Genomic DNA, 143,541 nt, shown 5'->3' on the forward strand with positions numbered 1-143,541 from the left:
ATTTAACATCATTTTCCAAATAACACCACATTAAGGATTTTCTATGTCGCATAAACACACACTTGAAGCTGCAGAGTATCCTGCTTTCATCTGCAATCTTATGCAAAAAAATTACTTTTCATAATGCATTAATTCCATATGAACATTGCAGTACTTGGCACTTCGATACTAGTTGATAAAAGGAATCCAGTGTTTATAATTTTCATTCCTCCCCATGCATTTGTTTTCCCAAAGTGAAAAGCTAAGGATTACAGCCTTATACCAGAACATCAATCTGATTCTTGGATACAGAATGAGCTAAAGAGCTCCCCCTTGTGTGAGCAAAGCAGCCAGCCAACGGCACCCCAAACTTCAAGAAGAAATTTGAACTAGCCAACCGTGGGAGTACATTAGAAGCAAGAAGTCTTTTTTGGGTCAAATTTTCATTTTCATCATTATCAAGCCTGCAGTACTAGAGATTCAGATTTCCTTTTTACTGTGAGGGGCACAAAGGGGTGAACCATGTCCACTTCCGGTAGGGACAATGATAATTCACACAACATAGCCTTTTCTGCTTGAAGATTGTAGTCAGAAGAAAAACACACAATCACAGCTTTAATTTAAAAAAAAACACCACCACCAAATTAATCCCAGGTATTCGGGGCTTTATTTTTCACAGGCGAGTAACCAAAAGCAGAGTTGAAACCAGATTCCATGTGTTCATTAGATACTGTCTTTTTATACATAACAGTGCTCCACCCAGGTTTAATACTGGCAGCTAGCAATAGATTTACTTTGGGTGGGTAACTTTTCTGTACTCTTGGCCTCGAGTGTGTGTGTGTGTGTGTGTGTGTGTATATATGTATAAGCTTCTTCGCATCAGAGCTTTTTTTGCAAATGCTATAAACCGGTTGCCACTGTTTGGGCTGTGCCACAGAAGGTTAGGGCTCCCCCATCATTGACTGATAATACAGCACAGTCTCCAGCAGAACCAGGTCAACCTATCTCTTTTTTCAATAAGCACACAGTAAATGATTAATTTAAAAACAGCCACCACAAACTGGAGTGTACACAACTGGGGGAGTGAGAACGGTGGGATGAGGGGGACATGAAGAAGGCAGAAAGCAAGTTTCAAAGCATATAAATGGGAGCAAATACATTCCTTCCAGAATTCCCAACTCAAGGGTGAGAGTGCTACAGCCCCGGTGTGGAGCTCAGTGGTTATGGGACAAAACATTTGAGTCTGACCACATCGCATATTGGGACCTGATCAAAACCTGCATTTTTCTAGTGGTCCAGGTTCCATTTCCGTAGAAAGCATACAGCACACACGTCACTCTGAACTGAGCGTGTACGTGCCACTTTGAGATAGGATAAGCAATGGCTCTACAGAAAATCCCGCATTTCACGCAATACTTGAAGACTTTTACATAGCTGATATTTAGCAATATGGAAACATTCCTATAGGATGCTTTCCTTTCTATGGGGATTAAAGACTGTCCACCTTCTGAGTTCACTCATGCAAGGTATTTTTAAATTCCTCAATGGAAAAAGTACACAGCCCAGGATTCAAAGTGTGTGTCTAAAGTACATCTGTGTGCACACAGATTATGTTGATAATGTTGGCTTCCCCTTCCAGCAGCAGTCCAGCCTCCACGGGATGCTACTTCACATGGTCCCTGCACCTTTCGGACCAGCATTTCGGGAAGGGGGGGTGCTAAGGGTGTGTCAGGGAGTTACTGCTGGAAGAGAGAGGCTGAAAAGCCCCAGTGAACACAAGATGCATTGTCTTCCAGCCACAGTAAAATATTAACACTGATTTTGCCAAAGATCTGCATGTGCGCTCTATCTATGCATATAATTAACTGTGCATGTGAGCACTAGTTTCAGCTGACAAACATGGCTTTTGGCAGCACTGTATTATAACCAGGGCCACATCTCTACCAGTGTGAGTGGGAATTTTATTACTGACTCCAGCAGTCATATTTCTATGTGTTGCAGGCTCTGCAAAACAGGACAGGCTCTTTGGAAGAATGGGCATTATTAACACTAAACTGAACAGTGTGAAATGTTCATTCGGAAGAGCCCTAACATTTTCTGACTTTGGTCTTGCATAAATAGAAAAACACACACATACACATTGGTCTCTCGTGAGTAACTGACTCTAAAGGGATTAAGACAGAAAACTAAGTGACCTTGAGCATCAACCAAAACAAAACCAAAAAACCAACCCATTTGGAAATTATGCAGCATGCTAAGAATACACAGATGTAAAAGTACACATATTTCAAAATATGATCAAGAAACCCAACATTTGTCAATGGGGAAAGTTCCAGACATGTATATTTTCCCCAGGCCGGTAACATTTAGCACAGTCGCAGCAAATAGGATATAGCAGCTTTTGATGCAAGAGTTTGCACATTCATGATTGAAAAGAAAAACAGAGCTTTCCATGGATTAGCAGCTGCATAGTGAGCGCATTCAAAAAGCTGATCCTTTGTGGCACATAAGAAGTCATGGATTATGGTGGTCTTTTTTCTATTTACAGTCACTTTGCTTGTACGCTGAAGTTCTTTACAATGCTTCATATCTTGCAGTGCATATCCCATGACATTATCACTGCAAGCAGCTCTTCCCAGCTGAAGCGCGAGGGAAAGGATGTGGGTTCTCACTTAACCGGTCACCTTAGCCATGTCTTTTGGAGTAAGTAGCCCCACAACTTGATTGGCACACACAAATCAAGACCAACTAAACACAGAAAGCAGAATCTATGCAAAACTGGCCTAAACCCAACAGCTTAAGATTTGGGGGTTCAATACTTCATTATTATAATTATTTCATTTCTTGGGAATGATGCAGTGAGACCAATTTTCCAATGGGTGGGGGAATTAAAAAAAAAAAAAAAAACAGGGAATAAAAACTGCTGAAGCATTCTGTAAAACTGGCCCCTGGAAGAAGTGGAGTTAGTTTGTATAAAAGTGGGGGTTTTTAATGTTACACCACAATAATACAAAGAACATTGTATCACCCATGGGTAAACTGCTTAGGCCAGACAGAGATTTGCAAAGCTTTAAGCATGAATTTTGGTTTATAATTTGGATCATTTTGCTGCTGTTGGGAGCTTAGGCCTTTAAAGAGAAAAGAACGGTGTAACTGAAGTGATGATAAACATACAGGAAACTGGAGATGTTAGAAAATAAACAATATATAAATATATGTATGTGTGTGTATGTGCCAATGGCTCTGGGCCTGTCTTCTTGCCAAGGGCCGGCATAGCCCTGATTGTGTAACAGAATGTCATGAACACAATGAACGTTTAGCAGGGTTACAAAATTATAAAAATGACCTGAACAAAAATCATGAACGTATTTTCTAATACTTAGCACCCTGCTGACTGAAATACGGAACTGTTGATTTCCTGAAAAAAATCTAACAGCACAGAAAAGCTTAGGTGTCAGATTGAGAACAAAGGCAGAGCATCTTTCAGTCAAAAAGGTTCTGTTGAAAACGAACAAGGATGTAAAAAGCCCACAACTGAAAAACGAACAAAAAACAACAACTGGTTGCCAGTTAACTTGGAGTTATCGTCCTCAATTAAAGAAAGGCCTTCAGAAGGCATCCACACACTACTTGAACAAAGACTATCACAGGAACCCTTCAGGAACAAGCAACTATTTTGCCTTTAAACATATTACTACGGTTTTGAGTGTCAAGTGCAGAAGATCTGAGCCAATGGATGGCAAGTGACGGCAGCGAATGATTTGCGATACATGGGTGAGCTCCATGTTAACAAGGTCCAAGGACTCTGGTTGCTGAAGATGTTGTCCCCCTGTCTCCTCCGCCTATTCTCTTGTCGACCTTCAAGCAGGGAGTTCAGAACCAGGCCCAGTTTTGCTTCTTTGCTCTCAGAGGCACACTTCTGGAACAAATCTAGAAACTGATTCTCTCTCTTTCTCCTCCTCTCTTGTCTGTCTCTCTATCTCTTGCCAATTCCATTGGTTACTTTTGTTTTCGAATGGCGATTCCTCCTCCTAGATGAATGGCTCTCGCTGTTGCTCGAGTGCTTGGGCGGACTGTCTTCCGTTCCTAACAAGCAAGTCACACACACACACACACATATACAGGTGAGATGTGGTTATTTTAAAGAACATCTTTTCTTACCGGCACATGTAAATCTCTGGATTTATTAATGCATACTGAGTCATTTTAGTTGAAACCGGTATGCCATCTAGTGGCTTAACTCCCAAATTATGTCCCCCAAATTATATCACCTGTTAAGAACACCGTTTACCTACAATGTAATACAGCTGTCTCAACTCTTTCTTCAGTCTTGTTATTAAGCTAGCTAGCACATGGAAACACTAGGTGCTGGAGCAGGACTCAGGGGCAGAATAACTCTATAGACCAGTGTTTCACAAACTTTGGTATCCCGATTTTTTTGGACTTCAATTCCCATTTCCCCTGCCCACTGGTCTTGCTAGCTAGGGATGGTGGGAGTTGTAGTCCAAAAACAGGTGGAGACCCAAGTTTGGGAAGCAACGATCTATAGGTTTGCAAGGCAGAAGCTGTGGGTGAGATCCTGGTCTCCATACTCTGCTTCCCAAACCCTATGAAAATCTAGTGGGTATGCATGTGAACTCTGAGGATCCTCAAGAGTGAGGGGTAGGAGATGAGAGCAGTGCACAACTGTAAGCAGATGGGACACTGCTGTTGGTGGGATGGGGAAGAGATAAAGAGAAAGGTTGAGAAGAAAGCAAGCAGAGCAAACTATTTACTCAGCCAACCCCCAGGAACTGCAGTGAGCTTTTCTGCAGGGGCATCAAGCAGTAGAAATCTAGCTGCGTGATTCCACATTTATCCACAGCTGCAAAGGGAAGCACACTAACAGGACACATTCGTCATGCAGTTGACCGTGCCTACCTGGACCCCTGAATGGAGAAGTCTGGTTGCCATGAGGCCACAGTTTCTTTGGCCACTTCTCTTGGGGGAGAAGCGGCTGCATGGATGTCAGATCAGGACAGGGATGACAATCAGCTGGGACCTCTTTCTCAACACATGACAGCATTCAACCCGTGTGCTTTTTTTTTTTTTTTTCACCCTGCAGTGTGTAGCATAAGGAGGCGGCCAGTTCTGAAGGTGAGACTTTCGCCTTGGGCTGCCAAAGCAGCCGATCAAACCCCAGGTTCCAAATTTAGAAGCTTTAACATTTAGAAGCTTTGGGAGGAATTCAACCGCAGAGCTAAAATTGCTCCAGCGGCAAGAGCAATTTCCCCACTCCTCCCTGCACACTGTTCTGGAGATTCTTCTAACAGCCCCAAAGCCAATTTTTTTTGGGGGGGGTGAAGGAGAGGAAGGGGAGCCCCGCTGCACCAGCAGAATTCCTTGAGCGAGCTTCTGCAAGTGAGGGTCTGTTAGTTTAATCCAACCATTTATTAAGATTAAAGAATGGCAACGGAAAACAAGGAAGAAGTAGATGGTGGCATTATCGGACAGAAAAGTGTAAAAGATAAAACAACACAATTTAACACAGATGATGCTGGAAAAATTAGGGAACAAGGAAAAGGAACACTGGAGCCAAAAGTGGAAAAGGAAAGAAACTCAACAAAAAAACTTATCCCCAACATCCAGGCAACATGTTTAATATACCTTGGATGGGGCGTCAGAACAGTATTTGGGGCACAAATACATTTTTTTAAATGGCGGGGGGAGAGGGAGAGAAAAGGAAAAGGAAAAGCATTCTGTGGCCACTAAGCATGTTCAGCCCTCACTGGGCTGCTTTTTGGAGAGCTTCTCCTCTTTAGAGTTCCCTCACACCTCAAAAATATTTCTTGAACTTTTGCAAACTTTGTGGTTCCCCCAAATCTGCCCCTTTTGTGTCAGTGGTGCTACTTCAGCTGCGAGTCAGAGAACTGAGATGCCCTTTAGCATGTACGATTCAGTTTTAGACCATTTTAATTCGATCCCCTTAACAACTAAACACAAGAAAGAAACATGCTGGTAGGTTTCAAAAACCTAAATAAAATATACCAATTATCATCATTTATTAATTTATATAACCACTTGCCAAAATGGAATATGCCACTAAAGCTGAAAAATATAAAGAAAAAAAAATGTTTTCAGCACTGTAATATTTTGTAAGAAAAGTTTATTTTGTTTAGAATTTTTATAGATTTCAAGAAAGTTTTTAAAAGATGGGGGAAAGGAATTGCTAGGAAATTGTATTAAGAGATCATATTACAGAAAAATGTGTTTTTATATAACGTAGAAGAAACACGATTATATAAAAAAAAATACATAGAGCTTTAAAAAGCATGTTGAAAATCAGAAGGAAAAATCTGTGTTAATAAAAGTTCTCTCTTTATATGTATATAGAAACAAGTGTTTCATTTACACTAAAATTTCAATTCATGACAAAGAACAACCGCTATATAAAGCGCGGGCTATTAAAATGCTTAACAGTAATTTTGTTTCATCCCCCACTCCATACTGACATAAGGATGGAGGGGCCTAGATCCAAGGAACCAGACAAATGGATCTGCATACCAAAGAGGGCTTGAACTTGGGTTTCTCAAATGGCAGCCCTACCCTGTAGCATCCCAACTCACAAAATGGGATGAGGACGTATTTGTTCAAAGAAGAAAGACAAACTTCCATTGGGCATGAACGTTGGAGAGCATCTGAAGAAGCTCCTTCGATCCCAGCCAATTTAACAATACAGCTGGGATGGGGGTCGTGTGAGCCCTCAGAGGACTACAGCTTTCATTGTCCCTCACCGTGGACCACAATGGCTGGAGCCGTCCAACAAGTGGAGCGCCACAGGTACTCCATCCCTCTGATTCAGAAGAGAGAGCAAGCCTCAATGCATAAGCAGGCATTAAGAGATCAATGCAGACTCAAGGCAAGTGTGATGTTCCCTTTGTTCATCTATTCTCTTTCAAGCCACCGTTTCCAGAGTGAATTATTTCTAATGTTAAACACAAGGCCATCGTTCACGATCCTTTGCCTGCGTGTCTTTGAGTTGGCTTATAAGTGCCGGCGTTAGTATAAGGGTGGACGCCCTCAGAGCATCTCTGGCGCGTGACCCCTCCCTCGCTGCCACAGTCATCAGTGGCGCCATGGTGATGAGGCCTGTCCTTGCTGTGGTGAAGCCTCCCGTCACAGCTCCTTGGCCCTTGTAGGCTGGAAAGGCCACCTACTTACCCTAGAACCAGGGAGAAGGCTACAAAAAGCACTGAGTGCCCCAGAATCTTCAGTGCCCTAGAACTAAGTGCCCTGGAATCTTGAGGCTAACGCTAGACCTACAAAGCCCAGTTGCTGCTTCACGCCACATGGGGTGCCCATTTTTCTAGGCATTGTCTTTATTGTGTACTGGCATGCTGCTGAAAGGTGGTCTATTAAACTAAATCTATCTATCCTATCTATCTATCTATCTATCTATCTATCTATCTATCTGAGGGCCATTAAAAAACCAACTTGGGAATTCAGCCAAGAAAGCTGCTGAAAAGGAAACGATTAGGGTGGGTGAGGAGGGGGACATTTGTATGTCTGTGTGTGAGAGAGAGTGGACACCCACACCCATATATCTCCAAGGACTATTTGGCTGGGACAGAATGTACCATACAAACCACCAGTACCTCTAGTAAACTTAGAGTTAAGCCAGGAAGCATCTGGGATGTATGAGCTGTCTTCACTTTCTGACAGCGTCTGTGGAGACAAAGAGGATCATCGTGGGGTTTCCACCTTTGCAATCATCTACGCTTATTGCCTCCAAACTCTATTGAACGTGCTTTCTGAAAACTGCAGAGATGACTGGTCAAACACTATGCACAGTGCATTTTTCTCATGCCTTCTTCCTAACGTACACACCGGGCTATACAGGTCTAACAGCTAAGAGGGGAGAGAAAAAGGCTTAATCATGTCCCCTGCGCTTTGTTATGTAACCCAAACCTCCTCCTGATGCTTGGCATTCCCATCTGCCCTTCCGCCCAGCTGCAATGACAATTTAAAAAATTGCTTTTCCAGCTTTAAGACTGGAATGATAGGGATGACTACACAGTAGGGAGTTCGTTGGGTTTGACTTCTGCTTAAGCAATGCAAGTCTTCCTGCAAAGAGTGGGCTTCTTAAATTTATGCATGAACAAACACTATGTTTTTCCCCATTTACATGGTGCTCAATACCATGTCAGCAGGCATATGATAGAAGGGATCATTTCCATCCTTTTTGGTAACAGAGCACCCACCCCACATCCATGTGGCATAGGATTTATTGAGGTGCACGAAATCATGAGGCAAGAGCACCCGTTTAGTGAGGAGGGAAGGTGTTGCAAGATCAAGTTACTATTCTTTGGGAGAGTAATAAGACTGGCTAAGTCTACAATTCAGAGCTCAAGAACTCTGCTGCATCACGCCAAAAGGACCACTGAGTTCAGCATCCTGAGTCCACTGGACCAAAAGCCTTCTAAAGACTGAAGGACTCTTTCAGTCTGCAGAAGGCAAAATCTGGACCCAACCCGTTAGAAATAACCAAAATCAATGCTCTTATAATAAAATGCTTTTTTGGGGGTAATTTCTTCTCTATATCCAAGAACAGACCTTAGAATCTTGACACCTTACCCTCCCCAAGCTTCGGCAAAATAGACTTTTAACATGGCTTCCACACAAGCGTCTTTCAAAATGTGCCTTGTGCCCAGTTAAGCATTACCTTTTCTCGCTGTCCGTAGTGGTCCGCATACCAAACCATTCCATATAAACAAAGGAAAGTAGTAACGGCCTACAACATTGGGAAAAGGAATGAAAAGGAGGGAGAAGAGTCAAAACCTACCAGCTTCTACATTAATTCCTTTATTATTTCAGGGCATCACACCCCATCTTTCAACAAGTTGCCTCAGGATGACTTACAATGCATCGCTGGAGGTGAACAATGTTGATGAACACTGAGCCTCTCTTCCTAGTGTATACATAAGTACCTATTTATACTACAAACATTTTTATTTTACACTACCGCTATGAACAAGCAGGGCTATCACCCAATTAAAAAAAACAAAACAAAACGCAACTATGTATATGGATTTTAGGGTTGAATTCTTGCTTAAGAGGCTATAGCAAATATTAGGAATCTCTGGCCTGCGAGGTAAAGGAGGAACTTCTCCAGGCCTCCCTGGCTGGCCTTTGGGACTCTCCTCCAGCGACACACCTCTCCCCAGTCCTGTTTTGTACACCACCCTTCAGGGTTTTGGCCTGGCTGGAATATGTACTCTAATCTGTGAATGCTTTTTTTCTTGTCTGGATGGAGGATAGAGAGGATAGAGCTTACTGGGTAATGGTAAAATTTACATTGAATGATCTGTCCATTTTTCCTCTGGCCCCACACACCATTGACGTTGGGGGGAAAAATCCATCCTTGGCTATAGAATTTGGCAGAAGCTTCACTACGCCAGCAGAGCACCAGCCGGGGATAGATTTCTTGGTGGAAGAATCCGCCACTTCAATTATTATTTTTAAGCAATTCGTCTAGGTTAAACATTGCAGCGCTGGTCACAAAGTTGTGTTAATGGGTAGATTCCGGCTTACATTTAGCCAATGACCAAAGAGACATGGCAACTAACATGGTTGCCGTATCAAAGAGGAAGACTTAAGGAGCAAAATAAAGAGCCACTTACCACACAAAGGAGCCAAAACACAACATATAATATCTGTGTTTTGGAGAAGAGGTCTTGACCAAATTTGATGCACACAATAGCTTCCAGGAAACCAATAACTCTGAGGGAATGACAAAAGAAGTACAGGCTGTTTTTAATTTAAGAGCATGCTTTGATATCTTCAGTGGGGGGCGGGGGTGTTTGCATGATTTTGTGAGCTAGTTTATAAATTGCTCTTGTGTTATGGGGGGCTAAATAAGCTTTGAGGGCCATCCATAAAACAGCTCACTTTTGAAAGCCTTTAAAATCCTCTACCTTGGGTCAGGCTCCGTCCCCCTTTAACAAAAACTCCTTCCTTTTTTTTGTTACAACTTTGCTCCCCTTAATAAACAACCCCTTAGAGCAATTTTATATCTTTGTCAGAGCTGCTTTGTAATGCAAATGTAAAAAATATACATGGGCTAGAATGGTAATTTGCATTACATGTGCCTCCATTTCTGTATTATCAGCAGGCGGGTGGCAACATAAATAGTATGTTGTGGATGTGTGAACATGCCATGAGAGAAGAGACTAGCTTCTGTCAAGTCAATAAAAGTGGTATCTGGTGGCATCACAGTTCAGTGGTAGAGCACATGCTATGCATGCAGGGAGTCCTAGGTTTAATTCCTAGTATGCCCCATTATACGGGACGTGGGTGGCACTGTGGTCTAAACCACAGAGCCTAGGGCTTGCTGATCAGAAGGTCAGTGGTTCGAATCCCCACGACGGGGTGAGCTCCCATTGCTTGGTCCCTGCTCCTGCCAACCTAGCAGTTCGAAAGCATGTCGAAGTGCAAGTAGATAAATAGGTACCGCTCCAGGGGGAAGGTAAACGGCGTTTCCATGCGCTGCTCTGGTTCGCCAGAAGCGGCTTAGTCATGCTGGCCACATGACCCGGAAGCTGTCTGCGGACAAATGCCGGGTCCCTCGGCCTATAGAGCGAGATGAGCGCCACAACCCCAGAGTCGTCTGTGACTGGACCTAATGGTCAAGGGTCCCTTTACCTTTACCTTTCATCCCCCATTATAATAGGGATGGAGAACCTGTGGCTCCAGTTAGCGCTGCCACTGGTCTGGGGGATGGAAGAACTCCAGGTATAGGGCAGTATATAAATTCAATAAATAAACAAATAAACACTTCAACAACTTTTGGAGGACCACAGATTCCCTACCCCGTTTTAATTTTTTAAAAGAATGAACAAGTTTCTAATTCTCATGTTTATGATGATTTCAAAAGGGTATCTGAATAAAGTCTCTAGCGATGGAGGTCTTGTACAGATCCTTGCTTCTATCTGTGATGATCTAGTACAAGTGGCAGAATAAAATTATGCAAAACAGGAGAAATTTGCATGATTATATGGGTTTCAAAATCCAGGTTTTCTTAATGAAGAATTTAAATTATGGAATTTCATTTCTTTCTTTCTCTCTCTCTCTGTCTTTCTTTTTTAAGCATACTGCGTGCACACATGCATACTGGCCATTATTTCTCTTAGAGCTTTCTTTTTCTTCCTTAAGTGTATTTTACAAGGATTTAACTGTATGAGCAAGTTCATTTAACTTACGGTTTAAGATTACACTTAAGGAAGGGAGCCTAATCCTTCTGGCAAGACACTAAGCAGCTTTCGCCAGATAGATGAAAATTCAGTTTACCACATTAAAAAAACAAAACCCCAGTGAGATACCAGTAAGTTGTCTGTTACATTAACTGTCTCTGATTATATTTATTTGTGTCTTGAGCCAAGAGACGATCTGAACTGATGCAGGATTAAAATCCAACTCCCTGCCCCTGTTTCGTAGAGCACCAGGCAGTCAAAGAGCTATGGCCAAGAGTAAAAATGGGAACTCTGGACCCATTTGCTTCTACTAAGCATTGCACAAGTATTTACGGGTGCATCTTACTTGTGCATCTTTATGTTTTCGGAAATTCAACAGCCATTATTTAGAAATAAGACAGACCTCTTAATTCAGACCTTTCTTACATTCTCTTTCCTCTTGTCTGGTCTTTTTTAAAAAAACTTTTGACATTGCTTTCATTCCCTCCCCTCCCTTTGTTGTCTTCCTCATACCAATGCCAAAATTTAGACCTTTGGGGTAGGGATCTGTTCCATTCCCACCGACCTTCTGTTAACATATTAAGGGGCACATACAGTGAAGGTGTTAAAGTAATAAAGAAACGGGTGGAAGACTTGCCCCCAAATCCAGGTGCCAAGTTATTTCTTCCACTTCTTCTCTAAAAGTTATGGCTGTAATCCTTATAGACTACCTGAAGGTCCCACTGAATTCAACAGAACTCTGAGAATACAACTACAGCAATATACTATCAGGTTCCATTCAAAGCATTCTAAAATGACAACAAAGCAAACCTTAGTCTAGATATACTACAGTCTATCTTTCAACTTAGAAATGAGTGAGCTGGCCCAAACTAAGCACGGAATACTGCCAAGTAAAAGCAAGTTATGTAGCACAGGTGGTTCTCAGCCCTTAGCTCAGAATTTGTCTAAGGCACCTGCAGCAGAATGGATGTTTCCCGCATTTGACTTAGTCGCACCTTGCTTCAGTCCCCTGCGCGTTAGCTGTATGCAGTCTGGATTACTGTAACACACTCTACAGTCATACCTCGGGTTTTAGACGCTTCAGGTTGCGTTTTTTCAGGTTATGGACCCACCGAAACCCCGAAGTACAGGAATGGGTTACTTCCGGGTTTTGGGGGTCGCGCATGCGCAGAAGCACTGAATCGCAACCCACGCGCGTGCAGATGCGCCGCTGTGGGTTGTGAACGCTGCGGTTGCAAACGTGCATCCTGCACAGATCACGTTCGCAACACAAGCGTCCACTGTATGTGGGGTTTCTGCTTTACCCGGTCTGGAAGTTTCAAACGGTGCAACATGCAGCAGCAAAAACAATTCGAGGGGCTGGACGCTTCAATTTCACCTATGTTGCACTAGTAACTTTGGCTGCCTATGTATTTCCAGGTCCAATGTAAGGGGCTGGTAATAGCTCTTAATACCCCAGAGTCTGGGGCCAATAAAGACTTTTCTGTTCCGGTCAGCGTTTGGATGATTTTTTATTTTGGTGCTGTGTTTTAATAACTGTTTTATCTGCTGCTCTGATTTTGGCTGTGTTTCTTTCATGTGATTTTAGTAATATGGTTTTCGTTATTATGTTGGACTGCGTTGGAAAGGTAATGACCCTAAAAAGGTGGTTTAAATAGCTATTTAAGTAAAATAAATAAATAAACAGAAGAGAATTTGATGTCTCCACTCTGAGAGCCCACTAAACTTTGTAGAAGGCAACCCCTGCCTCCCCTTTTCTGTTTAATTTTAATGCCAGTGGTGTTGTTCAACAAATAGTACTTAGGAAAGCAGGCTTCATCATCTTCTTTGCCAAAAGTGGAGCAAAATTACGAATAAGACTTGGAGGATGGATCTGGCATGAAGTAAGTGATGACATGGGAATGTTCCTAGGCATGGCCAAGTCAACTGATTAAATTAGCCCGTTTGAATTTGCCAAGGGCACAAAGCAGCAGTTTAGAAGTCCCTCAGGGCCTATTAGCTCAGCGTGACCTTCTTAACAAGGGCAGACTATGCTGATCTGAACGCTGCTATTTTTGTAACCTCATGAGCTGAAAACCTTCCTTTGAAAGGCTTGGATGTTCTACACCAATTTGTTTCCTTTTCTCTTATGTTGTGTGCAGGAGAGAAAACAATCGGTTCCAGAGGATCACAGAAAGCTGGAAATAGCCTGGGGGTTGTCTAGTTCATACCAAACCAGATTTCTTCACACGCCAATATGCTCCGCCTCATCCCCCCCCCCCCCGAATTCATGTTACAGAGTGCCACAAACAGAACCAACCGAGTCTGTGTGCACACTGTCTATTTAAGGCACATTTAAAGCACAGGACTTCCTCCATAGAATTCTGGGAACTGTAGTTTCTTAAGGGTGCTGGGAATGCTCAGCTCTGTTAGGGCTTTGGGAATTTTAATATCTATAGAGCTTTGAGAGAGACTGCCTCCCCCCCCCCCCCGAGTTACGTTATGTTTTTATATTAAATAAGGTAAAGGTAAAGGGACCCCTGACCATTAGGTCCAGTCGTGACCGACTCTGGGGTTGCGGCACTTATCTCGCTTTATTGGCCGTGGGAGCCGGCGTACAGTTTCCGGGTCATGTGGCCAGCATGACTAAGCAGCTTCTGGCGAACCAGAGCAGCGCACGGAAACGCCGTTTACCTTCCCGCTGGAGCGGTACCTATTTGTCTACTTGCACTTTGACGTGCTTTTGAACTGCTAGGTGGGCAGGAGCAGGGACCGAGCAATGGGAGCTCACCCCGTCGCGGGGATTCGAACCGCTGACCTTCTGATCGGCAAGTCCTAGGCTCTGTGGTTTAACCCACAGCGCCACAAGCTTCCCATTATTGAAATATTACTAAAATGCTAGCATGAATGGCCAGGGTTCCTGGTCCCCGGGCCAGCCTCTACATGTTTAGCAGCCTTCCTCTCTGCATTCGTGTCCCCCAAAATGTGGCTGATGTGCTGGCAGAGCTGCCAAGGGATGCAGCTGTGGGGCAGCAACTTGGATGAAGTCAAGCAGGCTTGGTCGGTGCCAGGATAGGAATCTACCTTGCATCCCTATATCTGCCACCCTGAGTTACACAGAGAGCAAATAAGAACAACAAATAAATACCCCCCACGGAGCGTGTAATTAAAAGCTTTCGGGATGCAAAGTTGTTCTTTTCACTGAGTCAACACTACAACAGTCTCAATGTTTTCAACTGCAACAAAAACTTACCCAAACACCCAGCACTGAGTTCCTACCCTTTTGCACTGTGTGTCTGTGAGATAAGCATAGTATTGCCTGGAAGTAAAAACAGAGGAGAAAATTTCAATGAAACAGATAGTTGCACATGTAGGTTATAGTTAGCAAAAACAACAGGGCGGAGGCTGATATTCAATTTTTGGAGAAAGCAGCTCAATTACTTGGAACATGGTAAAGGCTCAGCCATATTCGAGAACTACCTCAAAATTCTCTACTGCTATCTTGGAGATCAAGTAAATGTGACAATTGTAAACCAATGACTGAAACTTGGTCAGCTATAAAGAGGGATATACAACTGAGGATGAGAAAGGGGGCAGAAAAGTCAGCTAGCATGTCAGTGGAATGTCTGTTTGCTTGAATGAAGCCACACAAAGGAGCACAAAGCAGCCACAGCCCTAAGCTTAGATTGACATGTCTGCATTTTCTGCCAACTGTCTCTATTTTAATATTGTAAGTTGTTTCTCCTACTTTTTTCCTTTTGAAATTGAGCTCCTGTGAGATTTGACTGAGGAAAGAAGGAATCAGAGTTTAGAAATTAAGAAGCGATTCAGGACAGAAATCTTTTGAACAATGGGAACTAAGACTTGTAATCCTTTGCACCCTTACCCAGAGTAAGCCCCACTGAATAAAAATGTGTTTTACTTCCAACAAAAAACTGCACTGCATGGAAATCTGTTGAATGGGAAACAGAATTGTGTTAAAAGCTTTTCAGGCTGGTAGCCAGGGGGGCGAGGAATTATTGAACATCTGGAATATACATTTGCCTAACACACTTTACAGGTGATTTTACATTCCCTGACATGCTTGTTGTTATTTAATTGTATTAGTGTCTAAGTGAGCAATTGGGTGGAATGCCCTATGGTTCTTTTTGGACATACCAAGCCAGGTTTCCCCAACCTGATGCTCTCTAGGGATTTTGGACTACAAGTGCCACCACTTCTGACCACTGCCCATTCTGACAGACTGATGGAACTCGTAGTCCAATCCCCGAGAGAGCACCAGGTTGAGGAAGGTTGCCCTAAAGCTTAGCAGCAGTGAGCCTGGGGCTTGTGTGCTCTCCGCTTCTCCTTTGGCAAAGCTGTGAGAAGGAGATCAAAAGCGCTGCTTCTTGTTTCCAGACTCTGGTTAGTTTGAACTATGGCCTTTTTCAAACAAGTCAAGATCAAGTTTGTGATTCAAGGACCTGCCACCCGCTTGGGGATAAGAAAGACAGATGGATACAGTATATTAGGTTAATGGGCTAAAAAAGGCCACAACTTTCTTGATTACAGCATGTGAGAGGTATTGGCTTAGGCATTGGATAAAACAACAGAGCGTGACTCCACCCCCTCGGGGAGGGGTGAGTCTAACAAGGGTTAACCACCAATGGGAGGAGCCTCTTGATGCAAATACAACTGAAAGCTCCCCCTGATGTCACCAGGGGCCGTGCCATGGCCCTAGCCACCAGCAAGGGCATCGGACAGGATCCACGACCGCCAGATTCCTTTACCGGAATACCCATAAAGTGGAGGGGTAGGCGATGGCCACACCCTACCCTCCAATACACAAACATATTCCAATGTCTAACCGCCAATACCTAAAAGTTGTGATGATTTGCTACGAGGTAGGCGAAAAACCAAGTGGCCAATGCCAATTTGCCAGTTGGGATAAAAATTCCTACCAGGCCCCTTGGCCAACCAAGGCGACCAACCATAGGTCCATAGCAAGGTCAAGAACCAAGCAGTGAACTAAAAGGAGGGTGGGTGGGTGATCCGACAAAAACCAGCAGCGGAATGAAAGGGAAGTGCTGCTGTGGCCACGTGTGAGCAGCAAAACCCCGCCCCAAGCCTCCACCTGGTTGGCTGGCTACCTGGGGGCGTGGGGCGGCAGCCAGGCCAGCTGGGCAGGGGGCTGCAATGCCCCCTGCCAACGTGGGAAACGGCTCCTGCTCACAACTCCTCCCCTCTGTAAGGAGGAGAGGCTTTTTCAAACAAGTCAAGATCAAACAGTGGCTTGTTTTAAGCTAAGCAGAGTTCCCTGGTTTGGACATAATGGAACACCCTGGTTAGTTTAAAAGCAGAGGCAGATGTTTCCAATCTCTCTCTCATTCGGGAGGGAAGACATGGACACGAGGCTTGTTGCTGCTCATGTGTGTAACACCAAATCATGGTTTAGCTTTACGTCCAAACCAGTTTTTTTTAATCTCCAAAAGTAAGTGGGCTGGAGCAAAGGCAAGGAACCTGTGACCACCCAGATGTTGTTGGATTCCAACTCCGACCAACCACAGCTGGCTTGGTGAGCAACATCTGTAGGGCCTCACTGGCTCCCCATCTCTGAGCTAGGCTTTTCGAGGTCCCCAGCTGCTGCCCAGCAATTTTACAGTGAGGAAGATTAAACGAACAAAATGTACCTCACAGTGGGCGCTGTGATAATTCCAATGAAGAGGATCCTACCCCAGCTTAAGGGGTGACTTGCATGGAAAACAAAGATATGTTTCAAGAAAAATGTGTTCAGCTCGGTCAACTAAAAGAAGAAGAAACAGAAAGAAGAAAATAAGCTGGAAACATTTGATATCCTAGACAAATAAGACAGATGCAATTTCTTAGCAACTGCTTACGTTCTGCTCCAGGACAATAAACATATGGCACTCCTGGTGGCCTGTGGAGAATTGTTGTCCCCATAAGGAACAGTAAATTATGAACTCCACAAAAAGAATTAAATTCTTTGGGAAAGTAATCAATACATTTAAATGCCTGTGTTGGGGAGCTATATAAACGTACTGCTTCATTTTTCTCTCTGTGTGTACAACTATAGAGTCAATTTACTTTTCTTTGCAAAAGTAACCTTTTATTGCATCCGGCCTACCTTTATATAGCATGAGAAAGCAGATTTTGTGGTACCAATAAAAAGTATCACACTTGTCAATGATTAAACTGATTTGTCTTATTTTTACCACCATGAGGACTACATCTGGATTTTCTGCGTCAGGTACCAGGCAGTTTTGTCATATCACATAATTTTATTACAACTTTTTTTATGCTACACTCCCTCAAGGAAGCTAAGGGCAGCACAAACAGTTCTTCCCACCCATGTTATCTCCATAACAGTTCTGTGGAATGGATTGGGCTGGGAGACAGTGACAGATCCAGAGTCACCCAGTGAGCTCCATGGCTGAGTAGGGGTTTGTAACCTGGTTCTCTCCAGTCTTGGTCTTACACTCTTAACACAGGTATGGGGAACTTGTGACCCTCCAAATATTGTTAGATTCCAAGTTCCATAAGCTTAAGCCAGCATGCCAACAGCTAAAATTCGGAAAGTTAAAAAAAAATATTTCTGGCTTCGTTCAGTGCCTTTTTATAAACATGGGGTGTTTTTTGTTTTTTTTTAGCTTTTACTGTTTAGGTTTCACGCTGGTTTTACTTTATGTGCTACTTTTTTTGTAAGCCGTTTTGAGTTACTTTTCATAAGTAAGCAATTAATAAGTGCAATTAATGATAATAATGAATAGGGGTGAAATAAAAATTCTAATACCTATTTTCATATGGATTTCTTTTTTTAAAAAAAAACCAATGCATTGCTGCAGAAAGGAGAAGGGATGGATTTGTGAATGAACACATGTGAAACTAACGCAAAAAGGAAACAGCCTGATCCAGTCAACCCTAGCTGAGATTTCCTGGGCTTTCTTTTCAATAGGTTTGCTGTTGTTGTTTTTACCTGCCAGATAATCATGAAAAGGTATACTCCAGCCACTCTTTGAAATGAAGACTTGGGATCAAACCAGCGAACGTAGGTCCAGCTTGCTGGAGTGAACTGTAACACAGCTCTCTTGATTTTACCTGTGGTGGTGTGAATGTCCCTGAAAGCAGATAAGGACAACAGTTAAAAAAAAAAAAAGAAGGAAATCAACATTGCATTGCTATGTAACAAATGATGTAAAATAACACAGCTCTATCATACTGGGGTTTGTAACAAGAAAGGTGCATTTAAGAAGCAGACCTATTGTAATTAAGCAAACAAACGTTTGCGATCAGAAGAAACCTGCCCCAAAGCAAACTTTTCCACATGCGTGATTTGCTCCTCAAATGCAACAAAGCTGAAAATTGGGGGTTATAGCCAATGTTAGTCATAGAATAGACCCATTTAAATTAATGGACATTGATAACTTAAGAGTCTGCTTGGAGAATAACTTAGCTGGAAACATCCCTTAATTTCCAGTGCTATCAAAACACCAAGCTTTCAAAAAAGCAAAAAACCCACTTTTTTGAGGAAAAGTGTTTGAAAGATCTGAGAGTCAAGGCCTCCCTATTTAATGTTAATAATTTAATTATCATGCTTCTAATTAAGGGCAAATTAGCATAAAACTACAAATTTTACTAACCAGAACCAGCCAAACAATTTTATTTTATTTTGGTATTTACAGTGCTCCTGAAGGTTGGGAGACCATCTGGGGCAGCAGCCCATGAGATGAAAGAAAGCGTAAGGCTCTCAGAAGCATCAGATTAAGAAGCTTAGAAACACCCCTCACAGCTTCCTGAGTTGCCCCATGTCCCATGATGTTCAGAGTAGATCTCTCTCTCACAGCTAGCGCTGAACACAAATCAAATTAACAAGAAAAAAAAGAATCATAATGTTGTACTCATTTCAAAATAATAACTGGGAAGTAACATAGAAAGTGACTTCCAATGTTCTGGTAAAATCAAAACATCATCAAATGAATTTAGATTCTTGTGTAATCAACTGTTAGCTGGATAAATGAATCCATGAGTGTGTATCAGGGATGAGGAACCTGTGGCCCTCTGTCTACTGTAGGACTCCAGTTTCCATCAGACTCAGCCAGCAAAGTCCAACAATATCTGGGTCACAGGTAGTGAGGTGAATCTGAAAAAACAGTCCTACTTTTCTTTCACTTTATGCTTTTATTTAACATTTTGGTCATTATTGGCCATGGTGTGTGGCAAACAGTAAGAGGATAGGGAACAGGAAACTTAACAGTGCATGAATAGAGGTACTTTCCTTTCATTCATAGGGTTCTTTGAATGCTGGCTTCTAGCAACAAACCCAGTGGATTTAATTACCATATTGGCCCGAATATAAGCCACATTTTTTTTTCCAAATTCTGACTCTGCAAAGTTAAAGTGCGGCTTATATTCAGAGCAGAGCGCCAGCACTGGTGGTGCCAGGAGGCAGGCCGAACCTGCAAATAAGCCTTGAATTTCAAAGGTGCGGCTTATAGTCAGGCCAATAAGGTACTGTCAGCAATGATATTGTTTTTTTATTTCCTTTAACTTCAGCAAAAACAGCAGCACTAAGTATGTAAGGCATGCAGAAAGGTCAGTTTAGATTAAAGGTCCAAATCACGTGGTTAAGTGCAAAGCTACAACATTCCTAATCCCCACTCCGGAGTACAGGATCAAAGTTTAGAATGGAGGTTCTTTTCTCAGAGAGGTCTACAGAAAGAAAATCGTTTTAGGAATATGCTCTTGGCAAAGCTTTCATAAGGAAAACAAGTGGGTGAAATGGGAGGCCTTTAAAATACAGTTTTCATCTACTGCATTATAAAAAGGAGTATCAGGAAATGGTGTACCATTCAGAAGTTTGGCCCTCACACTCCAATTCTGAAATATTAACTATATATTATTAAAAACCATGGGTGAGGTTTACTTGGATTTTATCAATATAGTAAGACAGTAGAAGTAAGGTGTAGGTTGCATATTTATATGGGTGTCGCTTTGGAGAGTTGAACCATATATTTTGGTTACACGAGTAACAATGCAATCCTACAAATGCTTACTCGGAAGTAACGTCCACTGTGTTCAGTAAGGCTTATTTCCAGGTAAATGTACACAGGATTGCACCATGAGAGGTAAAATCAGAGGCTGATGGAAATCAAATGTGAGCGCAAGGGACCATGAAAAATTACAGACTCTCCCCTTGCTTATTAATGGAAATAACATTGTAACACATTCATAATGTCATGATCCGCCAATGTTGCCAAGGAAATGGATTTAAAAATAAATCGCAGCACCGATACCAATTTAGGAATCACCCAAGACAGTGAACATAGAACATGAAAGCAGCCTTGCCGGATGAGATCAAAGGCCCATCTAGTCCAGCTTCCTGTTCTCACAGTGGTCAACCAGAGGCCTATGCGATGCAACAGCACTCTCCACACTCATGTTTCCCAGCAAGTGCTATGCAGACGCATGCTGCCTCTAATACACTGGGGCTGGATCCAGACACATCAAAGAAGCATTCCAGTTAAACGCATTGTAAACTTTGTATGAGGAATCGGGTTGGCAAAAATGGAACTCCACAGCGCCACCTGGTGTCACAGTGTTAGAATGCATGTACAACGCATATGCCAATGTAGCTGAGTACTGGGTCTGTAGCACCACATGCCTTGTGATTTCCCGGGTACAAAATTTAATCTAACATGAGATTTTAGATTTGGGATAGCCCTGTATTACAAATTGTCGCAATCAAGGAAATATTTAGCATTTCCAATTTAGGCATTCAGAATAATTGGCATGAATATATTTTAGCAGCCTGCAATGGGACAACCTCCACAATTCACAATCTACCAAACATTACATTTTATTTCAGAGTTTTCATACTGCAGTATCGTTAATATAATGGTTATTTGCTTGTACTTGAGACCTACTTGAAGCTTGCCCAGTGATAGGTCCTCATCTCCAACCAACGACAAACTACCATGCCCAACCAGATGCCACCCCCGTTACATAGCAGGATGTCCAAAATGACTTGATCCCACCAGCATTCAGCAAAATTAGGCAGCAGGTGCATGAAGAACAGCTACAGAATACAGCAAAAAGATTCTGGGTAAGAAATTCATTCAGACAAAGGTATCTCATTAACATAAGAATGTGACTTTTACAGACATTACAGGTGCTGAAAATACAGGAAATATTTTTCATATGACAGGTGAATTTGACCAAAGTCTATCAACCTATAGCTTCAGAGGGCTCTAGATCAGTTTGCACTTCTTGGTGAGAAAGCATTATTACACTTTCCCTCTGTGTGTTTCCAAAAGCTTACTGAGAAGACATGCATAGGGTTGCACTGTAAAATCAGTGCTGCTAATATTGCCTTTTCACTAGAAGATTTAATATTACAGGAGACAGAAATTATAGGAGGAAGTACTACACTACTGGTTTTAAATTAGGGAACATAACTGAGACAAGCTGCACATACTATATAGTAATACAGAAGTCTATATTCATCCAGTATATTTCCAAGTAATTGAGTAAATAACTTATTTAGATAGGCTGACTTAAACATGAAATAAATCTGATTTGGCGATTCCAGACACTTGTGTGCAAGAGGAAAACTTCACATCTAGCATGTGTGTCAAATTTAAGGAGCAGACAATAAACTTGTGCTATGTTTGCAATGTGGACAAACTGCTAGGAAAGCCACATCCGTCATTCCCCACCCCAAGGATATAAAAAACTCTTCACTGAGAAGACACAACCTACCTCGGTTAGCTCCCAGGTGATGCTAATAGTCCAGCACAGTCCATAGCTACGGATTAACAAAGCCTTCATTGCCCAGCCCCAGAAATGTCCAAAAGCAAATATGTCAAAATGGCTGAGGATTCGCTCCCAAGTAATAACATGGCAGTTCACAGCATATTCCTGTTGTTGATTTGGAGAAAGGGGAAGGTAGATGTGTGTGTGTGTGTGTGTGTGTGAGAGAGAGAGAGAGAGAGAGAGAGAGAGAGAGAGAAGTTACAAGTCTATTCTGGAAACATTTTCGGAAAAAATAAAACTGCAGACTACAATATCAGAGAATGTTATTTACTCGTCTTATGGTCCGCTATAGCTTAGCCTTGTATTATCATTAGTTTATATACCATTTAATGACAAAGTATGTTTCTATGCAGGCTGCAGTATAAAAACAAATTGCACAAGCATTAAAACATAAATATCCATTAATTAAAATACACAACCCAACAAAAGGTAAGTGCATGCTTTTATAATGCTGGATTGTAATAATGGACATGCCGATCCTTCAAGAATGGCTAACAATGTGCACATGTTTACTCAGAATTAATCCCCACTGAGTTCAACTGGACTTACTCCCAGATAAGTCTAAATAGTATTGCAGCCTAATTCTTTTTATTATTCTACTGGTCCTCATCACAGTACATGACTGAATGAAACACAATAAAAAATCTGTTTTCTACATCATTAGGGATAATTACTGCCAGATATGGAATATTCTATGTTTTAACCAAAAAAGGGGGCAAATTCTGCAACCTAAATAAATTATACAAATAAGCATGCATTTACCTGCTCTGCTTTATTCACACAAGCAGCAATACAGAAAATCTATAAATACCCCACTGCTGAAACACTGCCTTTGGTCTGAACAAGTTTTGTTTGCCCTCGGTGACTTGGAGTGATAGTCAACTACATTTTATGCAAAGTAAACCCTTTGAAAATAATGAACATGACTAAATTGGGTCAGAGTAGGACTTCGCTCAATACCACCCATAGTCACACAGCCAAATCGAACGGACTGCACATTGATGTCACTGTTCTCAGGAAGAAGGGCTGTTTTTCAAACAAAAAACTGCACTCCAGCTGCAGCCAAGAAGGCCGTGAAGAGACTCATAAATGAATATTCACACCACTGCGCAAAAACATGGCAGACAGGTTATGCCATTTCTTTGCGACTCTCTCACAATTTGGAAAGCGGGGAGAAATCCTCCTCCCCAAGAGAGATGCATTTTGCAAGGAGAAAGAAATGTCTGTAAGATGCACCCTCTCATATGCCTCATCCCTGCTAAAAAGGCCACAAAACTTTAAACTTCCTGTTAGAGAAGATGCTTCAACCTCCCAACCATATCCAGTATCTTTTAGTGGTGCAGCAATAAAACTGCTAGCCCATTTGCAAAGCTAAGCAGAGTCCAGTATGGTTTCAAACTGGATGGGGGACATGCTGAAATTCTTGCATTGCAGAGGATTGGACTAGATGACATTCGGGGTCCCTTCCAACTATGATACTATTGCATGATATTTGAACTTTCTTACAGAGAGGACTGGAGAATTCCTATCCCTTTTCAAAGGGATAATGCATGCTATTCTAACACAGCAATATGGTAGCACTATATCCACTCTGGAACAAATATATTTTCTTGCAACACCATCAATACACACCATGATGTCTGCTTCCCTTGTCGCATATCGAAGATTAGGATCGAGCCAGTACATCACGGATTTCACCTGCTCAAAGTTAAGGAAGAGCAGGAATGCCAGAAACAGAAAATAGAGAACACTCAAACCTGTAGGAAAACCAAAGTCAGATGTCCAAAATGTTTGTTTGAAGAGCAATAGCTAAAATCACACAAACAAACCATGTTATATCAATGCCAATGGAACAATTTAGATCAATAGAATCAAAGCAAAAGAATAATAATGAAGTATTCATAATTAAGCAGCTTCCGGAAGATTCTTCTCATACAAGAGTGGCTGGGGAAGCCCAGCCAGATGGGCGGGGTATAAATAAATAAATAATAATAATAATAATAATAATAATTATTATTATTATTATTACAATTCCATATCGCTGGAAATCTCCCCCGCCCTCGTGAGGTACATGAAATGTTGCATTCACATGTAACAGAAAAAGGAGCAAAACAAATGAGTATTGGACAACCCAGATTCTTCATAGAACTTATCCACCATAGTTTATTCACAACCCTCCAGAATGTCGCAGTTCTTGATAAGTTGTTACTTCATTCTAACCCCACCGTCATGATTAAACAGGTCACACTCAAAGAGGAATTTAAGCATCCCGTGGCAGCCAAGAGGTTTATTAATCCATCAGTCATAAAGCAGATGCAACCTTGGGTAGGTTTTTGAAGGGCATCCAAACTATTCATGTTGGAAATTCAGCTGTAATCATAATAGCTACAGCTGCTCCACATGCCAACAGATTATAGTTGTACAGGGTGACATTTTTGAGAATACTGCTCAGTGCCTTAGGAGGCCGAGTCCCATTTTCCAAAGCAATTCTGGAACACTTGAGAACTGTCTCCAAATCTTTCCATACATTAAATATTAACATGGTTGTGAAATGTTCATTAAGATGCTGCAAGAAGGGAGACTTGCTGTACCTTCCAACCCCTGCCCCCATTCTTGAGAGCACTAGAAACTGCCATGATGATGATGATGATTTATTTATTATTTATACCCCGCCCATGAGCAGAGAAGTGATTGGGTACCAATGAATATTTGCATCTTGCTCTCCCGCCATTGTTCCATTCTCAATTTCCCTTTTCAAAACTCCAGTGTATTTGCATGCAGATAGAATTAAGTCGAAATTGAATTTACATGACCAAGTGTCCTTTGCAATACCAATTAAATTTGCAGTCACAGGAATTCTGATCAACATCAGAGGGCTTGATCTTTGTGCCATCTCAGGAGATTTGGTGAGTAAGCACTAGAGATGGGAGCCTTCTTCTGTAGTGATTCTTTGACTCGGGAATGTTTTCCTAATTATTTATTTGTTGAGCTCACTCTTTCACCAGAAACTGAAATCACTTCTGTTGCAACAGGCATTTAATGCATACCACTTAGTTCTACTGCTGCTGGTTTTAATGTGTAACATGTTTTGTTCTTGCTGCTCTTAGGCTTTTTCTTCAGTGTTAAGGACTGGTTAACATTGCAAGTTCTTTTCCTTCCTTTTTCACTGATTAAGTTATATGGTTTTGCGGTTATGCTGTATGTCACCCTGTGTACTTTTAGCAGAATGGCAGGAAAAATACAGTATTATTTTCAGGTAATGAATTACTATTTTTTGATGCTCTGGAATAGCGTGAAAGCACATCTTTAAAAACAACTTACCAAAAACCATACGCCATATTGCAGGGTGTGGGCGAGTGAAAGGCCCTGTAGAGAAAAAAGTTTTTCAATAACAGCAAACTGATGGATCAGAAAGAATTGCAACAGGTCATCTAAACATAATCTGAAGGAAATGCAACCATGCCAACCAAGACTCAATCCTGAGCAAGCTTTACAACAAATCAAGTTTTCTATTTAAAGCCATTAAAGGAACTACTGAGACTAATATCTGGATAAAGACACAGATCCTCAAGAACTTCTTGTTGGCGACACTGTGGAAATTACCATGGTATCCAAAAAACAAGGCTCTCTATGTTGTGAAAACAGTAATAGAAAGTAAGCGCCCAACTTTATACCCAAAAGCAGAAGAGGATCGGCAGGAAGATCAGTGCTTGCCAGCAGGAATTCCCAGGTAGTGGGAACATTAGTGCTGGCATATCAGGGAACTGGGATACATTAGCAACTGGGAAAGGCAGAAGTGAATGTGCGGGCCTGAAAATTGAGTTTACAAGTGAAATGTTTGTGAGTGTGATGGTTCTGTCGAGGAGGAAGGGAGATATTGTGAGGACTGTGTGTGTACAAGCACACACAAATACACACACTGCATGTCTTTGTGTACTCTATGCGCAGAGATGCATTATATACACCACTACAGAGGCCCTTGTCAAGAAAGCCAGGATTTCCAGAGTTGGGAATGTGGCCAGGGGTTGCCATCCTTTCATTTACTTTCCATGTTCAGATTCTGCGTCCTTCCCATTCAAGTCACACCCCCAGCTGTGGCCCACATTTACTTTGACCCATGGAATGAAGTACTGAGCTAGCCCCTGCCTGCCTGCATTTTCAGTGGGAGATCCATTTCTTTGTCCGACGTGAGTGTATCTAGGAAACTGTTTTTACATATACTATGGAGGCTGCTTAAGGAACACTGGGGCATTTAGCTCCATTATTTTAGGATCCAAGCCAATAATTCAATGAAGTTCGCAGAGCAGAACGAAAGCTTCTGGTCTTCCCGGTGCAGGGAGCTGCTGGGGAGGGGAGAATTGCCCCAAACTGGGCAGACCTGTGCATAGTCTGGATAATTCGGACCTCTCTCAGCAGACCCTGTCCCTCATCCCTCATTGTTCAAGGAGGCTTCCCTTGATTGCAGCTGATTGCAGGGGAGAAAAGGGGACAGGAAACTTTCCTTCTGTGAACTTCCTTGAGTTAACTTATCTTGGGATCCAAAGCAATTATTTCCAACATCTTGAAACTTGTGGTGAAGGACTTAACTGGAATCTAACCAGGAATTCATCCCACAGGGAAAGCAACCAAAAGCTATGGGTTACTCAATAAGGAGTCCCCCATCTACAACTTCTTGCTCAAAGCTTGTCCAAGGAGAACCCCTTTTTGTATCTCCAGATGTTTAACAAGCCTTGGAACTAGTTCTCCTTTTGCAACCATACTCATCAGTATGGAGCACTGCCACCTTTTTTGGGTTTTGCTGCCCATGACAGCCATTTTGTGCTGGCACCCATGACACTTGTAACAAGGCTGGAGTACCTGTGCCTCCTTTTTTACCAAAAAACCCCCACTGCTCGGAACAAATCTAAGTGCAACGACTTTAATCAACCTATCAAATTTTAGGGACTTATGGAAACCAGCCAACCAACTAAGATTACTGGAATCTGCTAAGAAATGGAGAGCAGGAACAAGCATGTGTGTAGCACAAGATTGTGATAAAGACAGTTCAAAGCAGGTTACTAATCTAGAATCCCCATGAAAGCCTGGAGGCCCAATCACAGAATATATGCACTATTTTAAAGCTGCAAACCTAAACACAATTACTTAGGAGTTAAGTCCCTGTTAACACAATGAGACTTATTTATGAGTAAATATGCTTGGGATTGTGCTGTAAAACTAACAATACTTTAGTCCTGAGCCCACAAATTTTATCTCCGCCACTTCTGAGATTTACTTTCAAGTCACTTTGTAAAAAGCTAGTTTTCCTATTCTGCGGTTTGTTCCAAATAGGGTACACAGGAGCTTGAATGAAAATAGTGTGAATTCATGTAGCAAAGGAACTAGGTGACTGGCAAAACTGGAGGAAGGGCACGCCGGGCAGGCCACTTAAAACTTCCAGCAAGCCAGTCATTAGATACCACAAAGGATATCAAGTGCCATGCACACAGGTTGAATTCGGGTGGAAAATCGTTCCTCTCGGCTACACCACTGAAATCAATACCTTTTAGAGACGCTACTGAGATCAAATACAAATCCAGATTATATGGCTCAAAGCAGCTTAATGTGAGGTGTCCGAAGGCACACATCTGCTCAACTTTGCAGTCTTTGCATTAGAGTTATTTATGTCTGCATTTATCAGGTGCCTGGCTTTGTAACTTATAGCTCAGTGCCCTCTGTGTAAAAATGTAGCCCAGTGCAATCCCAATTATTCCTAGAGGGTATCAGACATCGTTTGATAAATCAGCAGTTCAGATGATGGAGTGGATGCTTCTCTGAAACCCCCCAGCAACAGCGCCACACTGGGAAGGTATTCTGGCTGCTGCTAAATGCTTCTCTTGTAACCTGGTTACCAAGGCAGTACTGACAATCAGGGCAAGGGAACTGGGCCAGTCTTAGAGGAGCAGGAACAAGTCCTCTTAGGAGCAGCTCCACCTCCCTGTGCAAGCATTCCCTGATATTCTGTCTCTTGCCAAAAATGCCCAGGACTGAATTCAGCTATAGCTTCAGTCAGAGAGCGCAATCAACTTTATTCACACCAAACAGTTACTATACACAGTTGCTTTTACTGGAAGAAAGCCAGTCACCATCTGCTGCAGATAATGACCACGGCTACTATCTATTCCCATACCAGACACAATGAGATCACTCTAATGTTTCCAGTAAGAGGGGCAGGCGCAAGGTATTGAAAAACTGAACACTGGGTTTCAGTTAAGCAAGATTTATGGGATGCGACTTCCCTTTCCTGTCTCAGCAGTTTACCTAGGTACAAACCACCCTCTTTTAATCGAGTGTTGATAAACAGGGATAACAGTTGCAGTATGGACCTTCTGATGTGAACCCAGGTCTCAAATTTAAAAATACAATGCTTGTGGGATGAACTGCATAGCAAGTTAGCCTAGTCCAGAGGTGGCTAACCTCTATTTGGCCCAAAGGTCACATTTACACTTGAAGAACCTTCTGGGGCTGCATACCAACACAGAGGTGGCCAAAAGGGGGTGCGCCCAACCCCACACTTTTGCACAGGTGTTCTCTGCCCCAGTTCAGCTAATCCAGGTTATCATTCCCTCTCTGCACTCCAAACGATTGATCTAACAACCAGGGAGGGGTGTTTTACAACCCCATTCCCCATTAGGGTCCTTTGTTGCCCACCCCAGTGCTGTGTCTACTTTATTATTCCCCTCCCCTTTTTGTTTCTGCCACTAAAATACCGTATTTTTGCCCTATAGGACACACTTTCCCCCCCCCCCAAAAATGAAGGGGAAATCTGTGTGCGTCCTATGGGGCGAATGCAGGCTTTCGCTGAAGCTTTGAGAGCGAGAGGGGTCGGTGCGCACCGACCCCTCTCGCTCTCCAGGCTTCAGGAAGCTATCAGCAAGTCTGGGGAGCCCGCGGGAGTTCCCGCAGGGCTCCCTAGGCTGCGGATAGCAGCCTGCTTCCTGGAGCGCGCTGGAAGCAGAGCGCCTGGCGCTTCGGGAAGACATCCACAACCTGCTTCCCGGAGCGCGGGGCGCACTGGAAGCAGAGCACCCGGCGCTTCGGGAAGACATCGGGCAGCCCCACAAGCTCGGGGGACAGCGGGGAGGCGCAGCGCCGCCATCCTGCTGTTCCCCGACCTGGTTTGGATTCCCCGACCTGGTTTTGGGGGGGAAATAAAGGGGGGGAATTTCCTTTATTTCCCCCCCAAAAAAACTAGGTGCGTCCTATGGGCCGGTGCGTCCTATGGGCCGAAAAATACGGTAAGTGGCATCTTGAGGGATACATTTGCATGGGGGCGAGGGCTGATCAATCACTGTCCAGTAGAAAAGGAAAACTGATGAGAACATCTCAGGCTGCAGTCCTCATGGAATATAGTGAGATTCACTTCTGAGTAAGCATGCATTGAAAAATCAAGCTGTTAGTGCCTCAAGGCTAATAGGAAGCTGCCTTGAGCCTCTTTAGTTTCAACTCAGAAGTTGCCACAACTCAACAGTAGTGTACATGCTTGGCATATAAAATGGTCCCAGTTTTAATTCCTGGCATTTCCAGCTAAAGTGCCAATAGGTGCAGAATGGAACTCTGTTGGAAATATTGGGAGAAATGCTGCTATTAATTTAGATGGACCATTGACCTGATTCAACATAAGGAGTTACCCCCATATTATACAATAAATGAAACAACACAATTGTTTTGCTCTGATTCTAAACATATTTATTTTGAGCAGGGCATATGGATTTGCAAGGAGGCTTACATCCAGGTAGGCATGTGTGCAATCACACATTTTATTTGCATTTAATCACCCCATATCAGAGCACCTCCTCGATTATCATGCACTTATGTGTAGCTTTTCCCCCTCTTTCTTTTTAAAATTCATTTTCTTTGCTGAAGAGGTCAAAGAAAGGGCTCACATTATTTCAAACGACTAATCATAAGAACAAAAGATTTAGAAATTTTAAACTCATTTTCTTTAGATGGAACAAAGTTGCTTCAATTGTAAAATGCCCTAATTGCAAATCTTTTTAAGATAGCAGTAAAAATGCATGTTATTTCTGTTAAATATTGTTCCAAACTGGCTTTTGCTGGGAAGTAGGGAAAAAGTTGTCAAGCACCTTCCCCACCCAGAATGCTGTTTCCTACCACCTCTCCTTCAGGAAAGCAGCACCCACAGCACAGGAAGGGAGAAAGCAAGAACATCCCTTTTTGGGAAGGGTATCAAGAGGCAATTTGCATATTTATAAATTAAAGCATATAAACATAACTAAAACACATCAACACAAGACAACAAAAAAGGCTCTATCTCAGCTTTCCCTAAACTGGGGTCATCCAAATGGGACTCCATCAGCCACAGACAGTAAATAAATTAGGGCAGTTACCGTCCAAACCATATTGTAGAATTGTAAGAGACCACAAGGGTCACCTAGTCCAACCCCTCCTGCACTGCAGGAATCTTTTGCCCAACGTGGGGTTCGAACCCACAACCCTGAAATTATGAGGCTCATGCTATATAGCAGGCACCAGGTTGGGAAAGGCTCTTCTATGGGAGCTGCCTTTTTTACCCTGAAACTGCATATGCTGTGTCCATCAAGAAAACTCTAGCACGCAATACTTTATTTATTTACTAACTGCAATTGCACGGTTGCCCAACAACGTATGTTCTACTAGTATCTCACGGAAATTAGACTCATCTTTCATTCCTTTTTAAGAGTATACTCTGGAGTATATGTTACTGCCTTGTTTTGCAGCTTGGCACTGCACAAGATGCTCTTCCAGGGACCATCCCTTATCGAGGTGAAAGTCTAAGAGAGACTGGGACCATTCTCAGAGCTAACAATAGACTATTAAACCAGAGTACCCATAACAGTTCTTTGAACTGTTGCCTTCGGGCAGAAGATATAGGACAATGAAAACACGAACCACACGCCTTCTGAATAGTTTCTATCCAAGAGCTCTGATTGCACTAAATAATGATCTCAGGGCCAGTTGCAAGAAATAGCAAGCAGGGAGTAGGAAGGAATGAGACAGGTTTTTAGGTTATGTTATGTCTTTAATAGGTTATGTTACATTCTGGAGTATGATATGTTTTTATAGATTATGTCTGAATAGGATGAGAGTGTTGGAGATACGTGCAAATGTGTATGTGAACCCGGTCTTTGGGTGGGTGTTTGATTTTCGTTGTTGTGTATACTGTGTATATACGGACAATGACAATAAATTTATCTTATCTTATCTTATCTTATCTTATCTTAAAACAGTTTGCTCCCAAAGCCCCCAAGCACCTTTGTGTTTACCTTGCTCTCCTATCTGCAAAAGGAGTTGTAGAAAAAAACCGGCACAGAAATACTTGTGGAGTTACTTACCATTCGGAAAGGCTAAAACACTGATGATTAGAAAGAAGAAGATCACACAAAGGATGCCTTTCCAAATATTGTCTTCCGGGGTTGAATCATCCCTAAAAAGAAAAAGTTGGTAATTAAAACAACAACATAGGAGATTCAGGCTGCCATTTTATGCACATTTATCTGCGAGTAAATTCCACTGAACATAGCAGGCTTGATTTAATCTTTGTATGCTCCTTTCCCAACAACTAAACTGAGCTCAAAGTAGTTCACAGCAATAAAGCATAAAATAAAACACTTTCTAACAGAGTCAAGCCCGCAACTTCTGCACATTTGACTTGTGCTCATTCAGCTTTATGAGCTTGGGGGGGGGGATCTTACAAAATTAAAGAGGGTGGGCGTCTAGGGAAAAGACTTTGGCAATCCCACCCGCCATTGTACACAATGCATTTTGACCATATACCATTTTGGCTCTAGGTGCAGTTCCTCACCCCCACCCCACATATGTTGCAGGCTTAAGTTGTGGGGGCACTGTTTCACAGCTATTCCTTTCCTACCTGAAGGATCAGTTCCCAAGAGTAGCATTGGAGAAATGCCCTTTAGAACCCTTGCATTTGTATTATGGGGTTCCTTTGGGGCCTATTTTGTCCCCAATGCTATTTAACAGCTATATGAAGCTGCTGGGAGCATTGGGAGATTTAGATCAAAGTGTCACCAGTAAACTGATAACACATTTCTCCATAACATCTGAATCAGGACTGGCTGGGAAGCTTTTGGATCAGTGTCTGGGTACACAGGAGGGCTGGATGAGGATCAGCAAACTGAATTTAAACCTTGGCGAGACAGAGGCCCTGTTGGAAAGAGGTTCCTATGTCTAGCAGAAGGGTTAGTTACCTGTTCTAGACAGGGTTGCACTTCCTTTGAAAGAACAGATACACAGCCTGGGGGTGCTCCCAGACACGTCTTTGTCTAGGCTAAGCCTGCTTTTCACCAGCTTTGGTTGATAAGACAGCTATGGCTATTCCTGGACTAAAACAGTTTGGACACTGCGGTCTTGGCACTGGTAACCTCAAGACAGGATTATGGGACTGCAGTGCACTCTATGTGGCGCCTGTCTTGGGCTGAACCCACATTGACACTGTGTAAAACCTCTGCTGAGGGAGCTGCACTAGCTGCTAATATGCTACTAGGTTCAATTCAAGGTTTTGCTTTTAGCATTTAAAGTCCTAAACAGCTTGGGACCAGGTTACCTAAGGGACTGCCTCGCCCCAGGAGTATTCCTGCCTGGTCACTGTGTTCCTCATACAGGGTACTTCTGAGACTTAAGACATGCCACAGAGGTGCACTCAGTTTGTACTAGAAACTGGGCTCTTAGTATCACAGCTCCAGCCCTCGGGAGTCAATTACCAGCTGAAATTAGACCCAAGTGTCATAATGTTCAGGTGCCTACCAAAAGTTATTTCAGATAAGAAGGCTTTCCCTGAGGTATGACCCAGTCATTTGTGAAATATTAACAGTACATCTGTAGAAATAGCTTTATTGGTTTTTAAATTTTTTGTGTGTATTATTTTCATCTTGTTGCACTCCGCTTCAATGTTTGTAGGCTATGGGGCAGTTCATAAATTTGTAAAATAAACAACCCCCATAATGTTTTGGACTATTTGCATCATATGTGCCAAAAAGACTGTCTACCACTGAGTTAGGCAAGGGCAATCCCGCACTTGAATTTACATTCTTAAATTCTTACCCTAGCTCTTCTCTATAGAAAAGTATTGTGGCTCCAAGCAACCCCAGCTTTGCATTAAATCAGTATACAAGATATAAAATTTCTTTTTATAAATAACAAAAATGGGGACTATCTTTATGAGCTCTCACACACTTATTCAGAAAGAACTGCGCTCCAAATGCCATCTTCTATGACAGTGAATTCCAGTGCTTTCTATTTAAATAAAAATAAAAAACTTTTCTCATCTGTGTTTCACACCTTGAAAGAAGGAAAAATAGAAGACGATTGCTTTCAACCTGTAGATTTAATCTATTTTGATTTTTTTCCCTTCTGTTGTTATATTTTCCCCACTAGGTTTGGCTTTGCTTTATAGTTGTTCTATGATTTTGCAAACCACCTCAAGCTGTGATAAAGGAAGAATATTGAGGGTTTCAAAGAAAGCAAAACTATTACTGTTATTAACATTAGCACTTATTTTCACCATGAAAATTCTCACAGAAATGAAGGCCAAATGCTTTTAATAGTAACCAAGGGATACAGGTTCTCAGCTACATTAAGAGATAGAACAATGACACATATTTAAGCTCTTTGAAGCAACGTGCATAAGACAGAGGCAAGATTTTAAAGTATTTTTTAAAAGAGGTCATGACCATGGCTGCATTCATCTCAAGAACACTTCTCGGAATTTCTGCTAACACACTCACTCTGTCACGTCCTTGTTTAGCCCCCAATGTAAGTAATCTGAGGCGGAAAAGGTGATACAGGGCCAAACTAGCGTTGCACGCAGGTGTTGGTTAACATTTCCCTAATGCTTTGTTTTAAAAGAAAGCAGCCTCAGGACACTCCAACCGGGAAGCAAGAAAGCCAACAGTTAGAGATGATGGGTGTAGCAGTTCAGCAACATATGCTCTATGGCCACAGAAGCAGAGGAGACGGTGAAACAGGAACTTCAGGCTTACCAAAAAACCTGGACATGAGGCAATTTAGGAAGATGGGGAAATGCATGGAGGAACCCAGTTCAAACTGTTTCAATGCCAAATCATCAGCTTAGATTATCATCTTGATCTACAGAAAAACAACTCTCCCCTGCTCCCCTTCCATAACTGATGATGAATCAAAACAGAGGATAATCTTGATATGTGGTCATGGCATCACATCAAGACAGGTGTGGCTGGAAGGGTAGTCTTGTGCTATTACAATGCATAATGTAAATTAGCTTAAAATATCAGCCTAGGCACTCTCAGCCTCCAAAATTAGAGACAAATTAGATGTCAAAATGACCATGCATCTGGTAAGTTAGCAATTTGTCGTCATCGTCTCTGCTCCATATTTGCTTTATGAGGCAAACACAGGAGGGGAAACATCTTTGCTTCCTAGCTCTGCCTTTGGCTAATACCCTTGTGCTTCTGGTTGTTCCTTAATCGTGCAACCTCTCTGCCAGGGATTCCGTGGTGCATGGCACAGGCTTGGAACAATAAACATCAGGGCAGGGAAATGGTTGGAACAATAAACATCAGGCAAACTTGTTGCAATGGAGCAGAATTGGCCTCTGTAGCACCAAAGCACATGACCAGAACTAGTGGGTGGAAATTGGAGAGAAACAAGATTTCGACAAAACGTCAAAAAACACCCTCAAAGTACAAGCAGTTCAACAGCAGAACAGACTTGCTCAAGAGGTAATGAGCCCTGCTTCACAGAAGGTGTTTAAACAGATGCTGGACAGCTGCCCATCTGCGAAGGCAAGATGAATCCAGCATTAAGCAGAGGGCTGGACTACATGGCATCCATGGTCCTTTGCAAATCTAAATCTAAGCTTCTAGGGATGGCCGACTGGCAGATCTGGGCACAATTTTTAAGTGTCCTACAGGGTATTACCATTGGTCCACCCAGTCCAGCACTTTAGCCAGTTGCTTCTAGGCATAGGTAGGAAACTCAGACTTCTTGTGCCACCAGATCCCTGCCCAACTTAATCAAGGTATAGCAAAATATTTTCCCAGTTTCATTCATACAGAAAATTCATACCAAAATTGGCCACCCCTATTATTAACACTAACAACTAGTGACAACGAAGCCGTGACAGTCTCTCTGAAGGACATAGGAACCGTATATCCAAACATCAGCAATAAAGTAAAATCCAAGAAATCAGAACACACATTATCACCAGAAAGGTGAAAATCCACTAAGAGAGGATGGTCTAGAAAGTTCATTTGCATAAAAGGATATCACTAGAATTGCCTTCAACAACATTCTGAAGGAGGTTTGAATTTTTCCCCCCAGAGAAAAGCAACAGGCATTTAAAGAAATTTCAAAAGGGAAAGGGCAGCAAGGGAGAGGAAGGAATAAGCGAATAAATGAGGTAGTTGTGTGAGGGAAGAAACCTGAACCCTTACATCTCCAGCTTGATCACTGAGATCATCTGCAGGAGCATCACTGGTCCCCCAAGTTGGCAAGATTCATCTGACAGCAACAATAACCAAGCCGGCTAATTCCTGTGGAATCCTCTGCCAATAGAGCTTCAGCAGGTGCCTTCTGTTTTAACCTTTAAATGCCTGCTGAGAAGTTTTCTATGTCAGCAAGCTTATGCAGGCAATTAAGAAAATATATATTCCTGTAATAGTAAATAGACGGTCTCCAAATTCAAATTTTTGCGTGGTTTTATTGTGTAAAGATACTGTTGTAAACACTTTGCTATTTTTTATGATACAGCATTATATAAATAGTTTTTATAATTAAATAAATGCAGCTGGTCCCAGCCGGGCCAGGGAAGAGGGGCTCACAGTATCATCTCTTTATAAAAGCCACATAAAATAGTTGTGGAGTTGACAGACACTCTAGAGTTGTATATACACCATACATTTAAAACACACATTCTTCCAAAGAATCCTGGGAACTCTAGCTCATTCCTCAAATTCCCATGACCCTACAGTCCCCAGGATTTGGGGGGCGGGGCGGATAATGTGCTTTAAATGTGTGTTTGCAACCCAGGACTAGAGGAGCCAATTAGCTGCTGGTCTTAGCCAGACTCATGGAAAGAGTCTCTGTATATCACCAGTACTTATAATGTACCCTGATGAGGTACTCATCTTCTTAAACTTATGCTTCATTGAAACGAACTACACCAACATAACGCAACCATGCACTGAAAGTTGTGTCTATACATCCTCCTGTGTTGTTGTTTTTTGAAGCAGTTCAGCTCAACTATTTTCAGAAAGGTGCTATATGGGCAATGCACATCGATTAGCGTTCTTAATTAGCATCTCCCATCTCTCCTGCAAACTGATGCCTACTATTTATAGTCACTTCATCACATTTTAGCATAGTATAGCAGCCCTGAAACTAGTACAAAAGGTGTACGCACAGATCACACGCATTCATGGCTTTTTCACTGCATTATGTATAGTATGAAACTGTGATTGGTGACAGCGATCCACTGGCACACAAAGCTACATAAAGAGATGGAAAACTCTTATGTGCTATGGTCTACATGCTGCAGTTTGACACTAATTCTAATATGAAAGGCAACTCCATGTAGGAACTTTGTGAAATTGAAAGGGCCCTAAAACCACCTCAAATTAAATAAATGAAGAGTTATAAATTATCCAGAAAGCCCGACAGCTCAGTAAGTGACCAATACTTTTGTAAGAAGTGTATCAGATGTACTTTGCCCTAGGGAAACAATTCAAAACACCTGCCAGCTAGTGCTGTAAGATACTTAAAAAACAAACCTCTTTCCCATGAGTAGCTTTATGAATTTGAGAGGGAAGTAATTGCTAGAAGCATACTTTGACAAGAACAGGGTGGGGAATGAAAACTTCAGAAGGTTCTCTGTTTACTAAACCTATCCCAGCATATTTGCAAAGTTACATAAAGGGAGCATACATTAAATTACCATGTCCAACAACGTATGAATCTAAATGAACTTCTAGATAGCTGGCCAGTTAGAAGGATTTTTCTTATGCCTAGCTTGGCATTCTGATTCTGCTCCACATATTTCACTCTCAGGCCTTTCTTGCCTAGTCTACTAGAGCCATGGTTCCCAACCTGTGGGCTGCAGACCCCCAGGGACCACAGTTACCCCAATGGGGCCACAAGTAATGCCCCTCTAACCAGCATTGATTTCCTCAGCCTCCCTCCTCTTTGCAGTGGCATCTCCACATGTGCTACATTGTCGCTGAAGAGCTCGCACCCCATGGAAAGTGTTGGAACGTGAATCAGCTGCTTTGGCCTGTAAGCTTCCTTGCTTTCCTTCCTTAGTGCTTAGAAGAGCCCAACAGCAAGGCATAGGAACACATTAGTTTTCTATGTTTGCCTTCCCAGCTTTGTCTGCAGAGACTCATTGTGCCGGGGTTTCTTGGTCTTCTATACATAGGACTTATTGATGGGCCCTTAATTTGATTTTAACATGCTTCATGCAGTGGACCATTAGCAGGATTTCTGCATCCTAATTCATAATTGCATTCAGATGCCTTAGTTTTAGCATTATTGGAGGTGGTTTATAGTGCTTTGTTGGGATAAATTCTGTGGACCGGGGTTGCCCAATTATGTTGTGTGTGTTCTGGTCATTTGGTGTGCAGATCTTTTGGAGCTGGCTGTTGTTCTGAATAGCATTTGTTGCTCACGCTCGCTGGCTTATAAAGATAAATAAATACAAATAAATATAAATAAAAACTGCAAACAAGTTAACTGTATACATAAAAAGCTTTACTTTTAGGGATTAGGGATTTCATTGAAGTCTGCAACTGGTAACGCTGATTCTATACACAGGAATATATTACGCTAGCAGGAATTAAAGTTTTCATTTTTATTCTGTTAAGGATTACATCAACTGAGTTTACTGGGGGGGGGGAACAATTTGTATTTTGTTCAATTTGATTGGCTGGTTGTTGATCATTGGGTATACTGGGGAAACCAATGAATGAATTCTTTTTTATAAACAAATTCATCTTCCATACCTTTTTGAATCCATCAATTGGGTTGATGCATCTGGGGAAATGAACGAATTTACATTTATGAATGAATATGCTACCTATTTAAATACCTTTCAGAATCCATTACTGTTGATCGATGGGGGGAATAAGTAAGCAAATAAACACCGGGAAAATAAGGAAAACGAATTTCTGCTGCTTCCATTGATTTTGACACGTTTGCAAATTCATCAGAAAAAGGGTACTTTTTTGCGATTCTGTGTTTTCTCAGATAAAGGGGGGGGGGCTTGCCTAATTTTTTGAGGGTTTTTCGTGGAACTTACATCTCGGTAAACGTGCATAGGAAGAACCGATGGCGCCCGCAGCCCATCTTTCTTCCCTGGAGGAACATAAGGACTCGTGAGAGATTTCCTCATTCGGGTGGTGAACCGGACCAAGCCCTTCTCCGCCTCAGCAGGGCTGACCGTCGCCATCCCCACCCACCGCAGCCCCTACTTTGCCCCAGGGGGGCTCCTCCTCTTCTTCTTCTTCTCCCCCAAGCGAGCTTCTCCTCTCGGGGCAACACGGCTCCCCACAGCGCTGCCCGCCCGCCAACCCTTTTCTCCCACCTGGTGAAGGCGAAGGCCATGAGGCTGAGGATGGTGAAGCTGAGCAGGGTGATGGTGTGCGGCCGGTAGAAGAACTCCAGCGTGATGTCCTCCACTTGCTGCTCGTTGATCATGCGGAAGTGAAGCCGGTAGTTCACGTCGTCCTTGCTGAGGGTCCGGCTGCCCATGTACGACGCCATCGCCTCGCCGACCGGCGGCCGCCTCCGCCTCCTCCTCCGCCTCCTCCTCGCCTCGCCGGCGGCCACCGCGGGGGCGCCCCGCTCCCGCCGCCTCAGCCCGACCGCGGCCGAAGGAGCCGGCGCGGGGTGGAAAGACGGCAGGGAGCGCGCTGGGCGGCTGGCCAGGCTGCTGCAGCGGCGCCGCGGCGGCCCCAGGAGGGGACGCGGGGGGAGAGGAGGCGCGACGGAGGGACGGGCCTTGCTGGGCCGCCGCAGGCCGCGGGGAGGAGCCGGCTGGGGAGCCTCGCCTCCTTCCCGCGCGTCAGAGGCCTTCGCCCGAGCGGGAAGCGCCACCGCCGCAGCGAGTCCGGGGCAGGCGAGGGCCTGCATGGCTGAGGCGAGCCGGGGACTTTCCTAACAGGGGCAACCCGGCGCCGGCGGGACGCCAGGTAAACGTCTCGCTTAGGTCTCGATACGGAGAAGGCTTTGTCAGAGCCGGGCCTCGGGGAGGGCGAGGGGCTGGACCCTGCGGACTCGGCGCCGGTGCGAGTTCATCTTCCCCTCGAGGAATCCCCTTTGGAACGGCGGCTTCTATTGTTGCGTCCCCGAAGGGCCACTTGATTCGGTTCATCTCGATTCGGTTCTCTGCCCCAATCAGTTTGCATGCTCCGCTCGGAAGTAAAGCCCGGTCTCTGGGTTCAGTGGGGTTTGCAACTAGAAACGTGGGAACCTGCCCTATATAGAGTCAGGTTGCTGGGTCCATTTAGCTCAGTATTGTCTACATCAGCCTTTCTCAACTTTGGGTTCCCAGAGGTGGTTGGACTACAACTTCTATCATCCCCTAGCTAGCAGGACCTAGGAGTCAGGGATGATGGGAATGGTATCAAGGAATTGCAGAGCTGGAAGGGACCTTGAGGGTCATCTTGTCCACACACATATCCACACACCCCCCCCCCCAATGCAGGAATGTTTCTCCTAGCCTCAGAGTCGAACCCACGACCCTGAGACTGAGTCTCATGATCTATCAACTGAGCTATCATATCATACAGCTTTTAGAAGACATCTGAAGGCAGCCCTGTATTGGGAAGTTTTTTTTATGTTTGATGCTTTATTATGGTTTATATATTCTGTAAGCTGCCCAGAATGGCTGGGGAAACCCAGCCAGATGGACGGGGTATAAATAATAAAATTGTTGTTGTTGAAATTTAGTTGGTTGTTGAAATTTAGTCTTGAGAGATAATGGAAGAGTGCGCCATCAGGGTAAAGTCAAACAGTTCCAGAGGTACAGCGCCAGACCAATATGGGAGAGACATATTTTATTGCAGCTTGGGCAGATGAAGGCATCCGGTTTCAAATACACCATGGAGTTTCTTCTCTCTGCACTCCTCCCAGCAGTCATTTCTCCTTTGGTCACTGCTGTGGACATGCAGTCCACCTATCTGTCTCTAGGCATCTGCATGAGATAATAGCCCCAACAATATCTGGGGACTCAAGGTTGAGAGCAGCTGGTCTATACTCTCCCAGCTCCACCTGAAGAATGCAACGGATTGAAATTAGGGCCTTTTGCATGCCAGGTTCTACCATTGAGCTAAGGCCCTTCTCCTGATAAACTGCTTGAGGCTATGTAGCAGTGTGCTGGGAGAATGAAGGTGGGATCCTGTGCACACTGCCTTGAGAGCAAGGGCCGTTGAGCACAACAGGATATGTGTAGCTCAATTCTGTCCATATTTACATAGAAGTTAAAGCTGCAATTCTGACGCAAGCAGTTATCTACGTAGATTAGTTGTGCCCCTCTTTGGAACCCCAAGAGTCACTTACAGCAGTTTACAAAAAGACACTCAAATTAATATCACAACCAAATCTAGGGATTTTTTGAGACAGCATTTTCCATGTTCTTCCCTGATACCATACCAGGGAGCAGCTCTTGGCACAATCCTCGTGCAACTTTTCCAGTCCTCTCCAGCCAGTTTAACCACCCTCACAATACTTGTGAATCCGAGATTGTGGAGTGGGGCTGTGCAGATGGGACTTATGATGGAAGCAGTCTTCTCTTTTTGGCAGTCCCCAGGCAGAAAGTCATCTTAGCCAGCCAGCCTAAATGTACCAGAGTTCATAATTTATTTGTGGCACATAAACAAGCCAGAGAGAGAGTGTGTCTGTGTCCTTGCTTGACTACTGAAGTCAATTCTTACTCCCCACGGGGAGATATACAAACCTGAAATAATGTAAAATTGTGGTATTTTAAGCTAACATTTTCTTCTGTTTTATGTTCTGTGGTATAGCAGTGTTCCAGGGGTTCTGTGCGGGGAGGTTTGGGCAAATTCTAAAGGTACACATGTCCTCAGTGGGCACTTTTTCTTGAATGGATCCATGTCCTCCTGCCAGTATCCGCTTGCTTGCCGCTGCCTCCCATCCGCTCTGGAGCTGATCTGTACCCAGAGGAATGGAGGGTGAGTGAGTGGAGGCTGCTGTCGCTATTCCTTTTCCTTCCTATTGTTGCTGAGAAAGGACAGGGAAATGGGTAGTGACAGCAAGAAGATGGGAGTCGGACAGCCAGGAAGCTCTAGAATTGGCAGTGGGACCCCTGCTGCTGTGTAGGACTCAGAGATTGTTGGAGTATTCCAAAAACATCTTCAAGAAAGTATTGCTGCTCTACACTTATGCAGCATGACGGTAATATTATATTGCTTTATATCAGCTTTCTCTAGCTTGATATGCTGCAGATGTTTTAGACTACATCTCCCATCAGTCACAGGCGGTATGACTAATGCTTAGGGATGATGGAACTCGTAGTCCAACATCTGGAGGGCAGCAGTTTGGGGATGGATGCTTTAGACCTTTGCTATATGGTAGACATAGTAAAATAATACTTTTGGTACTGAATGCACTTCAGTTCTGCTTAAATCTTAACCGAATTCATTAATTGTTCCTGTGTAAACTTTTATGCATACAAAATTGGTTTGAATGTTTCCTTGACCATTTTCTTTCTCAATTTTGACAGAATATTGACTAAGATGGCTTCATTGACTCGACAGATATCCAGATGTTGCCCCTTGCTAAAGAAAAACAGTATTGTGAATAGTGCAAAACAGCTAAGAAAACAAGCTGTCAAAACATGGACACTTCCTCTTCAACAATCCGGATTGCCATTGTTTTGTCCTTATAGATGCTCATGTCAACTAGTGTTAAAGAACTCTAAGACTGTACTTTTTGATAACCATGTACAATTCTGTAGTTCAAGCACTGAACTGAATCAGAGTCCAGATAATAATTCATCCTTAGTTAACAGACCAGAAACTGAAATAATACCCAGTTCGTACACCGAAGCATTGCATGAAGAAGGTATGTAACGAATAAAATATGTATGAAAGTTGTGACCCTCCTAACACCATATCTAAAATTTAGATTTTTAACCTCATTTCTTGTGCATTGCTTGCTTGCTTGTAAAGAGGCTTGGAATTATTGGATTGTGTTTCCAAATTATTGTTTGTAAGTGAACTCTTTAAGGGCTCAGTTCTTCCTGCACTGCTGGGAGTTAAGCCATGGTTTGGCTTAGCTTTGCATCCAAATCCTGGTTTATGGCTTATGGCCTGTTTGGAGAGAGACAAACCATGGGCCCAGGTTTGAAATGTAATTCTAAGCCAGCTATGGCTTAGGTCATGGCAGCACAACAAGAGAACAATGAAGTCCCTGTGATTTTTGTCCCTTGCACACCAGCATTCTAAATGTTCACCTTTAAATTATAGTCTGCTACCCTTCTAGAATTAGGGATGGGAGGGGGCGGAATTTGATTCAATTCGCATTTAGGTGAACAAAATTAATTTGTACTTTCTGAAACAATACATGAACCAAAACACAGTCCTTCCTCACACCGTCCTTCTCTAAATTTTGAAATGCAGTTCTCCTGTCAAATAATGTGTACAGAAATGCATATTCTAGGGCAAAGTGTGTATAAATGTTTATATAAGAGAAAATAATGTTATATTAGGCAGCATTCCTTTGCAGAAATGTGTATAATTAGGCATAATTGTACATAACAAGATTGGAAAACGAGAAACTGAGAGAAATTGAAAATGGCAGATACACCCATCCCTGTTTGGAATACATAGGATAGGACTCCTCAATAACTATGCATTGTCTGCCTCCAGGACTCCACCTGCTGTTGTTACTCTTCCGTTGCTTTGAACAGTAATATCTCAGTTGCTGTTGAAAGTCAGACAAACAGGAACAATAGGATCAGTGAACATTTGTGAATCATCCACAATAATGAAATAAGGTGACAGTAACTTAACTTAATCCATCCCCAGTTCAGTGTCTATTTTCTGTTCTTATGCTCATTTTTTCTGCATAGCAGAAGCTGATGATCACTCTGGTTCTAAATTTAAATTGTGAAATTTCCCTTCCCTGAATTAGTGGAATTGTATTCCCCCTGGCCTCTGTGAAGGTAAACGCCGCACACAGAGGGAGAGAGAAAATGTTACATCTGTTGTTTTCTCAATGGTTCTTTTTCCTTAATGACCTTCAGGATTAGAAGACACTTTGCCTTCATCCCCTTTTGAGGAAGTTTCGGAAGATGAGGCTCTTCAGATCAGGTCTGAGCCACCACTTCCTTTTGAATCGTTCACGCTTCAAGATTATGTCGATCATTCAGAAACACTGCAGAAGCTGGTGCTTTTAGGTAAGCATAGCTGTACCAGGCAGGTTCTTCAAGATATGCTAAAGACTCTTCAGCCTTCTCTTCCTGATGCTGTGCATACAAAGTCATTATTTGCTTTTGATACAGTAAAAGGGCAAAAAATGGTTTTGCATGCACAGCATGATAGCAGCAGAATGTATAGAGCAGAGGTAGCCGTGCCCTTCAGATGTTGAACCTGCAGCTCCCATCATCACTGACCATAGTGCTTGGGCAGTTGCGGTCGAAGGACCATGTTGGCTATCCCTGTATTCAAAAATATAGACCACAAAGCAAGAAGGGTATAGTGCGGATAGGAAAATGCAAAGCACTGCAAAAGCATCTTTCACGTTTTTCAAGGGCAGGAAGCAGGTCGGTGTGAACTGTGAGGAATCGGTGAAAAATGAGAACTTGCTTAGAACGGCTTCATTTTAGCTACGTGGACCGTAAGATTTGCAGCTTCAGGTTTGCAAAAGTACTATGTTGAATTGCAAGATGCCTATGACAGCATTTTTCTGAATGGCTTCATCTGGAACAGGGTTGAGAAATGCAAGGCTCTCCAGGCGGGGACTCCAAATCCCATCAGCTCCAGCCAGCATGGCCAGTAGTCGAGAATGATGGAAATTATAGTCCAACAACTTATGGAGAGCCACAGAGAATTGTTCTAGAGAGTGAAACCAACCCATTCAATCAGTCCACAATTATATGATTGTTTGTTGCAGATTTTAAAACCCCAGTAAGTAAAAACTTGAGGGCAGCCTTTGAGTCCATTCTGCCATTATCCTCAGTAGTACATAGCTGCTGTATCATAGCTCCTTTTGGCAGCACTAGATAACATTGCTACATACCATAAAAAAGCATTAAAAACGCTTTGCGTGAACTTGTACATTCTTACACTATTAGAAATCCAGAATTTTTCATTAAGCATCCCACTAAATTTATGTTTGAATGTGCTACAGGAGTTGATTTGTCCAAAGTGGAAAAACGTTCAGCTGCAGGCCAGCTACTTCTCAAGTTGGACTTTGAAAAAGATATAAAAAACATCATCCTGTTTCTCAAGGATGTTGGCTTGGAAGATAAGCAGCTTGGGCCATTTATCACAAGAAATCCCTATATTTTCAGAGAAGAAGTGGAAGATCTAAAGACAAGGTAAAATGACTTCTGTATTCATCAATCTGTTGTCTTGTTCTCTCTCATCTATCTATCATCTCTCATCTATCCACATGCCTGAAATATTCATATATTTCATGTGTGTGTATGCCTGAAATATGTTACTTTGCTTTAGGGATTTTGTACAGTCTGCTTAAGCTGTCCTTCTCACTCAAATGTTGTAGTAGGGGAAGGATTGCTGGTGATCCTATTCCACAATTTCAAGTGTTCAGCGTCAGCAGATGCTGATTATGCTATCCAGAAGGTGGTCAGACTCCATTATTGAAAATGATTATTTCCAAATGGAGTCCCAAAATGAGCAAACCTTTTTCATACATAGGTTTTGCTTTCATTGGGACATTTTCTGAAGCTGGGCGTGGGAGATACTTGGTCTGTTTTCAGCAGAAATAGCAAAGTATTTAGAATCATAACTGCAGAATTTTGTTCCAGACATTCTTCTGAACATGGCAGTTGTCAGAACAGCTTAGCTTTATGTAGACACCAGCTAAGCTAAAGGACAGCTTTCTCAAGTAAGGAGGATTAGAATTAATCTTGTGTCGTAAATATGAACCTAGGTGTAGGGGCAGCTACACAAAAAATAGTGTTGTGGGAGTGGAATTAAAATTCAAACATTCTTTGTCATTGGAATTATTCCCAGAGGCTGTTGGGCAGGGTGGAGTGGTAGAAAATAAATGGGGAAAGTAGGAAGTTGGTTAGAAATGCATTCCTCCTGTCTCACCCTTCCTCTTGAAGGCTTGTTATTAATTGACTGTTCTGGTTGAAAGACACCCACACTGTTCAGTCTGATGAACAGAAGATTTCAGCCTATTAAGGCAGTACATCCTAAACATAGGTAAAGGTAAAGGGACCCCTGACCGTTAAGTCCAGTCGCGGACAACTCTGGAGTTGCGGCGCTCATCTCGCTTTACAGGCCGAGGGAGCCGGCGTTTGTCCGCAGACAGCTTCCGGGTCGTGTGGCCAGCATGACTAAGCCACTTCTGGCAAACTAGAGCAGCGCACGGAAACGCTGTTTACCTTCCCGCCGGAGTGGTACCTATTTATCTACTTGCACTTTGATGTGCTTTTGAACTGCTAGGTTGGCAGGAGCTGGAACCGAGCAACAGGAGCTCACCCCATCGCAGGGATTCGAACCGCCAACCTTCTGATCAGCAAGCCCTAGGCTCTGTGGTTTAGACCACAGCGCCACCCACGTCCTTTCATCCTAAACATAATGCAGTTAAAACAGAATGAACAGGAGCATAGACTTATTTGTCTAAAGTGAAAGTGTCATTTTTGCAATTGCCAGTATCCGCTTCAGAGAAAGAATGCAAAGCTGAGCAATAAAAAGCTTTATGTACCAGACAGGTTGAGTAATTGTATTGACCCAGCATAAGCCTCACACAATAACTTACTCAGACAGTCTGGAGCAGTGAAATGATGGCTCTCAAGAATGAGGCATCAATACGATCTCTTCATAAATATGTACACTAATCATGAAGCATTTTTCAAGTGTGCATCTTTATGTAGCCAAAAGAGTACCATACCTGTGCATGACACAAGTGTTTACAGGCTTGGGTGAACCCCAAGATCTGCAGAAGAAGAAAAATTATTCAAGGATGAGGAAAAACGGGGGTGGGAAACTCTGAAAAGGCCCTACTAAGGAATGAGTCTACTCTGCTTAGTGGCCATAAAATGTTAGGTGACTGTTGAAGGGAGAGGAGTCAGGGGAATATAATGGAGTATATCTAAAGAAGACAATGGTGGGTGGAACCTTGAAGAGGAGCACTCCACAATGCTCTGTTTTGTTGTAGTTCCTACATACCTCTCCAGAACATAGAATGCAATTAACAGGAAAAAAAGGATTCAAAATTGGCTGGGTTTAGGCATTTGGGGCATCTCAGCAGGTTTAAAATCTAGTGTGCAGTTGTACTGGTGCTGCTGCAAAATGTGTTCATATCTGTTACCTACCAAATTAATAGTTAAAATTAGGATCAGAGGAATTTGCCTTGTACCAGCTCATACCATTGGTCCATCTACCTCAGTATTATCTTCATGTACTGGCAACAGCCATCGTGCCAGGGTTTCAAAAGGCACCTTTCTTGCTCCTGTGATAACAGACCCTAAATGATGTTTGCCTAAACTCAGATAGCTTTTTAGATGCAAATGCAGTAGTATGCAAATGTTTTGTATCTTCCTGTAGTGGCAGCATAAGCTGATGCAATAGAAGCAGGATGTGGTATTTTATAAACCTGGGCTGAAGCAACAGCTGGTAGACTACACTGAAAATAATTTGTTTAGCATTGCCTAACTCAGTGTATGTCTCTAGACCCTGTGCTCCTAGTTAGATGTGCACAGGCTTCCTAGTGTTGTGACTGAGCCACCAATGAGATATTGTATGCTTTATTCTGCATCTTTTGTAAGCTGCTTTGAGACATTCGGAGAAAAGCAGGGTATAAATTTCTTAAATATGTAGCTCTGTCCTATCTGAAATAAACCCCTTAAATTAATAGGTGTTACTTTATTTGATTTGGTTTGTATCCCACTATTCCATGGGGTAAGGGTACCTAATATACATTTTGCCAATATTTCTGTCTCTGTCCATAAAGGGGCTCACAATCTGAGCATAATGTTAAGATGGTTTGAGGCCGGGGGGGGGAGGCCCTCAGGCCTAGGGGCTGGTTGTGCCCTCCAGAGCTCTCTATATCTGGCCCTCAGGATTCTCCATAGGACACATTCCTCACTGTTTCTTCATGGAGTGATTTTGCCCTGCTTGGAATGTGTCTTTGAACTGTGGAATATTTCTTGCTTGCCTGAATGAAGAGGCAGCAGTTGTAAATGCAAACCACTGATTTTTAGATCGCTGGAAAGTAGCCTACTATATAACCGTAGAATGCTAGAATTGTAAAGACCACAAGGGTCGTCTATTCCAACCCCCTGCAATGCAGGAATCATTTGCCCAACATGGGGCTTGAACCCACGGCCCTGAGATGAAGAGTTTCATGCTCTACCAACTGAGCTATCATGTACCCTACTATACACAAGTAAGAGTTGCATGGATTGCTGCATTCACTTTTTGCCTCTGGCCTTTCCCACCACTGATGCACAGCCTGCAGAAGGTTTCCCATAAGGCAATGTGGCCCTTCATCTGCAAAAGGTTGCCCCCTGCTGGTCGGATGGAACAAGTCATAGGAACATAGGAAGCTGCCTTATAACTGAGTCAGACCATTTATCCATCTTGGTCTCAGTATTGTCAGTACTGACTGGCAGCAGCTCTCCAGGGTTTCAGATAGGCAGTCTCTCCCAGCTCGACCTGGATGTACTAGGGGTTGAAATTGGGACCTTCTGTGTTCAAGGCAGATGTTCTGCCACTCAGCTCAGATTATCTTGCCTCTGTGGCTCCCCTTCTCCCCGGTTACAGGGAGAATTTCACAACGTACAACTAGTTCCATTCAGCTCCCTTCACCTTCTCAGTGGAAACAAAAAGACATGGCTAAGAGGAGTATACTGTGGTAGGGAACCTAGGATTATATCCTTCCGATTAAATAGGCATATCATAGCCTTTAAGGGCCTAGTCTTTAGCAGGCAGCATTGGCAGTAGTGGCAGCTAACCTGATTTGCTTCTCTCCTTCACCTGTATGTCGGTGTAGGATGTAGATGTTTAGGATTGTTCCTGTGATTACTTTTTTCTTCTTCTAAAGATGCCCTTTAGTTCATCAGATCACCTTCATTAAATTGCCAGTTTTGATTGTGAAAGTGGACATTTCTTTCAGTGCAAGCCATTTTGGATAGTAAGATGATGGGCTGGTCTTGACATAATTTTTGTTTAAATACAGCTGGAAATCATTAAATTAATCCAGGCGTAAAATATTTTGCACCAAGAGTGTTTATTTTCTTTGCCGTTAATTGGAAATCACGGTATTTTGCTTTTGTCATACCTGCAGACTTTTCCACCCTTCTTCTTGGCAGCTTTGCTTGTTAATATTATTAAAACATCCGTCATTTTGAAACATACTGCTGAGGAACTGGCAGAGCTGGATAAATGATGGCCTTTCTTATTTCCTTCATTTTAATTTGGATCTTTCTCTCTTCCAGGGTAGCTTATCTAACATCAAAAAAATTCAGCAAGGAAGCAATTGCACAGATGGTCTCAGGGGCTCCATATTTACTCCTCTTTTCTGTGGAAAGACTGGATAATAGGCTGGGTTTCTTCCAAAAAGAACTTGGACTCAATTCACAAAAGGTGCCTTCTGTTTTCACTTGGGTCATGGTGATTGGGGGAGAGGGCCTATTGTTAAAATAACTAAACAAACTCTACAAGCAGGTAGCTAATATCTCTCGCATTACTGGGACCTAAAATACTGCTTCTAAAATACTATTATCTTCTTAGAACCATATATAAAGTATACAACCTTGTGCGGACAGTTCAAATTAGTTCATGCAAATATTTGAGGAACACCCATTACAAGTTCATTGCTAGTTATCCTGAAATACTAATTTTACATGGAATAATGCCTATGCTAACAGATAAATAATTGACTTGGAATTTCAGTCAACAAGGTCACAGAATGGAGGTTCAGCTACACCAGGCATGGCCAAACTTGGCCCTCCAGGTGTTTTGGGACTACAATTCCCATCATCCCTGACCACTGGTCCTGTTAGCTAGGGATGATGGGAGTTGTAGTCCTAAAACATCTGGAGGGCCGAGTTTGGCCATGCCTGAGCTACACAATATGTTGAGAACTTGTCCTATGAAAGCCTTTTTGAAATTGTTTTGTCAAATACACACACTTATCATGGGTGCAGCGTATGTGGCTGGCCTGCGGTAGAACGTATCTCAAAAGTAGCCCCAGGACCTCAGAATGTTGAGAGGGTGCTGGGATCTTCTGTGGCTAGTTAAAGAGGAGAAACCTGATGTTCCCTAAAGCTGCCATACCCCACCCACAACGCAAACAGTCAACAAGACGGTCAACAAGGCGGTCAGCAGCAACCCAAACAAGACTGGGCAGAGCCAAAAACCAAACAATCCCAAACAGAACGCCATAAAGTAGCTTTGGAGTTTCTGCTTACAGAGCTGAGGCTTTTAGGCGAGTGGAGCCAGCCTTAGGGAAGCTGTCTGAACACACTAGCACTCCTTCCACCCCACTCAAGCCTTTCCCTGTGGTGGCTGGATGCTCAGGATACATTTTTCCAGGCAGCATGAAGGGTGAAACTCTGTGTAAAGAGTCACCCAGGCTGGATCTGTTCCTTAATTTGGGCTTCCATTAATTAGTGGCGTCACTGGCTTAGGTGATCTTTCAGTTTATCCTTGGTCAGAGACCATGAAACAAAAGAAAAGAAAAGAAAAGAAAAAAAGACTTCTACCAAGCACAGCAGGGCTTACCTTCTGCTCCCTCTGGCTGTGAAGTGGGCACTTTGCGACCCCTGAAGCAACCCTACAGTATATACATGAAGGAAAGATAGTCTTATATTCATTGATCCTGAGACACAGGCTGAAATACTGTACACATGTCCTACTGAAGAGTGGGGCTTACTTCAGCGGAGAGGTGGATAGCATTGCTCCAATAGTGACCTGCCCAAGATTGCATGTACAGTGGAAGCTACCTGCAACCATAATCCATTCCGGAGGTCTGTCCAGAGGTCGAAACGGGTCGCTGGGAGAGGCACCGTTGTGCGCAGGTGTGGGTGGCAATTGCCCACTTCTGCAAAAGTGTGAACAGCGATCACCCCCTCTGCGCATTGGCAAATGGCGATCGCCGTTCCTGCACATGTGCAAATGGCGGCAACCCTGCAAGATACTTCAAGGTTTGCTGCGGATGTTGGGCGAAATGAACGCAAGCGGAGGTGGACTTAAGTAGAGGTTTGACTGTAATCATATTAGAATAAATAAGTCTCTTCACACATTATTGTGCAGGAAAAATGCCACATGTGCAGGAAAAATGCCACATATTGAGGGCCTTTTGCTCACCCAGTGGAAAATGTACACCTTTTCAAGTAGAATAAATCAGTGCTGTTTAAAAAATGTCCGGTAAAGAAATGCAAATACAGATTTATTTTATCTTAAGCAGATATTATCTAATACACATTACTTTACTTATTATTATTTTTTCCTTCCTTGTATTTAAAATACAGACCAGAGATGTAGTAACTCGTCTTCCAAGGTTACTGACTGGCAGTCTTGAACCTATTAAAGAAAATCTGAAGGTAAGTTAGGATAGTATCTTAAGAGTAGTTAGCCATTTCAGCTCTTAGAAAAGCTTTAAGAGATGTAACAGGAAATATAAGAAGTACAGCAGCCTAAATAGGGTTGCACAGGCAGCAGGACTACTTAACACTTGTCAGGTAGCAAAATGTAGCGTGAATAATAACTTGGTCTTATAATCTACTGCTTAAAAACGTTGTCAAAGTGGATGCTGGAATCCTAGAGAAGGGTTGCCACTGGTTCCTTTGTTCAAGCACTGGAACTCTGATTCAGTTAGTGTGTCTCTTGATGACAGACAGCATTAATCAGTGGAATGAGGAGGCATCAGTCAGTTCAGCGTTACTCCTTCACCTTATGTGACATGAGATCCTAAGGGTCATCAAAGTATCCCCCAAAACTCCTTGTGCCATTTTATTCAGGTTTTTGAAGAGACAAATGACAAAATGGCATTTGAAAGACTTAGGCAGAAGCAGGGATCATTAGAACTTTTTCGTGAGTAAAAATGGCAATTTTAGACTTCCAATATAATTTAGTAGTTATGTGTGTTCCTCTAGTACAAAAGAGGACTTCAGGCTTTATGGAAAAGAATTGTGGTGGCCTCATAAGTATGAGGCTATGGACAATACTTCATGCCTGACAGTTTGCACAAATGTGATGGAGGCTTCATGCTTGCTTGCTTGCTTGCTTGCTTGCTTTATAAGTTGCAAGGGCAGCTTCCAGGTTTCTACAGAAGTGCCTCTCCTTTTTTTACCTGAAATTTTATTGCAAGTTTTCAACCTACAATACAATAAAAAGAAGTGTCTCTCCTGTGTCTCATCACTTGTCAACATATTTCCCTCTTTCCTGATGTGTTTTAAACTACATCAGCTGACTTCATCGCAATCACTCTTTTTCAGGTGTATGAGCTAGAACTTGGTTTTAGTAAGAATGAAATTCGGCATATTGCACACAGAATCCCCAAGAATCTAGGTATAAGCAAAAGGAAGCTAACAGAGATCTTTGACTACGTGCACAATGTCATGGGCATTCCCCACAGCATGATGGTTCATTTTCCCCAGGTGAGACTCTTGGATGCTACCTAGTTAACTGCAGTCATAAGAAGAAGTTTGAAAACTGGGAACTGTATTGAAGGGAAAGTTCTGTAGTCTACCAACTGTGTGATGGAAAGGCCTAGGTTAATATATTGTAGAATGGGATCGATTTGCAGATATGATTGTTAGCCTTAAATGCCACATAGTAAATGTGAGCAGGTTTGAGCTAACAGGTTAGTCCTACTGTTTTCAGTATGTCTTACCTAGCAAGTAAGTGTACATAGGAGGGCAGTCTTGGCAGTTTCCGTCATTAGCATTGATCTTGTTTTCATTTCAGGTTTTTAATTCAAAGCTGCTGCGAATCAAAGAAAGACACATGTTTCTTAAATTCATTGGAAGAGCACAATATGATCCAAAACAGCCCAATTATATCTCCTTAGAAAAACTGGTATTCCTGCCAGATGATGTGTTCTGCACAGAAGTTGCCAAAGCAGAAAAACAAGACTTCTGCATTTTCTTGAAAACACTGTAAAAGAAAAGAAAAAAACTTTGTTAATAAAATAAATCTGAAGGTGTTTTTCTCAATTGCATGTTTTGTGGCAAAAATGACAACTTGTGAAGCTACTTTGTTGAGAAAACCTACATCTAATCCTACATCTTAAAAATATACAAACAGGCATATTTTGTACTGCTGACAAAATACCAAAAGAAGACCCAAAATAAAGACAATAATACTTACCGACTTGCTGGTGAGAAAGAGGGGGAGGGAATTTGTTGGAGCTTTTTTTCTGTAAAGTTTTGGTATATGGTTATGAAAACCAATAAAGAATCCTTTACAAAATACAAACTTATTTAGAAGAGGGCACAACTAATATATAGGTGCACTGAGTTCAGCCCAGCACAGATACAGTACAGTGACGCTCGGGTTGCGAACGTGATCCGTGCGGGAGGCACATTCGCAACCCGCAGCGCCGCGTCTGCGCACACGTGCGGGTCACGATTCACCACTTCTGCACATGCGCAAAGTGCAATTTAGTGTTTCTGCACATGCATGAGCGCTGAAACCCGGAAGTAACCCGTTCCGCGGTGCGCAACCCAAAAACGCACAACCTGAAGTGTCTGTAACCCGAGGTATGACACTATTTGTAAAAGGTAGATATTGCCACAAACCAAAGGTAGATATTGCCACAAAAGGTAGACATTGCCACAAATCAGAAGGATAATGATAAAAGTATGTCTATTCTGCCATATTGTGAAATAACAGGGCAGTGTGCAGTGTTAAAAACACATCATTTTTTAAAAAATACATTGGCTCATTAAAAAATATATAATTCTTGACTTGAAGGCCAATGTTCATTCTACTTGGCCATAGTAATAGTGCTGCTTAGTCTTAGAATCATAGAGTTGTAGAGTTGGAAGGGACCTGAGGGTCATCTAGTGATGCAGGAATATGCAGCTGTCCCATATGGGGAATCAAACCTGCAACTTTGGCAGTATCAGCATCACACTAACCAACTGAGCTATCCAGTCCAATATGAGCTGCTCACAAAATGTGACAGCCAAAAAAACCCACATGAAAACCAGATCAGTGGGGAATGGAAAGGAGTGGTTGCAAAAGGGGGCCAGAGAAATAAAAACTTAATTTAAAAAGTAGAAAGAGCCACCTCATTGTCTGGATAGGCCATGTCCCAGTTCACACTGAGAATATACTTTTAAATGTTCCCAGTAATAGAAGTGAGAGCTGCCCATAGAAATCAAGGAGTAACTGGAACCCTCACTACATTTTGTTAGAGGCTTTTAGATTTTTGGCAGACTAATGCTAATAGGTCAGTATTAGTATTAGTATTAGTATTAGTATTAGTATGGTCCCAAATCTGTAGTTAACATCAGTAACTATGGCCATCTTAATTATAGGTCATGCCATGGCAATTGGCCAGGCTTTCTATTTATCAGCTATTTTACAAATCTTATTTCAGGGCTTTGTGTCTTTTGTGTGCCAGTAGTACTGCTGTATAACCACAAAATTGGTTGCATAGCACATTCTAAGGACCAGTACATAATTTCTGTTCCTTGCCATTCTAGTCAGTTCTGTACTTGGCAATATTCATTTAAAGGAGTGGAGGTCCAACTCAGAAAATAAGTCTTGTTTCCACACTTTTCTTGATGATGCCAAGGGTACACATGAAACACATTGAGCTATTTCCCATGTTTATATTTTTTGAGAACTGTAAGGTGGTGAGAGACATAGCATTTTACAAGTGGGTTGGGAAATGTAAGTTGAACCTAACAAGGTTCAGCAGTTCCAGTTAATAACTATTAATATGGTTGTGAAAGTTAGCTCCAAAAAAGGAAGGGAGTTAATATTCAGGTATGGAATTAATAGTCTTCTGGAATGCAACAGGAGATTTTACCAATCAAAGGCCTTACTTTTATATTAGCAATGAAGAAAGGCAATGGATAAGACCCACAGATGAATGGCTTTTTCAGTGTGCTCATTTCCTTTATTAAATTTTTACCGGCATCAGCTTTTGTTATGGGTCTTCTTACTGGGTGCTTATTCTAGGAACATTTTTGGGTATATAGCACACCACTCCTATTTCAAAAATTCAACCCCTGGTGTTAGGAGTGCATTAATGGCACTGCAATCTCACCCCACCCTCATCATTTACTGGAGTTCCTCCAATTTTATTTAACAGCACAGGGAAATAGTAAGCTATTGGGTTTCTTGATTTTTAAAATGCTACACTTTATTATCATTTTTCTCAGTGTAGCTTGATTCTTTTTTGGGTTTTTTGTTTGGTAAAAACATAGCTGCATAGTACGTGTAACTAACAGCTAAGAAAACAAAGCCCTATCGGAAACTGTTTATGGGGAACTCGGTGGTTCTCTTTGCAGGCAGGGCTCCAACCAGTCGTTTGCGGCGCAATATTTGGAAGGTGAAATGCAGAGTTGGCCAAATACGCAATTTCCAAAGAAGCTGTGCATGCGGGCGAACTATGGCCAGAATCAAATCGACACCTAAGTTTCCTTCCTTCCTCCGCCATCACCTTCAAGCTCCCATTGCTCCTTTGCAGCTACATCTGCACCTGCCCTTGCCAGGTGTGAGGCAGGTGGCCACGGTTTATGGGGCAGGGGGGGCCAGACAGGCGTGGACCGGGGCCGAAAAAAGCCTGCCGCCCCCACAGCTGATGCTCTCCAGTTGCGGTGCTTGTTTCCAGGGCATCCACTGAGCTTCTCACGTTTTCTGAAATCGCAAGCGGGGAAACCACATCAGAACGAACCAGGATGCGCCCGCTCCACGCAACAGAAAATCACATCCGCCACTTTTTTTCTCTATGGTCCGGCCGCCGCGTAGGGACGCACAGGCGCGCGCAACCCACGTGACAGCGCAGGGAGCGCGGTGGGTGGGTAGGCTGGTTGCGAGCACGTGATCTGAAAGGGGGAATGTGGGCTTTTTCGGAACGCCGGTGCGCGTGCGCGTTTCCTCAGAGGTCGTCAAGATGGCGGCGAGGGCACCGGGTGAGTGAGGAGAGGGGAAGAGTCGGTGGTGAAGGGGCTGCAGCGGGGAGGGAGGAGGGCGGGAAGCTTCCCGGTGAAAGAAAATGGTCGAGGGGGCCCGCCAGTGCTTGTGTGGCAATACAAGGGGCGTGTGCGAGAGGTTATGATTGCCTGGTGGGGACGGAGAGGACACGGGGCGCCTTCTATTAACTCTTGGCGTGCCAAGCGGTTGTGGGTTTTGTAATTTATTTTTTTTAATGATATTTATTGAAAAAAGAGTTTTTTAAAAAAAATACACAAAGGAAAAAACAGGACAGAAAAAAAATAAAACTAAAAAAAATAAAACCATCATTCTCCAATTCTCCACTTTCAATACCTTCTTTCCTTGACCACCTCCTCCTCCCTTTTCCTGTATCCTGTTTTATAATAATCACAGCAAATCCTTTCCATAATTCATAGTATTCTGTCATCACATTACCTTGATCTATTTTCATCTTATCTTATAGAAAACCTTAAAGTTTAAAACTTAAATCTTAATTTTTACCAACTTCTCCTAAACCATAACATTCTTACCTAGTTCTTTAAACATTTTTTATAAGAGCCAAATAGTTTCATTTCAACATTTTCCTAACATTCATCAACTTTATAAAACAGTCCTAATGATAAGAATAAAAGAAAAAAGCAATCCAGTCTTAATCCAACGTCCCTTCCTCCTGGTCCCGGGTTTTGTCAGTCCTTTTTATCCTATTAATCTAGCACATTAACCTGGCAATCTTATATCCGAGGCCCTCAAGTCTCTTCCATGTCCCTTTCGTACCTCTTCTTTATATTTCCCTTTTATTCGCGGGAACTCCAGCTTGGTGGTGTTTTTGACCCTTTTCAGCAAGACGATCCCTTTTCCATAGTCCAGGATAGGCTCGATGTAGTATTTAGAAGCATGCTCCAGATTCCCTTCAAAGTTGAGAGCCCCCAAAGCTCCAAACATCAGACGGCCCCTTTCCAGACTTGAAAAGTCCAAATTTCCCTGTAAAGGGGGGGTCTATCCAACCCTCCATTTCCAAACCAAACCAGATTTTATCTTTCCAAGTCTGATTTTTTCCAAGTTCATTTATCAAATCCAAGAGTTTATATTCCTGCTGGGCCGCAGCTCCCTCCGTCTCTGGCGCCCAAGATTCAGCAAGGTCCTCTTCTTTCAGTTGTTCTGTCATGGCACGCTCCTGTTTTGATTCCTGGGTGGGCTCCATATAGTTTCCCACTACCTGTTCAAAGGTTCTGGCCGCATTAGTCATGAAATCCGTCTTCTGACTTAACTGATCCAATAGGGCATTTATTTTACAGAAAGCACCCAACAGTGCTTCTGAAGACATTGTCCTACAAGGTCACAAATCCTTTCCCACAGTTGTAATCAGTGACAGCTGCAAGTTCCCAGGAATTAGTTACAATTTCACAGTTCCCCACTAGGGGGGAAAACTTCTGGTTGTTCTTTTTCTTGAAAACAATAGCAACAAAGTTTCTTTTTAAAGATATTTTGTCCATATTTGTTCTTTTAAAAGACGAAGGGAAACAATGGAGTCACAATGTTTCTCTTCTTTTAACTATCTGTCAAAGACATTTGTTTCTGGTCAATGAGCTTCAAACGTCAATTCTGACACCCCGCTCCAGGGTCAGGACGGTGGAAAATTACTTTGCTTTAGATTCACTTCTGGAGGTTTAATCAGCTCAGAAAAGGTCCCCCTTCTTCCCCTGCTACCGAAGGGGGGTTCAGCGATTTTAAATGATGAAAGTTGATCCTTTAAAAGTGATTTTTAAGGCTCTAGTTTGCGTTGTCTTTGCTTTGTTCTGACTACGAGGAAACGGAAGGGTGACTTCCTGTTTAAACCTTCCCGTTTCAGTACCAAATTAGGGTTAATTTTTAAGTCCAAATTCCTTTTTATTTCGCCAGTTCTTATTTGAAGTCCAAATATTCAATGTTCCAGTACTCACGGTTGGTTGTTTTAAATGCCAAATTGTCCCAGGAAAAAGGCAGCGCTCTCCGGCAACGACTATGCGGCTTCGCTCCGCAGAAAAAGCAATTGACTCACAGCACCGCGCCACTTCCCCCTCTTCACTTCGGAGCCCCTTTGTGGGTTCCTTTGTGGGTTGGGGGGGCGCTAAGGGTGCCCGCCGAGTCCCACGGTCACAGGCATCATCCGCCTGTGATTTCCAGAAGGGTCCCCGCTACGCCGCAGCGGAAAAGACCCGTTTCATGCGGTTATGATTGCCTGGTGGGGACGGAGAGGACACGGGGCACCTTCTGTTAACTCTTGGCGTGCCAAGCGGTTGTGGGTTTTTCCACAGTGTAATCATGGGTCAGCAAACTTTTTCAGCAGGGGGCCGGTCTAATGTCCCTCAGACCTTGTGGGGGCCGGACTATATTTTGAGGGGGGGAAATGAATGAATTCCTATGCCCCACAAATAACCCAGGGATACATTTTAAATAAAAGCACACATTCTGCTTGTGTGAAAACACCAGGCAGGCCCCACAAATAACCCAGAAATGCATTTTAAATAAAAGGACACATTCTACTCATGTAAAAACACGCTGATTCCCAGACCGTCCATGGGCCGGATTTAGAAGGTGATTGGGCCGGATCCGGCCCCCCGGGCCTTAGTTTGCCTACCCATGGTGTAATCCTTTAAGGGCATACTCAGAAGTAAGCCACGTCGCGTTCAACGCAGGCAATAGGGTTGCATGTTAAGAGTTTCCGTAGCGAAGGGTGTTACTCTTGTGGAACCCTTATTCACGTACTGCTTTGAGGTCCGCCTCATCGCCCTCCCCCCTTCTTTCTATCCACATAACCAGCAAAAGGTTAGTAGGCAAATCTTCTCACTGCCCGAAAAGCTTGATTTAGTTGTTTATAGTCACGCTTCATGCTGTGCACCAGTAGCAATTTGTAATTATCCCACGAGGACTCTCATTCTAAGTAATCTAAGGGTATGCGGGAAGCAAAGAATAGATGAATGAAAAGCTCATTTCGGAGTTTCATTTTGGCCACCCTTATCTCTTGAAACAAACAGGTGGCAAACGGCCCTCTAGAACAGCAGCAAGTAGCAAACCTGTCACTCCTTTAGCTTGTGAGTTGCAACACAATGCATCCTTCTGAATGTGTCTCCTCCGCAGCTTGCAGTCAGTGTTAGAAAGCTAGGAGCTAAATAGCACCATAAACCTAGGTTATGGGCGCCGCAATGAAGTGTCTAGGCACACTTTTTAAAATAACTATAATACAAAACTGAAAATGAATGAACTGCAGCTAAAATATTATGTTCATTTTTCACATAGTCTAGTCCTTCCCCTGCCCACCCCCCTAATATTCTTAATAGCATCTCTTCTCCAGTCTTCAGAGCGTAGATGGAAGTGGGGAGGCAGAAAACGGTTCTCCTTTCCTTCCACTCTGCAGTTTTAATCTGAAATCTTAGGTGCAGTACTGCACCCAGAGCTCAGAAACTGCTCGCACTAATGAAATTCCATGTCGCAAAATGCACCTAGAACAATGGGAGATTCTAACACTGCTTGCAGTGCACGTAGTACAATGTTAATTATGAATCTAGCCATATACTGTCAACTATCAAAGGCAGGGTTAGGCAACCTAAGGCCCGTGGGCTGGATGCGGCCCAATCATCTTCTCAATCCGGCCTGTGGACAGTCTGGGAATCAGTATGTTTTTGCATGAGTAGAATGTGTCCTTTATTTAAAATGCATCTCTTGGTTATTTGTGGGGCATAGGAATTCATTCATATATTTTTTTTCAAAATATTGTCTGGCCCACCACATGGTCTGAGGGACGGTGGACCAGCCCACGGTTGAAAAAGGTTGCTGACCCCTGATCAAAGGGGTAGTAATTCTTGAAGGCACTAAACATGTTAAAATGCTTATTGTTTTGAGAAAAGCTATGAAGTGACACTGCTTACAGTTGAGGGCAGGTTTTACTTCATGATTTGTTTATTGTTGCATAGCTGCTAATGCACAATAGATGGTGGGTGCAGGTGGTGGGGCTGATAACTAAGCAAACGTTCATCTCATCTTCTGTTACATAGCTGTTTCATGGATATTTTGAGTAGCATTGTGTTTTTACATCCTGTTGACAAGCGCACAGCATCCAAACTGTTGTTCCTACTTTCTGTTTATTACAAATGTAGCATGTTTATAAAAGCAAACTAAAATACTGTAGATTCTTTGTGTCTGAATAAATGCCTCTACCAGTTATACTCTTGAAATAACAGTGGTCATTAATACTTCCAGCTGCAGCCAGCGGTCGTCTCCTTGATAGTATTCGCAAATGGTATTACAGTGCAGCTGGATTCAACAAAATTGGTAGGTGTTGGAAGCCCTTTACTGTTGAAGTTGTTTGGTTTGGAACCTGACTAAGAAGAGTCTGTTTGTTGTGGGGGGAGAATTATCTTGCATTTTGTCCACTTTCTGCTAGTATCTTTCTTTGGATTCTTCTTCTTGGTGTTGTGACTGAGTGTGTTAATTTTTATTATCCACATCTGGTTTTTTGCAGAAAAGAAATGGGACGGTTTTAAATAAATCTGGGTAAACCAGTGGCCTTTGAGAATACAGAAGTTGGCTGTCCCTGTTTTCGATCACGAACAATAGTAAAATATATATCAAAATCTAATACAGGTGTGGGTGGTTTAGGTTTGTCAGTTGACCAACCAGATGTTGTCGTATGACCATGATAAAAAGTGCCAAATATTCCAGTTTATGTTGGTTTAACTTTAGCTTCTTATTTCCTTATGGTAAAATTTGTTAGCTGTTACAGGAACAAGGCTGCTTGCTTCCAAGCCCTACAATAGCCTGGCCTAAACCTAACTTGGTAGCAAAGTTTGTCCTGCTTGCTACCTACTATAATTGTCAGTATCCCCAAAGAAGAAGAGGAACACAAGTAAACAGTAGCAAAAGTCATTGCTTAGTACTACCCAAGACCTTAGCATCTTTGGTTATCCCCTCCCTGTGAACTGATTGCCTTCTCTGTAAACTGGATTTTGATATAATAATAATAATAGTAATAATAATTTTATTATTTATACCCTGCCCATCTAGCTGGGTTTCCCCAGCCACTCTGGGCAACTTACAACACATGATGATGATGATAAAAAAATTATTATTTATACCCAATACAGGGTTGCCTAAAAATCTATGAAAGTTAATTTCATTGGGTTTCAAGTATCAGCTACCTAATTTGTAACTAGCATGAGTAATAAAAACTATTGATGACTGGCAAAGCACTTCTGGCAGGTGTTAGGGGGTGAGGGTGCTGCTGAAAGTGCAGCAAGGGCACATGCTACTGCCAGCAATATTCTTGCCTGCAATAGCCTATGTATGGCTTCAGAATGGTCTGGAGCAGGTCGAGCTATCATTTCTTGGTTAGTGGCCTGACTTGGGTGTATATTTACTGCTTTGGAGTCTGCAGCTTTATCAGTGGGATGTTCTGTGAGTTATGGACATTCATCTAAAATACATGTTTCCAGGCACTTGGAGCTAATAAGCTGCTAAAAATTAATTTCTAGAGCTAGTGAAGAGAGATGCCATTGGTCTTGTTACTCCTACAAAAAAAAAGTTTTTTTGTTGTTTTTTAAAAAAAATCTCTACTGATCTTCATTTGTGTTAACATGAGAAACATCTTTCTGCTACAGGACTTATGCGAGATGATACAGTGTATGAAAACGAAGATGTGAAAGAAGCGATAAGGAGACTTCCTGAAGATGTACGTAATGAGAGATTATTTCGCATCAAGAGAGCGTTGGACTTGTCCATGAGGCAACAAATACTTCCGAAAGAACAGTGGATAAAATATGAAGAGGTATGGTTGCATACCCATATAATAAGAGTCAACCCAGTTTTCTAGGGAAGGCTGGTTGTAAGCGAACATAAATATTATGTTCAGCATAAATATTATGTTCTCCCATTAATAGGAGTTTTCTGGAAATCTTTGTATCAAATCTTCCAGTGCCCTAAAGACTCAATTAGGATGTAGCTTAGCATATTCAATAAGTATAGTTGGATTTTAATTAACACTTCGGTTTATAAGTAGGTGTGTGAGAGAGAGAGAATTATACATGCACACTTCCTGAGAATAAATACATGAAAAGGGTTAATTATAATTTGAAACTGCTCAATTTTGCTGGTCTAGCCATTCATTGTAACCAACTATGAAATAATGCATTTTTTAGAAATGGAAAACTTTCCACAGAAAAAGTGTAGTAGTGGGAAATTTTCCATCCCACATCATTGTTTCCTTGTCAGACAACATAAGATACTGGATTTAACTAAGTCATGATTTAGTCCCATTGAAATCAAGTAAGTTATTTATCATGACTTAAGTCCCATTGATTTCCATTGTATTAAAGCATGACTGACTTAAGTATGACTTTAAACCACTGAATGGTGTCTGTTCATAATATTGATTATTACTTTGATGAATTGAGTTGAGTATTGGTTAACTCTTGTGATGCTAATCTAAGGCTGTAGATTAGCTTCTGGGTGGATGGAATGTTCATGGCTCAATTCAGAACTTTGAGGGGAATAGAACTCGCAGAAAACCTACTCTATGATTCTTCAGCAAAAACATGGCTGGGAGGAGATAAGGGAACACTCACACTTTTCACTCACAGCACATGAGTGGAAACAGGCTATGTGAGCAGTCTGCCAAAAGACCCAGCAGATCTAGATCACAGCCAGAAACTTGCATGTGATCGTGATAACTGAATGCATCTTCAAACATAATGTGGTTGGGACAATTTATCTATAGAAATCAAGTCTTCCCTGCTGATCACGTCTTGCTTTGGGAGGATATATTTGTCTCCTTATTAATATGCTGTTTGTCAGGTTTGGTGCAGTAAAAAATAATTTTATGAAACTTAGTAGTGCATAATCAGGTACTTTATACATGACTTGTAGTATTAACTACCTTGAGTCTTGCAGGAGGTGTTATAATTCTATCTCCATATTTTTTAAAAAAATGGTTCTCTGTTCTGTCATAGTTGAGCATGATCAAAATATAGAATCCAAGGGCAGTGTTGTGTAGAGAAGGTCAAGCTTTGTCATAATCTGCCCCATAAGAATCTGTAAAACAAAGTAATATACCGTATTGTCCGCCCTATAGGACGCATCTAGTTTTTTTTGGGGGGGGGGGAATAAAGAAAAAAAAATTATTTCCCCCCCAGGCACGGGGCTGGCGCGGGGGAAGCCCGAGCTTCCCCCGACCCCAGCCCCCAGAAGAGCCTGCTATCCGCAAGCCTAGGGAGCCACGCCAGTCTACCCAGGCTTGCGGACAGCTGTGCGAAGCCCGGGCGCGCTGAGACTTCCTATACAATACCTATACAATACAATACCTCGGGTTACATACGCTTCAGGTTACAGACTCCGCTAACCCATAAATAGTACCTCGGGTTAAGAACTTTGCTTCAGGATGAGAACAGAAAGTGGCAGCAGCGGGAGGCCCCATTAGCTAAAGTGGTGCTTCAGGTTAAGAACAGTTTCAGGTTAAGAATGGACCTCCGGAACGAATTAAGTACGTAACCAGAGGTACCACTGTACTGAGTGAAAGATGTCTAGAGGGGTATCAGTGTTATTTGCAAATCTAGCTGCAGCAAACACAAATCCAGTAGCAACTTAAAGACTAACAAGTATTATGGCATAAGCCTTCATGAACTAGTCTTCTAGTCAATGGAAATTTGTGCTATGATAAATTTGTTAGAGTCAGTAGCACCCTCAAAGCTCTTGATTTTTGGTGGTGAAAAATTTCTTAACAGACGCTTGACTTATTTCAGGGCTTAATTGTAAACATGTTTAAACGCAAGACTCAAAAAAATTTATTCTGTATGACAGTTTCAGTAACCGATAAGATGTTTCGTAGGGCAGATGCATGTACTAATCACACAAATTTAGGGAAATGACTCTACAAGTAATAATTGTAGCAGGAAAGACCAGTTGGTGAATTAAGGATTAAGCATTTTAAATTTAGGTCTGCCTGCTCTGTTCCTAAAATGGTGGTGAAGTATCAGATAATCCATGTTACTGTTGACGCTGCTCTTACAAAAAGATGCCAGTATGAAATGTCCAATATCCTTAACTCTCTCTTTTCTTTTTTTTTAGGACAAACATTATCTTGAGCCATATCTGAAAGAAGTCATCCGTGAAAGACTTGAAAGAGAAGAGTGGGAAAAGAAATAGCTGCTGCTGCAATGCACTTCAGAAAAATGTTTTCTTTTAAGTTTTAAATTATTTTGTTCAGGTAGGGGTCTACTGAGAAAATCTGGGTGTGGAGAAATCTCATGTAAATCTTTCCTCACTTAATATTCATCCACCTAAAATAAACATTACCAAATCTACTTGGAATCCTTTCTCCTAAATTGCAAGGAATTGGTTCAAGTCTTTTCAGCTTCATTGCATACTAACATGGTGATTTGTGATCTTCATTCCAGCTGTTTGAGTAATTCTTTTTGTCATAATACAGATGTTTCCTGCAGCTGGATGGGTAGATAAGCAACAACCTTTGCTGTTTGTTTCTGTTCTTCTGATTCATTTCTTAAAAGGGATGCCCATCTGCAGAATGACTATATAGCCATCATCGCCTCTTGTCTCTGGAGGTGGGAATGCAGACACACTTAAGTATTCAGCAGCAGCAACACTAGATAGGGATTACGTAATCCCTATCGTGTCTACCCAAACAAATGAAACGCTGCATTAATAGATGCTTTTGGAATTTGTGTTTCTTGCCAATCTTTAAATAAAAGCAATTGCCTCATTTAACCTGAATTAGTCACTTGGATTTATTTGCTGAATTACTAAGGCATACCTAGTATACTTTAGCCATGCTGAATTACTAAAGTATACAGTCCTGAGCACACTTCTGGAGTAAAAGTTCCTTCAATACTCTACATATGGAGGCACGTATACCACCTTACCACCTGCTAAATGTAGCCAGGGCCGGATTTACATTTGATGAGGCCCTAGGCTACTGAAGGTAATGGGGCCCTTTATATGTCCAGCTGTTTTTTGTCAACAACAAATTGTCGCTGTTTTTTGTGTTGAATATATGCTATATGGTACCACTCCGGCAGGAAGGTAAACGGTGTTTCCGTGCGCTGCTCTGGTTCGCCAGAAGCGGCTTAGTCATGCTGGCCACATGACCCTGAAGCTGTCTGCAGACAAACACCGGCTCCGTCGGCCTGTAGAATGAGATGAGTGCCGCAACCCCAGAGTCGTCCGTGACTGGACCTAATGGTCGGGGGGTACCTTTACCTTTACCTAATTTATATGAACAAACCAGTGATATTTTAGGGTGCACACTAGCAGGTGGGGCCCATTACTTGCATCATAGGAGCCAACACAAAACACTGTTGCTGTATGTAGGTTTTATTTTATTTGTTTTTTTTATCTTATATTTTGGAAATGTACATCCAGTGTTTTTTCCTTTAAATTTTTTGGGGGGGCCCCAAAAGAGTGGGGCCCTAAGCTATAGCTTATTTAGCTTATACGTAAATCCGGCACTGGATGTAGCCCTTGTGTTGTGGCTTCTTTACCCCGACCTTTGATACTTGATATGTATATAAAACTTTAGTTGTGATTGTAATGTGTTTTAAACTGTTTTAATGCTGTGTTTTATATTGCTGTAACCTGCCCGTGGACCTTCCGGTGATGGGCAGAAAATAAATATTGATTTGTTCTCTCATTCATATTATATATATACACACACAGTGCTTTTTTTCTGGGGGGACGCAGGGGTATGCATACCCCTAAACATTTTGTGAATTTAAGTTTGGCCTCATTGAGGAGCAGTATTTCAATATGAGTAGGAAAATGAGAGTACCCCTAAACATTTTTTTAAAGAAAAAAAGCACTGTACACACACGCACGTGCAATAGTTCATAAACTATTTTGTATTATATAACTGCTTTTTCTATAAACTACAGGAAAGCACTTTTATCCTTTGGAGAATCAGATTGCTAGTGTGAAATAAAGAAGTATGAGGTTTGTGATCGCTGAGCTGCAGGTGGCCCCTGGGGCTCATAGATCTGTCAAAGAGCAAGTGAACTGAGTCCTCCCTTCAGATGCTACAGCAAAAGCTGGCAAAGCAGAGGTACAAGCGACTAATGAGGCTCTCCTCCTTGCTTCTTGATTATGCACAAATGTGCTCTGTGGTGCAAGCTGGCTGTTGTCGACGTCTCCAGTTCCCCATCTGTTGATTACTTTCATAAGCTCTACATGCCTCCGTGTGCTGAATACAAAATTAATCTACCCAGATTCTCTTTTAAAAGGCATACCGTTTTCCAAGACTAGAAGTACACATAATCTGGCTATGTTTTGAAAGTATTTAAGAATACAGAGTAACTCATCAACATAGCAGTTACAGAGTAACTGTAGCAAAATGTTTCAAGAGTTAGAAGAAACTAATTCTAATTCACCTAATGGTCCAATTTTATGCCTTAAAAACAGGAGCATCTGAAGATGCTACATTTGCAATTCCTAGGTAAAGTTTGTCCCCTACCAGCAGCGGGCAGTTCAAGGGCTTCCCCAATTCCAATTCCTTTCTGTAGTGAACTGCTTTTCTGTTCTCAGCACAGAAAGAGAAAACTTCTAAATGAAGAGGACAGAATTCTGTTGAATTGCAAAATTGCTGTAAAATGGAAGATTTCCCCCCCAGAAAGGCCCCTTAAGGGAAATCTTACTAAGTGCAGCACCATATACCCCATTGTCTTAATCTGGTGAGGCATAATGGGAGCAATTGAATAAAACTTGCAGAAGATAATTTGTGGGTTTATTTAATTCTTTCTTGAAAGACTGTGGCCGAAACTGAATTCAAAGGTAGCAGCACTTTACTTTGGGTGAGGCAAATTCAGACAAAGTGTATAAAGAGATCTAGAGCAAAGAATGGTTGGGAAGAAAAAGGGGTCTCAACCCTTTCAGAATGTAAGAAGAGTCTGCTGGGTCAGCTCAATGACTCATCTAGTCCAGCATCTTAGTCTCTCAATGCCTGACCAGATTCCTATGGGAAGTCTGAAAGCAGGACCTGAGCTCCCTTCCCTCTGCTTTGCCACCAGTTTTCTCTCTTGGCAGGGGTTATTTTAGCACAGGTGTAGGCAGCCTGGTGCCATCCAGATGTTGTTTAAATCAAATTCCCATAATCCCTGACTAGTGACTATACTGACTTGGGCTGATAGGAATCCCAACAACAACTGGAGGAGAAAAATAGGTGTGGTCAAGAAATTTAAAGGATTAGTTTCCTTCCCCCCTCCCACCAAATAAATGTCTTATAATCCTGCATGCACATGTGTGCACATGTAGTGTTCTCTAAAACTCATTGATGGCATAGTTTTTACACCCTGATACGCCATTATCACTTGCAGTTTTAGTCCTACCAAATGCTAGTCCTTTCTACCCTAATAAAACTAAGAAACACTTTCCATAGACTGAATGGAAAGAGTTTGCCTTGGTTGTCTGTAATTTGCCTCTCCTTTTTAAGTGTTCCCCAGAACCACTGCTCATACATACATACATAAATACATACATACCTAATTGAAATGGTAAAGGTAAAGGACCCCTGGACAGTTAAGTCCAGTCAAAGGCGACTATGGAGTTGCGGTGCTTGTCTCACTTTCAGGCTGAGGGAGCTGGCGTTTGTCCACAGACAGCTTTCCAGGTCATGTGTCCAGCATGAATAAACCGCTACTGGCGCAGGGAGGACCGTGACGAATGCCAGAGCGCGCGGGAATGCTGTTTACCTTCCCGCCACAGCGGTACCTATTTATCTACTTGCACAGGCATGCTTTCGAACTGCTAGGTAGGCAGGAGCTGGGACAGAGCAACAGGAGCTCACTCCATTGTGCAGATTTGAACTGCTAACCTTCTGACTGGCAAGCCCAAGAGGCTCAGTGGTTTAGACCACAGCGCCACCCACATCCCTTGTCTAATTGAAATATTGAACTCTTGACTGGTGGTGATTGATCTTTGATGGTAAAGTAGATTTGACGTCAGTACATCTGTGTGCTTGAACCCATATCAGTGCCAACTGCATAAAAACAGGGTCTGTAAAGGTAAGGAATGTTCTCTCCCTTGCCCTCCCAACCCAAACTCCTTTTTGACAAATTGCTAGGAAGTACGGTAAGTTGTGGGAGAAAGAAGACTTGAGGTGGTCCCTCTTTCCCTAAAACTGACTGAGAGTAGATCTGAATTCAAGCACCTAAATCTGTGCAGAGCTCAAGCATTGTGTCTTTTCGAGATAAGATTTCATGAGTTTGCAGTACAGAAATGAATAATAACAAAAGTGTCCTAGCAACGATTAATAATAGGGGATGGGCTGTAGACCAGCAGTAGAGCCAGTTCTTTGAATATAGAAAGGTCCAAGCTCAATCCCTGGCATGTCCAGTTAGGGCTGGGGAATTCTCTGCCTGAAACCCTGGACAGCCTCTACCTGTCAATGTAAAAAATGCTAAGCTAGATGGATCAATGGTTTGACACTAAAGCAGCCTCCCATGTTTCCAGAAATACTGTTAACTAAAACACATCTGAAACTGCATCGAAGCTGTTTAGCTGAATACTCAATATGTAGCCACAGATCTGTATGTTCCCATGTCAGGAAAGTAAGTGTGAGAATTTTGCTGTTTTTTGTTGTTGTTTTGAGCAGGCACCAAAATGTGCATCAGTTCAGATTAGCAGAAAGACAAAATACTGACTGTGTTGGCTTACTAGCCTTGTGACTAATCCACCATTCTAAGGTTTAGTAAGAACAAGAAATGCCATGTTTTGGAATGGAAACAATAAAATAGCTTAGAAGAATTCTTCACCCTGGCACTAGATGGAGTTGTGCCATAGATCAATAAAGCACTTCTTCAATTATTCTTTTTTAAATATATATAATTTCAAGATGACAGCTTCTTAAAGGTTTATAGCCCCCAGGAGAATTTACTACTAAGTCATGTACTGATGTAATGAAACCTAATATATGCTGTGTAAAATGAATTATGAGATACTATTTAGTTTCAGAATTTTATTACTTCAATCATTTGTAGCTGTATTTCCTTTTATATTATTGCTCAATCTTTAAACAGACCAGATGACTGTATAAAGAACACCTAATAAAATCTGGAGATGTTAAAACACAAATGTTAAATGTTCTAACATGCTTGCTGTATTTTTTTTAAATGCTAGTTTTCCCATCACAGTGTTGGATATTTGGGAAATATAAGGAAAAAAGCTCTATGTAGATAGAAATCATGGGTTGCTGCCAGTGGGCTAGATGGACTAGTGATATAACTCAGTATAGTAAGGCAGCTTTCTATGTTCCTGAAGTGCTCCTTTGCTGCCAGGCTAACAAGAAGTGGTTTGGGCTTGTGAGAATTGGTTTGCACTGCGCCTGATGGTACAGTGGTACCTCGGGTTAAGTACTTAATTCGTTCTGGAGGTCCGTTCTTAACCTGAAACTGTTCTCAACCTGAAGCACCACTTTAGCTAATGGGGCCTCCTGCTGCCCCCGCACTGCCGAAGCACAATTTCTGTTCTTAACCTGAAGCACTATTTTTGGGTTAGCAGAGTCTGTAACCTGAAGCATATGGAACCCGAGGTACCACTGTATTAGTAATAGAATTTTTAGGGGAAGGACCAACGACTCCATGTTACTCTATACGCTCTGCATACCGATTTAGAGGACCTGGAACTGCCAGCCAAACTAGATATCAGGTATTGGGGCTAGGGATAACTTTCCTGAGATGGTGGAGAACCAATGTCATAAAAAAACTAGGATGGGGAACCTGTGGTCTTCCAGGAGCGGAATTATATCTCCATCCCAAACCATTGGCCCATGGTAGCTGGAGCTACTAGGAACTGGTATTTTTGAGCTGCTCTGGGAGCCTTTTTCTGTTTTTCTGAAAAACAGTGAGGGTAAAAAAAAAATTAAATTAACTATTGGCCAGCTTTATCCTTGCACAGACCATTACTTTGCTCACTTGTAGCTGTATTTCCTTGTGTGTTATTTCTCAGTCAATTTTATCTGTTTAACATCAATACAAGCAAAATGATGGTTTTGTGTTTCAAAGGCTGGCCCTTTCCAAACTTTTGCTGCAGTAGAGTAGGTGATTGGGTTTTGGACAGTGTCCCAGCCAAACACTACTGAGCTTTCTCATCAGTTAGAATCCGACACAGGGAATAATGACTGCAGGGTGTTGTATTTTTATCACTGAATTTTGCCAATGGACCTGCCTAAAGGAAGCAGTAACTTGAAACACTTTTTCTAGAGCCAAGACCTACAGAGGTAAAGTGGAATTTAATCTGATATTCGCTTTCTTGGAACGTATTCTTTGCTCATGTTGTTTTATAGATACTGGATTAGGTTCCTCTCTCAGAACAGAATTTGGCCCTCTCGATTATCATTACAATGGAAATGGTTTGCCCACCCTGAAAACAAACAGAGCTTGCAGAGATCAGGGCAATGCCGCAAATGCAAGTATTGTTGCTTGGCGCTTGTTCTAGTCATTGTTGGCTAGAGTTAATTTCTCATACTTACAGGGAAGGGAAACTTTGGGATATCACATTAGCATCTCTGTTATGGTTTAATGGCATTTCTCATTACTTGTTGTGCTCCTCTTTATTCATAGTGATTTATGGCTCTTAAATGAATGGTAATTCGAATTTTGATTTCATCTTGCTCCATCCTGAAGTCTTGAGATGATGATCTAGCACTATAGGAGTGAAATTCTATCAATAATGACTTTGTAATCTGCCAGAGTATGCTGCAGACAAGCACAATGTTGAACAATACCAGCATGTGTATAACCCCAACTGCCAAATACCTATTTTTGCTTTTAAAGTGTGCTTTGCTTCTGGAAAAGGAAAGGTCACAGATCTATTCAGGCCTCTATGGTGGCAATAGGGATGCGGGGAGAAATTTGATTATATTTGCATTTAAAGGCACCTGACCTAATCCACACCTTTTGAAACAATATGTGAACTGAAAAACAACCACGCTTTGACATTAGCACTCCTGATTTTTGCAACACTGTTCTCCAAACAAGTAGTAATATGTAGAGAATGCATATACTAGCCTAAGTTTGTATTTGAAATGCATATATTAGTGAAAATAACACTTTAAAATGCCTTATATAAAGGAAAATCACTTTGCAAAAATGTGTCTATCAGGGAAAATTGCTTTGCAATAATGTGCTTGTGGCAAAGATTTTCTTTTTGAATCTTTAATTCAAATCCATTTCAGGATTTGTTTTAGATGTGGAGAATGCTACATGCTTTTTAAAAGCAAAATCCTTGCACTGGATCCCTTCACCACTACACCAAATACTCTTGAATTAAATTTTCCGGACAGGGGGTTAGCTAATTGCTTGGCCTTTTCCTATCAGTTGAGGAAATGACCCCTCCAACTTATTTTGGCCACTTCCCTACATTTTTTATGTGTGTTACACTTGCCAAATCCTTTGGCTGAAGAAGAGTGGCTCCCCTCCTTCCCCCTCAAAAAAAAATCTAATAATAATCTGTAGCTCTTTAAATGTTTGGGAAACAAATCAGGGTCTCTCTTTAGTGCTTCCTTTTCACTGTGTGGTGATAACATTTTTACCAGCATACAGCTTTGTACCAACAAAACAAACTGCAGGGCAAGTATTAAAATCCTGTTTATGGAGCCAAGTATATCCCTTCTGCAAGGGAGCCCCTTCCCCTTTAACTGCACTCAAAGCTTGAGATCCAAAGATGGTTTATTCATCTATGGGGTGGGGAATCAGCCTGTGGCCTTCCAAGTGTCTCTGGAGACCCACACCCATGAATCCCAGTCAAGGTGGCCAATGGTCAGGGATGGTGAGAAATGGGGAACATGACAGGCCTAATCCCTTTGGAAGAGGCAGCCACACCTGTAGTTTCCATCTGATTCTGGAGGAATATTTAGAAAATTAAGAGACTTTTCATCAATAATAATAATAGCTTTAAAGATTTCCTGCACAGAAACTCCTGGGTGGATATGCCTGAAATTCGGTGGGCTTTATCCACTCTGGAGAAGCGCCTTTGCTTGCAACTTTCATCCCCTTAGGTGAAAGGGGGCGAAATATAAAAGGTGCATGGAGATTTGCTATTGTAGTCAACAGGCGTGAAACAAGAGCTTTGGGTTTAGCACATCACACTTGGACCCAAATAATGAATGGAACCGAAATGACAACAAGCAGATCTGAAACAGATTGGGCTGCTTCCAAACACAACAGACACAAATGCAAGGCGAATCTTGTAGCCGTTGCACCCATAGAGGTTTTTCCCCCCTGCTGTCCACAGGGTGGTGCTGTGAACCCACCAGTCTCAAATCATATCCTTCCTCTGTACAGAGACCTACTGTGTACTGCATAATAAAAAGGGAGAAAATAGTACATCCAGATGTGACACACTTTGCACACTGTTGATCAGCGTTGGGAACCAGCAGTCGAACAGACCTGTGCAACAGAGCTCCCTGTCAAATAAATACTAAAAAAAAAAAAGACTTGGAAAGTGAAAGCGAATCGCTATGTTTTTGTTAACACAGGACACAACTTCAAGGACCTTGTAACACAAAACGAGCACCGAGGTGGGAAAAGCAAAATGCTGCTCTTAGCTTTAGCTTGATTGTTGTGTTTCTGCTCAATGCAACTCTCTGCAAGTGTGGCTCTCCATATTGGACCATAACCACCAGTAGTGCAAGTGCTGCTGCCACCTTCTCCAAGCTACGTGTCTGCTAGGCAATCAGACATGGGGATGGCAATGAGGGTTAGTGGTTGCAGCAGCATACAACTGGCAACCTCTTACCTTTCCTTGTGTGTCCTCAGTGTCCACGGTGCAGGTCCCCTGCTAAGCACTTCCATATTGTGTAGTGCTCAAGGCTGGCAGCTGGTGGTGGCAGCTGTCAGGAGCGAGCCAGCAATAAATCACACGGAGTTAACTCTTTATTAGAATAACCCAGGTCTGCTCAGGAGAGCTAGGCGTAATGAGCACAGCAACTCTTCTTTGTAGGTCTTGCCCCTATGAGGCAGTCATAGAGACTGAAGGGCCCTGCCTTCCCACAGCAGCCTGTCTCCTTCTCTCCCAGGTCCTTCCCAAGCAAGCTGAGACTTCGCTGGTGCACCTGCTTCATACTTCGACTCAGCTTGGAAGACCAGGCATCAGCCTGACTCATCTCTGCCTCTCGCCTCCCTTCTCTCCTGATTCTAGACTTCTCTCTGCCACAGACTCTCCCTGATCACTAAACCCTGGCACCTCTTCAGCTTCCGACACCTCCTCCTCCTCCCAATCTTCTGCCTCTGACCGCTCATCGTCAGCCCACCCTGCATTCTGAGCCTTCTTCCCTTGGAGGTTCACCCTCCCACCACTGCTCTGTGTCCAGGAAGGCAATGGCAGTAGCCTTGGTGTTCCTCCACAGGGACCTGCATGCCAGGACCTGATAGTGCTCTGGGGCAAATTTAGGGGGTGCTTGTGAGTGCTACCAGCCCTCCTCATGAGAATGGGAATGTTAATTGGCCTTTCTTTTGGGATCCCTTGCTTCCTGGTATGACCTTTGAAATATATTCGGAGTCCTGTAGTGATTTCATGCTCTTTATTGCAGCTTGTAAAACAGTGATTGAATTGCCCCCCAAACCTCAGGCTTTTTTATACATTATTTACAATGAGTCCCGTCTGATTGGCTGATTCTGCTTCCTCCTGGAGCCTGATTGGTCTTTTCCTGCAAGGCAAACAGTTGTTGCATTCTAGGATCCTCCTTGCCTATTGTTCTAGGATGCACGCTTAGTACATAACAACCTTGCTGCTAGGCTCTGTGGCAGCTGCTGTGTGCGAGCAGTTTCTGGATCTCCAACATGCACCTGCTGCTGCTTTCATGTTGTGGAAAGAAACTTCAGAGAGAGGTCTCATCACAAAGGTCTCATTTGCTTCCCATCTCTGGTGGGCAGTCCTTGTTTGAGAACTGCTAAGAGTGCCTAGTGTTTGTTGGTTGTGTCCTTCTAGTGTAAAGTACAGTGGTACCTCGGGTTAAGAACTTAATTCGTTCTGGAGGTCTGTTCTTAACCTGAAACTGTTCTTAACCTGAAGCACCACTTTAGCTAATGGGGCCTCCTGCCGCCCCTGCGCTGCTGCTGCACGACTTCTGTTCTCATCCTGAAGCAAAGTTCTTAACCCGAGGTAATATTTCTGGGTTAGTGGAGTCTGTAATCTGAAGCGTCTGTAACCCAAGGTACCACTGTACCTTTTACCAGGTACCCTGTGCCCCTCTCCCAAGCACACAGTCCTTTTGCTTTGCCTGCTGTGCCACCAGATGCAGGATGTGAGGTGAGCTGCCGTGTGATTGGCCAGGGTTTATGCCAGATCTCAAGCGTGCTTTCAGAGCAGGGTGGGTGGCATGAGAAGGTGAGCCTTTCTGAGGATTAGGAACCTCCCCTCTCCTCCCCATTGACTTCCATTCTGTGGTTGGACTTTCACCATCCTTTTGGCCAGCGTTAAGTTCCGCCACATTGCCAGACCATGAGCCTGAGCTGATGTCAGGCTTCGGGGAATGGGCTTCCTCCCCCCGTGGTAGTAGATAAGAGATCAAATGAAAGGAATGCCTTACCAGTTAGAATCTTTAATAATCACAGTGAGAGAACAAAGAACACATCTCCTAGAACTGGCGGTGCTCCCAATTAAAGGACACTCCCCCCCCGTCCCTATTAGTCTACGTCACTCCTACGTCTTGTAATCTGAGCTTGTACCTGCTGTGCTTTCTGTTCTGACACTTTCTGAGCGCTCCGTGACTTTGGAGAAGGGGGGTGAATGCTATCCAGACACTGTGAATCTGTTAACTCTCTGTCTTCTAGTGTTTCTTCTGCTAGCTGTTCCCCATCCAGTATTTCCCAGCTTCGGCCTTCTGAACTATGCCCCTCTGCAAACCACTGTTCCAAATCTATGTTGTCCTCCTGCTCTGGGAAGATTCAGGATCAGGATTGGGGGGGAGGGGGAGGGGTGGCTCCCACCATTCTTCCTCAGTGCAGTCCTCCTCAGCATGGTCCCTGACATCTGAACAGAGTTAAGATTCACCATAAGTCCTCACTGCCTGCTCCAGCCTGCACCACTCCCCTGGAATGACCCTTATTCAGCATCAAATGTGTTGGGCTCTGCCCAGTTGCAACGGGGGAGTTAAGCCAGCATATCAGTGGCTGAGGCAGGCTTGGGGGCCTATGCTGGCATAGCTGGGAACCAGATGGCTGAGCCAAAGATCCAATAGAGCCTAACTCATCCAGGTGTATCTAGGGTTAGGACTGTGCCTTTAGATGCCTTTACATGAATCATGAGGTCTAGTGACGTAAGTGACATAATTTTGCCATGCAGTCTACCTGTTTGGAAATGATTAATATGAAGACTCATGAACAACTATAATGCACTTGTTCTACTGGAGCCACAAGTTAGTCTATGGTTCCATCGGCCAGTGTATACTTTGTTTCCCACTGTCTATGGGATGCAATCCACATACATTTTAAAAAATGAATATTTGTCCTATGTGTCCATGTGGTGTGTTCTCTGCATGTAAGCCATAACGCTGCTTCTTCACAAAGCCCTGCCACCACACATGGCCTTTAGTGTGGTGGCACGTGCCCTTTGGACTGTGCTCCTGGTGAACATAAAGCAGACATGTACAGTCGTGCATTGACGCATTAAACTGATCTCCTACTGGTGACACATTTTCTACTTGTTTAATGAATGCAATTTTACTGTTGATTTTATGCTGTTCACTGCCATACGACATTTTTCCCCTTAATGATGGCAATATAGTACAGAATTTTTTTAGCAAATAAAAATAAGGTAAATCTGTACCTTGCAGATCTGTTTTCTATAATGTTGATAGCTTGATCTGGAGCCTGCCGTTGTCACAGGGTTTGCTTGGAGAAAGCCCCTGTCCTGTGGTCATGAAAGAAGCATGTACTAAGGAGACAATACTGCAGATCATTTTATTACTGTACTGGATTGAATCCTTATAACTCAGCTGTTTTTTTAAAAGGGTGGGGGAATGGAAATCCCAACAATAATACAATGGGAAATTAAATTGGCGGCTGTAGAAGAGTTTGAAACTTAATCATCTTACGCATGTTAGAGAGGACAAAAGAAAATGTCAATGTAATATGAATATAGTTGATAAGTTATTCGACTACTGGAATGGACATGATTCACTGAAGATAAACAACCAGGCTGAAACACTGACATATACAAACCAATTTGTTATATCAGGGTTGGGAAGCCTACAGCCCTCCACCAGCCAGCATGGCCAATGGCCCAGGATGATGGGAGTTGTAGCCCAGAAACACCTGGAGGACCAGAGGTTCGCCAGTATTGCTATATACTGTCTACTCAAAATTAAATCCAGTTGAGTTCAGAGGGGCTTAATATCACATAAGTGGACTCCAACTCCCATCATCCTTGACCATTGGCCATGCATGCTGATGGTAGTGGCAGTCCAACAATCCCCATCCCTCATGAATGGGATTGCAGCCTGAGATGATGTTAAAGTAAGAGAGCAAGCCGACACACACGAAGCTGGCATAAAACATGGTTGGCATCTGTCTGTTTTGGGAGATAATGGAGGAGTATGCCTTTGGGAGTGAAGGCAAACTGTTGGAAGGTCACAGTACCTGCTGTGGCTGCAGAAACCGATACAGGAGAGGCATGTTTTGTTGCAGCTGGGGCGGATGAAGGTGTCCAGTTGTGCTGCTGCAGATGCACCAGGGTGTTTCTTCTCTCTGCAGTCCTCCCAGCAGTCATTCCTCCTCTGGTCAGCATGACCTTATTGCGCTACAGTCATCTGCAAGGGGTTTGCACCTGGTGGGCGGTATTAGAAACCAAGATATGAAAGCTAGAAGCTAATGACACCTTACACCTAAGTTATGGAATGTCTGGGCACACTTTATTTATAACAAGAATACAAAGCTGAAAATGAATGAACTGCAGCTAAAATATTACAGTATGTTCATTTTTCACATGGTCTAGTCTTTCCCCTGCCCACCCCCCTAATATTCTTAAGAGGGGTCTCTTCTCCAGCCTTCAGAGAGTAGAGGCAGAAAAAAGTCCTCCTTTTATTCCACTCTGCAGTTTTAATTTGAAAATTTAGATGCAGTACTGCGCTTGCGCTAATGAAATTCCCTGTCGCAAAATGCACCTAGAACAATGGGAGTTTCGAACACTGCCAACGGGGTTGATGTTGCCGGACATTTGCAGACATCTTTGCAGCATTATGTTGGTCTGCCATCAGGCCTGGTGTCTGAAGCCAGCTCCCCTTAGAGCACTGGCATAAAGCAGGTCGGTGTACATTAAGCTGGCATCCCATTCAAATCCCATTCAGCAGTTGCTGCTGCTGCTGCTGCTGCTCTGCCTAAGCGTGGCAGAGGGAAAGAGAAATACTGTAGTGTTCTGTGCCAGGTTACCATATCACATGACTGATCTGAATGGGCTTAATCCTGCCCCCACAACATCTACACCCCGCCCCTTTTCTGAAACTTATGCTGGCCTCAGCTGAGTCAGCAGAGCCCTTGCTGAGATGGGATGAAAAAAGGTAAAGGTAAAGGGACCCCTGACCGTTAGGTCCAGTTGCGGACGACTGGGGTTGCGGCGCTCATCTCGCTTTATTGGCCGAGGGAGCCGGCGTACAGCTTCTGGGTCATGTGGCCAGCATGACTAAGCCCCTTCTGGCAAACAAGAGCAGTGCACGGAAACACCGTTTACCTTCCCACCGGAGCGGTACCTATTTATCTACTTGCACTTCATGCTTTCGAACTGCTAGGTTGGCAGGAGCTGGGACTGAACAACAGGAGCTCACCACATCGCAGGGATTCGAACTGCCAACCTTCTGATCGGCAAGCCCTAAGCTCAGTGGTTTAACCCACAGCTCCACCCAAGTTACACTGCCATTATCTTCAGCTGAGCCAAGATTTGAGATTTGCCACCAGCGGAGCCCAGCTGACCTGGAGCTCTGCTGCATCCTAAACTGCTCACCCCAGTGACTCTTGCTCCAGAATTGGCCCCTCAGAGTCTAATTATGTCTTTATATTGTTAAAAGCAGGACTTTTTTTCAGCTGGAACTCCATTCTGGCACCTCTCAAGTAGGCATCATTGCCATACTAAGAGAGTGAAGGAGGTGTTCATGGTGATTTCCAACACCTCTTTTTCTAGATAAAATAGCACTGGTTAAAAGCATGCATTTTATCCATTTTAACAGACTCTTTTGTCATTTTGATAATGACTAACAACTAAAATAAATAAAGAATCAGAGGCACATACGTAGATGAGTCATCTGCTTCAGCAGCATGCCAAAAACCAGCGATGGACTGACGGTATATTTTCGCCCCTTTTGCCGCAGATGTACACAACAGCCTTGCCACCGACTGAAGCCGCCAGAACGGCTTGACTTTCTTCCTCTGGGCCCAGACATTGGGGTGATTGTGAGAACAGGCTCCGAAGTTAAGCTCTAAAAGACTTACAACCCCCAAGGAATCGAGAAGCACAGGCTCAGCAACGAATTCAGGAGAAGTGATTACACCATAATTTTAGAGATAATGCCTCATTTTGGGAATCAGCTGCAGGAGTGGGCGGCCTCTGGAGTTAGCTGAACAGCTGGGTAAATTACAAATGATAGTAAAACCAGGGGTTGAGTTTACATAGCTGGAGTCTCCAAGCAGAAATACAAATTATGACAAATTAATGGGAAGTGTGACATTCTCTGTACATGTAAATAAACACTGCAGCGGCGAACCTCTCTTGTTCCCCAAGTGCTAGTAAATAAAAGTATAAATGAGATCCCATGCAAAGTAAGCACATGCTTATAATTTTCCAGCATTGTTGATCCCCTGTGTGAAATTTCCTATTTTTATTGCTTCGGTGTTTAGGTTTTCGACAAAGCGGATAGCCATCTCTCACCCTGAAACCAATCAATAGGGCTATTTCTTGTATAAAATGACATTTCTATGGCAGATACAGGGAGAAGACACTGGGTTACATCCAATGCTGTGTTCCACTGATGTAACAGGAACCCCCTTTCCTCTCCTCACTCTGCAAAGCCCCCCAAATATTCTCTGCAGGGACCCCGAACCCTCTGAAGCAGGGGCTTTAGGGGAAGGAGAGAAGGGGGATGTGTCATTGCAAAAACAGAAGTCTCCTATGCGAGTGGAACAGCAGTGCCAGATTAACCCTGTAGAGGCCCTTAAGCAGGCAAAATCTCAGGGTGGGGGGCTTGCAAATTATCTCCTAATAAGTTTTTCATTTTACCAGCCAACAGTTTTAATAAACCAATTTTGATCATGGTCGCGGGGCTCCTAAGAAGCGTGGGGCCCAAAGGCTGGTGCCTACTCTGCCTATTTGGTAATCCAGCACAGGATACAACCTACTATCCCAAACCTTTGTCTCCATGTCAGTGGCGTAGCGTGGGTTGTCAGCACCCGGGGCAAGGCAAGTAATTTGCGCCCCCTAACCTGTGGATTTTAGTAGGGGCAGAGAGCTGCGAGTGCGAGCGCGCCCCCCCCAGATGTTGCGGCCGGTGCGGCCGGCCCCCCCTGCACCCCCCACGCTACGCCACTGCTCCATGTACACTCTGCTGGACTCCAGCTCCCATGAGCCCCAGCCACCATGGCCAATGGTCAGGGATCATGGGAGTTGTAGTCCAACAACGTCTGGAGAGCCACAGTTCAACATCCCTGCTCTGTGCCGATTACATTTCACTGAACTCAATGGGCAATGCAGGTGCAGAAGAACGGCTAGCTCCAAGTTGTTGTAGGCCCCCAAATGGTCGCTAAAGGGTGTATATTTGACTTCGGCGTAACTGATCTGTGGGCTGATCTAACCATCCTTTTTTAAAATGGCTTTTAAAGTGCTCTTCCTGCTATTTAAAAACACCTGCAGCGGGACAAGAACAAAATCAGTTACTGTATGGTCAAATAAGAAAGTTTTCTTTCCTTCTCCTCTGGGAAGTAGGAACCGAAACAATGTAGTCTTGAGATCCAGTTCAGAAGTGGTCCTGACTTGCTGGGTGGAGTTCAAGAACATTGTTAGTTCACATGGTAAATAACTCTGCCAGCTGAAATTCTTGTCACCGTTTCGCTGTCCCTAGAGCTTTACATAACAATCCACTGAGTTAACTGAATGAAATAAATATGTGAAGGACAAATATTCGAGATTTTCTGCACTGAAACGTGTTCAAGGGAAGGGTGGTGGTAGGTGAGTGATTCTTGGAGAACTGGATATGAAAGAATGTGCCATTTTCCCCAATATCAGGTTTTTCAGGGATAAACTGTTGATAGTTTAAACTCTGTAAATAAATACATGTAACAAAACTGTGCAAATAGCGCACGGCAACATTTTCTCATTTTCTTCAGGGTCCCAGAGTGGGTTACAATCAATGTAAGATCTAGCAATACAATACAACGTCCAGTGAAATGTAACAACTGAAATATCCATGGGCGTAGCCAGGATTTGTGTTGTGGGGTGGGCAGGCCACCCATCTGTCACCATCCTCTGTCTGATTCTGTCTAGCAGATTCAAAATGAAATGTCTCAACAACAGTTGTTTTAAATTACTTTCTTTGACCCCCTGAGTGCTCTGAAAAATCTGTCAAAATCTTTCTACAATTTCTACTTTTAGTTAAGTCTTTTTATTTATTTACTGCCCCCCGGTCTATGCTCATGGAAACATCAATTAAATTCCCAGACTAGTTTACTAACAAGTAAATTGACTAATTTTCTAACAGGTGCCTGGGGCAGTGCAAATGCCCTGCAGCTGGGGGGCGGGGCGAGCTGCCCATGGGGGCGGGGCGAGCCAAGGCAGCTGAGGCGGTGGGCAGACACAAGCTCTGCGCTGCTCAAAAAAGCAGTGCAGAGCTTGCAGGCAGTTTGCCCACCACCTACCCCTCATGAGAGACATGTGGCTCAGGCACACTGCAGGCCCCACGGTGTGGTGCCCAGTGCCCCCTGCCTCACCTAGCTACACCTCTGGATTAGGCAGATGCATGGAGGAGAGGGCTGGCGAATTCTACGAGCCATAAAGGCTGTGCTCTACCTTCAAAGTTGGAGGCAGCAGTGCTTCTGGTTTCTGGAAATCAGTGCTTCTGCAGTGGCGTTCGAAGGGGCGTGCAGTGGGTGCGGGAGTTATTTTTTCAAAACCACATATTTTTGCCATTTTGTCACACACACACCCGGGGCGGCCTGCACCCACCGCACTCCCCTTCCTACGCCACTGCTCACCACCAAGGAAATATAACAAGCAAATAGAGAACCCACACAAGTGACACTGACACAAAACCACACACATACACTAAGGAGAAAAATAGAAGCATCGCCACCCCACCCTTCTTTCCCCCTCTTTTCTTCCCAACCGAATACTGCATGCAATACTAATGTCTAGCAACAAATGTACCGTGGCACCTCTGGTTACAAACTTAATTGCTGCTCCAGAGAAGTGGACACGGAGCAATGGATCCAAACTACAAGAAAGAAGATTCCACCTAAACATTAGGAAGAACTTCCTGACAGTAAGAGCTGTTCGACAGTGGAATTTGCTGCCAAGGAGTGTGGTGGAGTCTCCTTCTTTGGAGGTCTTTAAGCAGAGGCTTGACAACCATATGTCAGGAGTGCTCTGATGGTGTTTCCTGCTTGGCAGGGGGTTGGACTCGATGGCCCTTGTGGTCTCTTCCAACTCTATGATTCTATGATTCTATGATTCTAGTTCCGGAGGTCCGTTCTTAACCTGAAACCGTTCTTAGGCTGAGGTACCACTTTAGCTAATGCGGCCTCCCGCTGCTGCCGTGCAATTTCTGTTCTCATCCTGAGGTAAAGTTCTTAACCCGAGGTACTACTTCCAGGTTAGCGGAGTCTGTAACCCAAAGTGTTTGTAACCTGAGGTGTTTGTAACCCAAGGTACCACAGTAACGGATCTGTAGAAAACACAACTTGGGAAAAGAGACAGTGCACATATTTTTGTAAACCAAGAAATCTTTAATAATAATAATAATAATAATTATTATTATTATTATTATTATTAAAAAACAGTATTTCATAAGAAAAAACCGGATAGATGTGGATTGTGGCTAACCTTATAGAAACATCAGTTCCCAAACCAGTATTGGGAGTGCACTTGATGTCGAGTAAATGGGAGGGTGTCACAGCCCCAAATTCAGAGGAGCTCTGTTCTTTTGTTCTAAGTGACTTTTCCGCTTGCGCTCACTGGTAGATCTGTGAGGTAGGTTAGATGCCAGGCAGGAAAATTCCTCTTCAACCAACCCAAATTCGCTCCAATTCCGCTGTACAAATCAGATTTTCCTGGGGAACACAGTTGGTCAAAAAAATAAAAAGCACTCGGGGCACAGACCTAAGCTTAGAATACCCAGGACAAAAGGAAAGTGTGGGTGAGCCTTGAGGATCAGTGACTGGCCCCAAGGTCACTCAGTGACCTTCATGGCTCAGTGGGAATTTGAACTCTGGTCTCCTAAGTCCCAGTCCAACACTCTAACCAGTACTCGTTGAAAACGTTGGCATCTGGAGTTAAAACACTCTGCAAACGTTGAACTTAAATGCTGGATCCCTGTTGGAGGAGCACACTGTATCCTGGGTATAATCACACTGAGACTCTTGACTTTTGGAAAATAAGAAAGCTATGTTTGCTGCATGAAATACATGCTTGATTGACAGAAAAGATCTCAGTTCTCTCTACCTCAGGTGGTGACGCCCTGAGCTATGCTTGCTCTTGCATTTCAGCAGGAGAGACACAAAAGGATGTCTCTTCTCCCAAGGTGAGAATAAAGAGGAAGTAAGCAGGAAATGAAAGGAAGGTCAGCACAGGTTAGGTCAGAAAGGACCGTCTAGGAAACACAGCAGTTTCTCTCTCTGTCTACATCAGCCTCCAGTGCAAGGGGAGTTTCAACCCAACAAAAAATTGATGAGATCATTACTTTACAACACTGTGGGGTGCTCTACAATGAATGATAATGGGCCAGATGGGTGGTATATGAATTATTATTATTATTATTATTATTATTTTGCATAAGCATTCTATATAGAGTTAAGAATCTATGCATGGCAACTGAGGACTCATCCACTCAGTCCCAATTCCATTGAACCATTATCTGCACTTTCTCAGCCTTGAAAACTAGAAACTTTCTCCTTTTTTTGGAAAGAAAATAAATTGGATTTTCTCCAAATGCTTAGTTCATTATCCCCTTCCAAATTTCAAGCTTTCAAAGTGTCATTGCAGAAATTCACTATGCAGAACCAGCCTGGGACATGATACGAGTGATTTTACTGAAATTACAGGTGGGCTGTTTCTAGAAAGCATCATTTAGAGCTGACTTTGCTTTTTAAACTTTTGTTACACCAAAGCCTCCAGGGATGAGAGTGGATAAAAATGTAAACAAACTTTTTTAAAAAAAACAACCATGAAGCCCTGTCTTCTTCAGAGGAGATGGTTTCTCTCTGCCTAGTGAAAGGACAGTTGGTCAAGGCTGTGGTTAACACACAAACACACACATGGGTGCTCTTACCAAACTCATTATTTGTTCTTCTAAAAGTCTATAAAGCCAACACTGAGGGCAGGTTAGGCAAGCAGGGACCACCAAACAAGGCACTGACAAGTGGTCAAAGGTTGGCCGACTGCACTGGTAGGGAATAGGGAGCAAGGAAAATAGATAAGAACTATCTCCCTGCTCATAGCAGAGGCATGGCATTACTTCTGAACAATAGCCCAATTCCAACGTTGTTCCCCAGTGACTAAAAAGCTGCCATTTATCCTAGAGGAAGTATAGCTTCTTGTGGTAAAGGTAAAGGTAAAGGGACCCCTGACCATCAGGTCCAGTCCTGGCTGACTCTGGGGTTGCGACGCTCATCTTGTTTTACTGGCCGAGGGAGCCGGTGTACAGCTTCCGGGTCATGTGGCCAGCATGACTAAGCTGCTTCTGGCAAACCAGAGCAGTGCACAGAAACACTGTTTACCTTCCTGCCAGAGCGGTACCTATTTATCTACTTGCACTTTGACGTGCTTTCGAACTGCTAGGTTGGCAGGAGCAGGGACCGAGCAACAGCAGCTCACCCCGTCGTGGGGATTCGAACCGCCGACCTTCTGATTTAACCCACAGCGCCACCCGCGTCCCTAGCTTCTTGTGGTAGCAAGTCCCATATAACTTTGTGCAGTATGAAGAAGTACTATATTTTCTTTCTCCTGCAAATATGATTTTCCTCAAAGCTACCAAGAGAATTGAGGGCTAAACGTACAGTACTTAGAACCCAGTTCCTAGAAATAGGAGGAATGGTTGATCCCTGATACAAGCCAATCCTGGCCACCCAAAGTCCACCTAGGGCACCTTTAAAAGTGCCATAGGTTTTTAAAAAATAAATAAATACACGGAAAGCACATATTTTGCATGCAACCTATATATTTTATTTGCTGAAAACATTTTTAGCTCAGTCTTCATCACAGAGCAATTTCAGAGCAGGTTGCACTGAAAATCCTTTTTGAACTTTTACGAGTACATAAAAACAACAATTTACTAACATAAGCTAAATTACAGCCAAATCAAATACTGGTTTTGCAGTGATGAGGGCAGACCTGAACACTTGTCCCATGTGCTTGAGATGTGAAGTTATGGAATTCCAGGATATGTGTTGAAAAGCAAACATATATGGAGCATTGCATGTGATGATTTGCTTGAAGTGTGCAGCTATATCTGTACACACAACAAATGTTTTGCAGGCAGGAAAACATTAATGCCTAGCCAGCAAGCAGGTGGTGATTAGAGGCGGGTTTCCCAAACTATGGTCTCTGGTGTTTCCGTGGAGCACACATGCAAACTGAAGTCCATGGGATTAAAACCGCAATACAAAAACATGCAAGCAAAATAAACAAAAGCAATAAAATACAGTTATTTTATTATATCTTACAAGGAGCAACCTGGGTTGTTCCCTGAATCGGTGACACTCATTTTACAATAACAAGAAGTCAAGGCTTCAGAGTCATTAGCCAAAGTGTGGGATACTGTGCCAACAGAGATTCAGCAGATGCCTTCTGTGCCAACTTTTAAACACCTGCCGAAAACTTTTCTATTCCATCAGGCCTATCTATACAAGAATTAAGAACGCATATTTCCAAAATCGTTACACGATTTTTGATTTCAACTTTGTTAAATGATTTTAATTTTATGGTTTTACATACCAGAAACTGCTCTAATTTTTTTTATGAACAGTGGTGTATAACTTTGTTACATAAATGAATAAATCATAAATAAAAAAAATTAAAATAACAGAGCATCTGGCATTGCACATTCCAATTGTTCCAGCAGGCAAAAAATCATTAAGTGATTTGCCAAGGCCCTAGGCAATTTTAGAATAGTCTGTTGGGGGAGAGGGGGAACCAGTGGAAAAGAGCATATTCAAAACATGCTCAAGCTCAGACTTTGCCCAATGTCCAGAAGGGGCAGAAATGTATTCTGTAACTTTGGAAACCTCTAAGAACAGCTCTCCTTCCATTGGCTCCTCCTTGGTTCCAGTGTGGAAGGAGGGTTTGGGGTATACTTCATAGGTGAGCCTGTCAATTGTAAAAAAACAAAACTTCTTTTTTAAACGGACAGCGAAATGCCATTCTTTCAGTCCGAATTTCCACTCAAGCTATTGTCTCAGCTGTGTAGCTGGTCGAAAAACCAATCTGAAGTTTGCTACTTCTAACCCCCCCCCTCCTTTCCAGGAATTCGTTTCAGCCAAAACTCACAAAGGAAAACACACAAAGCAAAAGCTGGCAAAGAAATGTCTTGGAGCATGTGCAGAGTGCCAGCTCCTTATTTCACTACAACAAATCTCCCAGCCTAACCTTTTTATGGCTTAGCAAACGCGCCTAATCGAGACGGTGAAGTGGCCAGTCACTCTCTTTTCCGGCCTACTCTGGCTCCTAAGATCCGAATTCAACCCCGCCTAGCAGCCACCCCTTGGGAAGATCACACAGTGCGAGGGGCCCAGGAGAGGTAGGAGGGCAGCTCCCCTCCTTCAGTCAAGTAAATCAATAAAAATAGTTAACTACGGTAATTGAGGTTCTCCCCCGCCCCGCGCAACACAAATCCTGGCTACGCCCATTGCACTCTGCACATGCTCGGAAGGCACACCTCGCCCCCGGGCTGTGTCCTGGCTGGTGGCGCAAAGGAAATTCCGGCTCTGGCAGCGTCCCGCTCCCCCCACAGTCACCCCCCCAAAAAAAAAACCCCTCCCGGGCGGGGGAGGAGGAGGCGTGTCGTGTCGTGGGGAGGGGCGTGTCGTGTCGCGGGGCGTGTCCGGGCCGGGCTGTGGCCTCTCTCGCAGCCAGCGCCGCGCCGCAGACGGCCAGAGGGAGCTGCGCCGGGCTGGGCTGTGCGCGCTGCGCGAGGGACTCGCCTGGGCGGAGCGGGCGCGCGCTTGGCTCCGGGGCAGCCGCTCGCTCGCTATGAATGCGGCCCGGGCTCTGCTCTCCGCCGTGTTCCTCGCCTGCTTCTTCTGGGGGGATCTGCCCTGTTGCCAGCAGGCCACCATCCCCGCCGACGACGCGCCCAGCGAGCCTCTCCGGGAGTCCGAGCAGGGCATGCGAAGCCCACAGGACGGCCAAGCGCCCCGAGACGCCGCCGCCGCCCGGAAGGGACCGTCCGCCTGGGCCCCGCCGCCGCTAGTGGAGCCCCACGAGTACATGCTCTCCCTCTACCGGACCTACTCCATCGCCGAGAAGCTGGGCATCAACGCCACCTTCTTCCAGTCCTCCAAAGCCGCCAACACCATCACCAGCTTCGTGGACAGGGGGCGAGGTAAGCGGACAGGGCGCAGCCGACGGGCACCTTCTTCGGGCGGGTTCCCCGGGCCTGATCCAACCTTCTGACACTTTCCCGGGCCCGATCCACCGTCTCCTCCTCCCTCCCCCCCGAAATATCTCTCCCCCCACCCCATCCCCTCTCCTTCCAGCCTGCAGCCCTTCCGTTCTCTCCTCCAAAAAGGGCACCGATCCGACCGCGCTCCCCTGGTTTCCCCGTCATTCCTGCAGGCTCCCGAATCCCTCTCAGCTCCTGTGCATAGCTGTCAACTTTTTCCAAGGGAAATTCCCTTATTCCGAATAGGATTCCTCGCAAGAAAAGGGAAAAGTTGACAGCTATGCTCCTGCGTGCTCTGCCACCAGCATCCTTCTGGAGTTCAGTCTGAATAGGGGGTCCCACACGCGTCTCGATGTGAACACACACACTCCGGAACACTTGCACTGGAGTAGCGCGTGCCTTGCTTGGATGGGGGACCCCTCCGCCTTTCTGCGCGCTTCCTGGGGCGTCTGCCCCGTCGACTCTGGTGGGTCTCTCCGAAGAGTCCAAGGCGCACAAGAGGCCGGGGCGCCCCTTTGAGAAAGCGGCATCTGGTGCTCTCCACCGGGGAAATCGCCGTTGGGTTGGGGACAAATGCTCGCGTTTGGTTTCTCCGTTGCGCCGGCGTCTCAGAGATAAACGGGGAAAGGAGAGCTCTGTTTCTGGAGCAAGTTTTCTCCCTTCTCTCTGCTGTCTTGCCTCTGCCAAACTTGATCCAACCTTAAAGCGCCCGGACTTCGACGGAAGCGCCTCTCTCATCTGCCAGAAATGTTTCGCAGGCTTTTTTTCCATCGGGATGAGCTGCAGTTCTGGGTCGCGTTTTCTCTTCGGTGCTCTGTTAGGAAGCCGTTTCTACGGGAATTATTCTGCTCGGTGGATTAAAAGCGCAGCGGAATCCGGAGTAATCCGAAGGCGGGTGGGGATGTGTCCATGTGTTCGCGGCCCCTGGTTTCCGTGTGGGAATCCAGAGCCAGGTTAATCGCGACGGGGAGCAGGGGGGTTATCCTCCCACCCGGCCCGATTTTGTATGGCACAAATTAAGGAGCGGGGGGAATTGTTCTTTTTCGGTCAGTTTCCAATAAAACTTTGCGAGGGTCAGCGCTTGCTCGGTTCTAACCGCCAGGAAGGCGCGCCTCGGCTTCTGCCAGCTCCCACAGAATCAGAATCATTTAGCCACAATGAATATTAAAACCCGTGCAAAATAAAAAGGACCTTCGACCCCATCCGGCCCGCGGTTACTGCTGAGCAAATCCCACCGGGTTGAACGGGGCTCCCTCCCTAATGCAGGGCAGCCACCAAGGGAATCCCCCGCCCCATACACACACTTCGTATCTTTTCCACAGAAATCCGCCATCTCCTCTTTAAAAAAAAAAAAAAAAAAAACCCCAAACAAACAAATCTGGGTACAATCGCAGCATCTTCAGGTCGAGCTAGATCTCAGGATCCCCTAAAGATCGCTTCACCACCCACCCACCTCACTCCCTTGTAGGTGATGCGCTTCTCCAAGCCTTTAATGGACGGTCCCCGTCCCACTTTCCGAAATCTCTGAGGATCCTTCGGGGGATCATAAATGACCCATAAATATAACTGTAAATTCGGTCATTCCCACACTCTTCTCTCTCCTCTCACCCCTTCCCATTTAGCATGCCCAAAGCCAGGTCTCCCCACTCCACCTCGACCCACATCCCTGTTCCGGTCTCCCTGCCTGCCTCGTCCGGGCCCTTTGCGCGCAGCCGCTACCCTCCTAACCGAGCCAGAGGGTGATTCTTGAGCCTTGGAAAGCCTTGGAGGGAGCAAACATCAAAACCGCCGGCTGCAAATGGTAGTTGATTCCCTCCCACTGAAAAAAGAGGAAAATAAAAGGAATGAACTAAAAGCTTGCGCTTCGTTTCAAAAGATCCGAGTAGCTCCCCTGTCATTTAAAGGTCTCTGCCCCAAGGAGATGGGGACGCCAGCAATTAATGGGGGGGGGGGGAGCTTGAAACATCGCCTCAACCCACATACCAACCCTGAGACCGGCTAATGAGGCATGGACACTTTCCAGGCATTGTTAAGCGTTTCCCTATATGCTCCCTGGCCATCTTTACCCTGCTGGAGTAAATTGCTTCTTCTGTTTTTGTTTTTTTTAAAAAACGTGGCGAATTACTTCGTTCTTTTATTTATTTTCCTACTGGGGGATTTTAACTTACAGTACTTCCCCCCCCCCCGGGGGGGGTTTAAACTGTTTGCATCCCCCCCTTTTCCTTTCTCCCCCCCCCCATCCCGGCTCCTTACCAACCGTTGCGCCCTACCTTGCAGGTATCTCGCAGCCGGTCTTCAGGTTTAAATCTATTGCCTCCTTATTGCTTCGAAGGGCAATCGGAAAGTGAATAGGAAGGGGGAACCCCAGGCGATTCCCTTCCATTCTCACGGCAAGACCGCAAGCTTAACATGTCAGAGATTCGTAAGGTACCGTAGCTTTCACTGGAGAAGGGGAGCCCAGGAGTCTGCGGTTCATGGGAAGAGTTAACCGCGCTTCTCCTTGCGCCTCTACCTCCGCCGGCCCCCACCACCACAACGAGAGATTGATGCTAGGCATATTTGAAAGACTGTTCTCGGATGGGTTATCTGTTTGCTCGTTCATTGAGAGCAATCCTTCTAAAGGAGGCCTTAGCTGGCAGCCTCGGTTAAAAATAGCTGGTCGGTGGCACCTGAACGGCTTCTTAATTCTCCATTCTCGCTCGCCACCCCACCAAGAATGGGTTTCTAAGGAGAGAAGGGGAGAATAGCATGCAGTCTGATTTTAAAGGAGATTATCTCGCTTCTCAGCTAGGAAACGGGCCCCCACCCTTCCTTGATGTTTTTAATGTGGTTTGTTTCAAAAACCACAACCAACTTGGGACACACCTCTCCAGTTTAAATCGCTGCCTTCTAAACAAAAGGGATAGGAAGGGGGACAGTTTGTAGGCTACAGAGGACCCTGAAAACTTGGCTCCAGAGATGGATCTCACTCTGCACTCCTGGGAGATTTTTCTCCGAGAGAAGGCGGGCGATGGTGGCAGAGCAATCGGGAGAGCAATTCCCCCAGGAGGAGCCCTGGTTTGGTGAAGGGGCGGGGGTGAGGAGGAGGAGGAGGAAAGCCTTCGTTCCTCCCCCCCCCCCCCGCCGTCCCCATTGATTTTGATTTGATGTGTCACAGGCTGTGACCTCGTGCTGGACCTTCTGAGGGTTGCTTAGCATCAAGCCCCTGATTGGAGTAGTTCAACTCAGTGATCTAATTGAGTGTTCATGTCATAACATATCAAAGATTGTCTAGTCTCCCATAATGAAGGCGGGCCAGCCAATGGCGCACCCTCGACGGGGAGGACTTCAAGAGAACTTCCGTTCCTCTGAAGTGGCAGGCGACCCCCGCTTGGGCTCCCCCCTTTTTCTTTTTCAAAGCCCACCTCCCTGTGGGCTCCCCGCTCCCCCGTCCTCCAGTTAATTGCTGAGATGGGCTTATGCAGCAGCAGGAGCAGGAGCAGCTCCGGAGCACTTCTCTCCAAAGATTTGCAGGACTCCTGCCCGACGCGCAGATACAGACTTTTCATTTCCCTAACGCGGAATAATTCTCCTCCAAGCCCTCCCCTTAAGGATCGCCGCGGTATTTGCTCGCCTGGTCAATGTCGCTTTAAAAGAAAAGGCAGTAGAGTGGCTGGAATGGCTTCCTTTTTTATTTTTATAGAAATCGACGCTTCCACGAATCCCACCCACCATTTTTCTTTCACTCTGCTGGAGACTAGGGTGATTTATTGTGGATCTGGCTAAAGAAACTGTTCTCTTTCTCCCAAATCATTATAAGTAACGCGGAGTGATGGGGTTCTTCTCTGGCTTTCAGCTGAGCTTGGAGCGAAGAGAAGCGATCCTAAATCTCGCTTCTATCTCTCCTCCCCGCGCAGCGTCCCATGAGGGCCAGAGAGAGTCATAATACACACCCTCAGGAGCGCGCCCGAGCCATCCTTTCCACGGGGATAAATCCAGACTGATTTCGGCTGCAAATCGATGGGACCTGCTTAGATCTAGGATGGCACGGTTAGGACTTCGCTGGTGGTTTTTAGAAGGGCGTTACTTAAAAAAATAACACCCCCTAAAAAAGAAACCCTCCCCCTTCGGTGCAGAACTTTCAGAATAGTTTATTAATCGGAGAGGGCTCCGCTGGCTCACATGCTTTATTATTTTTGTTGTTACGTGTTTAGGGGGGAAAGTGGGGGATAGTTAGCATTAACTCCTCCCCCCTTACCATAAAGCCCGGTTACCCCCTCCCCTTTCACCACTCCTCCCAGTTATGGTCGCAAGATCAGACAGAACCTCGCTGAATGTAGGAAAATTACTGTTGGCGCATGAAGTAAACTCATTAAAACGCAGATGGTGCTTGGCTCGCTCCGCCGCCGCCGCCCTCCCTCTCCCCACGTTTAGAAACCCCACAATAAAGCAGAACAATTAGGAACTGCCGCCGGATTGAGGGGTGAACCGCAAAGGCACTTATTATTAATCATAATTCATAATAATAATAATAATATTTTCCTTGACAACTCTTTAGATATTCTTGGGCAGAAATAAATCCCATGGGGGCTCAGAGCTCAGGCTCTGGGGTGAGAAATCGGCAGGCCTGCCTGAGAGCGAGTGATTGCTGTGATTTACTACCCGAGGAAGGTGAAAGGCAGGTGAGGCGCAGGGGTTTGAAGAAGGGCTTGGGAATCCCAGAATTTTTGGAAGGCGAGGGAAGTGCAGGCAGGCTTTTAAACGCTTGGTATATTCTTGACCAGGGATATGCTAAAAACGAGCGGCAGGGGTGCAGGTTGGAAACAGTGGAAGCTCGTGGGTGCTGGGAATGCCCACGGACACGACGTCCACAAGGCATTTCTTTCCACGGAGTTCACACGTGCCTGGCGCATCAGAAATAGGCTTGCTTGGAAGAAAGCAACCGGGACTGGGACTTCAGTTTCTCATGGCGCAGCCGAAGTCCGTGAGTTCAGTCGAACTGATTTCCTCGCAGGTGAATATAAGGCTGGAAAGCACGCCGCGTGGTTTCAAAAACAAGTAAACCTGCTCACGTGTGAATTGGCCAATGCGTGTGGATTAGCAGCAACAGTTTTGTGAATGGCTATGCTCCCTGCGTCTCTGCTTTCTGCGGGTAGTTTCATTCTGACTTCGCTGTTGGCCTCTTTCTAACGCACTCCTTCCACGTGTATGTCTTCCTGTAACTCAGGATAGCACGCTACACTCCGCGCATCTGGTCGAGGGCAGCCTAGCTCGCGGAAGCTTATGCCACTTCAATACATACTTGTATTTGTCTTCAAGGCGCTGTCTTGGTTACAATCGTGGATCTCCGTTTTGGAGCACGGTTCTCTCTGCCTCGCTGAGTTTGCCTTGGATGAGTGTCTCAAGAATTCACACGGGCTGCAGGGCAGGTCCATCTGCCGCGGGCACCTCCGCGTGTCTGGGATCGGGATGCCAGGCCGGGGACAGGAAGATCTGCAGGTTTCAGCAAAGGGACCGAGAGGACTTAGCGAGGGCTGAGCGTGGCACGACCCTTTTCATAAACAGGACACTAAAAACAACAACACCCCAGCTTCTTTGAGGCTCCCCTTCCGTTCCATGGACTGTGTCCAATATTCGCCGTACTCAGAGTAGACCCATTGAAGTGAATAGACCTGACCAATTTAGGTTCCTTAATTCCAGGCCTTCTCTGGGTTGGATTTGGATACAATCCCTTGTGTACCACATGCATACCGTGTCCCTGTACAAAGCAGAAGAGAAGTGGACCGCGTGCTTGCCCATCTTTTACACCTGAGTATTTTATCTTCGGGGGTCACCAAGGTGGCGCCCCCATGTGCCGTTAGACTCCAAGTCTCATGGCCCAATGGTTAGAGTCGCAGTCCAACAGCATCTGAAGGTCACCACCCGTGGTAACCCTGCTGTGACGCCTCTTGTAGCCTCTCCCTCTGAATCGGAGGACACGCGTGTGAAAGTTGGAGAACTTGGAAGGGAAATGGAGTTTGTTTTTTTAAGGTTTAAGGAAACAGCAACAGAGGGAGACTTGCGGTCCCTGCCCGTTTACCCGGAGGGAAGTCCCATTTGTCCCTCAGTAGGTGGACTGGGGCATCAAGCGTCACGTGTGAACACTGTCCACCTGCTGGCTTTGCATTGCTGCTGGTGTGGAACTTGAGGAAGACGCTGTTTTTAAAGCATTGAGGTGGGTGGGTGGGTGGGTGTATCTCTCTCGTGTGTGTGTTTCCAAATTCGTGTCGATATTTCCTGCAAAAAGAAGGAGAAGCCAGGCAAGCAGGCCGCAAAGCGCTGCTGTGCTCGAGCTGGGCATCTCCCTCGGTTCTTGGTAGACGCGTCTTTCATATCCCTCGGGGGGGGGTTTGCGGGTAGGCGAGAGGGAAGGGAAGTTTTTCGAGGGGCAGGGAGCGCCCGCAGTTCGAAAACAACCCCTGCGGGGTGGGAAGCAGGGCTGGGCTGCTACGGCTGAGGAATGCGGATCCCTCTGGCAGCTCCTCTCGGGCTGCGTGTTGACGGAAAGCGGCGGGTTTCTAGGTGGGACCATCCGCCGGCCGGCCGGGGCGAGGGAAGCGCAATCCGGGCCGCGCCTTCGGGGCTGTGTTGTGGTTGGCGAAAGGCGAATGAAATACAAGCATGGAAGTATTTTAATGGGGAATAAGGGAATTCACCGCTTTTAATGATGGGGCGACCTTGTATTCGATTTGTTTGAGCCCCTTATAAAAAAACAAAACAAAAACAACAAACCGCTAATGCAGACCAGACGGCCGGAGCGACGGAGCCCCGCAGACGGTTCCAATCTGCGCTTCCTGGCCCAGCAAAGAGGTAGAAGACCCGGGATGAAGGGAGGGGGACCAGCCTGGGGGTCCTTCTCCCCCCCCCCGCGCCCCCCAGCAAGCCTGCACTAAACTGAGTTGGAGGCACATTGTCTGGACGCAGGAAACTCCTGGGATGAGGACAGTGCTGTTGTGACCCCCTCCTAAGCATGTTTACTCCGGAGTAATCCCTACTGAGTTCAGTGGGACTCCCAAGAAAGCGCCTAACTTTAAGCTGCCGCCCTAGGCAGACTTATTTCGGAAGAAGCCTCGCTGAACTCGGTAGGACGCTTTCCCCCCCTTTTTGGGGAAGGAAGCGCAAGTGAGCGGACACATCTGGTTAGGTGTAGGGGCGGGGAATTAAATAACTTGTTTGCAACGAATGTCTGCAGGGTTTAGAGGCGTTTGGCAGGCACCTCTGGTGAGATCGGGAGGGCTTGGGTCCAAATTGCTCTGTGTTACTCTTTGACGGTATTGGCCTGGGTTTACTCCAGGCCTGTTGTTCCGGGGCAGGAGATTTGTAAGTCTGAGCCCGAGGCAACCTGATTTTGTATTTTGTTATTTTATTTTAAGGGGGAAGCGCGATAGACACGGCGGAACGGGATCGTACAGCCACGTGGCTCGTGGTACTTATTTATGTATCCAAAACTTTGCCTGCCTTTCGGATCCTGCTCTGGGGATTGAATCCACCACAGTACAGTACAGTGGTACCTCGGGTTAAGTACTTAATTCGTTCCGGAGGTCCGTTTTTAACCTGAAGCACCACTTTAGCTAATGGGGCCTCCTGCTGCTGCCGCGCCGCCGAAGCACGATTTCTCTTCTCATCCTGAAGCAAAGTTCTTAACCTGAAGCACTATTTCTGGGTTAGCGGAGTCTGTAACCTGAAGCGTATGTAACCTGAAGAGTATGTAACCCGAGGTACTACTGTACTGGGAAGCGGAGAGACGTAGAGGATAAGAGAGGCGAAAACGCAGCACTTTACGCTGGGAGGAGGTTCGTTTCTTCACTATAACATCCGTCTGTCCAGTAGCATCGCAATAACTGGCCTTGATTCGGATTGGCCTAGGACGTCAGTTTGGAGGATTTCTCGCTCCCGAGTTCTCATTATGATGTAAACTGGGTCTGTGCGTGGAAATGTCTTTCCACAAGGGAAACGCAGGTGCCCCAAGGAAAACAGCCCCGTCCTATGAGCTCGCTGCGTGCAGAGCTCGCTGGCGGGAGGGCGCTATATCTCCTGCGTCTCACTTGGGGGTTTCGCAGGCGCATAGGCTTGGGAACAGAATGCTGACCGAGGTAGGAATTATATTGCATTATGGAATCGCAGAATGGAAAAGTACCCCAGGGGGTCATCTAGTCCAACCCCTTACAATGCAGGAATCCCTGACAGAGGGCCATCCAACCTCTGTTTAAAAACTTCCCACGAAGGAGAGTCCATCGCCTTGCGAGTGGTGGTTTGATATTGCAGAGATCTTTGGACTGCCTTAGCCTGCTGCTGTTTATGGAACCGGTTTTTATACATCAGAAACCACGGAAGAAGTTTGTTGTGGAAGGAAGCAGCAAGCCAACAAGCAAATATATACAGTATAATGATTACACGCCTTAATGTTTTGGTGGTTTTTATAATGCGCAATATAAATTAATCATCATCATCATCATCTGGTCACCTGCATCGACGTTGAAGTGCCTTTCTATATTCTGTAAACCGCCCAGAAGCCTATTTTTTGGCATGAAGCCGTATGGTAGGGCAGGAGACTCCTAATTTCGCGATCGTGGGTTGAAGACCCACATTGGACAAAAAGATTTCTGCATTGCAGGGGGTTGGACTAGATGATCCTCGGGATCCCTTCCAACTCTGTGATAATGAAATAAATGTAATAACAACAATGCAGTTTTTTGCTTCAGGCTGCAGACCTGTGCTGACTTACCTGGGAATAAGCCCCACTGCCATTAATAGAACTTCTGAGTATTATTTTTATTTTAAATTTGTACACCGCCTTTCATCTGAAGATCCCCCGGCGGTTCACAACAGGAAAAAAACCAAATAAGCACGTATGCGGGGCTGCAGTGTCATATATCCCCATTCACTCTCAGATGAGCTTCCTGGGTTCAGTCAAGGGGAAGTGGCTGCTCAGACTGGCTGGAATAAGCGGAATTTATCCTATCTCTCCTTCCTCCCTTAGCGGCCCTTGGAGCCCCACATTTTACGCGTGACGGCGATAGGTGTATATCCCTCCTGAAGAAGGTCAGGACGGGAAATGCTTGCTTGAGAATTCCTGGTCCAAAGCTTTAGCCACTTCCCTAGCTGTGGAAAGGCGGTGTACATTATTTTGTGCCAGACAGATATAGCCCTCCAGATTTTGCTGGGCAACTCACATCAGCCCAAGGATAGCCAGTAGTCGGGGGAGGGGTGGTCCAACACCCACACCTTCATTTTGCACCTGTGGTGCCAATACTAGGTTCCTCCCTCTTCCCCTTTAATCCTTACAACAACCCTCTACCCAGAGAGAGGAAGAAGAAATGATTAACTAGTCCACGTTTTGGGTCCAAGCACGGGATTTGAACCCGGTTCTTTTCGCTCGAAGCCCAGCGCTGCATCCGAAGTTGGTGCGCTGCAGATGTCCTTAGACTCCAAGTCCCATCAGCACCAATGAGGACGGATGATAGGAATTAAACAACATCCGGAAGGCACTGCAGTGGCTTCCTCTCTGGACCCTCCTGCTCCAGGAATGATGGACTTGTTCCTGTGTGCGTCAGACTCCTACCGTCCTCACCCCACTGGGGATTTCCTTCGGACGGCGAGGCGCTTCGAGGCAGACTTCTCCGCGCTGCCTACCTCTCCGGGTTGCACGTGATCCTGAGTTAAAACTCTTGCTTAGTTGTCTCCATGCAGGAGAGCAGGGAGGCCCAGTCTCTCCTTCCATCTCCAGGGCGAACCCAGGCACCTCTTCCTACCGATCACCGCCACGACAGTATGTTTGTGTGCGTTGGGAAGGATGTGGAGAGGAAGAGAGGTAACAAAATGGAGAGGGGAATTATTTCACGCGCTGCTGAATCTCCTTGGTCTGTGTGCTGCGTTCAATGGGCCTGACTCTGAGCTCTCTCGCCATCTTGGGGAAACCAAAGCTGCTCCAGTGATCAGATGTGGAAGCTGAATAGACGCAGCTATTCTCCCTCTCGGCCTTCCCAGCCATGGGCGAAGCCAGGATTTTAGTTGGAGGGAGGGGGGCGGGCTCAGAACCTCAGATTTGTATTGACCTTGACCCCCCCCCCCCTTAGCTACGCCCATGTTACCAGCCGTCTTTTGTTGCGCATTAATGACGCTCTGCTCCTGATTCTATGGGGCGGCTGCTCAGGATCCCCCTCTCAATGCTATTTGCCCCTGCAAAAATCGGGGGCGGGGGGTCATACTGCTTCATTTCCCACCAGTGCATATCCTGCAACACTTCCTGCTGGAATCCTGTAACATTTCACACCAGAAGTCCGCTTTTGTCCTGCTGTTGATGCGCCGCAACCCCTCTGCCCCGCCCCCGGACAGCAATAAGGTGGTAGCATTGCGGAAGCATGGCAGAAAAAACTTCTTCAGCTGCATTGCAAGTATTTGTGCTAGATGAACTGTTGGGTCCCTTCCAACTCTATGATTCTGTCTAATCAAGCAGAATAAACCCACCATTAAAGGAGGATTATTGAGCCAAGAACACGTTGCAGACAATAAAACAGCAGTTTGTGGGCCATCTCTCTCTTATTTTTACTCTCAACAGCTTTTTCAGGGTTGCAGTTCTTTCCACTCTTGCCTGGGAGAAAGCCCTACTGAAAATAATGGGATTTACTTCTGAGTAAAGAGCGTGCACATCCAACGGAAGCTTGCAGTCTCATGTTCTGTTGCATTTGGGAGCTAAAGGAGTGGCGGATACTCTCGTCAGAACACATATTATTTATTTTAGTCACTTGAGAAGTTTTATTTTTAGTGACACGCAAGTTGACCCGTTTTATCTTGAGAACCTTTCAGTTCGACAAAGTGCAACTTTACCCGCCAGAAAGTTGCGGAGACTTTTTAAAGGCGTTCCCTGGGCTCAGCAATTGTAGGGATTTCCTCGCGCAATTGAAGTGAAGCAGTGGAGAGGGAGAAGCGGGAGGAAGCCGCTGGATTTCCCTGAGGGATCGCCTCTCCCCACTCGACCACCTGGATCTGCAGAAGGGGCACTATTAGAGGCGCCACATAATCGCTACTCAAACCACACCTGGAAGAAAGCGTGCTTTTAGTGTGGGAGCACCCAAACATTGGAACTCCCTGCCTGTGGACGCCAGGCAGGCGCCTTCCCTCGGCACTTCCGGATACCTGCTTAAAACATTTTCATTTAGGCAAGCCTACCAGGGCGCAATAAAACGAGATGAGCGCCGCAACCCCAGAGTCGGCCACGACTGGACCTAATGGTCAGGGGTCCCTTTACCTTTTTACCAGGGCGCAACACGTAGACGTGCTTTAATCTTTTCCCCCCTTGTTAATTTGAATTGTCATTAATGCTTTTAATTACGTTAAAATTACTTTTATTGATTATTTTAATGGTAACCCCCTTAAAGGTTTTACTAAAATCAAGCTCTGTATACATTTTATTAAAATAATAATTAAAAAAATGAAGCCCTGCTAAATGGCTGGAAAGGAGACTGCTTATCTTTAAACGCAGTGTTATGCATACTTACTAGTGAGCCAGTCCCATTATAGTCCAGGGAGTAAACAAATATAGTTTCGAACTGGCAGTGGCCAGTTTCTCGTATGATCGTCCCCATTTAATACAATGGGGAAACAGTGCCAGTTGGACCTATCTAGCGCTGGGTGAGCCATGCACCGCCATAAATGGTTGGACTCCAGCTTCCGCTTCCGGCAGCCTGCATGTCCAGTGGTCAGGGATGATGGGAGTCACCATCCTTCAACATTTGGAAGGCCAGGTGTCTCGCTTCGCCAGGTAATGGCCTGCTGTCCTTCACTCGTGTGCAGTGCAGCGCCGTCTCAACCCAGAAGCCCAGGGAATTCCGTAGCACCGTTTGATCGCAGCAGCCTTTACTGACACCTCGATCGTTTTAATCTGATTTTGTAAAGCGGTTTAAACTCCCAGCCTCTCCATCTTTCTCAACCGCGCATTGGTATTTAGCAAAACACTATACGGGTTGTATACATCCTACTCAGAGTAGACCCAGTGATATTAATGAGCCCAAGTTAGTCACGTCCATTAACTTCGATTTGTTTACTCTAAGACTGAATGCAATCCTGTTGTGGGTTGTGGTTTGAAAAATCACAATTCTGCATTTCTTCCTTATTTTCGTCTTGTGGCATATATATTTTCGGTCGTGGAAGATTCAGGTGCTGAAATGGTCCGAAACGGGAATTGTACACACACCCCTTCGATTACACCTGTCTGGTTAACTGAGTTTAAATTCTAGTTTTCCACGAAGACGCTGGCTTGTTGATTAGGCTGTCCGGGCTAAATCTATCAAGGCTTCAAGGATTACTTGGATTGATGTTCCCTAACAGCAGTCTATGCCAGCCTCCCCAACCTGTTGCATTGCACTCCAGTTCCCATCAGCCCCGGCCTTTTCGCGTACAGCAGATGGTCAGGAATGATGGGAGTTGTAGTCTAAGCGCTTCCCGCAGAATTGGCGAAGGCTGATGCAATTAAGGGGGGGGGGTCCTGTCGTATGACATGGCCTTGGCTGGACTACATATCCCATCATCCTTGTCTGTTGGTGTTCCTTTCAGCTGAGGCTGATGGGAATTGGAGTCCAACAACTACTGGAGAGGCCCCACTGCGGGTGTCAAGGCTTCACAGCAGCCTTCAACCTAGTTTGGGCAACCACTTGAAACATCCGAAGGGGCCACCAAGTTGGAGAAGGTGGAGACTTCGGTTAGGAGGCGAGGCGCCCTCCCTTTTCGACGTGCGCTTTCCAAGACGGTTAAATGACCGGAGCGCACCGTTAATGAAAACCCGTCCTGGAGTAATATTTATTATAACTACTCTCCCTGGGGTGGAAGACAATGCCACCCAACGCGAAAAGGCCCGTCTCGCTCTGCCTCAGACGGGCCGAGGCGCAAGACGAGGCTGTCACGGCTGTTACTGTGCAGGCTGCGGGTGTTTCTTGACCAGCCACCAGGACGGTCCTCGACGGGGGCTTTCAGCCGCCAATGAAGAGCGGGGCTTCCAAGGGCCTCCCAAACAGCTAGGTTGCTCTCTTCGCTCCTTGAGCTTCAGCCTAGCTTGGGGACAGACGGGAGGAACGGGGCAGTCGTCCGAATCTTCTGGTAAAGAGAAAAAGATAAAATCTTGAGGACTAGCGCCTTGGCTTGCCATCTCCAGGGAGTACTGGTGGCTTGCACGAACCTTGGCGAAAAGAGACTACGACGGCAGTGCAGAGAAGGACGTGAGAGGCTGGGCGGGGAGCCGCTTCATACCAGATGCATCTCAGTGCACGCCTTTCGATTTTGTTTTATTTTCTTTTTAAAGAAAAACCTCCTTTCGAGGGCGAGAAATCACCTGACACGCCAAGGAGGAGGCGGTGAGGCAGAAGGAAATCGGGGAGGGGGAACCGGAACGGAAAGAGGTAGCAAGCTTAAAATGTTTAACCTGATTTAATTGTAGGGCTTCTAACCATGCAGCCAGAGGTCTGCTTACTCACAAAGAAGTCCCACGAGGCTTCCTCGACGGCAGCTCAAAGACAGCAGCTGGGCGGGCCAATGCTGCTCGCCCATATCTCCACTAGTAAAAGGAGGCGCCGTTTTTGTTAGACTGAGAATCCAGGGAGCTGTCTAGAATTACCCCGAGGGACCTTTTCCTAGGAAGGGTCAAGATCCTCCGGGAGCTAGAAATTTGCCCCAGACTGCTCACCTCATAGTGGTAGATCCCGGGAACTTTGATTGAAATGAATGATGCGTAGAAAGAGTCCACTCAATTATAAGCCAGGCAATCCTATCCTAAGCACGTTCACTCAGAAGTAAGCCCAGCCAAAGACTATATGACTTACTCTCTCGTAAAACTGCGTTCCTACGATCCTGAAATCTACTGGCTACAGTGGGAATTTCCTCTGATCAGAAGAGGTTAGGCTCACACGGTGTAGAAACCTACAAACAAACGCGAAGGGAATTGGTTCAGAGCGCAAGTGCTTTGAAGTCGCAGCATCGCGTGTTTTTTTGGTTTTAAATCGTATTTGAAAGAGTACTTGGTTGAAACGCAGCAAGCGAGCTGACGGTCGCTTAGAATTCCGATCCCTTCCCACTTAATTCCCAAAGGATGGCTCGCAGCTTTAACTTCATTTCTTTGAAACACGCTTACTTGGGAAGCAAGTTCTCTTGCAGCCGCCAAGCTATCTGAGCGCAGAAATGGTGGCCGCGATCCTACGCACGCTTAGGAAGAAACCTTAGACAGATGTAAAAAGCGCTGCGGAGTCTCTGAGAAACCTGGACAGGGGTGGACAAGAAACTTTTTCTGGAATTGCTTCCAAGTAGATCTGCTGCAAATCCTCCTTCCTTCAGACGACACGCCTTTATGAACCCAACAGAAGGAACTGCTCAACAAATTAGAAGAGGTCTGGAGCGTCCAAAATAGTTGAACCCAGAGGGGGAAGGGATGCAGAGAGAGAATATAACTCGGACATCGTTGCCCAATGCAAGCGAGACTTTAGGAAAAATAACGTTGCGCCGAGAATCCATTGCAAGCCCGAGTTCCGCCCTTCTCTCCGACTGTTGCATTCCTTGACCAGTCCTCACTCGGTTGTTTTGGGGTCCCCTCCTGGGCTCTCCAATATATATATATATTTCTGCAAAGCGTTGGACTCGTCGACCCTGCTGAAAGCTCCTGTGCGCGGTGACGGTGCCGTTTGGGCTCCATAAATCAGCGGCACTCAAAGCCTGAACATGGGGGAAAGAGAGGGAATAATGAAACAGGCTAAATAGGAATCCACCCAAGAAATCTCCTATGTTTCGGGCCGCCGCCCTTGAGTTACTTCCTTGCGTAAATCAAGCCGACTGAAATCAGTGGGACGTAATTCAGCCTGAAATCCCCAATGAATCAATAAGTCTGGATCCCGCCCCCCTCTTTTATTAGGGCGGACGGGGATCGTATTACAGGTCAGGACGGAGCTCTAGTTCCGTTTAGGAATAACCGCAGCTAGCCGGTGAGAAGGCGGAGGGTTACCCCACCCTTTCCTGAAAGAAGCAACTTTTCCTTTCTAGAAACGCCCCCGTTTCCAGTTTAATTTAAGGCGCTGGAATCTCGGGGAGCTGAAGAGGCGCGACTCCGGCGTTTGCTGCAGCGCCGAGCCTAAGCGGGGAAGAGAGACCCGTTCCCTTCGGTAGGGCTTTCCGCCCAGGTGAGTGAGTTGGTTTGCGGCTGCAGCCTCAGATGAGCTGGTTTGGAAATTGCTGGGTAAGGATCGCACGGTTTTCACTTCAAAGCAGAGATTCCCTCGGTTGAGGGTTGGAGTGTGTGGACCCCCATTTCCTCCTGAAGTTTCCAACACCTCTTTCTCTTTCCCCTTCCCCGTATCCTATTGTCAATAAACCAACAGGCAGAGAAGATTTTGCTCATTCTTCTTATTTTTAAAAAATCGTTCTTATGGCGCTTTGCAGCGCATCTTACATAAGCCTTGGCTCAGTTATGGATCCGCCCTGGGATAGCTCAGTTGGTAGAGCATGGGACTCTTAAACTCAGGGCTGGGGGTTCAAGCATCACATTGGGTGAAATATTGGACTACGTGACCCAACTCTGATTCTATGAAAAGGGAACCGAACCGTACTGGCTTGTGGGTCTCTGAAGCAACTCCTCCGCTATGCGCTTTGAAATGGTTAAGCCGGTTCTGGCATTCGCTACGGCCGTGTTCTATTTATTTTTCTAAAAAAAATTTATTTATCTTTTTAATTGCTTTAATTGCCCTTGATGTGCCTGAGATGAGGTGTGGCCTTTGAAATCTTCCCTCACTTTAATGAAGCACTTTCTTGACCACTGAGGAAGGGATTAATTCGGATTGAGGGATTACCAAACCGAGCCAGCCAGAAGTCAAAACGGCTAGTTTCCAGAGAGGGTGAAACGAGACTTCTAACTAAACTGGAGGATGTGGGAGGACAGACCCTACCATCATTTGCATCTCATCGTGTGTATGTGAATATATATTAATTTTGGACCTTCCTTTTGCAGATTTGATGTGTTGGGATTTTCTTTGGCTAGGCTTGAAATGATAGATAAATTCTGTCGCCTTGTTGTAATGGGAACAAACAACAGCAGAAAACAAAGGCCTTCACATCTGAATGAACTGAAACGCGCCTTGCCGTCTGGGTCTAATTCTGTGCAAATTCCCTTGGACTTTGATGGCATTTATCCCCAAGAAAGCGACCCCATTTTTATTCTAGGGGTTTGCGGATTATCGACTAATTTGACCGACCACTCGATAAACCATTAGACTAGAAAATGGTGCGCCTGCAGCCCAGTTCCTCCGGTTAGTGGCAATTCAACGGAGGCGCCAAAGCGCATCTGGAGGACGCTTGACTCGGAGGGAGCGTGTGTACGATTGTGCCCACCGTCCGGAGACTGGAAATCCGAATTCTTCTCCTTTGCTCCTGGGCCCTGGATTACTCCCACTTTCATTGATGGGGTTTAGGGAACATTTGCTGAACTCAGTCAGTGGCACCGGGGCTCTTCCCAATCCTCGTCTGAGCGGCTTTGCTACGGAGAGGGATAACCCAAGTAAATCTCGGATTACAGCCATAATCTCTGCTAGCATATATGTATGTGTGTGCTCTGTGTGTAGTATTTCTACCCCACCATTTTTCTCCAAGGAGCTTGAGGCACCTTACATGGTGTTCTCTCTCTCTCTCTCTCCTCGTATTTAAACCCCACAACAACCCTGTGACGTAGGTGAAGGAAAAGGCAGATGCTTTATGCAGTCAGACCACTGGTTGAGGTAGCTCAATACTGTCTACACTGACTGGCAGCTGCTCTCCAGGGTTTCAGACAAGAAGTCTCTCCCAGCGCTACCTGGAATGATTGAACCTGGGACCTCAGAGCGCCCTGCAGCTTGCTGGCCCCTCGCATGCTGCCAGGAAGGAAGGAAGGATTTCTCGATCCTGTTTGTATATACAGGGACATTGTAAGGTGCTTGACTCTGAGCCAGATCATCGGCCCATTGGGCTCAGTGTTGTTTACACAAGTGCTTTTCAGTCTTGGGTCCCCAGCTGCTGTTGGACTACAACTCCCATCATGCCTAGCTAGCAGGACCAGAGGTCAGGAACGATGGGAGTTGTAGTCCAACAACCACTGCTGGGGACCCAGCTGACTGCCAGCTGCCCTCCTTTTAAGACAGAAGACATTCCCACCCCTATCTGGGGACCCCTGTCCCTGTCTGGCGACAGATGCGTGGTGGATGCGGAGGGAAATGGTTGTCGGTGCAGTCGTTGGACAGGAGGAGGAGCGGCATGGTGTTGCCTCCTGGGCAATGGGGCTGGTTAGGTCATTTTATCTCAGTTTATCATAGCCACGCTGCCATTTGATCTTAATGAGCATAGCTTCACTTCAAAACGAGGTAGGGAAGCTCAGCTGCCTTTGCGGGGGCGTGAGGGGAGGTTTATCGTTGCTAATAATAAACGCAATCCGCCGGTTGAATCAAGGCGATGACGTAATAATCGCCTTGCTGGATACCGCGATGATGCAGTAATCGTTCTGCTGGATCGGACTCAGATTTATCTTGTTCTTACTAGATGCCTCTGGGAAGCCCAAAAGCCGGGCGTGTAGGTGGCAATCCTCACGCGTCTAGTGTCCCAAGGTATACTGCTTCTGAACATGGAAGTTTTATTTAGTTGTCCCGGCTAGCGACCGTCGATAGCCCTACCCTGCATGAATTGATCGAGTTTTTGTTATTCAAGCCAAGGAGGAGAAAGTCAGATGTCTACCGGTGAAAAAAGATTTAGAAGTGGTTAAGACCGTTTGCTTTGCTTTTAACTTGATATGATTTCTTATAATGAGAGCGAGCGAGCAAGAGAGAGATGGCGAGTGATTTCCTTTCAGAAAGAAGAGCAAGTAATGAGGCCACTCAGTATGTGTTTCCCTTTATCAACTAAATTTCACTCCATGTCTCTTTAAGGAAGGGGCGTGGCCAAAAGGGGCGTGGCAATGATGAATGCGTGGGGCTAACAAAGGAAGACTAGAACAATAGTTAGCTACCACCGAGGTCTGCAGCTGCCTAGAGTGCAGATCTCAAGAGACCTTTAAGGAACACAGCTTTATACAGGTCAGTTTATATTATATCTGACATTTTACTTTCATATTTTGAAGAATTTTATCCTTTCTACAATGCATATGTTTCTGAACACTGAAGTTAACTATTTGGGGGGAAGGGGGATGGGGTGTAAGTAGCTACTTTGCCTGGGCCTCAAAATAGCCTGGCACCAGTATTGCTACCAGGGACGCAGGTGGCGCTGTGGGTTAAACCACAGAGCCTAGGGCTTGCCAATCAGAAGGTTGGCAGTTCAAATCCCCGTGGTGGGGTGAGCTCCCGTTGCTCAGTCCCTGCTCCTGCCAACCTAGCAGTTCGAAAGCATGAAGTGCAAGTAGATAAATAGGTACCGCTCTGGTGGGAAGGTAAACGCCGTTTCTGTGCGCTGCTCTGGTTCGCCAGAAGCGGCTTTGTTATGCTGGCCACATGACCCGGAAGCTGTGTGCCGGCTCCCTCGGCCAATAAAGCGAGATGAGCGCCGCAACTCCAGAGTCGGTCACAACTGGACCTAATGGTCAGGGGTCCCTTTACCTTTACCTAGTATTGCTACCACCGTCACACACAAGTCCCTTGAGGATGATGTGTGAGCTGAGGGGAAAGCAGAAAGGTAGAGTGCTGTGTTAAGTATGTGCGATGGTATGCCTACCTGCGTGAGTGCAACATGCGTGTTCCTAGGTGCTCACTTTGGCTTTGGATGGATGCAGCAACCCCCCCCCCCACCAGTACTGAACAAGAGCAAACGGGCTCAAAGGTAGGGATGGAGAACCTGTGGTGCTCCAGATGGTTGTTTTTTTGGACTCTCATCTGCCCCAGCCCAGCATGGCCACTGGACGCAGATGATGCTGGAGGACCACAAGTTCCCCACTAAACCTGTCCTAAGCACTTTGCCTTACCATCAAATCCACTCTGGACTAAGAGTCAAACTTGCAACCGTGTTTATTTGAAAGTAGTTCCCATTGAACGTTTCCCCAAGCCAATGGGACTTTCTAAACATTCATCCCCACTTATTCTGCATATTCCTTCATGCCCCTGCTGGCATCTTCAACCCTATTCCCATTCCTCCTATCCCTTCTTTTTGCAACCCCCTTTGCACTCCCATTTCCACCTTCACAAACTTTTCTCACCCTCCCTCTTTTCTCAGCATCCCCTTGCACACAGATCACCCCCATTTTCCATGTCTTATTTTCTCTCCTATTGCATAGCCAGCCTTTGCACATATATACCATATTAAGGTAAAGGGACCCCTGACCATTAGGTCCAGTCGTGACCGACTCTGGGGTTGCGGCGCTCATCTCGCTTTACTGGCCGTGGGAGCCGGCGTAGAGTTTCCAGGTCATGTGGCCAGCATGACTAAGCCGCTTCTGGTGAACCAGAGCAGCGCACAAAAATGCCGTTTACCTTCCCGCCGGAGCGGTACCTATTTATCTACTTAAACCCCAATAAAAATACATACCACATTATCACCTTCACCCCCTTTTCCTTACCTCCTCATTCCTCCATTTCTCAACTCTCCCTTACAGACAGACCCCTCCTTTTTAATGCTTCCTGCTCTTTCCAGCATGCACACCCACAACCATGGTGATACATGTTACTGTAGCTTTAAGATGAATAGAATTGTATCAGCGACCTTTTTCAGTTACAGAAGGTTAAGTTCAGTGGATTATATATGGGTGTTTGCAAATATCTCTTCTAAATTTGTGACATATTGAACTTCATGGCATAAGAAAAACTTCTGACCACTGAGCAATGCAGTGAGATATACTTTCCTTCCAGTGTTGCAACACCAGACTTTTTGGCCACCAACAGGGCACACCTGGCCCAAGTACATTTGACCCTCTGGTCAAGGCTTGTGGTAATGGAATATGACTTAGTGTGAGCATCCAATAATTTTATGGATTTCTCAGGACTAAGATGATATGGATGACGACTTCCATCCAGAACGCTGCCACGATCCTCTCCCTTAGAATAATACAACTGAACATCACTGGCCTGAAACCATGTCCAAGTTACTCAGTAGTAAGGGCCACTGAACTTGGTTGGACACACTGCTGAGTAAATATACACCAAGCCAGGCATGTAAAGCTAGAATAGGTGAATATGCTTTGAACCTATGCTGCTGCAAATCTTTTTGTTATCCTACATCAAGGTTGAGGAACCTCAGGTCTAGTGCCTCCCAGACCTCAGGAGCTAGGATACTCTCCAAGCTATGCCCATCGCTGGGACATCCTCCTTTTCCCAGGTCACGTCCCTAACTAGTTGTATGGTGATCCCTCCTTGGGTGCGTTTTGCCTGATGGGAGTGCGTCCTTGAACTATGGATCATGCCTTTTGCTTTCATGGTTGTGGAACAGAGACACAGAGAGGGTGCAGAAACCTCTGACCTGTAGGTGGGTGGAATGTAGCCCTCGCAAAGGAAAGAGCAAACTTTTTCAGCAGGGGGCCGGTCCACTGTCCCTCAGACCTTGGGGGGGGGGGGGGCTGGACTATATTTTTTTTGGGGGGGGGAATGAACGAATTCCTATGCCCCACAAATAACCCAGAGATGCATTTTAAATAAAAGGACACCTTCTACTCATGTAAAAACATGCTGATTCCCGGACCATCCATGGACCAGATTGAGAAGGCAATTGGGCCGCATCCGGCCCACGGGCCTTAGGTTGCCTACCCATGGGAAAGAGTCACCTCTGTAGCTCCTCCCACTTTTTGCCTCTAGCCCTGCCCACCACTGGGATGTGTCCCCCGAAGGCTGCCTATGAGGAAATGTGGCCCTTGGTCTGGAAAAGGTTCCCCTATTCCTCTGCTATACAATCCCAAACAACGTGCCAGCCCGTGTCTATGGGTGAAATGCATAGCTCAAAGGAGCGCAGGAACCCTGAGCCAATTTTAGCTGGAAGGGTTACGGCACTCTCTTTTGGGGTGGGGGCGCCAATGTGAAATTGATTCTTCCTGTCACTGGCAAGTTGGAAGGTCTTGATTCCCATCCATCACCCTCCTGCGCCTCCCCTCCGCCCCACCCGTCTTCCCAAGACCTTTTAACCAGGTCCTTTAGCTTGTAAAAACACACTGATTAGGAATACTAGTAGTGACCTTCGCGATCAATAAATAACGGGGTCTCTTGCAAGCCGTTTCAGCCTCCCTTTCCCAGCTTGAGCTGCAGCGCAGAGCTCACGAGAGCAGGCTCTGTGTGGTGACACTTTTACTGTTGAAATATATACTGATTTTTATTAGCTCTTGGGGGAAACCCAGAGGCTGGGGGAATTTTTTTGTATTTGCTGGCCTGTAAACCTTTTTTATTGGAAAGCAGCTAAGGCGCGGGTGGGGGGGTGGGGGGGTGGAGAGAGGCTTGAATCTGGTTTGCTTTTCACAGCCTACACTTTGTACACAATATGTGTCAAAAAGAGAAATCCAGGTTTGTGTCAGGGTGAATGTACGGTAATCCACGTGAGCACACATATAAGCAGTTTTTGGAAAATCAAAAGAAATGCGTTTTTAAAATATATACAGTATAAAACAGAGGAAGAGGGCATCTATTTTGCATGCAGAAGATCCCAGGTTCTTAAGAGAGCAAGGCAACAACAGAGAGCAGATCCCCAGCGCTATAGATCTACTCTCAGTACTCCTGGTTTTGTTTTAGGGGGACAGCAGGGGTTCCACTAGCAACTACTGCAGCCCACCCAGTCCATCCCAGTCTCTCTGCCCTGGGGGATCCTGTTAGCCTGGACTTTTGAGAGAAAGATAAGGGGCCCTTCTGCACAGCAATTGCAATAAATGCAACCAAGTTTTTCTGCAGCATCCACAGGACACTCCTCATCAAATGCCTCCTGCATTCCCACCCTCCCTAATCCAGAATAGACAGATTTTTCCATGGAAATGGTAAATCGGGATGAAGTGGGAAAATAATACAGGGCAGCGTATGGCAATATGTGGATGCCGCAGAAAGCTTGTACCCACAAGCAGCAACCACAATAACTGGCCGTGAGGACTCACCAAAGCACTGTGCTTCGAAATGCAAGGAAAGCCACTTAAGAGCTTCCCTAACACCTTGAAATGTCAAGAGGCAACAGAAATTGCCTTCCGAAAAAGTGGAGCTAGCCCTCCTCTTTGGGCTATACAGATAAATGCCATCTACAGTTGCGTTAACTGATGCGCAGCCTAGCTCAGTTGGTAGAGTGTGAGGCTCTTTAAGCTCTGGGTTGTGGGTTCAAGTCCCAGGTTGGGCAAAAGAGTCCTGCATTGCAGGGGATTGCACTACATGACACTCTTGGTCCCTTCCAATTCTACAATTCCATGATTTCAGTGGCAGTCCATTTCATCACCCTCCCACCCCCCTTAGGAAAGAAGTCCCCTGGATTCCATTAGGGACCTCTAGGCCCCGGGTATTTTAGCAGCTCCCCTTTCTCTCTCGTGCCAAGCCAGGCTGCTGGAAGAGGTCAATTCTACCTGGGCAAGGGCCGCCTCCTCCCCACCCCGCGCACGTTCCCGCTTCAGAGGTGAAACTGACTGCAATTATGCGTTTTATCTTGCAGACGATCTTTCGCCCAGCGCTTTAAGGAGACAGAAGTATTTGTTTGATGTATCGACTCTCTCCGACAAAGAGGAGCTGGTGGGAGCGGAGCTGCGGCTCTTTCGCAAAGCCCCTGGCGATCATTCCTCCAAGGCGCAGACAGGCCTGGCCCATGTGCAGGTCTCGCCCTGCCTGTCGGGCCGCCTCCTGGACTCCAGGACTTGGGGCCTGCACGAGGCGGCGTCGGCCCAGGCCGGGGGCGGCTGGGTGGTGTTTGATGTGTGGCAGGCGCTGCAGCCTCACCAGCCCTGGAAAAAGCAGCAGCAGCAGCAGCCGCAGCAACTGTGCCTTGAGGTGCGCGCCGTCGCGGGGACTCGAACTCACGCCCAGCAGCCCCTGCTGGACCTGCGCGATCTGGGTCTGGGGCGAGGCGCTCGGGCGCAGCAGGAGAAGGCACTGCTGGTGGTTTTCACCAAGTCCCGGCGGAAGAATCTCTTCTCCGAGCTGCGCCACGAAAGGGGAGCCCAGCAGCAGAGCGCGCACGCGCCTCCCCAGGAATCGACGGCTGCCGCGCAGTTGCGCTTGCAGAGCCGTCGGATGAGGCGCACGGCTTTCCACAACCGCCACGGCAAGCGGCACGGCAAGAAAGCGCGGCTGCGGTGCAGCAAAAAGGCCCTGCACGTGAACTTCAAGGAGCTGGGCTGGGACGACTGGATTATCGCCCCTCTGGAGTACGAGGCGTACCACTGCGAGGGCGTATGCGACTTCCCGCTGCGCTCGCACCTGGAGCCCACGAACCACGCCATCATCCAGACCCTCATGAACTCCATGGACCCGGGCTCGACGCCGCCCAGCTGCTGCGTGCCCACCAAACTGACGCCCATCAGCATCCTGTACACGGACGCGGGCAACAACGTCGTCTACAAGCAGTACGAGGATATGGTCGTCGAGTCCTGCGGGTGCAGGTAGCGCCGCGCCTCTCTGTCTCCCCCTGGAGGGAAGAAAAAGAAGCACCAGGGAACTTGGGGAGAGAGAAGGAGAGAGAGCGCGAGCGCGCCCACGAGGGACTCGCTAGGGGTAGCCCTGCGCAGGGAGGAGAAAGCAAAAGAGGCGCTCGACGGGGCGGCCGCTGCTGCAGTTGCCGCCGCCGCGCGGGCCTGGGAAGCCCTCTGGAGTGGGATTGAGGAGCGCGCCTGCGCCCTGCTAAGCCCGTTCCCCCCCCAGCGCTCCGTGCACTTGTCAAGGGGTAGCCACGTTGGGGCGGAGAGGCGAAGAGGCCTGCTAGAAATTGTGCCTGCTCCCACCCCTCCCTGCTGCCCATCAGCTTTCCAAGTTCAGGATTCCCTTTTGGTGGACGGAGCAGACGGCAGTTTAAGGAGCAAGGAAAGCCAGGGCAAGAACAGCTCTCCTCTTGTTCGGAAAACACGGGGCAAAGGCTAGGAGGAGAGTGGGCATCTTCCTGATGCTCTGTGGCTAGGAGTAGCTGGCCCCAGTCTGCTCCCCCGTATTTGATATTAGGAGGTGTATTGGTCAGGCAGAGTTTTTCCAGAGATGGCGGTCACTTTAGTTTGATCTCCTCTTACCTGCAAATCAGAGATGCTCAGAGTAGGGGGTGCAGGGAAGCAGAGGGGGCTGGAAAGGAAATCCAGATCAGCAGTGCTTTGGAGATCAGTATTGTGAGAAATGGTGATAGCCGCTTTCATGAGTGATGCTCATGGTGGCTGGTATCTCCCCCATCCCAGGATACCCATGTCCCCCTTCTACTTTCCATCCTCCACAAGTAACTTAGCACATGCTTACAAATTGCCTGGATGGTTTTGTTTTCCAGATTGTAGTTTTACCCAGGTGGGCAGATAGGAAAGCACCTGTCTCAGAGACACTTCCTGTCGAGACATCAGCAGGCAAATCATTGCAGGGGGTTGGACTAGATGATCCACTGGGTCCCTTCCAGCTCTACAATTCTATGAAAGCAGGAGGCTGAGGTCTAGGGGATTGCCGTGGGGAAAGGGGCCGTGGGAACAGAAAATGCCAAATACTTCCTGTTAAGTGTCAGATTGTATTCTTTGCGTTGGCTGAAGATATAGGCTTTCTTTTAAGAGGAGAAATGGGAAAGAGCCAGTGCAGAACAGAGCTGGCTTGATGTTCCTCCAGAAACATCAGGAAGTATTCTCCTTTTTGTAGCTTTGCAAGGTTAGCAGGCTGAAACAGCCTTCGACACCCCTCCCCCCCCCCAAAGTGCAATGCCAAACTGTAATTACCAGTGAGGTTGGGCTTCAGATCCTAGTAATGAAAAGCTGTGAAAGGAGTTTAAAGAAAGCACACACAAGATGGGTCCCCCCCCTTTTTTAAAAAGATAGGTTGGAAACGCCTTTTAGTTTCAAGGTAAGTTTCGCCAGGGAGCTGAATTAAGTTCCAGGAGAAGGCAGGCGCCTTACAGGAAGCTACAGCAGTATTACACAGTTGCGCAAAGTGATGCCGAGAGCAAGTGCGTCGCTATGAACATTTGCCTTCTTTCCCAGCCTTCCGCGAAGAATGGCTTGACGTACAAGATAATGCACTTCTGAGCATTCCTGAAGTCCATGGGGAGATTCCTTCCTCCAGTGAATTCTAGAGCGGTTAGACTATATCTTGACTTCACAGAGCTGCAAAATGGCCGGGGGTGGGGGGTGGGGTGGGATGGGGTGGGGGAGAGAAGTACAAGTGTAAAAAAAGTAAATAAGTAAATAAATAATATAATGATGCTAATAAAGGAAAGTCTCGGCCAGGAGCAATAATTGTTCTTTAATGCACACTTTGGTTTGGATGCACTGTTGTTCGTATTGAAGCTGTAAATACTTGTTTATTTAAACAGACTGCAAAGTGCAGAAATGGTGGCAAACAGCATTCATTTCTCCCCCTCCCCCTAAATGTCCAAAACATGATATGCACTCAAATGTCTAATTTTTTTGGTTAAAAAAGTTTATATTTGAGCTGTACAGAGTTGAGCATTAATCCAATATTTCAGCTGTATGTCTGTAACATTATCGTCCCTCTCCCCTTCTTGAAATGTTATTGCAAGAGTTAAAATTCTGTGTTAATAATGGAGAGTTCTTTTTTTCTGTTGTCTACCTCACTACATTGCAAGAGCACAATCCACCGGGAAGGTCTGCATGCCTTGCTGCGAAAGGCCTGTAGCTTAGTGGTAGAGCATCAGCTTTGCCTGCAGACGTTTCCAGGTTCGATCCCTGGGCGGAGCTGGGAGAGACTTCCTGTCCGAAACCCTGGAAAGTTGCAGCCAGTCATTGCGAACAATACTGAACAAAATGGGCCATTGGTATTAAGCAACTTCCTTTGTTCTCATGCTGCTACGCAGTTCCTATTTCAGTGAGGCTGAAGAAGGAGAACTTCCTGCTGGGTTGTGCGCCAAATAATATGCAACTCTTAAGGCTGCGTACCCATGGCATTTTATTCGAGAACCAATGGAGACAGTGCTTCCCCCTCCCATGTAGTCCGCACACAATTTAGATCTGTTGCATATTTTTTTGCCCCTGAAAAGCTCTTCTTGAGAAACTGGCTCTGTTCTGGAAATAAAAGCTCATTGCGGATGGATTCTGCATTGCCGTGCAATGTGCTCATTTGCAAATGGATGAAAGCAGCTGTAGGCAGTCCCAGCAGTGGGGGTGTATCCCTACACCTGCTTGGTGATGCTATGGGTGGGCATATAGCAAGTTCCCAGTCACCACTTCCTGCTTCGTTCACCCAGGGCATGTGCAGGGAAGAAAAGGAGGGGTTAGCCTAAACAAGGGGAGGGGTTTCAAATGTCTTATCCGGTAACCACACCCACCCTTGCAGATAGCAGGATCTAGAATCTACAGTAGTTTGAAAGTGACATGTTGTGGACAAGAATGAACAGTTCCTGATTGAGAAAAAATATCACTTTTGTGCTACAAATGGATTAGTGTGTACGGAGCCTAACACTCTTTAAGGTAAATTAATATTCAGAACATTTTTACTGGATGGTACTTAAACCACAACTGTATTATTAAACTCTTTCCTCCCTGGAAGCCAGTTGCCTTTTCTGTTCTATTTTGATTAAATACCCGTGCATTAAAAACCAAAAAACCCCAAATCATATCTGGATGTTGGCTACAATTCTTAAAATCTATTAGTCGATCTGAAAGAAGCACCAATTAAAAAACAAAATTCACAGACCTTTGTGATTTAAACCCCCCTTTTAATGTATATTCTCAGGAACTTCTTAAGGGTAACTTCTGAAAATACGGAAGCATTTCATGAAGAGTGGAAGCTACATCTGTTGGGTAATCCCAGTGAAAAGAAGGAGAAGCAGCATATAAATGGCAGCTGTGTTTGATACTTTTAAAATACATTATATTCTATGCAGTGCAAAGGGGGCGGGGGGGGGGAGGTGAACATGTCTGCATGCAATAGAACGGAATCATGAAATATTGCCTCACAGTGATCATATTCATAACAGCAGCATAACTATCCATAACTCAGACACTGTTGAGTTTGCGATGGAAAGTTGCAGTGCTCTTCTACATACGGTTTGTGCCACAGTGCTTTAAATGGAGCGCACACATCTTTGCAAAGGTAGGAAGAACAGTATGCATCTGCTTGCTTGCTTGAAATGGATGGAACCCTCTCCCCCAACCTGGTGCCCTCTAGATATTTTGGAGTACAATTCACATACATCTCCTGGCAGTGGTACAGCTGTGTTTGGAGGTGGCTTAGGGTTGTGTCCACACCAGGGCTTCTGTAGCTGTGATGCTGTTCTGTATGGAGAAGGTAGGCCATTCTTTATCCTACTTGAAGGCAGTAGATGTAAGTGAATATTATTTAAATCTTACTAATTTCAATGGAGTTTAAGCATTCCTAATGCTCTCTGTGTTAAACCTGCTGTGTAGAAGTAAGGCCTTTTAGATTATAAATGTGATGAGAACAGACGTGTTTGTCTGTTTCATTGTGGACTGTTCCTCCTTTCGGCACGAGCTACGTGGATTCAGGTCTGTGGGCAGGAAAAGCTGATTTTGAGTTGTACCAAGGCGTGACAGCCTTGTCTCCATCCCTTCAGCAACGCATTCTTCACAGCTCCATCTGACTAGAAGTTAAATGTTCATGCCTTTGTTACATGGAGCAGGCAAGTGAATTTAAAAATGAGCACTCCCTTTAATGCAATTTTTTTGTCTCCAACGTCTTTTCTCGCTAACTTTATTTAGGTAACTTTCTTCTGTTTCTGGCGGTAGTGTTGGACCTTTTGTGCAAATACCAGGCGTGCTTTGGTGGTATGCAAAAGAAGAAGGGACGCGGGTGGCACTGTGGGTTAAACCACAGAGCCTAGGACTTGCTGATCAGAAGATCGGCAGTTCGAATCCCCGTGACGGGGTGAGCTCCTGTTGCTCGGTCCCTGCTCCTGCCAACCTAGCAGTTCGAAAGCACATCAAAGTGCAAGTAGATAAATAGGTACCGCTCTGGCGGGAAGGTAAACGGAATTTCCATGGACTGCTCTGGTTTCACCAGAAACGGCTTAGTCATGCTGGCCACATGACCCGGAAGCTGTACGCCAGCTCCCTTGGCCAATAAAGCAAGATGAGCACTGCAACCCCAGAGTCGTTCTTGACTGGACTCAACTGTCAGGGGTCCTTTACATTTTAAAAGAAGAAGAGCACCAATAAAACCACTAGGGGCTGACTCATGCCCAGTGGTCTGGATTCTCTATGTAGTGCAAACCTAGAATTCATGCCCTGATTAGTTAACATTTAGTACGAGCCGAAGCTGATGAACAAGCATTTATGTGAGCAGTCTTGGTCCATGGGATCTACCTACCTTTTGGTTTCACGTCAAACCTTCTATGGGATGGGGAACCTGTGGCCCTTCAGATGGTTGGCCAATGAGGTGGGGTACCACAACTCACCTGTTCTCTCAGCCATGTTGCTGTGCTTCCTGGGAGAGAGATGGATAAGGGGGTGGGAATAACAGACCAGTAACATCAGGAAGACCATAGGTTCCTCATCCCCGATGGGCAGTTTGGCCCTTAACTCAGAGGCATGGCAAAACCTTGGACATCTGCCATAGCGCCTGGGAAAAGGAGCTGGGATAATTTCCACCAATTGGAGTAAAAATAAAAATAGTTCTAGGCTAGATGGGACAATCATCTGACACAGTACAAGGTGCAAGGGTCGCTTTTCATGTTCCACCTTGTGTAGAACCTGCATACTGCAGTACAGTGTAAACTCGCCTGAGCCAAAATTTAGGGGAAGTTTAGAACAACTCATGCATTAAATCACCTGATTCCATAAGCAGGGATGGAAGGCTGATTAGACTGGGTGGATGGGAGGAGGCACAAGTTGTTCCTAATGTCTGAAATCAGCAAAGATTTGTCATCACATCCAAACTGAGCACTTAGAAGTCCAGGTGAATTAAATGGAAACATTCTTGGTGGGAAATGGAAACATGCTTCAAATTTGCTGGATCATGACCTTCATTTCTTATTTTAAAAAATGCAATGTAGCTTTTCTTTTAAGGAAATAAATTGCATAAGTTGACATATCTGAAGGGAAAAGAGATGGCCTGCCGGGGAATTTCAAGCCTAAGTACTAACAGAGCTTACAAGCCTATTAGTATACATTCTATGTTACAGAAACCCATTCTATGATACAGGAGAAATCAAAATAGATTTATTTAATGGAGGAACTCCCAAACAGGATCTCTCTCTTTGTCTGGGATGCAAAGCAATATGCCTTCTCTTTCAGGTTCACCGTTCAGTTCAACATTTTTGAGCATGCCGAAATAACACGTATGCAGTGCATTTGCTGGCCAGAAGAGGGCGAAAGACCTGCTGAGCTTGAAATCGGATATTGCCACTTGCCTAATTGCAGTGTGGCACATGAAGAAAAAAATATGGCTGTCCTTTCATTGTTTGGTACCCAACAGGTTAAAGGAGGCACCTGTAGGACTAGGTGATGGAGGGAGAGAGGGAGGTGGCTAAATTTTGTCCCTGAAGGTTTCCCATCCAAAGCCTCTAACATTTACCTTTCAGACACTATTTTGAAGTTTGGCCATTCCATCCTCCCCCCACCACAAGGTGAGATACGGGCTCCACAATGTCAACAACTGGAGAGGCTTTGCCAGAGTCCATCTCATAGATGCCACAGGAGGACAGACAAAAGAAAAGGGTAGGTATTTGAAAGGCATAAAGGAAGAAACTGGCACAGCCTCTGTTGTTAACCCCAAATATCCAAAGAGACGTATGTAAATTCCCTCCCCTCCCCTTGCTTCAGGTCCACCTCTCATCCTACACCTCCTTGCTGGTCTTTACGATCCCGTTGAGTTTGTTTTTTGGACGCTGCCTGCTTGCTGAGTTTCCAACTTAGTTCCCCTCTGCCCTCCTTTCTGCTTGCTGATCCCTGCAACGCTTTGGTTAGCTTTTGTGGCCTGCCCCTTGCTAACCAACCTTTGAATACCTCTGTTGCTCTGAACATTTACCTAGCATTTGGCTGTTGCTCATACTCTCCGCATCTCCCCTCCCCTGTCTGCCTTGGCCCACGTGCCTGGCATTCAGGGCTGTTTTCTGATTTTGTTCGGGTACACAAAAGCGTAACGTCGGAAGGATCTGCACCCATACTTCTCCGTGAACCAGGCATTAGCTTCTGGCAGAGGTCAGGGTAAGCAAAGTGCTGCAAGCTAGGAATTCGGCAGGGGCTGCTAGCAATTCTGGGGTTTGCAGGAAGACCCTTAAAAGGCACGATAAGCAAGGTATGCATGCAATCTGCACAATAAAATTCTTTGCCAAGGAAATTCATATTCAGTGCCAAGAGAAGCTGGATGTTACCCATATTTGTTAGGCAAATTAAGCAGATCTGTATATTTTAAAGTGATTCCCCCCACCCCCGTATTTCATGTTACCCTTTTGCATACTTTATTCCAGTTTTGTTGGTAGTGGGGAGCTCTGAAGAACCCTGAAACCCAATCCCCAACCAGTGGGTGTTTAGTGGTTTTGAGATTTTAGCAGAAATAGCCTACCCACTTTCAAGCACATCTGTTTATCCATAAAAAACCCCACGCTGTCTCTCTCATATAGATTATAAACTGAGAACAGAGATTATTAGGAAGCTGGATTCTATACCCTGTACCACATCCTGTAAATTGTCTGTGCCCGTGCAAAATAACATAGACACAAAACTCTGATGATATGTCACTGGGCTAGACAAAATTGGCTAGAAAGGAGTTGCCAAGCTCTGGCACTCTGAAATACTTGGGAGGTCAGTCGGTAGAGAGAGAGAGAATCATTTAAATGTGTCACCCAAGGTGCCCCAAGTGTAGAAGATCACTTTTTGTTTTATGCAGTGTTACGTTCCCTGCAGCCGGGCTGTGATAGGATGCAATGGAGTGGGCTTAGAGAATGATTTAGAAGGAAATAACATTTTCCCTCCCCATGCCCCCACCTCATCAAACTGAAGGCCTGCTCTCAATTTGGAAGGGAGAGGCTTCTCTGTCTGGTAAAGTAATATGACGGTGTGAGAGCAGGATCATTTCTGATATTTGAGGATTGTTTGTCACTCAAATCCCTCTTGAAACCAAGTGTAATATTGAGGCACACCTAGAAAAGATTTAGCTGTTGACTCTGGGCACAAAAATATGTGCTCATGAGGCACTGTATATGGAACATAGAAGACACGAGACGTTGTGGTTTGGCATTCACAATTTGTTACTTGGTGTATCTCAGGTTCTGAAATGAAGGGCTTGTTACCTAACCACTGGGTGATAACTTGGGAAACTGTTTCCCCATTGCCAGTGGTATAAATTGTTTTAGGGATATAAATATGTTCCAGAGCCGGCCCTGCCATTAGGTAAAGGGAGGAAAACATTGCACTGAATGGCCATAATGCTGGAAAGCACAATAAGTTTTAATTTACAGAGCAATTATTATGCATTGAGATGTATGAATATGCATTGAATGACTTTGCGTTTTCAGAAACAAGGAAATAAAAAGAAAAAAGTCTCTCCATAAATAGAAGGCCTAGAGACTTATTCCTACCCATTCTAATAAACTGAACCTGTATGTAGTTTAAAAACTATGCTTTATAACTAAAACTCTTCCCGCTCCTTTCCTCTTCCTTCTTATCCTGCCTTTTCCCCAAACTGAGATTGAAGGCAGCTTACACAAATTGAACAACATAGATAAAAGACATATAAAAGATATAGAAAAGATAAAAGTTTTAGAAGCAATTAAACTCTAAAATAGGGTTTGTTATTTATTTGTATACCACCCTTCATCTGAAGATCAATAGAACAACAAATCTATGAAAATACAAATTGTAAAGGCAGCATAGCACAATTAAAAGCTCTTCCTTTTAAAAAAGAATCTTAGCTAGTTCCCCAAAGTCTGCCAGAATAAAACTGTCTTCACCTGCTGGAGGAAGGACAACAAGGAAGGAGCCAGTTTAGCCTCTCTAGGAAGAGAGTGCCAACGTATGGGGGCAGCCACCAAGAAGGCCCTCTCCTTTGTCCTCACCAAGCAAACCTGTGATGGTGGGCAGGCCTGAGAGAAGGCCTGAAGATCTCAGACCCTGTGCAAGTTTGTATGGGAGAATACAGTCCTTCAGAGATCCTGGGCCTAAGCCATATATGGCTTTATAGGTCATAACCAGCACTTTGACTTAGTTTTTTTAAGAAGTGAAAGCTGAAAATGTGCAGGGGTGTTGACATCAGGCAGGTGCCTTCACTGTACTCTTTGCAGCACCTGCTAAAAACATTTTGTTTAGACAAGCCTACTTAGATATGTGGAATGTTAATTTGTATTCTCTTTTCAGTTTATCACTATTTTTTTTTTTAAAGAAAAGCAGTTGCTTTTTGCTGTTTTTGCCAATAATTCTATTGTTTTAAAATTACAAATGTAAAACAATAAAGTAATAAATAATAAGTAATTATAAATAAAATGTAATAATTTTATGAAATAAATGAAAGAAGTAAGTAATTTTTAATGCACACTTTGCCCTAATTTATGCATTTGTGTATCAGGCTGGATATTAAGCAGAACAGTTGTGTGTGTGAGAGAGAGAGAGAGAGAGAGAGAGAGAGCGCGTGCAGTTGGCTTGGTATTAATGCTGTAAATGTCTGCATTGGTAAAAAGAAATATTTTTTATTCCTTTTTAGAAGGGATGTAGCTATGGGGTTGTCATTATGAATGCCTGCACTTCAGCATTTAACCCCCCCTCCCCGTGGGTGTTCTTGACTCTTATTTGCTTTTCTGAGGTGGGAATGGCGGTACCTGGGGTTTCCTTCTGAGGAAGAAGCATCTTGTTTGCATTGTGTTGTATTGTATCAGCTCCTCAAGCAGATGCTGTTGTTGGACAGCAATTTACAGACACTGTAACAGTGCATTGAGCATTGGAGACTTTTCACGCATACCACGGGAGCCATTACCTGACCTAGCCTGACACAACACGCACAGCGTAATTGCTCCACTCTCTTTCCTCAAAATCAAAGAGAGATTCTCCCTTTTAAGGCAGTGGAAAGCAGTGGTTTCAGAAATATGTGTGTGACCCGAGGGAAGAGACAGGTGGCTCCATATTGCATGAGCTCTGAAATGAACATTGGCATGTCTCTGTCGCTGATAGCATGTGTTGCATTCCAGTGTGTAAGCAATATTGCAACCAATAATGAATTTTTTTAAAGGAGCTTTTACACTGGCATAAACAGTGTGGATATTATTTACACAGAGAGAAAGATTGCTTGATGCAGTTCTTGGCGAATAATGCTGCACTTGTTCCACGACTGTTCATTTTAGACAGGGCGACTGGCTGCCTATTCTTTCTACTTCTTTAAAAAAAATGTTTTCACAGTATTAAGAAAATATTTATTTTCTATCTTTATACTTTTAGCTCTTTTGAGTTTTTTTTATTGGTTAAGTAAAAGCCTATTAATTGTGCACCAGTGCCAAGCCTTAAAAATCTCACACAGAATAATACTCCAAACTCTGCTGAGACCCCAAAGCAGCCTTGTGTCAGCTGGGTCAATAATTCCATTGACAATTGTACATTAGAATGGCAAAGATTTCCTTCCTCTCTAAACCTCCAGAGTCTGGATGATTGGCTCTTTCAGAGATTTGTTCCTATGGTCCTCTCTTCCCTTGCTTTTTGGTCCTTGATTAAGGTAAAGGGACCCCTGACCATTAGGTCCAGTCGTGGCCGACTCTGGGGTTGCGGCGCTCATCTCGCTTTACTGGCCGAGGGAGCTGGCGTACAGCTTCTGGGTTATGTGGCCAGCCTGACTAAGCCGCTTCTGGCGAACCAGAGCAGCGCATGGAAACACCATTTCCCTTCCCGCCGGAGCGGTACCTATTTATCTACTTGCACTTTGACATGCTTTTGAACTGCTAGGTTGGCAGGAGCAGGGACCGAGCAATGGGAGCTCACCCCATCACGGGGATTCGAACCACCGACCTTCTGATCAGCAAGCCCTAGGCTCTGTGGTTTAACCCACAGCACCACCCGCGTGATTATTGTAGCCCAAACCACTGCTGCCTGTTCTCCCCCATAACTGAGAACTGAGCATTTGTCCACATAAAAACAAATCCCGGACCACATAAATATTTTAAAGTAAGTTTCTAGTTATTTGGGTGGCTTGAAAGTGAGAGAGCGATAGCTGGTGAAATCTCAAAAGCTAAAAGACTTCAGCACAGAGTACAGGCAACCCCACTTAAGCCTACGTGGTGCTTCTTTTTCCTGAGTACTCGCATGAAGGTTGTTGACACAGACATTTTGCTCCTGCTTATAGTTCCTTGCAGATGGGAACATAGCCATAGATCCCATGAAGAGCAATGAAGAAAAAGCTACTGTGAGGAATTTTGAAGGCCCTCAGAGCTGGAAGGAGGAGGCAGTTAATTTAGCCTTGGCTCCTCCAAATATCCTACTTAATATGCATGCATGTTGGTTTTTGCTCACGATAGTATCAGGTTGGTTATATGTGATCCTGCCAGTGGCGGATTTCAAATTTCAGCGGTTCCCTGTGTGTTGCCAAAATTTGTCCCTGCCCTGCTTCTCATCTTCTGTTCTAAGTCATTGTTGTGGTGCCCCCTGCAGCGCCCTCTCGGCTCAGCCCCCAGTTTGGGCAAACCAGTCGTGCTCCCCTAAAGCCACCTCTGATTCTGATTTCAACACTGCTTGTGCCTATAAAAAATTCAAGGTAGACATTCTGCTTCCTTTCCAATCAGTACATGTCCCGTAGCTTTCTGCTGAAATCCTATAACTTTTCGTACCACAAATGTTGTGGAGGTTTTAAAATCTTGTGGGCTCCCCCCCCCCCGACTTACAGTGCAAGAGTGCTTCTCTGGATGGCAGCTGTTACGTATTCAGTGGTCTGTGTTAGCCTGAGCTTGAGTCTGGACTAAGGATTCTGAACCCCTGTGTTCCAATTCGATGCATGATATCCAATCACAGAACCTTTCAGGATTTGGGTCTCTGCCATTGGCCCTTAAACTCTGAGTCATGACTCGCAGCTTGTGAGTTTAGACAGCCAATCATGTTGGGAGTGGGAGTGGCCCAGGCCTTCAGAAATGTATATAAGCAGTTGCTTTGCCCCTGTTATCCAGTTCTGTTAGTTCAATAAAGGTTCTTGCAGTTATCACTGTGTCTTGCCTCGTGGGAACCTACCTACACTTCAGCAGTAATGAGGAAACACTGGGAAACCTCTGCAGAATGTTTAATAAAGCTGAATGATGTGTGGACAGTCTGGTATAAATCCACCGCTGATACACTGGCATCCAGCACTGAGGTCCAGCGCCGAGGGCCTTCTGATGGCTCCCTCACTGCGAGAAGTGAAGTTACAGGGAACCAGGCAGAGGGCCTTCTTGGTAGCAGCGCACGCCCTGTGGAACATCCTTCTATCAGATATCAAGGAAATAAACAACTATCTGACTTTTAGAAGATATCTGAAGACAGCCCTGTTTAGGGAAGCTTTTCAGATTTGATGAATTATTGTATTTTAATATTTTGCTGGAAGCCACCCAGAGTGGCTGGGGAAACCCAGCCACATGGGCAGGGTATAAATAATAAATTATTATATTATTATTATTATTATTGCATCAACGACATGTGGCAGAATATACCTGCAAAACAAAGAAACGTAAAACGCCACTTGGGATGGGCCCTGGTAGTTCAAGGTACTTTCAGAATGTACTTTCTAGCTGCTCAAAACTGAAAGAAATGTAATGGAATGACAGCTAAGGAGTAAAGCTGCAATCCTAACCCCACTGACCTGGGAGTTAGCCCGACATAGATCTAGGGCAGCGTGACCATTTCCCCCGCATTAGGTGCCAAGCAGCGGGGTGCACCGTAGGGCATCACAACTATGAGACAGTGCACACAAAGAACGGAAGACAAGAAGCGGCTGTGTGTGTGTGTGTGTGTGTGTGTGTGTGTGAATTTTGGCCTTGCACAGGGCGCCGCTGAAATTTGAAAGACCAAAGTCTCTGAGTAAGCCCACTGAATTCAGCAGGACTTACTTCTGGATAGGAAAGGTTAGGATTGAGTTATTACTTAAGAATGTACTGAATCTTAAAACAACAACAACAACCATAGCTTAGGAAATAAAGTGAAAACGATGACATGAACGGAAGTTTTGAAGAAGAAGAATAGAATCATAGAATTGTCGAGTTGAAAGGGACAACAAGGGTCATCTAGTCAAACCCTGTGCGATGAAGGAATCTCAGCTAAAGCTTAGTGGATTCCTATAGAAACCAGCATTTGGGTGAGCTAGCCAAAATAGTCTGTTTGTTGTTGTTGTTGCATCACTTCTTCTACTATGAACTGCAGCTTTTGTACATCGAGTTGTGGATTATCTCACTCTTTCAAAAAGGCACCTATTGGGATTTTTGCAACATGGGCATTTATTTCAATGTAAATCAAATCCAGGCCATTTAAACACACCTCAGAGTTTTGTCAATTGGTTGACAGCCTTACATTTCATCTGAGTTTGTTTTAGTACAAGTTCTCATGTGGAAGAAATACTCTCTATGCTCTGCATTATTTATTTATTTTACTGACTTTTAGCTCACTGCCTTTTCTCTTTTCTCGTAATGAAAAGTGCCCAGAAATTCTGTGCTGCAATTACAAAGCATTATCTGTTGTTGCAAGTTCTCAGCCGACGTTCTCAGCTGATGTTCTTCTTTCTTCTCTCCTTTATGTATCACCAGGGGCTTGATCCAATAAAAGTATCATACCTCATACATCATGCCTCTGAAGACAGAGTAAGAATACACCTCGCTGGCTTCTCCTGGTACCAAATAGCTCTTTTATCAGCTCCACAAAGTTTTCTTGCCCACTTCTGAACTCTTCTGGGGCAGGATCACGCTGAAGTTTTCGCTTAGTGACAGAAACCGAATGCTTCCTGCTTTAATGTTTATTCAGTTTAACATTTTACATTCCTGGAGAGATACCAGGCTGTCATTAATGGATTGTTGGCTTTCTGCCAGTAGCTAATAGTTTTGGAGGTTTAAGGTGGTGGTTGGTGGGTTGGGTTCTTTGTTTTTTTCCCCCTTTACTTTGCAGCGCAGCTGCTGGATTTGCATAAGGAGTTGAACTTTTTCTTCTTCCTCTTCAGAATTGCTGAGATGTACCGGTGCCGTGGCCCAGTGTTTAAATATAGACTGCAGATCATTAAAGTAGCACCTAAAAGGACTTTAAAATATGTTCCCTGTAGGGTGGGGGTGGGGGTGGGGTGAGTAAGCATCCTTTTGTCCTGACACTAATGGGTCATCTTCACTGACTTCTCCGTCTTTTAAAGGAAACAAGAACAGGCAAGAGCCAAAATTATCCAGAAGGCCAATTCAGATGAAGCTCTAAATACACATTGAGCCTATTTGAAGTAGGGGAGAGAGACTGTGCCCTTCAGATGTCAAGCAGATATAGAACTACAGTGGTACCTCGGGTTACAGATGCTTCAGGTTATAGATTCCGCTAACCCAGAAATAGTACCTCGGGTTAAGAACTTTGCTTCAGGATGAGAACAGAAATTGTGTGGTGGTGGCACGGCGGCAGCGGGAGGCCCCATTAGCTAAAGTGGTACCTCAGGTTAAGAACAGTTTCAGGTTAAGAACAGACCTCCAGAACGAATTAAGTTCTTAACCCAAGGTACCACTGTACATAACTTTTAGAATACATCTGAAGGCAGCTCTGTAATGGAAAGTTTTTAATGTTTGATGTTTTACTATGTTTTATATATGCTGAAGGCCACCCAGAGTGGCTGGGGAAACTCAGCCAGATGGGCGGGGTATAAAGAATAAACAACAACAAGAACTACTACTACTACTATTCCTATTATTATTATTATTATTTTCTTCTTCTTCTTCTTCTTCTTCTTCTTCTTCTTGATGCTACTTTCTCTTAAAGGGATGCATCTTCAGGATGCTACTTTCTGCAAACAGAAAACTGCCAGTTTTTGCTCTACAATAAAAGCAATAAGTTTTTTCACAGCTTTTTTTCCAGCCAGAACTCAGCAGAACTCAGTTCCGGCATCTCTCAGGTGGGTGGCATTGCCAAGATAAAAGAACCGTCTTAGGGACTCCACTCCGGATTTGTGTAGGGTTTACTCCTTAGCCTTTTCTTCTCCTGAAGATAACCCACAAAACATCAGAGGTTTAGGATCAGAATTTTCCTTCTCCTAGATGGGCTACCTTCCCAGGTTGACAAGCCTCACACTTCGCTCCACACCACGTGCAAAAACCATTGGATCAGACATACCTATTGTAGGTTGCTAAAACCTAAAAGGTGGCAACTTTAGCGTAATTTTAACAAAGTACCCAAGATTATATTTTGGAAGTTCTGCAAAAATAAGAACCATCCTATTAAATGGGATGTGGGACTTGGTTTCTCCTCTCCACAAGTAATTCATGATAGTCTTTACAACTCATACAGCTTCTGATTTTAATCTCATTTTTATAAGGCCATTAAAGCTGTTAGATTCTACATTTCAGTCCCAGTTTTGCTCTGTTAGACAGGAAGCAAAGTTAATGGCCTAATTATTTCTAAAATGGTTACTTCCCCTCCTTTCAGCTATGGAAGGCATATATATATATGTTTATCTTCCCCTATGCATTTCAATGGTCTGATGTCACAAAAGAAAAACTCATGCTTTGGTGCTACAGGTCAAGTTTACTTAACACAGCAGTGTTTCTAAAACAGGATGATGCCATCTCAGTTAGATTTCCCAGAATAGCAGAATGCTTTCGAGGGAGATTTGTTTGCAAAAGCATTCCGAGCAACCCTCCCAAACCAAGTCTTCTATAAAATATGCCGGCAATAAAATAGTATGTGCTGGAAAAGCAAAGCGGTGGGACTCGGTTAGAAATAAGGGAAACTGTAATATCCTATTATCTGTTAGATAGTGGCAGATTCTTACAGAAACCTGCAGTAAGAGCCCGATTCTGCTTTTGAAATGTCAGCCACTCATGCATGTCTTAGCATACCCTCCTCTAACAATTAGCACAATGGAAAGAGCAAGAGCTCTCAAGTATTTGCATTGCCGGTGAGAGCACTTGAGATTCCCTCCTTTCAGTTCCGGCTACTCTCCCCTTGTTGACTTTTCCCATTTGTTACCCATCAAATGCCTGGCCCTTCCTAAGAAATTAGACAGCGCCTTTGAATGGATTGCCCTTCAAAAAGGAGGTTAGAATTTTAAGGCAGGGATTTCTCCTGCCCAAGGCCTACTGAAATCATTAGGAGTAGCATGAAAACACAATCTTAGGCACATCCACATCGTACGATGGAAGCACACCCAACACACATTTAAAGCACAATATCCCCCCCCCCAAATCATGGGGTTTGCTAAGGGTGCTGGGAACTGTAGCTGTGAGGGGAAAACTATAGTTCCCAGAATGTCTTGGGGGATGTTATGTGTTACATCCTAAAAGATCTACATTGGTTCCCAATACGTTTCCAAGCACAACTCAAAGTGTTGGTGCTGACTTTTAAAGCTCTAAATGGCCTTGGCCCTGTATACCTGAAGGAGTGTCTCCACAACCATTATTCAGCCTGGACACTGAAGTCCAGCTCTGAGGGCCTCCTTGCAGTTCCCTCACAGTGAGAAGTTACAGGGAACCAGGCAGGGGGTCTTCTCAGTAGGGGCTCCTGCCCTGTGGAACGCCCCCCCCCCAATCAGATACCAAAGAAAGAAACAATTACAGTGGTACCTCGGGTTACATATGCTTCAGGTTACAGACGCTCCAGGTTACAGAGTCCACTAACCCAGAAATAGTACCTCGGGTTAAGAACTTTGCTTCAGGATGAGAACAGAAATCGCGCAGCAGCAGTGGGAGGCCCCATTAGCTAAAGTGGTGCTTCAGATTAAGAACAGTTTCAGGTTAAGAACGGACCTCCGGAACGAATTAAGTACGTAACCAGAGGTACCACTGTACATGACTTTCCAAAGACATCAGAAGGCAGCCCTGTATTGGGAAGTTTTTAATGTTTGATGTCTCACTGTGTTTTTATATTCTGTTGAAAGCTGCCCAGAGTGGTTGGGGCAACCAAGTTAGGTGGGATATAAGATAATAATAATAATAATAATAATAATAATAATAAATAATAATAAAATATTATAACTGCTTATATTATAAGTATCCTGAGCAGGAAGGGTAGGATAAACTGCAACATTTTGCTTGATGTTTCACTTGTCTGCACCAATGTGCTTTTTTAAATGAAAAACTGCCTTTAAAAACTATTTAAACTTTTGCAGAGAGAAAAGACTAAGAACAAATGTATGCTGCATTCTCTTTATTGTATTTTAACAACGAAAATCCTTACGATGTTAGGAAGTATTTCAAGTGCACTGATTGGTTTTCTGACATATTTATGACATCTGAACATTTAATAGACAAAGCTAATTAAAAATATTTTAGAAACCCAAACTAGTTGTGGAGGCCTCATCTAGGGTAATTCACCTTTAGGTTTGTGCTGGGGCAGGTAGACTCCGCACTGTGCCCCTCTGATCCCCGTCTGCTCATTTAACACCTGGCGTTTTGTTCTCCTCCTCCAAATGATTTCCGAACTACTCTGTCACTCCTGCTGCTCCTGTCAAAGACAAGCCAATCTGGGACTTCATTAAATGAGCAAAATGTGTTCCATATTATGGCAAAGGTACAAATAAAACTGGAATTTTGCACATGATGGTGCATATTTCTAATTTCCCAAAGGCTGTAAATTAATGACCAGTAAATGAAGAGAAAAGAAATGCAGGGAACAATTTCTTCTGCACAGCGTGTTGTCAGTTCAAGGAATTTGCTACCAGAAGAGGCTGGTGTGTCAAACACCATGGCTGGGTTGGAAAAATGACCGGGCAATTTTATGACAATTAATCACCTTTGCAGTTGTGCAGCTGAGGTGGAGACTATCAAATCTTCTGCTTTTTCTGTTTATTTATTTTTAAACACCAAACTACCCAGCCAAAGCTTGACATCATTTGCACCCCTATTTCCATATATGTACAGTGGTGCCCCACAAGACGAATGCCTCGCAAGACGGAAAACCCGCTAGACGAAAGGGTTTTCCGTTTTGGAGGTGCTTCGCAAAACGAATTTCCTATGTGCTTGCTTCGCAAGACGAAAATGTCTTGCAAGTTCCTGCGGGGTTTTTTTCCTCCCCCCCCTTTTTCCCAAGCCGCTAAACCGCTTATCAGCTGATGGCTAAGCCGCTTATCAGCTGATCTTTAAGCCGCTTAACAGCTGATGCTAAGCCGCTTATCAGCTGATTGTTAAGCCGCTTATCAGCTGATCTTTAAGCCGGCTAAGCCGCTAATACTGTAGTGCTAAGCCGCTAAACCTCTAATGGGCTTGCTTCGCAAGACGAAAAAACCCGCAAGACGAAGAGACTCGCGGAACGGATTCTTTTCGTCTTGCGAGGCACCACTGTACATCCCCATTCACACTACTTACATATACCACTCATACCACTCAACATCCTTTAGAGGAAGTCTGAGTGACTGGAATGTTTGTGAAGATTCCTTACCAACTCAGACGGCCTTTCAGTCAAGCGAAGTCAGCCAAAGTTTCAGAAACAACATCTATTTTATGAACTGTTTCTTTCATCTGTTAAGTTTAAGGTTGGTTTGTTTTTAAGGGGGAGCACAAGGGAAGCTACGATTTCCCTACGAAGCTGCGCATTCTGCCCTTTAATTTGTTCCATCATCCAATACTTTGCAGCTTTACACACCATCCGTATAAAATAATCCAAAGCAGGCTTTGCAAATACATATAGTGTCAGGTGTGTGTGCAGCAGCCAGGCCCTGTGACCAACAGGACTTTGCAGGAATGGGGCCTTCCTAAGTTTGTTCTGCCGAGGCAAGGCATGGCCTCACAGGTGAAACCCATTGGTAACTCACAGCACCTGGTGGCAAGAGCTGGGAAGGGTTATAAGGTCAGCATTTCCCTTCACCTCTTTGCCACAGCAACATGCTTCCTGCCTTTGGCTTCTTGTTTCCTGATCCTTGAACCTCGGCTTCTTGACTCCTTGCTTCTTGATCCTCGGACCCTTGGCTTCTTGACTCCCGGCTCTCTGACCCTAGGACTCTTGGCTTCCTGGCTTCTGGACCCGCATTCCTGCTCCCACCCCGCCATCTTTGCCCCCGGTCCTGACCTCCCCTGCTGGGACTTCGATCGCCCGTGAACCAGACCGTGACATATAGTGAGAGGGAACTATTTTTGATATCATAGCTTTCAAAGGCAATGACTTGGATCCAGCAATTCAGCTGCTCCTCTGCAGTGGTAGGGTCATCCCTTATGCAGTCCTACGAACTAGATTTAGGGGGTCACAGGATCGCCCAAAGTGGTTTGCGGGGAGAAGTGTGGAAGGCTTCAGTTGGAGCATGGAAAAAATGATGGTGGGGCCCTCCTTCCCAGTATGAATGGAAGTGCCGTCTGCTTACACAATGGGTTCTTTGGCCAAGCAACCAAGTTGATCTCCCAACTCGGCCCTGGCCATTTTTAAACTAAGAATTTTTTATAACATTTTTTTTCTCAGCCAGACATGTTAACAGTAAGATAATCTATGTATTGGGGTCTCCAGGGAGCCATTGATCACATCTCATTAATCAGTCATCATGAAGGACTCTGGCTAACCCCTTTGGGGCAGTCCTTCACATGAATTGTCAGTATTACAGTCTCTCTGGGTTTGCTTGTAAAGAGAGGTTGTCCACATCGTGTCTCTCCCCTGGATTTGCCAGAAGCTGCGCCTGACCTCAGAGGACTTTGAAATGTGATTCATTTTGCCTTCTAGAATGTCCATTCCTCTGGGCAGTGATTAAAATGCCTTTGATGTGGGTCACTGTGTAAGGGTGAGGGCTAAGTGATGTCATCAGTTTCCCCTCCGCTCTCCTCTGATGGACTAGTTCAGCTCTGCCAATGTCAACACAAAACTGTGATGTGTGCTGTGTTCGGGGTTGGTGTGTTGCTTCGCTTTAACTTTGTTGGAACAACTGGGATCGTGAAGTGCTAAACGCTTTGGCTGAGGTGCCAATTTGGTCATTAGGTAGGCACTAAAGAGGAGCTACGTAATATGTTATCACGAAGAAGGAACTTTCTGTGGTCTTCAGCTTTAGACAGCTAAACAGAGGCCAGCCTTTGTCAACCTGGTGCGCTCCAGATGTCTTGGACTATAACTCCCATGTGGAGGGTGCCAGGATGAAAAAGCCTGATTGAGATGCTTTTCTGTTGACTTGCAAGCATATTGGATTGGGTCCAGGGCATCCCTTGCATGAACGTCAGGACTAATGCAATGTTCACGGAAGGAACTAGGACTCAGGGAAAGCACCTGCTGTAGGAAGGAGGGGGCATGGCAACCCCCCCCACACCCAAACTCCCGCACCACCTCCTGCACCACCTGTTTTGGCAAATCTCACAGCCCTCCAGTTCAATTTCCAGGAGGTAAATGGGGCTGCAGGAGGAAGGAGAAGATGGCAAATCTTGTCTCCCACCAGTGGGAGTATTCCATCAGTAAAGTTCTGCTCTTGAGAACTTAGGGTCCAAATCACTATGAGTGGGAAACCTGCTTAAAATTGTAGGCATGTGACATGCAGCTGCACCCACAGATTATCATAGGAACTCTGAATCCAAGCTATTTTAGATTATTTTTACTTTTTATATGGGGCAAGAAGAGAGGCAGTGAATATAGATGGTATTGGGGTTTTTTAGGCTTCCTGGCACTTGTCTGTACATGTGAAATAAAGTATAGTATTATCACATCAGGCTGTGGCCGGGGAGGGGAGAACACAACCACTCCATTGGCAATGGCTGAATGACCAGCAATTTTGGGTGTCGCCTCTTCTTATAGGTTCCATTAGAACAACCTGTAACTAAGCTTGCTTATATCCTCCTCCTTCCCAATCCATTTTCCTCTTGTGCTGTGTCTTTTTAGATTGGATGCCCGAGAGCAGGGTCTTTTTTCTAAAGTGGTTTGTAGGCTGCCCTGGAGCCTTTTATTGGCCAAAGAGTAAGAGAAGGAAAACAACAGTCTTTTAAATAACTAACTAAATAAATCTGTCAGCTGGGGAAATGCCTGCATCAAATGAGAAATAAATTCGCTGAGTGGCCTTAGGCAAGTCTCAGATCCTATTTGCAACATGGGAATAATAATGGTGGTCAGCTTTGCAAGTTGGTTGTAAGCAGGGCCGTCTTACCCATAGATGCTAGGGGTGCGGGGCGCCAGGCTCTCAGGGGTGCCAGGCCAAGAGTCTGGGGCCCGAGAATTGAGTCTGGGGAAGAGCCCACCCGTCGGTGGGAGTGCCGCGGCAGGCTCTTCTGCTGTGGATGGCTCTGCGCTGCGAGTTTGGGGGCAACCGAGCCAGCGAGATGCTGCCCTCCTGCACGCCTGGGACTGGGCAACTGGGGGGGTGTGTGTGTGCCAGGCGGATCTTTGCACCCCGGTGCTGCATATGCTTAAGACAGCCCTGTTTGTAAGGATGGTGTGAATCCCTTTGAATGATAAAGAGCCCACTCTGTACAAATGCTTAAGTAGTCATTATCAATAATATGTGTTAATAACTCCTGGCATCGCTTTCCTCTTAGGGTTCCAGCGAACAACTCAGAGCTTGTAGTTCTTCCCCCTTTTCCCATTTCTAGAGTGACAGTCTAAGATCAGTTGATAATTCCCTCCCCCTGTAGGTCTCGACACAGTTCGCTCCCATTTCCTGATATCAAATTCCTTTGTGCTTCCACTGGGATCTCCAAAATGCCTTGGCCGACACATTCCCCCAGGGTGCTGCCATATTCAATCATGGTTCGTGTGATTTTTACTCTGCAGACTTCAGTGTCATTGGACAATGGTTGGTTATGAAATGATCCAGTCTACTGGAACTCTTGCCCCATCGAGGCCAGTCCAGAATATGGTGCCTCATCAAGCAGCTGCATTGAGGGAGGTGTCCCCACCATCTCTTTGCAATGGTATAGGATAGAGGATTGCTGCCCCATGTGGCTGCTTAGCCTGTCTATACAATCGGCATAGCCTTTCAAGTTGCAGTGCTCCTCCTGCAAGGAAAGTCGTGGAAGAGTGGTGAATGGTATCCAAACCTTCTTGAAACCTCCTTATCTGTCCTGGTGTTGACCCAGTCCATAGAAAGGCAGGAAACTCTGGAGATGAAGTTTGAATCTTCCAGCATTGAGCCATGGCATAGCCTGGTCCACAGTGCCATTTTTCAGTGATGTTGTTGCAAGCTGAACTTTTGAGGGATTTCTGAGAACTCATCTTGTTGATGCTCTTACATGCTGATATTATGATTTGGAATATCCTGCAAAAGTACAACAAGTCAGGCAGGTTCATTGTGCTGGACTAATCACAGGATACACTGACCACAATAAAGGATGTAGCAAATTTTAATGGATTTTACTCTTTTTTCACCACTGCTGATAATGGTGGCCTCAGGATGAGTTAATTTCCCAGAATGCCTTGCACCACATCATTCCAGGGCATTCAGGTGGGTGGGTGCCTCTTGCTACACACAAAAAAGATGCCCCCCCACCAGTAGCTTCTTTTCTGCCCCCGCGAATGTACCAGAATGATGCAAAATCTGGGGTATTCTGAGAAAATAAAATAGTTGCTACAAGGAGCGGGGCTCCAAAACCAGCTGTTGTCACTAGAAAAAGTAAGTAAGACACCACCCCCACAAAAAAATAATGAATGACAAATGGATATGAATGGGACAATGAAAACAGGTCCATTCTTACCCATTCTTAAAGGTAAAGGGACCCCTGACCATTAGGTCCAGTTGTGGCCAACTGGGGTTGCGGCACTCATCTTGCTTTATTGGCCGAGGGAGCCAGCGTACAGCTTCTGGGTCATGTGGCCAGCATGACTAAGTTGCTTCTGGCGAACCAGAGCAGCGCATGGAAACGCCATTTACCTTCCCGCTGGAGTGGTACCTATTTATCTACTTGCACTTTGACGTGCTTTCAAACTGCTAGGTTGGCAGGAGCAGGGACTGAGCAACGGGAGCTCACCCCGTCATGGGGATTCAAACCGCCGACCTTCTGATCGGCAAGTCCTAGGGTCTGTGGTTTAACCCACAGCACCACCTATTCATGGCATGGCAGCAAATGAAAGCTAAGTTGAATTGGCCTCATTCATATCAATTTCTCATTCATTGCGTAAGTTTAGGTTCTCTTCTCTGGGCCAAGAAACTCCTGCCTTTGCAGCCACTGCTACATTCCTCAGTATTACCATTTCCCCCAACTGTGCTGGCTTCACGACACAATGGACATAAACGTGACCACATTTTCCTGCCCGAGTGGGTGTAAAAAGATGATTTGGTAGGTGTTAATGGTGTTAATTCGCAAGGTGCTAATGTGTCAATAATTATAGACATATTTCAGCAGCTGGTTTCATGCTTGCCGAAGTGGTATTACATGGAAAATTAATAGTTCTGCAGTTGCACAGAGGTGTGTATGGTCTCTGGACTGAGGAGTAAGGACTCCATTGTTGTGCGGGGTCTTGTGGTTCAGCTGAGACCCTCCTCCTCTTATAATTAAATAACTGTGCTTCATGAGTGTGCAATGTAATTTCTTATAGGCAATGCATTTTCTATGAATTCCCTGAGTGGATCAGAGACAGCATGCAAAAATAGGGCAGGACATACATAGTTCCTGATCCCATCCTTCATATGCAGTGCCAGTCAGACCAAAGGTGATAACTCCGGCCCTCCTTTTGGGTGGCGTGTGGAGGGAGCAGGGACCCAGACTCAGACTCTTTTTCTATTCCTCAAATAGTCAATGAAAATAGAGACAGTGCATGTACTTTTGTAACCCACGAAAATCTTTAATAACCATTACAGTGGTACCTCGGGTTACAGACGCTTCAGGTTACAGACTCCGCTAACCCAGAAATAGTACCTCGGGTTAAGAACTTTGCTTCCGGATGAGAACAGAAAATGCACAGCGGCAGTGGGAGGCCCCATTAGCTAAAGTGGTACCTCAGGTTAAGAACAGTTTCAGGTTAAGAACGGACCTCCAGAATGAATTAAGTTCTTAACCCAAGGTACCACTGTACTCTTTTTAAAACTAGTCCACGATCTGTGTGGAGCCATATGTGCACAACAACCTGCTGTAATATGTGTGGACTGGGAGCATCTCCAACACTTTCAAACCTATCTGTGCAATCATAATGACTAGAACCTTGCATTTGTTGTTTTAATACAGTTGAACATTGAATTATGCTGTAAGCCGCCCAGAGTGGCTGGGGAAACCCAGCCAGATAGGCGGGGTATAAATAATAAAACTTCTTCTTCTTCTTCTTTCTTCTTCTTCTTTCTTCTTCTTCTTTCTTCTCTTCTGAGCTTGCAATGAATTGCAGGACAATACCCACACAACTGGCTGTGGAAGTTAGGGTCAAACCACTGGGCCTGCCACTTTTAACAAACCCTGCCTGGGTAGTACATAGCAACCTTTATTTATTTATTTATTTTGCCCCCCCCCGACATGCTTTTTATTGTGCATTAATGATTATTTGTGTTTATGATGCTACTGGGCTGGTCACACTCATCCTGCTTTCAATACTTCAGTTCATATCTCATCACTTCCTGCTGAAATCCCTTAACTTTTTATTCTGCAAACAATTTGGACTTTTTTTGCCCTGCTTTTGTTCCTCTTTAGCCCCTCCAGACAGCAATAATGGGGGGGGGGGACTGGGGGAGCACCACAGAACAAACTGAAGTAGAATAAATCCAGCACTAATACACTAGTATTGTGTCAATAACGTGTTACAAAATGCATGCACATTATAATATCAGTCTGGAGGGGCCCTTGTTTTCTTGCGCTTCTTTTCTCATGCATTGCTTTTTGAGGTTTTCCAGTACAAGCCCCCCCCCCCCCCGGTCTATAATTGTCAAAAACTGACAGAGTGTAGCTCCTTCCATTAATATAGGTGCTTTCCAGGTTTCACCTTGAAACATTTGGTATTGCCTACTGTTTGAAATGAGATTAATGCCTAGAGGCTCGACTTCTCTAACCCAGTTATGGCAGTTTAAGAGGTCTAGAAATCTAGCTACCTTTGTCTCATGTGCCTCTGAATATTGTATTTACCCAACAAGCATGCACAATACAAAAAGAGAGAGAAGTAAGTTAAGATGAACCCAGCTGCTGATCTGCTAGCAGGTTTTCTTTGCAGCTTAGAAGCACAGGGCCAAATCTCCAGGCAATTTAGGCTGAAATCCTTGAGTGACTTACCAGGGAGTAAGTCCCATTGAACTCAGTGGTGCTTACAGCTGAGTAGTCATGCAAAGGACTGCTCTGTTTGCCTCTAAAGGGGCCCTTTTTCAGTCATGGCATAACCCTGGATGCGATCCAGTCCTTCATCATCCAACAAGTCACAAAGCTTAGATTAATTTTAAAAGCATGGAGGGGAGATATTGCTCTAGCAGCTGTTTCAAATAGCAGCCCCAAAGCGGCTTGACTTTCAATGTCTCCATTTTTAATGGATTGAATTATGAGAAGGGTTCACATTATCATTTGGATGGAATTCAGTTATTTGCAGATGGAATGATATCCAGAGTCCTTCCTGTATTTCAGGGGATTTCCCCCCTCTTAAGTAGACTTGAAGTTGATTTGCAAAAGGCGCAGAGCTCCCTCCCTAGTACCTGACACACCGTATAAGCGTGATTCACAACTGCTAATTAAAAAAAGAATCCAGAATGACAGGCAGAAAGGTTTGCCTGTGTCTACTTTGTACACAAGCAGGGCACTATCTGAGTTCATGAATGGTTCATTGATAGTGCACTTTAACTTATCTGCATTTCTTGACTGCTCCCAGTTGGCGAAAAAATGCTGGATACATTTGCATCGGATACTCGCCAGACTGCACCCCAAATTGATTATCAGCATCAGATCCCAAAATAACTTGATTCCATGAAATGTTAGCTGTTGTTTTCTATTACACTCTACAGTACTCTATTGTCTCTTTCCCTCTCTTTTTTTGGAAATGGGCACATTTTGTTGCATAAAATCGCTGGAAGCCCTGTAAGAGGACAAGCATGAGAGTCAAACGCTTCCTGTGTGATGTCTCTTGCAGGCTGAATCAATGCAAAACCCACTTAGACCAGGTGTACTTCAGTAATATTTTGAGAGCCAAATATTTATCTTGACATGCTGGTGTCCCTTAACAGTTTACATCTAGTGGAAGATGTTCAGATTAAGCCTGTTGGAAGTCTGGCAAGGTGCAGGGGTTGAGAGGGAAGGGAAGCAAAGCTAGAATCAGTCTGTGAAGTTTAGTGGGCAGAAGGATGTTGACTTGTAGTTATTAGTTATTGCATTTATTTGTCCCTTTTAGTGTGAAAGTCTTAAAGCCGCTTCCAACAGCATAAAATGCAAATAATAAAAAATCAGTTAAAAACCAAACTTCAAGATGAAAATTCAGTAAACAAAAATTCAGCTCCTACCAACATTCCTACCAGGAAAAGGTCTCCATGAGGAATGGAAGAAAACATCAATCCAGTACACATTTAATGCCATATCTCTCAATTTTGCACTTTCCAAAACAATATGCAAACCAAAACTCAGCTTGCTTTTGAAATTTGCATTTATCCAAATTTTGCAGTGCTCCAGCCATTGTTTGCAAAAGTGTATATATTAGGGGGAAGTGTCTGCACACCATGAATAATTTTGAGAGATCTCTGGTCACACCCACAAAGTACATTGAAAGCACAGGCCTACCCCACAGAATCCTGGGAACTGTAGCTTGTTAAAGGTCCTGGGAATTACAGCTCTGTAAGGTGTAAGCCACACTTCCTAGGATTCTCTGAGGAAAGCCATATGCTTTAAATGTGTGGTGTAGATATGACCTGGCCCCAAAACACTGGAATCTTCCATTATAAGAGAACTTGCTCCAGCCCCTTGATCATTTTGGCTGCCCTTTTCTGTTCCGAACGAAAAAGCCAAACCCAAAAGCAGGATTTGAGAACAAGAGCACTCTTCTCTCCTGTGGTTTCCAGCAACTGGCACTCAAAAGCATCGCTGCCATCGTAGCTTGTAACCATTGATAGCCCTCTCTATTGTGAATTTGTCAAATTTATTTTAAAGCCGTCCAAGATGGTGTCCATCACGGCCTCTTGTGGGAAACAAACCAATCATAAAATGGTGTTCATGAAACAAGTGGAAAAATACAAATCAGTAGATTGGCTCAATATTTTAACATAGCTGGATCACCCTCAGCAAGAGTCTCATTTTAATAGTTTAGCTAGTGGGAAGGAGGATGCAGAAGTCTGTGGGCCATTTCTATCTGAGCATATGTGTGGCACTCATGCTGGATCCACTCCCTAGATGCAGATACTTACCCAGTCTCTGCCCCTCTCTGTTCCCTGAGCATTCTTGCCTCCAAATAGCACCAAAGTCACCATTCCCTGACCCCACCTGACCATCCTAAACATGAGGAATGGCTGCACTATTAATATTTATGAATCTAAATGTTTTTCCCCCCTGCAAGGACATCCAGATCTGCTTCCAAATAAGAGTCCCTGTCCCTTAGTGAAATGTGGGCACTTTACGTGGTCTGATTTGTACAACCAAAGTTAAGGGAACCTCGCCCCCGGTTGCCAATCTGCAGCTGTTCCTCTGGAGTTTTCTTTTCAGGAACAGTATGCAAAGTTCACACCCAAATCCCATGATGATGGCACACCCACATACATCACATTTCATTTCATCCATGCCCCCAAAAGGATTTTGATTATTATAGCACCCTTGCTAGACTTGCAAGTCCTCTGTGCCAAGGAGAGTTAAGCAGAGCCTCTTTCACAGCTGCTGGGAATTGGACTGTGGGGCCAGAAAGACCGTCATATATTTATTTATTTTAAAGTAGTATAATACCACAAAGTTTCTGTACTAAAGCTGGTTAATAGTTCTATAGCAAAAGCGCCTCTAATTCTTCAAGGGAAGGGAGGAGAGGCACACACACATAAACACGTTTACAATCCAGCACCATTTATCAAGACCTTCCCCAGTGACATTACAGTAAAGGGACCCCTGACCATGAGGTCCAGTCGTGACCGACTCTGGGTTGCGGCGCTCACTTCACTTTATTGGCCGAGGGAGCTGGCGTACAGCTTCCAGGTCATGTGGCCAACTTGACTAAGCTGCTTCTGGCAAACCAGAGAAGTGCATGAAAATGCCGTTTACCTTCCCGCCGGAGTGGTACCTATTTATCTACTTGCACTTTGACGTGCTTTCGAACTGCTAGATTGGCAGGAGCTGGGGCCGAGCAACGGGAGCTCACTCCGTCGTGGGGATTCGAACCGCCAACCTTCTGATTGGCAAGTCCTAGGCTCTGTGGTTTAACCCACAGTGCCACCTGCGTAATCACCAAAAGAAAAAGAAAACAGATCCATTTAACCATGTTAGTGGTATCAGTTAGTGCATGATTTAGAAATTATTGTGAATTCATTAGCAAAAATGTTAATTGAAGATTATCCTCCCTCTTTGGGAGGCGGGCATTAGAGAGTATGAGATATTGAAAATATGAGTAATTAAAATGTGAGTCAATTATAAGAGAATAATTCAATTTATTAGAAGGAAGACAACTGGAAAACAAGATTCTTCCAACCTATGGGCTATTTGTGGCTTGTGAGGACTGCAGCTTCCTAGGTAGTGTTTACAAACCTTACCATTTGTCTTGTGTTGTAAGGGGATCTGGTGTATGGAAGAAAACTGCAGTACAATCCTGTCCATGTTTACTCAGAAGAAATCCCCACTGAGGGCTTATCCACACTTACCTTTGTCTTTACGCTCCCTAGGTATATGTCCATCCTTTACAGCTCTGTTTCAAAGTGCTTTAAAAAAATTTTGCCTGTCACTTTCCCTAGGAAAACCCACTCTTTAATAAAGAATCAGAACAAACAGCAATCTGTGTTTTCTGCAGATTGCCATTCATTCCAGTTCAGCAGTAAAGAGTGGGTTTTCGCAGGGAAAGCAGCAGGGGAAGGAAGGAAGGAAGGAAGGAAGGAAGGAAGGAAGGAAGGAAGGAAGGAAAGCACTTTAAAGCTCAGCCCTGTGCCTAGAAATGTGGCAAGAAAGATAGTCTGGAGAAGTCCTGAGTTTAATGTGTTCCCCAAGTAAGCATGCATACAACTGTAGCCCAAAGCACTGAGGAGGAAAACCTATGGCAAGATCCAAGGGGACGAGCAGCTTAGGATTCAGCGGCTCTCTGGCTCAGCTGAAGATAAGCTGCTGTAAATTCATCCTAGCTTAGCTGGGGCTCAGTCAAAGCTGGCTGAGCCAAGGCCAGTGTGAGCCCCCAAAAGGGAGCAGTCTGCAGCCGTGGGACCAGAGAGAGAGAGAACTTAGGTTGGAACCTAAGCCTGTTCAGCTAAGTCACATAACCTGGCAACCTGGCATAGAACACTATTTTAAAGACATGTTTCCCCTCTGCCAGGCTTAGACAGAACAGCTGAACAGGGTGTAACTTTATGATGTCTTAATTTATACTGGCTTCTGTTACACCAGCTTCTTGTGCATAGAGTTGCTCCCAGAATTTTCTGATTTCCCATGAGTTGTATCTAATTGTTCTATACTCAGAGTAGACCCACTGAAATTTATGAACCTAAATTCATATCCCTGATTTTTAATGGGTCTGTCCTGAGTAAGGCTAAGAATGTATAAAACTGAATGTTTACAGCTAGGAAATACTTGACGCCAAAAGATTCTCTTGCATAAATTACTGTGCACTATTTTAAAAAATATAAACAATAAACAATGTCTTTAAAATAATATTATTCCACACCTCCAGTACAGAAGAGACAATATCACCTTTGCACTGTATGCATGGACCTGCTCAATTTATGACCTTTTTTAGAGATTGCAGTTTTTGAAAGATTACATGTGTGTACTTATGACCTAAAATGTGTGGAAAGATAGATCTGTTGCAGTAGAACTCTTAAAATGTGTCATTAGTACATTTCACTTGTCACTTGGAATTCAGGGGTCAGGCCTTATTCTGCTGTGAAAACCATTTAGAAGCCAGTGGTCTCATTGCTCCACATCCTTTCAAAACAAACCTGACGGTGTTTGGGAAATGTCATGAGCAAAAAGCCTTGCAAAGTGCAGAGAGCCCAAATAAATATTAGCATGTAACAGTGACAGAATAGGAGGGACGTGGGTGGCGCTGTGGTCTAAACCACTGAGTCTTTTGGGCTTGCCGATCAGAAGGTTGGCGGTTCAAATCCCCGCAACGGGGTGAGCTCCTGTTGCTCGGTCCCTGCTCCTGCCAACCTAGCAGTACGAAAGCACGTCAAAGTGCAAGTAGATCAATAGGTGCTACTCCAGCGGGAAGGTAAATGGCATTTCTGTGCGCAACTCCGGTTCGCCAGAAGCGGCTTAGTCAGGCTGGCCACATGACCCAGAAGCTGTACGCCGGCTCCCTCGGCCAGTAAAGCGAGATGAGCACCGCAACCCCAGAGTCGTCCACGACTGGACCTAACGGTCAGGAGTCCCTTTACCTTTACCTTTAGTGACAGAATACATATAAGTACCAATCTTCACATCAATATAGTGAAGGAACTTGTGGCCCTCCAGATGTTGCTGGACTACAATGCCCTTCATCCCAGGCCTTCATCCATGCTGGCCAGGGCTAATGGCAGCTGTAGTCCAACAACATCTGGACGGCTGCAGGTTCCTCACTCCTGGCATAGTTTTTATTGCTTAGCGTCAGAGTGGTGTGCTAAAAAGCTAAATAGACAACTCTTGCTCCAGAGTCTGCAGAACAAGTGAGCACAGGTTCTTTCCCATATTATCTGACTACCAGTCAAAACAGTCTGGGCAAATATTATGCAGTTCCTTCCATCCTAGGCTTTGCATTGACCTTTGTCAGGACTTTCAATCTCTCTTTTCTAAAAAAACAAAAAACACACACTTGATTATGCAAACGTGTATCTTCAGCTCATGTTCACACACTTTCCCCTGCCTCGACGTTGCACTTTATGAAAAATTTACCTTCCTGGCTCACACCTTCAATTCCATTGTTGTTTTTTAGTCTTTTAGTCGTGTCCGACTCTTCGTGACCCCATAGACCAGAGCACACCAGGCACTCCTGTCTTCCACTGCCTCCCACAGTTTGATCAAACTCATGCTGGTAGCTTCGAGAACACTATCCAACCATCTCATCCTCTGTCGTCCCCTTCTCCTTGTGCCCTCCATCTTTCCCAGCATCAGGGTCTTTTCCAGGGAGTCTTCTCTTCTCACGAGGTAGCTAAAGTATTGGAGCCTCAGCTTCACGATCTGTCCTTCCAGTGAGCACTCAGGGCTGATTTCCTTCAGAATGGATAGGTTTGATCTTCTTGCAGTCCATGGGATTCTCAAGAGTCTCCTCCAGCACCATAATTTGAAAGCATCAATTCTTTCTTTATGGTCCAGCTCTCACTTCCATACATCACTACTGGGAAAACCATAGCTTTAACTATACAGACCTTTGTTGGCAAGGTGTTGTCTCTGCTTTTTAAGATGCTGTCTAGGTTTGTCATTGCTTTTCTCCCAAGAAGCAGGCGTCTTTTAATTTCGTGACTGCTGTCATCAATTCCATAAAGAGGTCTAAAGTTTCTCATCAGAGGGACACTATTAGACAAAACATTGAAAGCCCCTCATCTCTGCAGGGGCTTTATTTTGGTTGCTTGTTTAGACATTGTAGAGGAGGGCTTGTGGGCCATCAAACAGGACGTTGGGAGCTGCTTTATACTAAATCAGACCATTGGTTCATCTAACTAACTTCACTTACCATATGAAATGAGCTGGATCCTGTGATCATCCTCTAAGGCCCTTCTTCGTGTGCCTCCCCCACTAGAGGTCCAGGGGGTGGGGAAAAGAGAACAGGCCTTTTCTACAGTGGCTTCCCATTTGTGAAATGCTCTACCCAGCGAGGCTCACTTGGCGCCTTCATTATATATCTTTAGGAGCCAGGCAAAAACACTCCTCTTCAAACAAGGTGATTAATATTCTACAGCCTTTTAAATGTGCTTGTGTCTGGGTGCTATTGGTTTGTTTTGACTCATTTTTCTATTGTATTTTGTGGTGACGGTTTTATGTTTTTTGTATTTGTATTTTGTATTTTTATGCTGTGAACCACCCTGAGCTCTTCAGATAAAAGGCACTATACAAATTTAATAAGTAAATAAAATAATAATAAAAAATGAAATTACATTGCCTAGACCCAGTCTTTCCCAACCTGGTGCCTTCCAGAAGTTGTTTGACTGCAAATTCTGTCATTCCTGGCCATTGGCTGTGTTGACTGGGACTGATGGCAGTTGTATTTCAACAACATATGGAGGACATCAAGTTAGGAGACAGAGCACTAGACCCAATACTGGCGGGGACCCTTTGGACCATAGGCTTAGTTAGGCCCTCCATTTTGGGCCAACCATTCCCTCTTGACAGTCATATTACGTCATATGACATCACGTGTAGAGAGCTGTTATCTCCAGTCTAAGCATTAAGATCAATTATAAGTGATGTCTTATCTCTGATTTTAGCACTGAGCAGCACAGTGCTGCTATTGGAGCTAAGCCTCTGCCTACTGTCAAATAGCAGGCAGTACCTCTCTTATCTCCACAGTGCTAGGATCTGAGATAAAAGCCTTTAAAAAGAGAGCAGGTAGATGTTCATCTGCTGCTGCTGCCTTTTACCACCAGAGAGCAAGCAATCTTAGTCCATGCACACTCCTGCTGCAGCAGCTTTATGTTTGATAATTTTTAAAATTAATTTACAATTACAATCCAATAATAGCCTCATTATAACAATACCAAATTATAATACAATTACTTATACCAATCATTCAAATACCGAATTATATAATTTAGGTGATCCCCCCCCCCTGCATGCCAGAATTGATGGTTTGATGATTTTCTTCATTTCTGCGTTCCAAAATCTTATTAATTTCAATTACATTCCAATCATAATAATAATCCGTTGTACAATGACTGCAATGTTAATAACTTCTATTCATGTTGACACTTTAAATGATTTATAGAACTACAAGTGAGGCACTCAAACTATATTCTTGTTCTTCCTGTGTGTTGCAATTATTCTGTCCATGGTGTTTCTTCCTGTCCTTGTAAAATGTTTTGTCTATCTTTTCCTGGTTGTTGCTGTTCTCCATCATGCCTTGGGTGAAGCCGATATCCCATTGTTGTTCCAGAAATTTCTCCATTGCTCCATTCTGAGCTGCAGCTTTATGTTTGAATCATCTGATGCTGTATGAAAATCAAGTTATTCATAGGCAACTAAAATGTCAAGGCAAGGTAAAAGGTAAAGGACCCCTGGATGGTTAAGTCCAGTCAAAAAGTGACTATGGGGTGCGGTGTTCATCTCGTTTTCAGGCTGAGGGAGCCGGTGTTTGTCCACAGACAGCTTTCTGGGTCATGTGGCCAGCAGGACTAAACCGCTTCTGGTGCAACGGAACACTGTGATGGCATGGAAACCTTTACCTTCCCACCACAGAGGTACCTATTTATCTACTTACACTGGTGTGCTTTCAGACTTCTAGGTTGGCAGGAGCTGGGAAAGAGCAACGGGAGCTCACCCCGTTGCAGGGATTCGAACTGCTGACTTTCCGATTGGCAAGCCCAAGAGGCTCAGTGGTTTAGACCACAGCGTCACCCGCGCCCAACTAAAATGTCAGAATGCTCCATGGACACCAAGCCAGTTCAGGATCTGACACTCCAGTTGGATCCAGTTCTCCACTCCTGCTATCAAACCTTTCCCTACAAGTGAGCTAGCAAAGCAGATGCTTCCCTTGTCCGTCTTCTCGATCCAGCGCCTGACCTTCAGTCTGCCCATAGCCATGTCTCCTGCCTCTGACGCCTGGTTCCTGCATGCCGGATCTGGTATCAGGTGCCTCCAGCCCCTTCAAGACCATGTCACCTGCTTCTGGCTCATTTGACCGATGGCAAAATCAGATCTTGCTTCAGCCTGTTGTCAAGCTGAGTCCATGACCTGATAGCAGCTTTCTTTCCTTCAGCCAATTTAACAATTCCAAGAAAATAGTATTAATAAAAAAGAGCATCTCAACTGGTATTCTCATGGTCTTCGGAGACTAGGGGAAAACCATGTGTGGTGTCCTTGGGCAGATCGCAGAAGAACCTCCTTCCGTCAGGCCTGTAAGACAGAGCTATTCCACCTGGCCTGTAATTTGAATTCAGCCTGATCTTTTATTTCTCTTCCCTTCCCTCCCCCTCCCCTTTTATGAAGATCACCCACTCTGAGACCCCACAGCTAATTCTCCCCTGGCCTCCTCGCCGGCCCAAGTAGGACCAATTCAGCCAGCTAGCCCTGGGGATTATCAAAGGCT

General features: G+C 44.7%; 4 protein-coding genes across 5 annotated transcripts; 3 read left to right on the forward strand and 1 right to left on the reverse strand.

Moving 5' to 3' along the window:
* Window positions 1-623: 623 nt before the first annotated feature.
* Window positions 624-38,844, reverse strand: PTDSS1 (phosphatidylserine synthase 1). The gene is made up of 13 exons (XM_081013867.1): window positions 38,605-38,844; window positions 31,367-31,458; window positions 25,317-25,361; window positions 23,628-23,752; window positions 21,942-22,100; window positions 21,107-21,258; window positions 18,160-18,301; window positions 16,856-16,968; window positions 14,440-14,505; window positions 9,639-9,738; window positions 8,681-8,749; window positions 7,614-7,683; window positions 624-4,065 (listed from the first exon to the last, which is right to left on the reverse strand). Exons 1-13 carry the CDS (start codon window positions 38,781-38,783, stop codon window positions 3,956-3,958), a joined length of 1,422 nt encoding a protein of 473 aa, XP_080869993.1. The 5' UTR covers window positions 38,784-38,844; the 3' UTR covers window positions 624-3,955.
* A 229-nt stretch (window positions 38,845-39,073) lies between these two features.
* MTERF3 (mitochondrial transcription termination factor 3) lies at window positions 39,074-52,398 on the forward strand. 2 transcript variants are annotated; one of them, XM_081013876.1, is made up of 8 exons: window positions 39,074-39,211; window positions 41,764-42,104; window positions 43,288-43,440; window positions 44,394-44,583; window positions 48,676-48,823; window positions 50,713-50,784; window positions 51,679-51,840; window positions 52,151-52,398. In XM_081013876.1, exons 2-8 carry the CDS (start codon window positions 41,777-41,779, stop codon window positions 52,343-52,345), a joined length of 1,248 nt encoding a protein of 415 aa, XP_080870002.1. In that variant the 5' UTR covers window positions 39,074-39,211; window positions 41,764-41,776; the 3' UTR covers window positions 52,346-52,398. The 2 variants fall into 2 exon arrangements, with proteins under 2 accessions (XP_080870002.1, XP_080870001.1); XM_081013875.1 differs by lacking the exon at window positions 39,074-39,211 and adding an exon at window positions 40,827-41,212.
* Window positions 52,399-55,245: 2,847 nt separating this feature from the next.
* Window positions 55,246-64,105, forward strand: UQCRB (ubiquinol-cytochrome c reductase binding protein). Its single transcript, XM_081013714.1, has 4 exons — window positions 55,246-55,332; window positions 59,591-59,662; window positions 60,988-61,154; window positions 63,449-64,105. Exons 1-4 carry the CDS (start codon window positions 55,314-55,316, stop codon window positions 63,524-63,526), a joined length of 336 nt encoding a protein of 111 aa, XP_080869840.1. The 5' UTR covers window positions 55,246-55,313; the 3' UTR covers window positions 63,527-64,105.
* Window positions 64,106-85,676: 21,571 nt separating this feature from the next.
* Window positions 85,677-112,336, forward strand: GDF6 (growth differentiation factor 6). Its single transcript, XM_081013006.1, has 2 exons — window positions 85,677-86,117; window positions 108,771-112,336. The coding sequence occupies exons 1-2, from the start codon at window positions 85,766-85,768 to the stop codon at window positions 109,715-109,717; spliced, it is 1,299 nt and encodes a 432-aa protein (XP_080869132.1). The 5' UTR covers window positions 85,677-85,765; the 3' UTR covers window positions 109,718-112,336.
* Window positions 112,337-143,541: the final 31,205 nt, after the last annotated feature.

This window comes from Podarcis pityusensis (genome assembly GCF_964106645.2).
Source record: "Podarcis pityusensis genome assembly, chromosome: 7".
Lineage (NCBI taxonomy): Eukaryota > Metazoa > Chordata > Lepidosauria > Squamata > Lacertidae > Podarcis > Podarcis pityusensis.

What these genes read in the sequence shown, in the direction of transcription:
- PTDSS1 (XM_081013867.1), bottom strand. Translation starts at nt 38,783, where the DNA reads ATGGCGTCGTACATGGGCAGCCGGACCCTCAGCAAGGACGACGTGAAC. An exon ending in AATATGGCGTATGGTTTTTG is followed by an intron (nt 23,753 to 25,316) that starts GTAAGTTGTTTT and finishes GTTTTCCTACAG; the next exon opens with GTTTGAGTGTTCTCTATTTT. An exon ending in TCACCTGGGAGCTAACCGAG is followed by an intron (nt 21,259 to 21,941) that starts GTAGGTTGTGTC and finishes TGTATTCTGTAG; the next exon opens with CTGTTCTTCATGCACCTGCT.
- MTERF3 (XM_081013875.1), top strand. Translation starts at nt 41,133, where the DNA reads ATGTCCTCCTGCCAGTATCCGCTTGCTTGCCGCTGCCTCCCATCCGCT. An exon ending in CTATTAAAGAAAATCTGAAG is followed by an intron (nt 50,785 to 51,678) that starts GTAAGTTAGGAT and finishes ACTCTTTTTCAG; the next exon opens with GTGTATGAGCTAGAACTTGG. An exon ending in TGATGGTTCATTTTCCCCAG is followed by an intron (nt 51,841 to 52,150) that starts GTGAGACTCTTG and finishes TTTTCATTTCAG; the next exon opens with GTTTTTAATTCAAAGCTGCT.
- UQCRB (XM_081013714.1), top strand. An exon ending in AGCTGGATTCAACAAAATTG is followed by an intron (nt 59,663 to 60,987) that starts GTAGGTGTTGGA and finishes TTTCTGCTACAG; the next exon opens with GACTTATGCGAGATGATACA. An exon ending in AGTGGATAAAATATGAAGAG is followed by an intron (nt 61,155 to 63,448) that starts GTATGGTTGCAT and finishes CTTTTTTTTTAG; the next exon opens with GACAAACATTATCTTGAGCC.
- GDF6 (XM_081013006.1), top strand. Translation starts at nt 85,766, where the DNA reads ATGAATGCGGCCCGGGCTCTGCTCTCCGCCGTGTTCCTCGCCTGCTTC. An exon ending in CTTCGTGGACAGGGGGCGAG is followed by an intron (nt 86,118 to 108,770) that starts GTAAGCGGACAG and finishes TTTATCTTGCAG; the next exon opens with ACGATCTTTCGCCCAGCGCT.